This window comes from Cryptomeria japonica, chromosome 5 (genome assembly GCF_030272615.1).
Source record: "Cryptomeria japonica chromosome 5, Sugi_1.0, whole genome shotgun sequence".
NCBI lineage: Eukaryota > Viridiplantae > Streptophyta > Pinopsida > Cupressales > Cupressaceae > Cryptomeria > Cryptomeria japonica.
Genome location: NC_081409.1, coordinates 705,200,113 through 705,344,291, shown reverse-complemented (window position 1 = coordinate 705,344,291; position 144,179 = coordinate 705,200,113). Strand labels below are relative to the sequence as shown.

The window sequence follows — 144,179 nt, the reverse complement described above, 5'->3', positions numbered from 1 at the left end:
GAAGAACTAGTCAAGAAGTTCCTGGCACATTACTCACACAACATTCAACGTGATATCACCATGGCTGATCTATGTAACACTAAGAAAAAGCCAAAAGAGCTATTTTCAGTCTTTCTACAACGATGGTGTCAAATGTCTAGTAGACGTTCCCTTTAATTACCCAAACAAGAATTAGTGGAAATATTTATTTCCAACTTAAACGGTGAAATGGAATTTCACCTAGACGTAAAAGACACAGACTCCTTCAATGACATGATCACCAAAGGTTTAAAATGTGAGTGGGCTCTCATAAAAAAAGGGCTTATCAAGATATACAATGAGCCAAAGGATGGCCCTAGCCCGTGCTTCAATAGTGACAAGCCTAACTTCTGGAACAAAAACAAAAACATCATCAATGACGGGGTTGTGGATGCAAGAACTATCAAAAGTGCACAATCTATGGTCCGATTTGCGGGACAAAACCCCCCACCCAAGAATAACACAGTTGCTCCTCCAAATCAAGGACGCAATGTACCTCAAGAGGAACCCAAAAAATGCTAGCAAAATTTTAAACCAAAATGAACATACACTCCCTTAGGGGAACCCATTGAAACAATTTTACGTCAGTTAGTTTCTCAAAATATGGTGACCTTACCCAAAACATCAAATTACGAACCTCAGGTCAAACCTTCATGGTGGATGGATATTGAACATTACGATTTCCATCAAGGGAAAGGGCATAAGACAAGCAATTGTCATAGATTGAAAGATCTTATTCAGGATCTTATTGATCGAGGCGAGATTGAAATAGAAGGACACAACCCAAAGACAACAAACAATGATCGTCTCATGTTTAAAAATCCACTTCCATCACAAGATCAAAGGGGTCCTTCCACTTCAGGGTGAAACACAGATACCACTGATTATACACACGCCACCTATAATTACACTGTGAATCACCTATATGATGCCAGTGAACAAATTCCAACTATTACCATCGAAAATCCCAGCTCCACCTGCAATGTTGTTACACATTATGGCAAGATCACCATAAAAGCAGCTCCACAAGGCACCCCATCTATCCCAAAGCAGTATAACCTTGTGGAACAGTTAGACAAAACACCCACACTGATATCTATCTTAGAGCTATTGCGCCTATCCCCATCTCATAAAATAATATTGGGTCAAGCTCTCCAAGAGGCGTCAGTCCCTGTAAATCTGAATACAGATCAATTCCAAGCTATCGTTGGCAGTCTAAGATCATCACCTTGTCTCACTTTTTTTGAAAGTGACAATACATCCTTCCAACAACCTCATAACACTTCACTCCACATTGAAGGGTTTATCAACCAACATAGGTTCAAGTGAGTCTTGATTGACAATGGAGCAGGCATGAATATCTGTACACTACAATTGGTCACAACATTGGGATATACAATTGAATTAGTGGATCCCCATAAAAAGATAACAATCAAAGCTTATGATGATGCAGAGCATTCATCCAAAGGAGCAGTTGTGCTACCGATCTGAGTGGGCCCAGTGGTGAAGCACATCATATGTCAAGTTCTGGACCTTCCTCTACCATATAATTTATTGTTAGGAAGACCTTGGATACATGCCATGCAAGTCATTCCATCCACCTACCATCAGTGTATCAAGTTTCCTCATAACGGTGTAGAAATTATAATCCAGGGTGATACAAATTCCTTTGCATATTGTCACAATATAAATCATCAACCAGAGATTACCATTCCTAACAATAGAGAAGTCATCTCATCCACATCATATGTAAGTCCAACCTCTCTTTCTAGTTCAAGCACCACTATACCTAAGCAAGAGAAGCTCAAGATGAAAATAGTAGAGGAAGGTCCTGGAGAGTACAATCTCAGCCAACTTTTTTGTGTTGGACAAATGCCTACTTCTCCTAGAACTCACGGTAAACCTCAACAGTTACTTCAAGCACCACTAGTCAAGCCAACATGTACTTTGACACCTTTCATCCTTGGAAAGAGTCAAGAAGAAGAGACCAAAGATGAGGACTTAGTAGAATGGATCTATAAAGATCCTATCACCATGAACATCCCACAAGTTAAGCTTCCCACAGATCAATATGGAAAGGGCCTTCTCATTATGCAAAGAATGGGTTATGATGGTCAAAGTGCTTTGGGACCTTGCAAGCAAGGACGAGATGATCCGCTATAGCCAGAATTAAAGCCCAAAGATAACATAGGACTAGGATTTAAAAAGGAGATCTTGCCTAAGCTTAGATTCAAAGGGAAACCCAACAAACCTCTATATCAGCCTACTACAAACATAAAGAGGTCACCTTTTATTATATCAGCAACACCGCACACCATCATAACTACCCACTGAGGCTAAAAATCCTAGAAAGATCATCCACAAAACCAATCATCCCACCAATCAAACCAACAACCCCATCAATAGTAGCAATAACATCAATAGCACCATTAGCAACAACAACTATATCAGAATTCCCAGCAGTGTCAATAACACCGGCAATTCCAAGAGAAGCAGCAAAGTTAACAATGTCGATACTCCCTGTATCAAATTCACTAATCCCCATAATCCTTCCTACAACATTGATCATTTCATCTACAATCGTATATTAGCTGATCAAACCTGCAATGTTTAACTCAAAGGATATCCCAATATGGTATAGCTATTGAATACTGTAAAGTGACTTAGAGACTGACTCACATGAGTGGGAATTTGATTCAGTACATCTAAATACTTCAGATGAGGAAGATGCACCACCCCCTCCACCTCACAAAGAAATCCTTGTTTACGGAGAAGTGCCGATTAAAACCTCTTAGGTTTCTAAACTGGAAACATCTTCCATAGACCCTACGTCACATCCTATGCCTAATTCTGACAGGGAGAGTACCATCAATGAATTTCACCACAACGTCTTGACCCTCACTGACACATCTAACGAACTTAACCTAATTGATGAGGTAGTTCCCATTATCCATCCTGAACTCATCGAATGGAACCAATCTAATCCCCCATGTCTTGACCATTTCCAAAATGATGAGGTGATAATTGACTTTTTGGAACTACAGGATAACATACCAAGTGAGGATCATAAAGCTAGATTTTCCATAGAACTTAATAGCGCAACATACTTTGGGGTAGATGTCAAACCTTTCAGCTGCAAAAACATAACAATAAAACATGGATATTCTAGTTGAAACCACACTGTGGCACTATTTTATCCCACAAAAGTAAAAAGAAAGAGCGTATCCAATGGTGAAAACCTCTCTAAGGCGCTTGAGGATGACAGGTTTGAAATTCTCCCCTTTAGTACACAACAGGAACGATCAATGATTCTAATCGAGGAAACCAAGGAATACAACGTGGGGACTCTTGAAACTCCTTACCACATACATCTAGCATCTCTTTTGACTTCAGAGGAACAACCCAAGTTTGTCAAATTCTTAAAAAAATGCCAGATCAACTTCGCATGGTCATATGCAGACATGCCTGGTCTTGATCCTGATTTAGTCATGCATCACCTCACAGTAGTAGAAGGAGCTAAACCTGTCAAACAGAAGCTTTGCAAGATGCATCCCCAGATTGCAGTACTAGTCAAAGAAAAACTTAAGAAACTCCTGGATGTTGGTTTCATTAGACCAATTGATTATGCCGATTGGATCTCCAACATTGTACCTGTCGGCAAACCAAATGGGAGCATTCATATCTATATTGACTCCAGAGATTTGAACAAGGCATGTCCTAAAGATGCCTTCCCCCTACCAAACATTGACATAATAGTGGACCTAATAGCAGGACATGCCATGCTTTCTCTCATGGGTGGCTTTTCAGGGTACAACTAGATAAATATCGCACTAGAAGATCAACATAAGATAACCTTCACATGTCCATGGGGAACATACTACTGGAATGTAATGCCTTTTGGTCTAAAGAATGCAGGAGCGACCTATCAATGAGCAATGACCACTATCTTCCATGATATGATGCATACCATAATGGAAGATTATGTTGATGATTTATTGGCAAAATCACTAACAAGAGAAGGTCATCTAGAAATATTAGAGAAAATATTTGATAGACTAGAACAATATCATGTTCGACTCAACCCAAAGAAATGTGTCTTTGGAGTGACCTCAAGGAAGCTTCTAGGATACATTGTCTCAAGTAAAGGCATTGAGGTCAATCCAGCAAAGGTCAAGGCAATCATGGACATGCCACCTCCAAAGAACATTAGCTAGCTAAGGACATTACAAGGGCGGCTACAATCCATCCAAAGATTCATTGCACAACTGGCAGATAAGTGTCACCCCTTTACACACCTGCTACACAAGAACATCCGCTTTCAATGGGATGTCAGATGCCAGCACGCATTTTAGATGCTTAAAGATTATCTCATGAATACACCATTGCTGATCTCACCAGATCTAAGTAAACCTCTATTACTCTATATTGCAACTACTATAGCATTGGGAGTGCTATTGGCTCAACATAATGTAGAAGGGAAAGAGTGTGTTGTTTACTACATCTCTCGCACACTAGTTGGCTATGAACTCAATTACACACCTATTGAGCGAGCTTGCCTAGCGGTAATCTTGGCAACCACTAAACTGAGGCACTACCTATTAACACATAAAGTACAACTCATTGCCAAGATTGATACACTAAAGTACTTACTTAACAAATCAACATTGACTGGTCGCTTAGCTAAATGGGTGATGATTCTGAGTGAATTTGACATCAAGTATGTGGACCGTAAGGCTATCAAGGGCCAAGTTATTGCAGATTAGTTGGCTGATGCACCCCTTATAGGCGATCATCCTCTCATTTCCAATTTTCTAGGCAAAGAGATATTCATGATCACAGAAGCACAACCATGGAAACTGTACTTTGATGGTTCATACACTAGGCATGGCTTAGGGGCACGCATTCTGTTTATCACACCTCAAGGTGACAACATCCTGAAGTCTTACAGGCTAACTTTTCCATGTATAAACAACATAGAGAATATGAGGCCCTGATCATGGGACTCAGATTAGCCATACAATGGAAATTAAAAGAGTTACAGATATATGGCGACTCTCAACTGGTCATATGACAAGTCACAGATGAATATCAAACCAAGGATGACAAACTCATGCCATACAAGCAAATGGTTGACAATTTAAAGGCATCATTTACTACTATCACCTTTGAGTAGATACCTAGAGATCAAAGTCATGCTGCTAACGTTATGGCTACTATAGCATCTCTCCTAGATCTACCATAGAATTCAACACGCTACGAGTTCTTGGTCGAACAACTTTGGATTCCTACTTATGATATCCCCGAATCTGAGATGATATGTCACCTTGTTGGTTCTAAATCCCCATGGTATGATGGATTCTCCACCTACTTACGTGATCACACACTTCCTCCTAGCCAATCAAATAACCAACGTAAAACCTTCATTCGCCAAACTGCTCGATATACCATTATTGCTGAAACCCTATATAGACGCAGTCTTGATGGTACTCTCCTTCAATGTTTGGAACAAGATGAGATAACAAAGGCCTTGGAAGAGGTACATGAAGGAATTTGTGGAACTCATGCTAGTGGTCCTTCACTAGCCAAGAAACTCATGTGCACTTGATACTATTGGCCATCCATGGAAAAAGACTCCTACTATTTTGTCAAAAAATGCAAGAAATGACAAGTTCATGGAGATCTGATACATGCACCAGCATAAGAATTGCAACCAATCACAACACCATGGCCTTTTTGTCAATGGGGACTTGACCTTGTGGGTAAAATCCATCCATCTTCATCAAACGACCACAAATTCATTATTATCGCCATCGAATACTTCATAAAGTGGATCGAAGCTGTTCCATTTACCCAAGTCACCAACAAGTAGATCGCCTCATTCATCCTTAATTACATCATTTGCTGGTATGGTGTACCCATGTCTATCATCACAGATAACGGCCTTCCTTTCAAGAATCAAGATGTTCATGAGCTTTGTGAGAAATTTCACATCCAACACCACTTTTCCACTCCCTATTACGCACAAGGCAATGGTCAGGCCAAAGCATCAAACAAGAACATATTGAGAATTCTCAAGAAGACAGTCAATGATGCTGGCTGTGATTGGCATGTTCAATTAAATCCAACACTATGGGTGTATCGAACTAGCATTCGAACCCCTACAGGCGCAACTCCCTACTCACTGTTCTATGGAGCAGAAGCCATCCTACCTATTGAAGTTGAGATACCATCTTTACGGGTTTCCTTACATAATCTCATAGATGATGAAGCATACAGAGTATCACGTCTCCAAGATTTAGAGCTCCTTGATGAGAAATGACAAGCTACATACAATCACCTCAAATCCTATTAGCAGCACATGAGTAGAAGCTATAATCATCGAGTTATACCTCGTACATTTGAGGTAAGTGATCTTGTTCTTTGAGAGAATCCTCGTAACTAACCCAACTGAGAACATTAGGGAAAGTTTGAATCAAACTGACTGGGTCCATATGTTATCACTGTTGTATTTGGGTCTGGGGCATATCAGTTGGCTACTTCAGAAGGAGAACCACTAGCAGATTCGATCAACAACATGCACCTCAAATGGTTTTATACCTAAAAGCTATACAGAGCATCAAGCTCCCATACATACTAGAAAAACACCAAAAACATTCAGATATATGTCCTGAAGAAAATACAAAAACATCAAAATAGTAAAGAAAAATCATGCATCCAAACGGTGAACAACCACTCCAGTGGCACCTTGGGTAAGTGCGATGGTGAAAACCTAGAAAACAGGTGCCACTCATAAAGGCTATGGCTCCATTGTCTTTCAAACTTGTTGCGATCACATTGATTACACACACATCCATTAGTCCAAAACCACGACTTCTTATTGATCTACAATCAAAGATAGTACTTCATGCGTCTTGCATCCCACTTTTTCATAGTCATGTCTAAACTGGGGGCAATGCCCTTAACCTATTGATGGAAGTGGATTTTGCATTACTTGTGATTCATTGAGTTCTTCATTCAAAACTCTCACAAAATCCAAAAACATTCAAAACAATCATCAAAATACCAAAAACATTGGAAAACTATCTCACAAAATCCAAAAAAATCAGAAAATATAAAAAATCAATCAAAAACATGGCCACACCTTGTACATACTCATCCGAGTAGATACCAAACAAACATTGTAAAATACTCAAACAATGATCACTTATCGCATTAACCAAAAACATCAATACTCAAACTGTCTTCAACAAGGATGCATCCTTCCTTACCAAAACAAAGACAAGATGACATTTTCTTTGACAAGAAAATTCAGTTTAAGCTATCAAATACTTGGTTGATTTGTAGGTTATTCATTCATTTATATATATCAGGTTCCTACGATACTCTAGGATATCCACAAGTGATTAGAGTGGCCGAGATGGTTCCTAAGCATTGTTTGTATGTCTTCTACGAATTATTCCGATGAAGTTCTAGGGCATGTACTAATGGTGTCTATGTGGGAAGTTCACTAAGTTACGTGATCATATGCAAAATACAGTCATAGATCACTATGGCTTTCTGACTACAGCGTATACTTTGACCATATGAGCATGAACCATTATCGAGGGTCCGTATTCTTTATTCTTTATTTATGTTGTTTGCTTGCAGGTACAATGCTCCATCCTTGGTTCCTACTACATCATCCAAGCTCGATATTATCATGCTCAATTATGAAAATAAAGCACTATGGATCATCATCCCATCTCATCTGTTTATATTGCATTCCATTGCATGTCACCCATCCATTTAATCATTCATTATTCATATGCATGGTTTTGTATGCAAGTGTGAACAAGATTAATATGCAAATTGAGTTGGTCTTGGATACAATCACGATAGAGTCCTCTGATACATCATCAGTGCATCATGCAAAAGTTTAAAACAAACTTGCACTCCTTATCATAATCACATCATCATTTCATTACATTTAGTTGCATTTGCATAAGCCTAATTCATTATCATTTACTTGCATATAGGTTTATTAAAATCTTAAATCTTCATTAGAGTGCATTTAATATCATTTAGTTGCATTTAAATACATATAGTTCATTATCATTTACTTGCATTAATATCATTATATCATTTCATCATTACACAATCATGACATTTAGATTCATTTCTATGATAAATTTGTCATCATTACATTTACTACCATTATTAGCCATTACTATGCCTTCATTTAGTGTCATTTATCCTCCTCATTTACCATCATTTAAAGCTTGTTTACCATGCATTTTTTAGATTCCCGTAGTTGCATACATCTATGTATCTATCCATTAGTTAAGTGCATTCATTTATCCATCTAGTATAAGAATATAATCATTCATTTCATCTTACAAATGATTTCATTTAGGATTAATTATCCTTTTAATTGCAGTAAGGTGCAGTGATTCATTGCACATGAATTGCATTATCATTACATTATCATTTCACTTCGTCATATTTTTCACCATTTAGATCATAACACAAAAACCATTTGTATTAACATTGGTTTATACATTATACATATGCATTCATTTAGAAATCTTCATATAAACATTTGTACTTTACATTTGTTTATCCATATAAGCATTCATTTTTAACCATCTAGATGCATTTACATAAATCATTCATTCATTACATTTTAAATATAATCAAACATCATTGCATATCATTATCTCATCATCGATTCACCATAAAGTACAAGATATTGTCTATATCATCATAAGCATCATGTTCATTATGAATACATCATCATCATCATGGCATTACATCAAAAAATCATACACATCAACTTGCATCCATATGTTAGCATCACATCATTAAACATGCATATAGACATCATGTAGGAATAAATCATCATAAAACATGCATATAGGAATAATCTCATCAACACATACACATAGCAAGTGCAACTCTCCATCTAAGCATAAATCATAAGATCACCATCTTGCATAAAATCCATACATATCATCAAACATGCATATCATCACAAAATATGGGATCTCCTCATATATCATATCATATCACCAAAAAACATACATGTATCAGAGTACAATGAAGTCCAAAATATCGGCTACCAAGAGCCATCCAAGAAACAGTCTAATATGACAATGTAAAAGCATACAAAATGCTCTCTCAGATGCCACTCTGACCAGATGTTGCACCACCATCACCACCTGCTCCCCCACTACCCCTTGCACCATCTGCACTATCTCTCCGTGGAGGACCCATCACACCACCACTTCTTTGCATCCTCTGAGACCGCTCTAATCTCGGTCGATGCATCTGAGAATAGCTAAGTGATAGCTGACTAGCTGGCACAACCTGCTCATATAACCCCCACCAATAATCTATCTTCGCCTATGCTCGTCGCATCTCCCTCATCACCTCCCTCGTAGGACCCTGTGCTCCTACTCCAACCTAGACTCTCTCCTACAGCTCTGCTAATCTCTCACTGGCCTGATCTCTCTCCCACAGCACTACAATTAGCTCTGACTCTCGTGCAAACAACTGCACATCTCTAGTAGCCACCTCTACCTCCATATCCTCTAGTCGAGTCTGCAAAACTAGTATCATATGATCTCATAGATCTTCACCACTTGTCAGTCCCTCCCCCATATCCATAGGTGCCTCTCCAGTGGCTCCCTCCCTTGTCTCCATAGGTACTTGTCCCTCACCTACATCCCTGCCACCTAATCTCATGCCTCCCTGCATCAAAGGTCCCTGAGAAAGCCGCAATGGCTGCCCACCTCTCCCTCTCCACTGTAATCATCCACCACCCCCTCCAAATCCCCCACCCCCTCTTCCTCCTCCATCACCACCTCCTCCATCCCCACCACCATCACCTCTCCCTCATCCACCTACTACTCCGTGACCTCCTCTCCTCCTCCGTCTTTGTCACCCCTCCTCCTCAAAGGATGGCATAGGATCTACTGGATCAAATATCTGAGGAATCAGATGTGTGGTGATATACTATGTATACTCCTCTATCACCCCTGCATCTACCACCCCCGACCTCATCTGCCATGGTCTCACCTGTAACATGTGGAACTCTGCCAAAGCCTGATCATATGGTAACACTGGTCCCCATAAGAACCTCTCTCAGACCACCCTAGCATACTCTCCTGATCCACTAGGAAATCCCTACCTCTGCCCAAATTGTCTCAATACTCTACTAGGCAACTGTCTCTCCACATTGTAGGTTGTCTTACCAATGAGGTATCGTGTAATGAACACATACGACGAGGCCTCCGCATCATCCTCCCAAGGCTCGCACTCAATATACAACCTCCAGATCACTGTATCCAAATCATCCAGTGCCCGCTGCCACCACTCTAACTTCCCCAGGTGGGGCTGACTCATCATACCTCCATACATTTATACATATGGCTGGTCCACTACTCAGAATCTCAGACTAACTGGTTGGGTAACTGGTAAGTGCTCCCACGCCCAAATATGAAGCAAAGTGATCCCCACTCCCAATGAGCCCACCTCTCGGTATACTACCTCATGTAGCTCCCGATATAAGTGTGATAACACGCACGATCCCCATGCAAACTAGGTCCCCTCTGTCATCATCTACTCGATCACCTAACCCCAACCAATGGCAAGTCCATGCGATTGTCGATTTGGACATAGCAATCCTCCAACAATCCCTGATAGTACAAATGCTAATGGCTCATACAACACCGCTATATCCTCCCAAGCTACTGACCCATCATCAATGAAGACATCCTCATCAAGGAATCTCTGCACTGCTACTATCCCCCACGCTCTATCATACATCACCAGCTCTCCTCGAATGGGAATGTGCATGATGTGCCATACATCTTCCAGTGTAACTGTCATCTCCCCCTGCGCTAAGTGAAATGTGCATGTCTCACTATGCCATCGCTCTGCCAATGTTGTGATCAACCCGTGATTTGTCTGAATCACAGGCATATACATAACATCGTACAGGCCAGTCGCTACAATGCAATCCTCCTCGACCTTTGTCAAACGATCACGCAACACCTGTGTGGTGGGATGCCTTTCGCACATCTGTAAGACACGAAGATCCTCCTACACATGTGCATCAACCATCATCATCAGTTGTTTTGTTTCAAACTTTCTTAAGTTTAAACCTAGACTATCAACAGATACTTTGATCAAGTATCTTCGGGTCTCAATAGGTAAGCAATCATGGCACACCTAGACTACAAACATACATTTATCCTAATGACCTAAGTCTCATTGGGGCTGCTATGGTTCAAAACAACTCTTACCTCACATCTCCATCCATCCACCATTGGCATTAGGAGATTTTTGTTTAAAAATACTAGGGCATCTACATTCCTAACAAAAGCACTATTCTGCACACAATAGCGCTAATATGCTGACAACTGTGCTCAATCAACTACCCAATAGTGCTAAGCCAACAATAGCGCTACATCAACTATACAAAAGTGCAACATCACAACAATCGTGCTACAAGAGATGCACAACAATGCTAAACATACAAAAGTGCTAAATCAGCTATGCAATAGCACTAGACTTGACAAACGTGCTAAAACGACTATACAAAAGTGCTAATTTAGTTGACAATAGTGCCAAAACACAGTTTTAGCGCTATTGTGTTGACTCAACTTGGACCAAGCAAAAACCTATAAAAAATGCATAAAAATAAAAAATTTAAATTCACATACCGCTGGTCCGTAGTCGTTTGGCCCCTGGAATCGACAGACTCGCTCTAACCGATGATCTGCTATAGGCACCGACATCCTGATTGCTGCTTGCTCTTTCAAAAAGGCACTATTAGAGCTCAAAATTTACTATGGAGACTAATGCAAATGAGCTTGTTTTCACCCCTTCCTCCCCATATATACCCTTCGTCATAACCCTAATTTTCCCCCACTCACCGCCGTGGTCCCCGTGAACTTCCCGAGCCTCCCATTTCTTCATTTTATCTCCGATTTCTTCTATTTTTTCACCAGTATTACTAAAATCTTCTCTTCTATTACCCCGCCAATTTTCATTCTTTTTCAAGAGATCGCTCGATTTTTCAAAAAAATTCGGCTCCTCTCTCAAGGGGGCATACCACCCACTAAATTAACATTTTATGGGGCATATTTCTTCACACCCATTTTTCTTTCTTTGAAACGATGCGATAAACCGCACCGTCTCAAAGAGGGGCAAATGTAGTCACATAAATCTGTCCATTTTAATTAAATGAATATTTGTTATTTATTTGATTAAAAATCCACTAGCCATCAGTTAATTAAATTAAATTAATATTTAATTAACTCATCTTCAAAATATTCTTCTATTAATTAAATAAATTATTCAATTTATTTTAATTAATTCATTAAACCAAATTCACAATCAATTAAATGAATAAATCCTATTTATTCAATTTAATCCCCCTTTCTTCTTTTAAATAAATAAAATAAAATATTTATTTAAATCATTAAAATCCCCCCCACTTGCATTCTCCTAAAAATGCAACTTGCACCTATTTATTGAAATAAATGAATTTCATTTTAATAAAAATCCCATTTTCTCTCACCCACCAAACCCACTTGTAATCCTAACCCCCTTCTAGATTCTTCTAACCCCTTCCTAATTAGCCTAATCCATCCCCTAAATATTGTCACATTCCTAAGCAACTTGGAATCACTTCCCAAAGACTCCAAAGTCTTTGAAAATCATTAATTGCTTTGTGTGTTCAATAATTTAACCTCTAAAGTCTTCCAAACCACTAATGGCTCTTACATGACCATTTATGGTTAAATCCACTTGCACCCATGGTTAGGGACTTTGACCCCTAACTCAACCCTCATGTAACCTATGTGTCTCCTCAAGAATTTAGCATTCTTAACCACGATCTTGAAAACTTGTATGCATTTACATTATACTGAATTTTAGAGAAGAGCATTTAGCATAAATCACTAAATACATTGTCATTTTTGTCTAAAATTAATCATTCTCATTTCATAGCATCTAAATTAGTTTGATTACATTTGCATAGCATTTAGATTAATCATTTGTCAATCTTGAACCTCCATAAGGCATCCATAATGCAAAAAGCTGCCGAGAGCTACACTAATTTGGAACTTGGAGAGGAGAGGAACAAGGAAGGAGAAGCTACCAGCATGGTAGAGAGCATATCGAAATGTTTAGTTACTTTTTGTAGATTCCTTAAGCTTTCTATTTGTTTAGTAGTGCCTTTCTTGATATGCTTGCTTAGGATAGTATTCAATCTTTGATTTGCTAGCACTAATGACTAACTCTTGTCTCTTGTGTTTCCTTGTGTGTGTTTAGCTATCAAAATAGGTTTTTACTAATCCTTCCATTTTGCAGAGCATCACCTATTATCAAGAATGCTTTCCTTAAAGGATTGGAAGAGTATGTAGGGAAAGAAAAGAGTGATCATAGGGAGAAGGAACCCAAGGTCAAAGAAAAAGAAATTATGCCTGCTGATGAAGCACATGTGGCAATATATAAAGGCAAGTTAGAAGTTTTGCCATTCTTGTTAACCCTAAGGATATTTGGGAAGAACTTACATTATTGTTTAATTGACTCTGGGGTGTCCAAAAATGTCATGCCACTAGCTATTTGTCAAGATTTAGGTCTAACTCCAGCAAGGTCAAACCATAAAGTAACTCAACTGGATCAGACAGAAGTGAACATGACTGGAGAATCGACAAATATACACATGCAATTGGCATCAGACCCAAGGATACAAGGTTTCATGGATATTCAAGTAGTGGATATACCTGATCAGTATAGGATTCTACTAAGTAGTGATTGGCTAAGAATGCTAAATGGATATGTACATACAAATTTCTCTCATATGTGGTTACTATGGAAGGGAATTCCAATTTAGATTAAAATAGGGTCTGAAACTCGGGTGAAGGTAATGGTCACTGATTACAATCAGGAAAATGAGGTACTTCATCTTGAAGTAGAACCTGGAGTTTACGCTATAAAGCCACAAATGGATGAAATATGTGTCTTTGAAATATGAACCATTATAGAAGGTTTACCGCACACAAACATGTTGATTGAATCAGGTAGTGAATGTTTTGACGAAGAAAAGGATGTATTAGACATGTTCGAAGAGTTGGTTGCTCAAAAAGTTCATACCTGCATACAACACAAGGAACTGTTAGAATCCATACTGTTGACTGATTGGTGTAGGATCCATAATACTACCTATCCTGAAACTCAGTGCATACTATGTTTGACTATGCTAGATAATAAACAGATTACAAGTAAAGTGACACCAAAAGGAATGAGTCCGCTAAAGATTGATAAGTCTAAAATTAGCGGGGAAATTAAGAAATCAAAAGATAAGGAAACTTCTCTGAATTGTGGAGAATATCCCGAAGTGGGAAGATGTAAAGAAGATTGCAAAGTTGGAAAATCTCCCACATTGAGAGAAGACAAGGTCTGGTTATTATCAAAATCTAAGCAAGGCATAGGCATAGGAGTAGAATTGACTAACCCGAAAGGAAAATCATTCTTGGTCGCCTACAAACATCAGTTTCAATGTACTCACAACATTATAGAATATGAAGCATTGATACATGGTTTATTATTACCCATAAATAAAGGATTGTGGATACTAAAAGTAATGGGAGATTTATTGTTGGTGGTTAGACAGATAAGAAAATAGTATGTTTGTCGATACAAAAAGCTTGCTAACTATCGACATCGAGTATGGGATTTAATAGAAAGTTTCAATTTTTTTAACATTGAACATATCTTGAGAAAGTTTAACAAAAGAGCAAATGCTTTGGCAGTGGTGACAAGTTCACTGGAACCGTTAGAGTCTTCTAGATTGAAGAAATTTACACTAGAGTTGGTTCCAACTCCATCAATACCTGATAATATGTGAAACCTACAAGTTTTTGAAGATGATCACCACATCAGGGAATTCATTAAAAACTTTGGTATTTTTGAGGCACAAGTGATTGATGAAGTTGATCTACTGGGTGGTGAAGCGGAAGAATCACCTAAAATTTTGAAATGTAATAATATCCCTAAAGGCATAGTGGAGTTAGAAACGTTGTTTGATATAGATCAAGTTCTAAAACAAAAAAGATTGCCTAAAACAAAAGGAGACAAATGACAATGATATAATCTGGATACAGTAAAGGAACATAATATTTTAATAGGAAAGGTTTGTACTGAGAAAGAAAGGGATGACATAATACAAGCACTGAAATATTATATACATGTCATCACCTGGACATACAAAGATTTGGAGACATATGACACATCTATTATCACTCATTCGATTCCTTTGAAACCTGATGCAAAGTCGTTTCGACAGAAACAAGGACCAGTAAATTCCTTAATAGAGCCCCTGATTCAAAAGGAAGTACAAAAATTGTTGTCGACAAGAATCATATTTCCTGTTAGGCATTCAAATTGGGTTGTGAACCTGGTTCCAATTCGTAAGAAAAATGGAGATATAAGATTATGTGTAGATTTCAGAAACCTAAACCAAGCTTCAGAGAAAGACAATTATCCACTACCACCTTTGGACGAAGTGCTACAAATAGTTAATGGGTCCCAAATGATGTCTTTTCTAGATGGATTTTTGGGATATAACCAAGTTATGGTTGATAAAAAAGACAAGTTAAAGACTGCATTTACCACAAAGTGGGGAACCTTTGCCTACCGAAGGATGCCATTTGGGTTGATAAACATTGGTGCAACATTCCAAAGGGTGATGGATATGGATATTTCATTCATAGATTTGGTCGGCAAGTGCATAATAATTTACATGGATGATTTGACTATGTTTTCAAAGGATAGGTCCATGCATGTACAAGATCTACAAAAAGTGCTAAAGAAATATGAACAATACGGGATATCTTTAAATCTGAAGAAATGTATGTTTGGAGTGATGGAAGGAAAGTTGTTAGGACATATAATCTTTGAGGCTGGGATCTCGATAGATCCAAATAGAGTTAGTGCATCGATGAATTTGCAAACCCCAAATAATAAAAAAGGAGTTAAATGCATATTTCAAAAAAATTAATTTTGTCCACAAATTCATTATAGGTTTTGCGAAGATAGTACATCCATTGAATGCAATGTTTAAAAAGGAGGCTAAAATGGAATGGACAAAAGAGGTACATGATTCTTTTGAAAATGTAAAGAAAGCAAAAATAGATGCCCCAGTATTGTCTAACCATGATTATAACAAACCCCTCTATATCTACTCATTCACTTCTAAGCATACTTGCGTTGTAGTACTAACATAGAAAACTGAGATGAAAGAGGAAAAGCCTATATCATTTATGAGCTATCCGTTCAAAGATGCGGAGCTGAGATACATAAATATCAAAAAACATGCTTTTGTGTTAGTGAAAGCAATCCAAAAATTTAGGCATTACATTCTAAGGAGCAAAGTTATCGCAATTGTGCCTGACGCATTAGTGAAAACCCTTATAATGCAAAATGAGATAGGAGAGAGACAAGCTAAATGGATTACTTTCATACAAGAGTTTGATATAGACATTGTCCCAATGAAGTTGCTAAGGGGACAAGCTTTAGTTCAAGTAATTGCGGAAACAAACCCGCAACTGATAAGCCAACAATATGTTCTTAATGACAAAAACCGAGATGACTGGTATGAATATTTGATGCATCTTCTCATCACAGGTCGTTGCCCAGACCATTTAAACAAATCACAATGCAGAGCGTTGAAAGTCAAAACATAGAATGGCAATTTATTCTACAGAGATCATGTAGGGGTTTACTTGAGATGTGTAAGTAAAGAAGAACCAGAGAATATCCTTCATGAATTTCATGATAAATTCAATACAGGACACAAACAACATCTAGCTACAATCCACACGGTATTAACGGTAGGGTATTACTTGCCTACTATCTTCAAGGAAGTTTACCAACACATACAACATTGTCATGTTTGTCAAATCCATGTGGATAAAGGAAAATATTTAGCACAACCATTGCATCTATATCAGAAGCATGACCATTCGCACAATGGGTTCATTAGAATGATAAACCCCCCATCATCGACATGACATAGGTATATCTTAACGTTAACAGATTATTGTACCAGGTGGTCTGAAGCGATAGCATTAAGGAATTGCACTACGAACGTTGTTATTCAATTTCTAGAGCACAATATCATCACACATTTTGGAGTCCCAAATTTCCTCGTATGTGACAATGGCCCTACTTTCACATCTTTAAAATTCATTGATTGGGCATTTGAACTAGGCACTATTTTAATGTTTTCTTCGGATTATTATCCTCAAGGTAATGGTCTAGCAAAATCCACTAATAAAATTTTGATAGATGTCATTAAAAAACTATTAAGCGAGAACCCAAGAGGGTGGCATGCTATTTTGAGATATGCATTATGGGCCGATAGGACCAGAATTAAAAATAACCTAGGAAATTCCTCATACCATCTTGTCTATGACTTAGATCTAGTAGTACACACAAACCTAAAAATACCCACGTTAAAATTTATCCAAGAATACTTAGGGTTTGAAAACAAGGAAGAATAAAGACAAACTCAATTGTTAAACTTAGATGAAAAGAGGAATAAATCCACTGAATGTATGAACAAACATCAAGCAACTGTAAGAAGATGGTTTGACAAGCATGCAGAGGTAAAACATCTTATCTAGTGGACTTGGTGCTTTATCATGAAAAATCGCAAGACGAAAAAGGAGTGTTAAGAAAATTATCACCTATATGGCTAGGCTCGTACCAAATATAAAAAATTATAGGGGATAACATGTTTAGGTTATCAACTTTGCAAGGAGAACCCCTCACATTGCCTATTAAGGGGCAATTCTTAAAGCATTAATTTTAAGTGCAGAGTCAGAATATTAGCGGTGTGTATAGTGTAAATAGAATAGTTTAGTTTAAGTTTGAGTGTAGTCGTGTTAATAAGTTGCAAAGTGAGCGAAATAATTTGGTAAGTAGGTGTAAATTCAATTTAAGATAGAGTTAGTGTTAGATTAGTCAAAGTGAAGCTGTTAGCGGATTGAGCAACCAAGCATATTTAACAATGGAAGCAATCATTTAAATTCAAAGCCAAAATATATAGATTTCATTTATCATTATGGAAATATGTACATGTATCAAAATTATCACCCAAAATATACAGAGTTAACAGTTGCAGGGCAAAAAGTGAAAATAGACTTTCAGTGGTCAAGAATCATCAGCCACATCAAAAAGTCAAATTTCTTGACGCGTCTGGGATCAGCCCGAAGTATAGCTTTAAGTATTGGTAGGGACATCAAGATCTTTTCCTATGGTCTTCAATAGTACTGGTTTGAAAACTGCTCAGAAATTTGAAAACTGACACCGAAACTGGTGAAACCCAAAAATCCACAACATCCTAGGGCATAGGTATGCCATATCCAAAGAGGGATACTTCCAAAATCACATCTATCTCGCCAAGAAAGTTGGGATGTAACATACAGTCGCACAAGTCCGAAACTATATTATCATCTTCCCCCAAGTACAACAGAGAATCTATGAAGCAAGATGCAATGTCAAAATTCATGCCCTAAGATCCATTTCACTGCTCTTTCAACTAAATCAATATCTTGAATGTCATGAAGCATAAACATGTGATGCAGATGACAATTGGTAATGGACCCTAATAAAGCTAATTGACGAGCACTACTAGTTAAGCATATAACGCAGTCAACCAACATAGAAAGTTCATGAGCCATGGCTAAAGGAAAGCCTGCATAAGAAGCATAAACTGATTATGATAAAGTATGAAAAGAAGAGTTACAGGAACAAAATAAATAGAGGTTTAAAGTGAGATGATATAAATGCTTGTCTTTTCATACATGCTTGAAAGAGTGCCGAATTGGGAAAGTTTGAATTCTAAGAGTGCCATCATAGTGATGAGAAGTATGGAAGTAATATGACAGAGGCCAAAGCGCCAAGTGATTTAGAGATTTAGAAATAGTTGTAAGAAGTTGACCCAAGCTATAATTAATGATTTAAAAAGAGATTATACAAAAGAATGTTGCATCGGTTCACACGTATGACTTGTCTTCAAAATTAAAATTCCTTAATATGCAATAATCAAGGTCCGGTCACCAATAAAATATAATTAAATGAGGTAGCTTGCCCATTCCAAAAGTAGGCAAAGACTAATGATTTCTTCTTTAGGATGAAATCTCATCCAAGTGCTTGAGTGATCAAAATATAGTTGAGTTATAAACAACATGGCATCAAATGTTGGAGACTGAATGAAGTAAGTCAATAATCTCTACAAATAATTAACATTAAAGATACCTTTGAAACTTTCTCGATAAATCTAATGATTTGTGAAGTGAAAATCAAGAATCATCCTCAAGACTAAAGCCATCCAAGAATTTGAAAAGCAAAGATAAATTCAAAACAAAATTATTTAAAAATAAAAGCTATGCAATGCATGAGGCAAAAGCTCCTAAAATCTTGCTTCAAATGAGCTCAAAAGTTATATCAAAGTAGTTGAAGCAAGTGGAGAAAAATAAAATAAAAAATGGCAAAGACAACCTTACTAGGGCTATAGACGCTTGACTAGAAGTAAGGCAATATCAATTGAAAAAAAGCAAATTGAGGAATAATAAAATAATAGCTTGACAAAGTTATTACTTTACCGATAGAATTTCAGAGGAAGGAATGAATCATGAGCACAGACTTGACAAAGTTATTACTTTACCGATAGAATTTCAGAGGAAGGAATGAATCATGAGCACAGACTTGAGGAAATTGATAAAACTTCATGGCACGGAGAGAGTTTGATGTCAGCGGAGTGAAAAACAAAACTATTCCCAAGAAAACCTTAAAGCACATTGGATACAAATTCATTTTAAAGACTAAACCAAAGAGTTTTTGGTTAAGAGTGGAGGGTGGCAAGTTGTTGTGTGAAAATACAAAATGCCCCATTAAGGCTACGAAAATGGGGACCCACCAAGAATTTTTCTTAGTGGGCCTTATAATTCGAGAGATGAGGAATACAATTGTGCAGAAAAGGTGATTGCGGGAATAACGTACACTTTGGAAACAAGCTAAATGAAGAGAAAGCTCAAATTTCCTGACAAGCACTTTCCATCGCAAATGAGTAATCACAGAGAAAATTTGATTTTTCAAAAGCATTACAGGATGAAAAGATAAGAGTAAAAAAAGTTAAAATGTCCCCGCAACCCGATGTCCGCAACATTGAATTAGTTAATGAGAACAAGCGGAAGTGCATGTACTTTGTAAAGGTTAATCATGGAAAGTGTGAATTCGAAGTTTAAGCACTAAACAAACCCCAAAGGAGAAAAGGTAAAATCACCCCGTAAGAGTATAGTCAGACTAAAAGTAATAAAAGCGGGTAGAAAGCGTCATCAAAGATGAATGGTAAAAGGTCATTGGTAGTGTTAAGAAGTATTGCAGAAAGATTGCAGTGTTGGATTGTAGCATAATAAAGGGTTCACGTAAGCACTTTCGATGGCAAGAAATGTGTCAACATCCTCAGAAGGAGGTACTCTGACCCAAGAGTGTAGAAATGCCATAATAATCATTAGATATAGGTTTTGAATTTCCCTCCAAATAAGTTTTTTCATGTCATTAGCTCACCATGCGCCTAATTAAGCATAAGACGTGACTAATTCCTAAATAGGATGTGAGAGTAGTGGCATACATTATGCAATGATACAATTTGCAATGCTATAAGCTATAAGTAATACAATAGTGGATACTTGAGAAAGCATGGAGCATCCCAATGGGTAGTATACTCAGATTCTTCTAGTGATTCTATTAGCAAAATAGGTAAGTAACCTAACTTAGCTCAGTGAACTTTTATGAACGGATGTCAATTGAGTATAGAGTAAGACTAAAAGAAAATCAAGTTTGAATCATTTAATATTCAAAATATAAGATTCATAGAAATAACATAGGGAATGTAAGCAAGGAGAATGAAAACCGAGGTAATGGGTACCAGGAAAGCCGAGTTAAAGATGGAATTTGAATGGAAATTTCCACAAATAATACCCAATACCAGGTTTTATTTGGATACCCATATGGGAGATTACAACCTAACTGATATCATCGACAAGATGAGGGAACCAATTTCCACAGACAAAATGAGGAATATGAGGCAAAATGGTTTGATACAGGCTGGAGGGTTTCTAGTCACCGCAGACACAAATGATCTAGTCAACAAATGTATCCAACATTATGATGCGGGCAAAAGATAGGTCATTTATAATCACAAAGTATATGTAGACTTAACACCTGAAGGTTTAAAAGAACTTCTCAAGATTCCCACCCCTAGAGGATGGATAAAGAGAAGCAGAGCCTAGGCGAGAAAACTATACGTGAAGAGTGGTACATTAAGAAACAAGGAAAAATACTGGCAAAGTTTCCCACTCTGGTTTAAGAAGGAAATGCACCCAATTGTGTATATTGGGATTACCTATCTCAGCAGGATAGCTAGATTGGAGATCAACAATGTATTTCATGAGTGGATGTTCACTTACATCCAAAGTTTGAGACAAAAGAAGGGAACTTATGACTGGGCTCAATTCATTAGTGACTCCATATACCGTGCCATAGAGGACACCTTGGGAAAATTTTACATGTCCTCATACATGGTATATTCATGTGCAGTAAAAGAAAATATTCAAGGGTTGAACATTGTAGGTCTTCTAGGAACAGAGATATGCAAGAACCCAGTGCATGCATATTTCCCATAGTTGGAGAAGAAAGAATCAGTGTTGTATTATAAATAGGTTAATGACTACTTTATCATGAAGTTTGCCTAGGAATTAGAGGGAAGACTCGATGAAAGAGTGCTAGAGGAAGTAACGAAAGTGATCCACTGTTATGGAGGTTGGTATATACTATTCCCCACATCATCATACTTGCGAGCACATGGATTTTCAGGAAGGCCCTTCAAATTGCCAAGGTATCCTTCAGTTTGGGCATGGTTAACTGAATTTTGAAGATAAATGGTGGAATTTCATGACAATTACCTGAGTTCTCAATGTAAACTAGGGTTCAAATTCCTTGTAAAGATTGGAGAATTTGGATGTGAATCATTTCAAAATGCGAAGAAAGAAGAGGAAGACCTATTGGCCAAGCATCTGAAATACTTCTAGTACATAAGGAAGGACTACAACCCTTTGCACAGGATAGAAAGGTATATTGTTAGAAGAGTCAAACACATTCTAGATATAGAAGATTACTGGATGGATTGCAAGGATGAAATAGAAGTAAGAAAGAGAAAATATTACTAAAGGTTAACACTAGCACAAATAAGGTAGTTGGGGCTAGCCAAAATAGGGATTGAAGTACCCATAGAGATAACTGAAGATGACAAAGAAATATTGAGGCTGGATTACATGGCACATAATGTGGAGAAAAGACCAGTGGTAGAACCTGCACCAAATGAGCTAGAAATGGTCTCAATGGACCAAGTGAACCAACCTCTCTTGGAAGCAACTAAGAAATGGCTAGAGGCATTTAAAGTAGAGCTAGTGCAGAAAGGATTAAATCTCACCATAAGGAGGAAGAGGAAAAGAAAGGACATCAAGGAAAATGCAGATTTTCTAGTTCACAAAAGAAGTATATATATGGCTAAAATCAAAGAGCCAAGTACCATGGAAGTAGAGGAGCTAGAACAAGGAGGGGTTGAAGTAGTCACCACCGATGCAGACCTGAATATGTTGGCTAGAAGCAAACGAAAAGAGTTGCAAGATCAGGGTGGTAAAACAATGCAAACCCTCACGCAAGGAGAAAGTGCTGAGATGCAGGAAGAAACATATGAAGATCAGCCATTGTGGGCCATTCCCATAAATATGTCTCAATCTGCCATGCAACTATTTTCATTCCCTCCATCAATCAATAACACCTTGGGTGACATAGTTAGGCTAGTTGGGGTCAGACCCGAGGAAGATCCAAGATTGTATGATGACCTGAATTGGGTGCTGGAAAAGCACTGCAAGGGAAACTTAGAAGAATGTTGAAAGAAGATAGAACAACGAAAATCACCATAAAAGCCAGTCCATGGAGTGGAGACATCGATAAGAAAAAGTATGATGGACCAAGTGATAAACTTGGAAGGCGAAGAAGAATCCAAAGAAGGCACGACGAGGGAAAAGGATACACAACATGGAGTGGATGAGACTCTCACTACAGAGAAAATAAGGGTAGAAGAAAATCCAGCACTCTGCAAGAAAGATCAACCAAAGCCAGTGGAAGATAATACGAAGATGTAGATAGCTGAGGAAAAGGAAAAACAAGTAAGAGATGGTAATGAAGAAATGCAAGAAGTATCACACCTCGAAGCAATGACACCCTCACATCATGAAAAACTAAAGGATTTGGAAGTCCCGCTTCAAGAGTGTTGGTATAAATAATTATTCATCTTGGATATTATTACACCTTACTTAAGTTTACTTAGGAAATGCATTTCATAGTAGTTTGGGTATAAGACACTTGAGTGTTTGTGCCACATTGGGATAGTGTGTGTAGGAGAATTTCCACCTTTTGTGGACTTATCTTGTTGTTATACACGACATTTAGTGGGTGATCCACCTTATGTGGAATATTATATTGTTTCTCCTACCTACCCACACATATTTCCTACCTACCCTTGTTTCTTATTGAGCCACATGTCATGTTTGTGTGCTCACATATCCATATTGCCTTGCCTATATATAAGCAGGCTCATCTACATTGTAAAAGCAATAATTGAACAACAACGATTGATGATCCAGTTGATCAGTATTTGCATCTTGATAGAATACAATTTATTTCTATCATCTATTTTGTTCTCTCTTATTTGTGCTTTCCATTGCCTCTTGATCTTGTCAAAATCTCACAAAGAGGACCCGCCATCTCCATAGAAGGAAAAATCCACTAGGGAAGGCAAAAACGGAAGCCAAGGGTTAAATGAAACATTAAATATAACTGATAGTGGGGACACACAGAAAAAGGGAAAGGAACAAGATGAAGGAGAATCCCTGTGGGTGGAAATGGGGGATAACCGCAATAAAAGAGAAGGGAGAGATCAGGATTCAAAAGAGTCAAAATGAGTAAGAAAGCGGAAAAGGAGAGAACCATAACCAAAAGGGCCAACATAGTAAATTTAGAAGCCGGGAATATGCCCAAATGGTTAAAGCAACAAAAAGAGCATAGTGGGTAGATAAAGGTAATTCCACTGGATTTCAACAACTTACTATTAGGCGCATCCCACACAAAGAAGAGAAAAGTGGTTAAAGGCCGATACACTACCTAGTTGAATCCTGAAGGAGAATGGGAATTGCATATCGCAGAACCTGTAATCAAAGAGGTTGAGGAAGAACCAACTGATCAAGAATACTGAATAACTACAATTCAATTGGGAGAACCATCAAGAGTAGAAACAATGAGAGTTACCAAAGAGGGAGTCACCCTGATGGAAGAGAGAATGTGGATGGATGAAAGAAAGAAAAAAAAGAAAAAAATACAGATAGATCAATTGGTAAAGTTTATAAAAGGGATTACCAAAAGGGGAGAAACTCCATAGAAAATCATAGATCATCCGGTACTAGTGTCTCAAGAAGAAGCTAAAGCAGTAGATCTGCTAAGAAGAAAGACAGAACTAATGGATGACTAGATTAAGGAGGTACTAGAACATGCCAAATCTTCGTTGAAAGTAGCGATAGATAGATACACCACTTGGGGGAAATTGATCAAGAGGATTGGTAGGGTCCAAAAAGCACATGAAGAGCTATTGGGACATGTTAAAGTAGAAATGCCATATTTCCAGATGGTAGAGGAAATGACTACAAAAGAAATCATTGATCAGAAGATATTGACTATAAAGCAATTGACTTAAGTGAAGATTTGAACAACAGTCAATAATTGGTAAATAAATAGTTTGTGGAAAGGAATAGAAAAGTTGCAAGAAGAAAAAAGGGATGCGGTAGATGCCCAACACCAAAATGATAAACTCATTTAAATGCTAATGGGAGGATTAGTAGAAGAAGTAATCGAGACAGGTGAAGATGCGATATTGGAGGAGTTAGAAGATGGATGGAATAGGATAGCATCAAAGTTAGGCAGATATGCAAATTTGTGGGTCTTAGGAGACGTAGGACAAATCCAAAGCTTGGCAAGGCAATATGAAGAAAATGTTTCTAAGGTAGATCATAACACAGAGCTTGTGCGAGTAAAAGGCCAAGTGCAAAAATACAATTTTTCTACCGTAAATCAATCTAAAAGCAAAGAGATGCCTCAAATTTTGACAAGCCTTCAACAGTACTAAGGGTAACAACTGGAGACTTCTGAGTTGAAAGAAAAGTCAAACATTGACCAGGAGCAGGAATGATGTTGAGCTATCAATATTTTTGTTCTTTTGCTAGAAATCTACTATAAAAGCAGAATGATGTTAATTTTGAAAATAGTTTGAGATTTGTAGACTTATGAGAGCTTTGACAAGTTCGAGCCTCTTTTCTTGTTTCTCTTACCAAATAATTATTTTGATAGTGTCTGTTCTTTGCAAATAATAGTGATGATAAAGTCTAAAGGACTTATAGCTGATGATATGTGATTGTACTTCACTATTTTTGTATGAAGTAAAATATAACTCTTCACTGATTTTCACTGTGTTATATCCCTTGCTTTGTTTAATTCAGTGTTCCATTTGTGGATCGCAAAATTTAATAAATAATTAAGAGAGTATTTTTGGTTATTTGTAAGATTGTTCTTTATCATTACTGAATATTTCAGAAAGGCATTTTTTGAGATACTAGCTTAGGATATTAGAATTCGTTTCAGCATTTAAATTCATTTGTTTGTCTTTATTTCAAAACATTTAAAAAATTGTGAACTATAACAGAAATAATCCTCCAGAGAATGCAAAACTAGGTTAGCTTAAAGGAACTAATCAGAATCGCCTTGTATAAAAACAATTGATGTATGCTACTAAGAAAAACCGTAGGGTCTTATAAGACGTTGCTAGCCTTGAGGTCTAGGTCTTCTATACCTTTCAAGAACATAAACTCACGGTTGAGAGAAAGAGTTTATGAATGATGAGCGAACTAAAAACTATATATATATATATATATCTCTGTGTAGAGAGAGACAAAGAGAGAGAGAGAGAGAGAGAGAGAGAGAGAGAGAGAGAGAGAGAGAGAGAGAGAGAGAGAGAGAGAGAGAGAAACCAAGATATATAGGTATAGGGTGATATGGAGAGATAGGGAGGGATAGGGAAAGAGATAGAGGAATAGGGAGAGATAGATGAATATGAAGATATAGGTCAATATACAAAAAGGGAGAGGGAAGGTGAGATATAAAAATATAGGATGATATGGAGAGAAAGAGAGGGATAGGGAAAGAGATAGATTTATAAGGAGAGAGACATAGGAATATGAAGATAGTTGTAGAAGAATATACAGATAGAAAGAGATAGAGGAGTGAGAGGGAGATTGAAAGAGAAATAGAATCTTAGAGATAAAGAGTAGGAGTTTTGGAGGGAATGAGAGAGAGAGAGAGAGATGCAAAGATAGAAATATAAAGACATTGGAAGTGATAGATAGATGGATGCAAAGAGTGATATGTAGAGGGGGAAAGAGTGAGAGATAAAGGAAGTGATAGATATAAGCAACAAATTGAGATAGAGAGAAGGGGAGAGATAAAAAGATAGACAAAAATAGGAAGAGAGATATATAAATAGTTTGAGGTAAAAATAGGGAGAGAGGGGGAAATAAATAGAGAGGATAGAGACAAAGTAGAGAGATACAGAAAGAGGGATTGATAAGGAGAGTGGAAGATATAAGGATAGAAAGAGGGGGAGAGAGGGAGATGTATAGGGGAAAAAGTGGGATAAAGGAGGTGATAGATATATATAACATAGATAGATAGAGAGGAGGAGAGATAAAAATAGGGAGAGAGAGATATATATATAAATAGATAGAGGCAAAATTAAGGAGATAGAGGGAAGGAGTTAAATGGAGAGGATATATGCAAAGTAGAGAGATATAGAAAGAGGGATTGATAAGGAGAGAGGGATATATTAGGATAGAAAGAGGGGGAGAAAGAGGGAGATATAGTGGGAAAGATAGAGGGGGAGAGAGATATAAATTTAGTAGAATTAAAATATTAATAAAATATGCACCTAAAAAAATTAATTAATATATTATATAAACAATTTTAACATTAATTGAAAGATAAATGCAATACTAATAAATAAAAAGTTGTTATACAATTGACCATAATTATACTTAAATGCTTAAATAAATTAAATTTTTAAAATTAAGATCGTACTTCTCATAAAATATTAAAATGACAATAAACTATATTAAAATTGTTAAGGCTAGAATTTAACTTCTATATTAAAAGTTATAAGTAAATTCAAAGTTTAAAAGTTAAAAATAAAATGAAACATAGAAAAAAGATGAAAAGTAAATTCATATTTTCTATTTAACTCAAATGATATATGAACAAGTGCCACATAGTGGCAAGTAATTGCCTTTATAGTATTGTAATAAAAATATTAGTTTAATTCTTAATTATCATAACTTTGAAATATTGTTATTATAAAATTATATTATTTTAAATATATTTTTCATAATATTAACTATAAGTCTCACTTCAATAAATAATATTAATAATTATAATATAATATAAACATTGGCCTATTAATGGGTCTCTCGAGGTTGATTTGGATTTCAAGGGGAAGGAAGTTGTTGATTGGATGAAACTGGATCTAGGATGAATGAAAGTCAACTTTTACGAGGCATCAAGAGGGAATTCAGGCCCTTTAGGTGTAGGATTTGTGGCAAGAGATTGGAACATAAATATTTTGACAACTGGAACTAAAAGATTGAAGGAAGGTACAAATAATGAAGTCAAAATGCAAGCAACTTTATTAGCAGTCAAGATGGCCAAGAAATTATTAGTATCATAATTGCATTTGGAGTGATTCTGTAATTGTTATCAATCCCATTATCTAGGGTGAAATTCTAATGTGAAAATTAAATAAATATGTTAAAATTATAAAAGAACTTTTAATAACTTTTAAGGATTTAAGAATTACTCATGTGTTGAGAAATAGAAATATGGTGGCAGATAGGTTGTGGAAGTTGACATTGTCATTAATGGAGGAGCAAACAAAATTTTGTTGGGAGGATTTCTGAGAGATCCAACTTGATTAATAGTGATGGGTTGCATGTTGTCAACTGCAACAACCATAATGGAAAGGTGTGTAGTTAAAAATGTTATGGGACAAGCATGTTGTTTTAAAGGCATTTTGGCCATTTTTATCGCACAACTATTTGAAATTGGTGTAAGGTGGCACACAGAGGGTTGGTGGTGAAGAGTTGCAAGATTAAGGTGAATTTTGTCCTGGTTACTACTAAGCAACAATTGGTGTTTTTGGGTCAAATCTCAAAGAAGAGACTACAAATCATTTCCAAGCATGATGATCCCTTGTTTGTGTAGATTTTAGACATCCTGTTTGGGGAAAAATTTATGACAATAGAGCACAAATATCGAACTAATATCGATATCATTTTACTACTTGAGGCATGGGGTTTGGAGCAAGGAAGCAAAGAGGATGTCCAACGGATCCTAAAAAAATGTGTGTATGATGAGTGAACTTTTGGTTTGAGGTTGATTCTAGAGTGTGTGCGTCTTGGTGAAGGTCTCATGGCACCGAAGGGCGACTGGTTAAAAATTAGAGATCAAAATTCATCGCTTCAAAATTTATTTAGTGGAGTGAGTCATCTTATATGGATGAAAGGAAATTTGAAGCCCATATTGGTTGGGGCTTTGAAAGATTATCTCTGTGAATGGAAACTGGGATGAGATGGTGCTGGTGCAACAGAGAAGTGGAAAGGGAAAATTCATGTGAAGTTCAAAATTGAAGATTATTGGGTTAATGGACCCCTCAGGGTAGCCAAAAAATAGTTTGTAAGGGAAATGGAAATTTTTTTGTGGATATCCTGTAGTTTTTTTATAGTTCGTATATACATGTCACCAATTTTGTTGTGTATAAGTGACCAACTATTGCAATGACCTTGAGGTATATTTCCTGTATTTATGAATAGGGAAGCTAATTGATATGGAGAATGTTGCAATGTGTTAGATACTGATGTGGTTGTTTAGTGTATGGAGGGGTATTTAGTCCTTTGAAGTTTATAGTTACAGACTTATGAATACTTTATAAAATCTAAAATTTAAATATTAATAAAAATACTGTATTACCCATCAAAAAAAAATATATAATATAAACATTAGTGAAAATATACTTTTTTCTTAAGAATATAATCCTAATTTAATTATAAAATCTATATAATTATAATTATAATAGTAAAAATAATCTTAAACTTAATTATTAATTTTTAGTACAATTATATAATAAAAATAATAAAGAGAAAATGCGTATTTTTTAATGACTAAATGAAAAATATTTAAATTTAAGATTAAATGTTATAAACTTATATTGTATATATTAAAATGATTAAAAAAAATTATGATTTTCAAAAATTATTAATAAAAAGTAGAATGATATCCAAAAAAATTATACAAAAATTATAATTATAAAAGATACATGGGTTTATTTTTTTTAAAAGAAATATTTGTTGTGTAATGCTTCTAATGAAATAGTTTAAGTATTTATTTAAATTTTTATTTTATCTAAATTAAATGGTGTGAATCAAATTCCTATACAATAGTTCATTTATTTGACTAGTTATATTTTAAAAGTAACAATTTTTTTATTAAAAATAATATATTTATAGAGAAAATTCACTTTATTTACAAGATTATCAATAAATAAATAAAAAAAAAAAAAGTTAAAATAGAAAGTTATTTTTTAAATATATAGAAATCTAAAAAAGCCTATTAAATCTATCATTCCTATAAATTTTCTAAAAAATAACTTTCTATTTTAACTTTTATATTTAACAGGAAGTGTCACTTTTATATTTGCAAAAAAATCGACAATTCCTTGCACAGACAACTCACGGAACAAGCCTATCTATTATATCCCAGCTGAGGTCAAACTGGAACATAACCAGTTAGCTTTTTAGTTTTTTTACTTTAAAATTCCTCCTTGTTAATAAGTATGATATCAAAATAGAAGACTTGATAACTATAGATAAATCTGAGGGTTTCAAACTCTTTTAGAGAATACTAATGGTAATTCAGTGCTACTATTGTTAGAGCCCTACTTAGCATAAATTTTACTATGGGGGCATGGCCTTTGCACTTACTCTTGATTGGTGGAAGATTAAACATATATGCTTTTTGATTTTTTCCAAATATGATATGGCCATTCATAAATTAAACATACATTGAAAGGTTGCAAGTTTTTTTAATAAAAAAATAACTAAAATGTGTTTGGGCCCTAGCTGTCTCTGACATATTGTAACAACCACCACAATTTTCAATTAACACAATTCACAAATTACACATCAACAATCATACATTAATGCCACATGTACAAATATATACAAGATAGAGACATAAAATTATATTTTGACATAAAGATACAATACATGAGCCAAATACAAGATAAACATAAGGAAACATATACCTTTATTATCGACCACAAGATCAATTATAAGAATACATAGGAAAAAATCATGAAGACCACCAAGATAGGAACTCTGACATCTATCTCCCACAATCACATCAGGGGCGAGAACATTTCCAGAGTGCGTATCCACCCTACCACGAAGTAGTTACACTTCCCCGAAATCTTTCATGATACGAAAGATACCCGACCAAGCATGAGGTAGGCTAACAATGTAAATTTGACAAGAGTAATGGAATCGTGCAATAAAGTATACTAGTGTCATGATAGCATAGACACACAAATTGCATATAACCACATTAGAAGACAAAAGCAACTATTTTACTTATCCCTCTAAAATCATTTTGAGATTCAATTCCATCTTGACCACATTTATCTCAATAGCTAAACATAACATGAATTATCTCAACATGGAGAAAACACATGGTGCATCCATGCATCTATTCTTGAAGCCGAACTTTATTCTATAGATAAGAGTTATATACATGACATTAATAAAGAGAGCACATCATATCTATTAATTCCAAAAAGACTTCTTCAACATAGAATCTCTTTAAATTACACCTATGCATATGACAACTTCATCCTTGATACAACCTAAAATAAAGTATGGAAAAACATATAAGTGCATACAAATGCATCAATCCATGCTTATTCACAAGTCTAGTTATAAAACTTTGATTACACCTTTCAAGAAATTCATTCCAATAAGATATGTGAATTAATTGAACTCAAGGAACAATAATACTTAACATGCATTGATAATGAGTGGTCAACATCCTACCAAGACCTATGAAAGCTCAAGCTTTGATAATCATTGATGCACTGCAAAAGGATGTGAGAAACACAAGATTCAAACATTAGTGTTGTTAGTATCAATCAGAAACGAAAAAAGAATGAAACTACAATCCCAAGCATGCATATCAGGAGAGATATTAAATAGATTATAGAAAGCACACAAAAATGGAGGAAAGACACTAAACCCTCTCAAATACTCTCCAACATGCTCATAGTTGCTCCTCCCTTGTTCCTCTCCTCTCCAAGTTCCACATGAGTGTAGCCCTTAGCTTTTTGCACTATTATGGATTTCTTATGGAGATTCAAGATTATGAAAATGACTTAATTATGCAAATGCAACAAGCTAAATATGAGAAAGCCTAATTAATCTATGTTAATTTTATCCAAAATAACAAAGAAAGTGCTCCTAGATGCTCTCTCAAATTTGGTATAAGTTTGATGCATACAAGATTTCTAGATCTAGATTAAGAAGGAATGGGCTCTATTTAATAGGAAAAACAGGGCAATGGATGGTTGAGATTGAGTAATCTCAACAAGGGCTAGGATTGATGGGTTTATGATCCATGTGAGGGCTTTCAACTCAATCTTAGGATGACAAATATCAACATGAGATGGCTTGAGATGAGAGGGAAGAAGCATTAAATGCTTGAGATGACATGAAGGTTACCTTGGGAGGTAAGGTTAGGCTTGAGTTGAATGAATAAAGCCTTTATCCAATGAATAATTCCTTTATCCAATGGATAAACTCTTGTGCAAGAGTTAGTGAGGATAACCATGGTCAAAGCAATAAATGCTTGAAGAGACCCATGAGTTAAATGAGGGTTGAGTTAGAGGTAAAGTCTCTAACCATGTGGGTGAGTTGAGTTTAACCATTAATGGTTATGTAAGAGCCATAAATGGTTATGTAAGAGCCATAAATGGCTATGTAATAGCCATTAATGGTTTGGAAGACTTTAGGGATTAACTTGTTGAAGACATAAAGCTTTTAATGCTTTTCAAAGACTTTGAGGCTTTGAGAAGTGACTCCAAGTTGTTTAGGAATGTGACAATAATTAGGGAGGGTGATTAGGCTAATTTAGAATGGATTAGAAGAGTCTAGAATGGGTTAGAAGAGTCTAGAATGGGTTAGAAGAGCAAGTGGGTGAGAGAAAATAAGATTTTAATTAAAATAAAATTCATTATTTCAACTAAATAGGTGCAACTTGCATTTGTAGGAGAATGCAAGTGGGGGGCGGGGGGGGGGAGGGGGATAGTTTAGGAATTTAAATAAATATTTATTTATTTATTTAAATGAGGAAAGGGGTTAAATTAAACAAATATGCTTTATTCATTTAATTGAGAGTATGGTTTAATGAATTAATTTAAATAAATTGAGTAATTTATTTAGTTAATAGAAGAAGAGGTTGAGGATGAATTAATAAAATATCAATTTAATTAACTGCTGACTGATGTTTAAATAATCAAATAAATACTAAATATTCATTTAATTAAGTGGACATATTTATGTGACTACAATCATATTCATGTTGCATGTTACTAATCTTGCAATAACCAAAAAAGCAATAAATAGCTATAATTTGCCAACATTTTTTATTAATATGTTATATATTGAATTTTTTGTTAAAAGTACCTTTGAACATTATATGAGAAACTTAACCAACTAATTACTTATTATTTAATCGAGTTTAACATAAAATTATAGTTCATATCCCTAGATATTTAATAGATCTAAGGAATCTAACTATTAAGAAGAATCTTTTCTTAATTTGACCCTAAGCATACCATTGTATTGATAATCATAATAAGATAATACATTGTTCATAATACCAGCAAACAACAAAACCATATACATCACAAATCCCACCAAGTCCACCGATTATTACTACAAAAATTAGGACACATAAAATAATAGTCCATTGGGTAGCCTTTAACCAACGCATCTAAAAAACAAAAAATCTATCACCAGACAACTCCTTACCTCAAATAGCATAACAAAAATTTTCACTAAAAACTATCGGTCGGGTTCTCCTCATTGAACCTGTCAAGTATTCACTGCGCTTCCTCTATATGGGCCCATAGTCGCAGCTCCGATCCCAACTCCACCCTCGCTAGCTCGTGCACCGCTTGGAGAGCTTCCTCAACCCACATCAACCCAACAAATTTCTTGAATGCTTCCCATCCTCGCCAAGTTGCTGCTCTGCAGCTCTCCTTAACTTCATCTTCTGGCCAACACACAAAGGGAATGGGATTTACCTGCTCAGTTTCACCTTCAGAAACATCAATCCCAACACCCAAGATGACCCAATCAAGGATAGACTCCAAGCCATCCAAATATTCTTCTACAATGAGCTCTTTCAGAATATGCTAGACCTTTTCCACTGTGTCTTCAAATTCCAACCCCCACGCCAAAATCAACAAGTAGATATCTATATTGGTTTGATAATATGGCTAATGTGTACAATGTTCTCACTCAGCATTAACTTCACCACCTCCAACAAATGCTCATATTTGTAGAGAAAGAGCCCCTATAAACATTAGTTGGATACCTTTCCCACAAAAGGCACAAGCTTCTTCTACATTTTGAAAGTAAAATTTGCCTCCATAATCTCAAAGCTATAGTGCCGCCACCCCCGCTGCTTAGAAAACAACTCTTTTGCAACTAATAGCTATTATGCCACTAAAGTAAAATAAAATCTCACCCACTTATTTATTAACTCAAATTAATTATCATTCATTCCTTCCTATGCAAGCCAACCTTCATTGCCGCCGAAATCCCATTTCATCACTACAATTTGTAAATGCATTGTCAGAGTATATTATATCAACCTTCCACATGAACTGAAAGTAACTACATTTCATAGTCATATTAATTAGTAAGTCCTACATCTAACACTCTGATCCCCTAAATTTTTTGGGGTTGCCAACAACTACCATGTCATCAATGAAAAGATTTCGAATATCTCCAACTGGAAATCATGTTCATCCTTAAATTTGCTAGCCCATTTAGAGAGTATGTTTGGTTCTTTATTTTCTTATCTTTGCACATGTGATATCTTGAAGTCTGTAAAATATTTCATGTCATGAATTATTTTTCGAACAAACTTGTTAAGCTTCCAAGCCTACATTTCCTCTTTAATGATTGCATTGATAATAATCAATGAATCGCCTTCCAGGTGTAGTTTTTGGAAACCGAGTTTCAAACCCCACTCAATTGCTAAAGATGTTGCTTGCACCTCAGCTACATTATTTGTGCCCTCTTCCAGTTGTTCAGCACTTCATGCAATGATGTTGCTCTTCCAGTCCTTAAACACCACCCCTACACTAGACTCACCCGAATTACCTTTAGATGCAACATCAAATTTTTCCATGATTCACCCTTCCTCCAGTGGGATCCATTCTTCTCTTAACTTCTCCCGAGAGTTGCATTTAAATATTATCTATTAATATATATAAATAATTTATCTTTTATCCAAGTAGAGATAGACTTTATACTATGCATAATTATTCATGCTAAGGTGAAAGTTTTAGTTCATTTAACTCTATCTCTACATAAATATTTGGTTCTAGTGAAAATAAATAAATTATTTGTAATACCTAGATTTTGTCATAGTTTGTCTATGGAATGGAGTAAAAAAGAAGATATTTGCTTATGCTCTTGCAGAACACTATTATTATATTCTTTGTATCTTTGTATTCACATTTGTAGAGAAGCTTGACTTAAAAAACATACTTGAATGAACCATGAATACATGATTTGGAAAAGACAACTCGATGATTCAAGCAACACAACATAGATAAGATCAACTGCCAATTAATTTACATACCTCACTTTCATATAGGAAATAATCTGTGTTGTTCTTAAAAGACAAAACTATTATTTTCTCTTTTCCAAAACAAATTACTGATGTTCAATATCTTTTTCAAAATATAATTATTGTTGTACAAAAGAATAAACGACAACCCCCAAATGAAAACCAATTCCTTGCTTATATAGACAAATTGGGTGAAGATTAGTTTTTGTTGTTTAATTGCTTTATTGCATCTCCTCTTAACTTATAGGAGACGACATCTTTTATCTTCCAAGAAAAAACATGTTTCCTTATCTAAACTTATCCTTCCAATCAGGCCTGAAATTTGACGGTCACCCCTACCTGTCATATGAATTTTTTATACATGGTTTAGTCATTTCAATGCCTTTCATTTGACATTTTAAGAAAAATATTAACTGTCAAAAAATATAAATGTAGAAGATTGAAACCACACCAAAATGCAATGCACATCTTTCTTGGGAAGAAATGAACAATATATGCAAAAATCTTAAATTTACTAAATAAGTTTCTAAATTAATACACTAATATATATTATATATTAACATTAAATGATAACCAATTAATAATTACTAATTTAGTAATAATAAATATTAAAATATTAAAATGATATATATTATGACAAGTTTCTATAACAATCTTATTAAATATATTTAAAAAATTAAATTGACTAAGTTTCTAAATTCATATTTAAAAAAAATAGAATATATTATAAAAATTCATATAAAAATATTTTATCAATTATATTCTATCATTTCAATTATGACAAGTTTCTAAATTCATATGAAAAAATAGAACTATTCTAAAAAATCATATTAAAATATTATAAAATTAGAAACAACTATATCCTTCCATTTCAAAATATTCTAAATAAATTATATTTTTATAATAAACATTCTAAATTAATATATATCAATATTATAAATTATAATATTCTATGATATATATTACCTACTATATTTTTTTACTGTTTATTTATAATTTGAAATGTCATCTATACGGTTTTAGAAAAAAATAGCATGTCAATGCATACATTCAACTCAATTTTTAAGTTGTCAAATACGGTTCAAAAGTGAAAAAATGACCATTTAACCTGTCAAATTCCAGGACCGCTTCCAATAATAATTATCTTAATATCTTAAAACATAATAGAAACTAAAGAAATACAAATTCCATAATAACTATTTGTTTTGTTTTATCTTACCTTTTCTTATCCTTTTATGTAGGAAACTCATATTTATTTTATAATTTTAATTTAAAATCTTTTTCCTTAGAAATGATTTCATTTTGTATGAGAAATGAATCACTTTTCTATTACTTTTTATATGATCATTTCTCTCTCAAAATCTTCCATTCATGAAAAGCAAAGTTTCCTATTTTAATTTGCTCCATCCTTAATGTGAAAATGGAGGAGTTTTAGTTTTTTAGAAACTTCTAAAATTCAGACAAGTAAAACTTTCTCATATTAAAGTTCTTACTTTTCTTTGTAATGGTTACCTTTCCACATAAAAGCAATTACAATATGCATTTTATATTTAAGTTTCTAAAAGAATTTTAAAAGAAACTTCTTTTTTCTTTTCATTTTTTGTAAAATTTACTTTTCCTTATTAAAAATAAATGGATAGTTTTAGGAATTAGAAATAGTTTCATATGAAATAGAACTTATATAGTATACAATATAATTCTTTTTAATAAACATTTTTATTTAAGTTTTAAAAAGAATATATATACTTATTATTTGATTTTTTAGACATATTAGTAAAAGTATTTATGATATTAAAAATAATAACAATAATAATATATTTAATTATTAATATAAATTCTATTTTATTATACTTAGAAGAATTTAAAACAAAATCATTAAATAAATAAGTAATTAATTATTTTATAAAAATATTTATGAAATAAGGTGGTCATATACTTCCCCCCTAAAAAAATGCATTGCCTCGATGCATCAATCAAAAGCTTATCATTACATCCAAAACAAGTCAACTAAATTCATATTAGACATGGTTAGTATTTATATCCACTAAATGTAATTGATCTTTCATTTTTGTAAACACTCAAGGTAATTCAAACACACATATCTATCAAGTTAATCACCATTTGCAAACATTGTAGATAAGACAATCATGCATATTCATCAAACAATCATTTCAAAGACAAGTCCTAAGTGAGGTGTGTGGATTCCATTACTACCTTCAATTTTGTAAGGTTAGACTACCTCTCTCCAACAATGTTCTCTTTTTTTTTCACATTGGTGGTAACCTGTCAGTAGCACTCATACAAACAAAACTAAAATATCAATCCATGTTAGTGCCCTAAATTAAAATCAAAATCAAAGATTCTTAGAAACATTATACTTGTCTAAATAAGATTCACTTATCTCAATGCTTTAGAAAGCATGAAATTTTTTTTAATATTTTCTATAACCTCAAAATTGCATAAATGCACATTCATACTTGTGCTTACCATACGCTTGCAATTTGATATTTATTGTCAACATTCTTGACCTAGCCTTATATACACTTGCACAATTTTTTTTAGCTCATTCATAAATCAATACCATATAGAGAGATCATCTCACATTTAACAACGATCATTTCTTATTAATCATCTTTAAGCAAAAAATCTTCAAATTGTTTAGCAATGAATCACTTTAAAGCTAAATCACATCTTGGTCATATATAAAGATTAATAAATAAATCATTCATATGTACCTTTTCACATGGTACTTAGGTATGTTGATGAATTATCCATGCATATTTGTGCATCACTTGAAAAGTTAGTCGACCCACCTTTCTTTTGATGTGACATAGGCCCTCATGCCCACTTCATCACAATAATACAAATACAATGCAATCACTTGTAGGGTTAATATACCCATCTTGCTAATTTATGTGACCTGGGCATAATGCCTCACTCGTCACATCATGCTTATAGTACAAAATCCTCGATATTGATATCATACTCATGAAGAAATTCAAATGTGACTCAACATTAATATACTAAGTTCAAGACATGAACATACTTCATTCAATGCCAACCTCATAAGATATCTATATCAACTCATGATCATGCACACCATCAAGGGTTTCACTTTTTTCCCTAATTATTTCCATAATAAATTTTACACAATTGACAAAATGAAATGATATCTATCTACATATAAATTATAAAACTACATTTCTCATGTAATTTGTGCTAGATCCAGGTACAAGCACATACATATAAAAATAATGATTTATCTTGGCTCTCATGCCATGTATTCTCATCCAAATAATTATGAAATAAAAGTTCATAAAAAAATTCATCAATGGTACAAAGACAAGAACATGGTTGAGGTTCTTTTCCACCCAACCATGAATCCTTACGCTTCCTCGAGATTCTTCCTACTCGAAGAATACCCGACCCTACAATGCCTAGCAACTTGGAAGTAAAAAGTAGGAGGGTATCTCAGCGCAAGCCTAATTTACTCGCATGCAATTCTTACCATGGATATACAATGTCTGATAATTAGGATATGGTAGAGAATTATTATCAATAATTTTTTCTAGGCTATGTTCATCTTTTTCAATGAACTCTCAGCTTTGGTCAAAGAACTTTAAAATATAACCGTGATCCCGAAAAGATGATCACATTCTTTGTTATCCATATTCGGCACCCTTCCCGAAAGGTAAGCTTTACCAACACACATGCAGAAAAAGGAAAAACACACTAACACATGCATGTCACATGTCACGCAATTCTAGTTTCCTTTCCATGCAATAATGCATTCTTTTCCTTCTCTAATTTTCATGCAATGCCTCATGCATATTAGCTCATTCATTGATAATATCATAATTCTTTAATGCATAATTTTCTATATATGCCTTGTTCTTTCCTTTCAATAATGAGATCTATGCAATTGCTTTCATAATATAATATCCATCATGTTTTGTGTGATAACCCACCAAAATTGATTCAACAAAAATTGAGTATTATTTTTTTTTCATTATGTTTTATTCAATTGCATACTCTGGGCATCCATCCAATTAGGATTAGGCATTCATCCATTCGGGATGAGCTTCTAACCATATGGGTTAGGCAATTGTCCATACGGGACGTAAAATTCCATCTATCCAATACGGGATAGGCATCTACCCATACGGGGTAGGCATCCATCCAAACGGGATAGGAGATGCTCTGGCCAGAGACTTAGACTCATCGGGACCATTCGGGTCCTGAGTCACTCACTAAGTACTACACTCTTCTAACAAGAATGCACCGAGGTCGCCGTCCTTAGGAGTAATTAAAAATAATACAAGCTTGAATTCTGCCTCGGAATTTGGCTTAAAGCCTCGGGAAGTCAAGCGAATCCATACGAGATTCCTTCCGAGTATGCATTGAATTAAGTTTGATTATCTTATCTTTCAATTAGGATTCTTACTCAACCAAGCCTAGACCCCACCCATGAACGCCTGAGTACGAGGGACAACTCCGTCCCAAGACTGCCTACATACCCACTTCGGCACGGGATCAAGGCGTAAAGTATGTAGTTCTATTTTCTAATCTATGGTTTGATGTAAACTGATTTGTGGGTACGCAACCCTTTCTAGGGTCAGTGTCCCAGACAGTTTCTCTGCGGTTGCTACCCACGATGGTAGCACTTAAGCGAAGGCTCGAGATGGCCTATTACTTGTGGCCTGAAAAAAAGAAAATAACTAGATCCTAATACTTATCATGAGCGTCACCCAATTGCAAATCACCAATAACCCTTCGAGATGAATTAAATAAATAAAGAAAGTAAATTTCATGAGGGTATTTAACTTGACCATCCTTAAAAAGGGGTTTACTATGGTGTATCTCAACGGATGTGAAAATCATTTAAAAGTTATCTTATTAAATTATCGATCCAAGAGGGATTACCCGCCCCTTGGATTTTAACTTCCAAATGTCCCTTATTACTCCCCGACGATTTATAGGGATGATGCCACAGACGTCGTTAATGCAACTTTATTAGGCGTTAAGTGCAGTAGTTCAACACGACGGCATTACCCGTAAGCGTGACCCAGAGGCACCGTATATACCGAACACCGCTAGTTTTGGTTTTCCAGCTTCCTTTGTTTAGTTTTCTAACTACGAATAACAAAAATGAAAGCGTAATTAATTGAAGTAACTACTTGAAGTGTAATTTGCATAATAATGACCATCACGAAACTTGCATAATAGTAATTGCATGAAAGATATAATTATTCCATAAATAATTCGCATGCTATGATCCATTAATAAAAGCAATTAATCTATGAAAAATTTGCATGACGTAAGAAGATTTAACGAGTCCAAAATAACGATTAAATCTAAGCATTTGTATTAATGTAAGTTACTCTCTATAGACCAATCAAGTGTCCCAATGATTCTTAATGGGTTGAGTAACTTAATTTTAGAAGAATATAGTCTACAATTTTAAGTTTATTAAGGGTAGTTTAATTACGAACTTGCTACACATTAATCCCATTTTTTGTCGAAATTCAATATCTTTAAATTTACACTAAGGAAAAAAAAAATCATTATTTCATAAATGTCATTATTATCAAACTTAAAAATCTAACTAAATAGTAATTAACTTAGATTTTTTTTTTTTTAAAAACCCAAATTAAAAACTTCAAATTTCGAAATGGTAAAAAAAAACTAATTATAAACTAAATGGCAAAAAGGGCTTTGTTTTTTTTTAAGATAGTAAATAGGGTTGCGGGGTGGGGACCACGGGTCCCATCACCCCTGCGGCCCTGCATGCGCAGGTCCGCAGGGATGAGGGGATGCCGCGGGCCCCCCGTACCCCTGCGACGGTTTTAATGAAACCGTCCATGCAAGCTGCCGTCATTGTACGTTGAACGCCGTGCGTTACTGAGGCTTAAGAGGATTTTTCTTAAAGTTTGAACGTTTTCCATTTTTTTGTTATTTATATATATATATATATATATATATATGTATGTATATAAATATATATGTTTTTATATACAATATTATTATTATTATTATTTTTATACAGGAGTATTGCATTATTGAATATCACTCAGAGCAGGGTAGATAACAGGTAAATAACAATGTGGCAGATTAATTTCCAGGGATAAAATACAATGAAGCAGTAACCAGAGAGGTTCTTCTTCTCTTTTTTTTCATTTCTTTTGTTTTCTACACAGGGAGATCTATTCACAGAGAAAAGGAGAAAATTTGTTTGTACACACAGGGAGATCTATTCACAGAGAATGAGATAATTTATTTCTTATTCTTTCATTTCTTTTGTTTTTTCACACAAGGAGATTCATTCACAGAGAAAGAGATAGTTTATTTCTTTTTCTTTCATTTCTTTTGTTTTTTTTCACACAGGGAGATTCATTCCCAGAGAAAGAGATGGTTTATTTATATACACAGGGAAAATCTTTCAAAAAAAAGAAATGTTAAACGTATTTTTACAGAGGATTTAGAAAACCAGAAGATGAGAAATCTTAGAAAGATTGATTACAGCAAGATCCTTTCGAATACACAGTTCAGACTTTAAATCAATAACCAGAGAAATAAAACATTTCAGACTTTAAATCAATAAACTAGAAAAAAGAATATATTTCAGACTTAAATCAATAATCTAATCTCTTAAACCATTTAATCTACTTCTTATACACTTCAGACTTAAATCAATAAACTAGAGAAAAGAATATATTTCAGACTTAAATCAATAATCTAATCTCTTAAACCATTTAATCTACTTCTTATACAATTCAGACTTAAATCAATAAACTAGAGAAAAGAATATATTTCAGACTTAAATCAATAATCTAATCTCTTAAACCATTTAATCTACTTCTTATCAAGACTGAAACTAATTTCTTATCAAAAACAAATGAATTTCATTATCATAAAATAATTTAATCAAATCTAATCTACAACAAGAATAAGATGCATGAAACTAAGTTTGAAAGAACTTGGGTGCTTGAAAATGGTGTAGAGTCTTCCTTGATCCTCCAAATTGAAGAGAAGTCCTCCCAACAAAATCTTAGCTGAAAATGAAAATTGACTACAAAGGAGAATTTAACTTGCAGAATTTCTTATGGAATAGCCAACCCCTCCTTTTGAAACTTGTACCTCTTTTATAAAAGAATTTTCAAATTCCCACTACCTAATTATTAATTGAAAAAAAAGAGATTCTCTCCCAATTTGGCCTCCATGCAAATTGATTAGGCTTAGTGGGAGGAGTTACATGCAAGGGTGGTGGAGAAGCCTCTAGAAGCTTCTTATTCCTCCTACAACATGTGCCTTAATTTGGGCGAGGGAAATTAAATAACCAATTAAAAATATATATATATTTTCCATGTGTGTGTGTGTTTTATTATTTTTATTCCCTTACAATATTCATTCAATATAATAGAGTTTTGTATTTAAATAAAAAGGTGATAAAGGAGGGTCGTGACATCCTCCCCCCCTTAATCTGTGCATCGTCCCGATGCACTTATTAAATGCATTTCAAAAGAGTTTATAGTTCATGTTCAAAACAAAAAAGGAAACAACTGCTGCATCTCCTTAGTATCCTCCCACGTGGCATTCTTCTCGTCGTACTGGTCCCATTGCACTTTGCACTGATCAACCTCTCTGTTGCACAACTGGCACTAGCGCCTCTCCAAGATTCTGAATGGCTCTATCATTATTCCCCCCATTTCTTGGACCTGTAAAGCATCCCAATTCAAAATGTGTTTCTCATCAGGTACATACTTTTTAAGAAGAGATACATGGAAGACATCATGGATTCGGCTCAATTGGGGAGGTAAGGCCAACCGATAAGCAACTGGATTAATTCTTCCCAATATTTCAAAGGGTCCGACATAACGAGGTGCAAGCTTAGTCTTTTTCCCAAATCTTATGGAACTCTTGTGTGGCCTAACCCTTAGGAAGACTTTCTCTCCTACTTCAAACTCCCTTGGTGTTCTGTTTTTGTCTGCATAACTTTTCTGCCTATCCGAGGCTTCCTTCAATCTTTGCCTAATTTCCTTAGTTTTCCTTTCCATTTCTTTCAACATATCTGGTCCAATAATCACTCTATCTTCAAGACTATCCCAACTCAAAGGTGTTCGACATGGTCTACCATACAAAGCTTCAAAAGGTGCCATTCCCAAAGATGTTTGATACGTATTATTGTAGGCAAACTCTACCAAAGGTAGGTACTCTTCCCATTTCCTCTGTTGGTCCATGCAGTACATGCGAAGCAAGTCTTCCATAATCTGATTTGTCCTTTCTGTCTGACCGTCGGTTTCCGGATGGTATGCAGTGCTAAAATTTAGTTGAGTTCCTAGAGCTGATTGAAGAGTGGTCCAAAACCTGGAAGTGAATCTTGCATCTTTGTCTGATATGATTTTCTTTGGTATTCCATGCAACCTTACTATCTCCTTAACGAAGCGTCTAGCCAAGGTGGGTGCATCATCCGTTAGATTTCCTGGTATAAAGTGTGCCACCTTAGTGAGTTTGTCAATTACCACCATTATTGCATCATGCCTAGAAGGTGACATGGGTAACCCTTGTACGAAATCCATGCTAATAACTTGCCACTTATGTTGAGGTACATCGTGCAATTGTAACAATCCAGCTGGGTGTCTATGTTCTGCCTTTACTCTTTGACACTCCAAACATTTAGCTACATACTTGACAATATCGCTCTTCAACCCTTGCCAAAAGTATAATTTCTTTAGATCTGCATAAAGTTTGTTAACTCCTGGGTGGCCTGAATAAGGGGCATTGTGAGCCTCCGATAAGACTACTTCCCTTAAATTCCCTAAATTAGGAATATAGATTCTATTATTGTATCTGAGCAACCCATCTTCATCTAATGTATACCCTTCAACCTTAGGATCGGTCAGGTTGTGTCTTATAGTTAATTTGACTTGCTCATACCATGGGTCATGTCCTTGTTCATCCATTACTTGCCTTTTGAAAGAGGTTTTTGAAGGTTGCTATAGTCATCAAGTGTCTCCTCCTACTTAGGGCATCTGCCACCCTATTTTCTTTTCCCTTAATATATTCAATTTCAAAATCATATTCACTTAGAAACTCTAACCACCTTCTTTGTCTGGCATTTAAGTGAGGTTGGGTAAAGATGTATTTTAGTCCTTGGTTATCTGATTTTAGCTCAAAGGGCTTCCCTAGCAAGAAGTGTCTCCATTTTTGCAGGGCATGCACAATTGCTGCCAACTCTAAGTCGTGGGGTGCATAATTGACTTCATGAGTCTTTAGCTTCCTAGATTCGTAAGCCACTACCCCTTCATCTTGGACAAGTACTCCTCCTAACCCTTCAATAGAAGCATCTGTTATGACTGTGAAGTGTCCATTGGGATCTGGTACCTTTAGAATGGGTGTTGAAGTTAGCTTCCCCTTCAAGATTTGAAATGCCTTATCACTTTGCTCGGTCCATATAAACCTTTTGCCCTTCCTTTGCAATGAGGTGATGGGGTTTGCTATCTTAGAGAATCCTTCCACAAACCTCCTATAGTAACCTGCTAGCCCCATAAAGCTTCTTACTTCTGAAACATTCTTAGGGATTGGCCATTCTACTATCACCTTTATTTTATCTGGGTCGACTGCTATTCCTTCTTTTGATATTATATGCCCAAGATAGTGAATCTTTTCCTCAAAGAAGGCACATTTGGACAATTTTCCATATAACTTATGTTCTCTCAATCTTTGCAAAACAATTTGTAGATGCACTAAATGTTCCTCTTCATTTCTAGAGTAAATTAATATGTCATCCAAAAATACCAAAACAAATTTATCCAAGTAGTCATGGAATACACTATTCATTAGGTTCATGAATGCCGCCGGGGCATTAGTTACACCAAAAGGAACTACTGTGAATTCGTAATGTCCATACCTCATCCTGAAAGCTGTCTTTGGAATGTCTTCTTCCTTAATTCTGAGTTGATGATACCCTGACCGGAGATCTATCTTTGAGAAAACTGCCGCTCCTTTCATTTGGTCAAAAAGGTCCTCTATGCGAGGTAAGGGATACCTATTCTTTATGGTGACTTTGTTCAACATCCTATAGTCGATGCATAGCGTTAAGGTTCCATCCTTCTTCTTAACAAATAAAACTGGCGCTCCCCATGGTGATACACTTGGCCTTATTAATCCCTTAGCTACGAGTTCCTCTAATTGCATTTTGAGTTCCTGTAATTCGGTTGTGTTCATCCGGTAAGGTGCCTTTGATACTGGTTCAGCTCCTGGGAGTACTTCGATAGAAAAGTCAAACTTTCTCTTAGGGGGTAAACCGGGTAGTTCTTCTGGAAAAACATCCTTAAACTCCTTTAAGAAAGGGGTATTTTCAAATGTTGGTGTATTTTCCTCCTTTCCTTCATCAATTTCAACCATAAAGATTTGTCCCCCTCTTCTCCTTTCCTTCTTTAATTGCATTGCTGAGATAGTTTCTATATTAATGGGTTTAAACTTTCCTTGGATTTTGACCCTTTTCCCCCCATCATCCAAACATTCAACAACTTTGCTATAACAATCTACATTAGCTTGATGGTCTGCTAACCAACTCATTCCCATAATTACATCATATAATCCTAAGGGTGCCACATAGAGATCTACCCTTGTTTCGAACTCAGGGAATTGTACCCTTGCCCTCGGTAAACACTTAGTTACTTCTCTAGTTGCCTTATCCCCATATTGAACCGTCCATGATGACTCCATTTGATTAACTTTTAATGCATATTTGTTTACTAATTCAGGTGAGATGAAACATTCAGATGATCCAGTGTCAATTAGAATTGATATTGGTTGTTCAAATAGTGTACCTGTAGTTTCCATGGGAACATTCTGGTATCTTCTTCTTTGGTTCCTAACCGCTGCATGAATCCTCTGTTGGGGCCCTTCTTGGGGTTGATTGGCCCTAATTTGTCCTTGCATCCTGGGGCACTCTCTAGCAAAATGGTTTTCCCCACACATAAAGCATCCACCTGGAGGACCTCTCCTACCTTGATTTCTAGGGGGATCATTCCTTGTTTCATTTCCCCTGGGTGGATAAGTTATCCTGTTCTGCTGGTCATTCCTGTTATAGTTGCCCCTGTTATCATTGCCCCTGTTATTATTGCCCCTGTTATTATTGCCCCTGTTATTATCATTTCCATTCCTCTGATATTGGTTAGGCGGTGGTCTCCTTTCGGAAGAGTTATTCCTTTGACCCTTGTTGAAATTAGTGTTTCCATTGAATTCTTGCTTCCTTTTAAATGAGTGGTTCCCATTATAGTTCCGTCCTGCTAGTGTTTGAATCTTCCTCTCTTGCCTTAGGGACTTTTCAAGTACTTCATTCATATTTCTGGGTCCATGCATATCAACCTCTGCCCCTATGTTGGTATTCAGCCCCAAAATGAATTTCCTTGCTTGGTCTTCTTCATCCTTTTGGTACATAGGCACATATTTAAGCAACTTGGCGAACTTATCCCAATATTGTTGAACGGATAGGGACCCTTGACATAGATTATGGAATCCTGTCACTTTCTCATCAAAGAACAATTGAGGGAGCCACCTATCTCGAAAATGGTGAACAAATTGATCCCATGTGATCGTATCCCTGTTATACCCATTTTGTTCCTTGGTGTTGGTCCACCAGCTAGCCGCCTCCCCTGTGAGTTGATAGGAGCCCCATAAAGCCTTGGTTGTTTCGCTAAAATCTCTTAGCTCAAAATATTTTTCCATTTCATTTAGCCAATTCTCAGCCCCTTCACCAATCTGCCTCCCATCGAACTTAGGAGGGGTGATTTTCTTTAAATCCTTGGAGAGTTCCAATATGTTATTTTCCTTCCCATTACCCATCGCATTTCCTTGATTGCTACCAGGGTTTTCATTCTCGGTACCACTTCTGTTCTCATAGTCATTCTGCCTTTCCCTAAGGTCCTGCAGTGATTGTTCCAAGAAGTTGATTTTATCTCTTTGTTCGGTTAGAAGGTCGATTATAGCTTGGACCCCATCTCCGTTGTTCCCTGGGTTGTGTCAAACCCCTTCATGATCTTCCTCATGGTTTCCTTCATGGTTTTCTTCACGGTTTTCCTCATGGTTTACCTCCCTTTGACTCCTAGTACGTCTTCCATTACCCCTTCCTCTTCCTCTTCCTCTTCCTCTTCCTCTTCCTCTTGCCATTCTAGGTTTTACCTGAAAGTTAAATTATGTAGTTAGTTTTTTTTGTTTTTTTTTGTAAAAAAAAATTTAATTTCTATTATTGTAAAACATTCCCTTAGTTGAATAAATTGAAGTGAGCACAAGGCCTAGATTTGAACCTTTTCTCTAATACCACATGTGATAACCCACCAAAATTGATTCAACAAAAATTGAGTATTATTTTTTTTTCATTATGTTTTATTCAATTGTATACTCTGGGCATCCATCCAATTAGGATTAGGCATTCATCCATTCGGGATGAGCTTCTAACCATACGGGTTAGGCAATTGTCCATACGGGACGTAAAATTCCATCTATCCAATACGGGATAGGCATCTACCCATACGGGGTAGGCATCCATCCAAACGGGATAGGAGATGCTCTGGCTAGAGACTTAGACTCATCGGGACCATTCGGGTCCTGAGTCACTCACAAAGTACTACACTTTTCTAACAAGAATGCACCGAGGTCGCCGTCCTTAGGAGTAATTAAAAATAATACAAGCTTGAATTCCGCCTCGGAATTTGGCTTAAAGCCTCGGGAAGTCAAGCGAATCCATACGGGATTCCTTCCGAGTATGCATTGAATTAAGTTTGATTATCTTATCTTTCAATTAGGATTCTTACTCAACCAAGCCTAGACCCCACCCACGAACGCCTGAGTACGAGGGACAACTCTGTCCCAAGACTGCCTACATACCCGCTTCGGCACGGTATCAAGGCATAAAGTATGTAGTTCTATTTTCTAATCTATGGTTTGATGTAAACTGATTTGTGGGTACGCAACCCTTTCTAGGGTCAGTGTCCCAGACAGTTTCTCTGCGGTTGCTACCCACGATGGTAGCACTTAAGCGAAGGCTCGAGATGGCCTATTGCTTGTGGCCTAAAAAAAAGAAAATAACTAGATCCTAATACTTATCATGAGCGTCACCCAATTGCAAATCACCAATAACCCTTCGAGATGAATTAAATAAATAAAGAAAGTAAATTTCATGAGGGTATTTAACTTGACCATCCTTAAAAGGGGGTTTACTATGGTGTATCTCAACGGATGTGAAAATCATTTAAAAGTTATCTTATTAAATTATCGATCCAAGAGGGATTACCCGCCCCTTGGATTTTAACTTCCAAATGTCCCTTATTACTCCCCGACGATTTATAGGGACAATGCCACAGACGTTGTTAATGCAGCTTTATTAGGCATTAAGTGCAGTAGTTCAACATGACGGCATTACCCGTAAGTGTGACCCAGAGGCACCGTATATACCGAACGCTGCTAGTTTTGGTTTTCCAACTTCCTTTGTTTAGTTTTCTAACTACGAATAACAAAAATGAAAGCGTAATTAATTGAAGTGTAATTTGCATAATAATGACCATCACGAAACTTGCATAATAGTAATTGCATGAAAGATATAATTATTCCATAAATAATTCGCATGCTATGATCCATTAATAAAAGCAATTAATCTATGAAAAATTTGCATGACGTAAGAAGTGTAATGCCCCGCCAGGAAACCCCGAAGGGATTAAGCCAAAACACAAGAATAGAGTGCAATAATTTTTATTTTTATTTTTTAAAAGTTACAACACATAAGATGCAACAAGATATCGGAGATTCAGATTACATAGCGGAAGACATCAACTAGCACCTAAAGAGTTTCCCAACGAGATTACTTAAATTTCACAATTCATTTTACTCACACAATTAATCCAATAAGCTAATTATCTTAACAACGAGATAGTTCATAATCAGGATAATTTTATTTCAAGAGATGGAAATATAAATCACAAGCAAGGATTCATCCATTAAGATCCATTCATAATTTTTCATTCAAGCTTTTCATTTAAAATTACAAACCATACATCTAACATTCTAATACACTAGGATTTCATCATAACATAAGAGATCTTTCCAAGCATATTTAAATTCCTTAACAACCACTGGGTATAAATCATTACTCTAAGTTACATTCTTTCATACTCCAATTTATTGCATTTAAAAGATGATTGCATAAAAGCATCTACGATGATTCTCATCTAAACCACTTACGCATTCGATCAACAAGGCATACAAGAAAGAACTGCAAATAAGAATTTAAATTTAATTCCAATTATCCACTTAACCATTCTAACATAAGTTAATCATACATGATAAAGCTGAATAAAGGAAACATAAGAGAATATCATCACATGACACCATAATGATCTCGGAGTTCACCCCTAAAGGGCTACATCTCTGGGTCTGCGCAACTGTAAGACCCCTCTGATAAATAATAAAGGTTAAGAATACAAGAGGTTACACCATTTCAATCCAGCCATCAAGGCGATACATAAACAATATACAAGCGACCGCATCGGTCAATAAATACATAAACGATCCCTGAAAAGAACATGATCCAGCTGAACATAATCAAGCTAATACAAGAGTCCAGGAGAGCATCCATAAAACTGAGCCATCACCACCCAAGGTCTAACATGAAACCGACACTCACAAGGGCAGAGACAAAGGACGACTCACAAAGGTACTCCTAACAGGACAAAATGACAACACACTAGCGAACGTAGGGACAAGCGTCATCACACAACCTGGTATGGTTACCATGGCAAGTCTTCATAGGTCCCGGCCCCATACACTGGGTTACCCTGGCAACCTAATCCGAGCTTCTGGCCCATCCAAGCCTCATGTGGACCCACACATCCTCTCGTGAAGACAAGGATGGTGGTTTGCCATTTCAGGCCTTCTCACAGCATGTCGAATCTATGATAGCACTCGTCTCATGTGTGAGGCACATTATCTTATTTAGAGATTACATTCTAATCTACTTAGATTATCACTTATTAAACTCACTTTCGACGGGTTTCCCAGCAGCCACTTTGGGCCCGACCCCCAATCGAAAGCCACTTTCTCATACGACACTAGACTAACTCAGACGAACTCAAAACCAGGGAATACACATGGTCAGACGAACGGAGTTCAAGAAGAGAGAAACAATCATCTGGTCAAACACGACTCAAGGGTAATCACTTACTGACGGTACTCTAACTAGAGACCTGACAAACTAAGGTCAACCATGAATCATCATTCGACTCACACAAAGAGGATATGACCAACTATGGCAACATCACAATACAAAAGTCAACTCAGAATCGAGGACTGAAACAGGTACACCAAATCATTCCAAACGACAGGGTCCTACTAAACAAAGCAAAACATGCCATTTCATAATTAAAGGCGAATACAAAAATTAAACTCGCAAAGCAAAAATCAGAAAAGACAATATTTCCTCAAATTGATTTAATCATTAAAATCGATCAAGTTCTCTACAAGATCTAAATCCGATTACAATTATCTACCTCATCAAGGGGTAAGTTGTTCTTGGTTTTCTAACTCTTAAGGTTCAAGCATCGAACAGATATATAAAGTCATAACGAGTTTTAAACCAATTCATATTAATAAAATTCAGACAACCATTAATCGACTAAAATAAGATATTTAATCTCCAATCCAAAACGTCATTAACATACTGGTCTAAATTCAATCTCTACAGATTCATAATTTCAATTCCAGTTACATAATACGGATTACGGAAATAAAAATGTAGAAAGAGAATCTAAACGGAGATAGTCATTCCCAATGCATATCATTAAATTTCTAATGCCCAACGATAAATATTTCACTACTTTACAATTACTCAAATGATATGTTCTACGATAAAATTTAACAACATCAATCAGTAATTACATCGTATTTCAACGATTAAGATCTAGATTCATTAATCCAAGATCGATCAGAATATAATCAATGATATTTAGTTGCGAAGTTAATAGTTGTAGGACTTAATTAAGAAGAGGGCATACGTCACGAAATGACGTTGAATAACAGTTAGCCTATAACTCCATTATAAAGTTAATCAATATCAACTAACATTGGCCACTATTATGCCTCCTTAATCAAAATTAAGAACTAATTAACTTAATCATAAAATAATATTCATTGACATGATATTAAAATCAAATGCATTTTTTTTTTGAGTGATAAAAAAAAATACATTAAAAAAAACTATAAAAAAAAACTTGCTTAAAACAAAAACACATTTTAAAAGAAGGGGCGAGGGCGGTCGTGCCCTAACCCCAGCCGCAGGGGAGGCTCGTGGGCGGCGCCACTGCGGTGCCCGCAGGCTCCGCGGGGCCCTGCGGCCACCGCAGTGCCACGGCCACAAGCGCTGCGAGCGTAAAGGAAAGGAACGCGGGTGGAGAAGGGGGGGGGCGAGCGGGAAAAGGTGAGGAGGAGCGGGTGGAGCTCCGCTCCCCGCCCTCCAAACCCCAACCTCGGTTCAAATGCACAGTTCCGGTTTCATTAAAATCTTGCCCAGCCCGATAACAAAGCAAACGCCCATGCCGAGCTAAAAACGAACGCCCAGCTCGAAATAAAGTATATATTTTTTTTCAAAAAAAAAACAACGCACAGTTCGGAAATAAACACAAAACGCCCAGTGCGATAACAAAGCATTTTAAATTTTCTTCGAACACACAGTTCGGTGCAAACAAACAAGAACGCCCATGACAAATTTCATCATGAATTTAAATTTTGATTTACTATGAGCTCGGTTAAACAATCTGGGTTTGATGTCAAATTTCTTGGTGGTTTTCTCATCCTGAACAAACACTCCAGGGTTTCAAACGCCCAAAGGAAAAGAGAAATTAACAACACCCCAAACACTTCCAGTCAAGCTGGTTAATTTACCAAAACAAATCATAAGCATGGCATTCGAAGGAGAATTCTAAAACCAAGATAAAACCCCCATTTCCATTATAAACAAAAACTAAAATTGGGAGTTGGATCCTACCTTAACACGCAATCCTGGAGAAGCTGAAGGAGAGCCCAATCCTGCCAGGTCCAGAATCATTCCTTCCCAAAACCCCCAATTTCATTCCAAAATCTTTTCCACCAAAAATTTTCTCCAAAATGTCCATCCTTTCAAAATTTCCCCAAATTTGGGTTATATGGAAGAGTTGACCCAGAATTTCTATTTTTGGAATTAAAAATTTTTATTTCAAAATAACTCTCAAAAATTAATTCTTTTCTATTTATAACAACAAAATAACTTGCTTTTCAATCCAATAATCGATTTTCTCATTTAAACAAATTTAACCTTTCGAAATTTAATAATCCAACAGAATGCAATAGAATCTATTGAATTTTAAATACAAAACTTCTTTTCATCAGCATATATAAAATGCACTTAATATTCCAAATCGGTCTTTAAATCGAATTTACTCCCAATTCAAAACAAGCAATTCATTAACAACGAAAATCGCATAACGAAAACCCGATTACTTTAATCCATTAGTCCTCAATGCACAAACGCATATATAATCAAAATAATTACTAAGGACTAATTAATCAATTAACCAAACACACCAGGCACGCAAACCGAGAAGGTCAACCAAACAGATGACTCGCAAACCCAAACAAAAAAGGGATTACCGACGACGACTGACGATGCTCACTGGAGCACGACTAAGGTCAACTAGGGTCTTACGACCACCTAATCCAACTCTAAGGATTAAAAAGATACACTCAAACCTGCACATCCAGGTGAAGATGAACTTCGCACTCATGCGGCGTGGTACCTGAAATTTCCTGCAACCAAAGATCATACATGCATACATATATAATAACTTAATGAAAGCGTTAGCTCAATGTTGATACCACGAACTAGGTACACTAACCGACTAGCATATACTAGAGTGAAAACCACATCCATAGCTATGCGTTAAATCAAACATCTGACAATAATCATTATATTAAGATAACTAATCAAGATTAAACCAAGGTTAGAGATCGATTACGGTAGGGGTACTACAAGAAGATTTAACGAGTCCAAAATAACGATTAAATCTAAGCATTTGTATTAATGTAAGTTAATCTCTATAGACCAATCAAGTGTCCCAATGATTCTTAATGGGTTGAGTAACTTAATTTTAGAAGAATATAGTCTACAATTTTAAGTTTATTAAGGGTAGTTTAATTACGAACTTGCTACACATTAATCCCAATTTTTGTCGAAATTCAATATCTTTAAATTTACACTAAGGAAAAAAAAAATCATTATTTCCTAAATGTCATTATTATCAAACTTAAAAATTTAACTAAATAGTAATTAACTTAGATTATATTTTTTTTTAAAAACCCAAATTAAAAACTTCAAATTTCGAAATGGTAAAAAAAAAACTATTTATAAACTAAATGGCAAAAAGGGCTTTGTTTTTTTTTAAGATAGTAAATAGGGTTGCAGGGTGGGGACCACGGGTCCCATCACCCCTGCGGCCCTGCATGCGCAGGTCCGCAGGGATGAGGGGATACCGCGGGCCCCCCGTACCCCTGCGACGGTTTTAATGAAACCGTCCATGCAAGCTGCTGTCATTGTATGTTGAACGTCGTGCGTTACGGAGGCTTAAGAGGATTTTTCTTAAAGTTTGAACGTTTTCCATTTTTTTGTTATATATATATATATATATATATGTATATAAATATATATGTTTTTATATACAATCTTATTATTATTATTATTTTTATACAGGAGTATTGCATTATTGAATATCACTCAGAGCAGGGTAGATAACAGGTAAATAACAATGTGGCAGATTAATTTCCAGGGATAAAATACAATGAAGCAGTAACCAGAGAGGTTCTTCTTCTCTTTTTTTTCATTTCTTTTGTTTTCTACACAGGGAGATCTATTCACAGAGAAAAGGAGAAAATTTGTTTGTACACACAGGGAGATCTATTCACAGAGAATGAGATAATTTATTTCTTTTTCTTTCATTTCTTTTGTTTTTTCACACAGGGAGATTCATTCACAGAGAAAGAGATAGTTTATTTCTTTTTCTTTCATTTCTTTTGTTTTTTTTCACACAGGGAGATTCATTCCTAGAGAAAGAGATGGTTTATTTATATACACAGGGAAAATCTTTCAAAAAAAAGAAATGTTAAACATATTTTTACAGAGGATTTAGAAAACCAGAAGATGAGAAATCTTAGAAAGATTGATTATAGCAAGATCCTTTCGAATACACAGTTCAAACTTTAAATCAATAACCAGAGAAATAAAACATTTCAGACTTTAAATCAATAAACTAGAAAAAAGAATATATTTCAGACTTAAATCAATAATCTAATCTCTTAAACCATTTAATCTACTTCTTATACACTTCAGACTTAAATCAATAAACTAGAGAAAAGAATATATTTCAAACTTAAATCAATAATCTAATCTCTTAAACCATTTAATCTACTTCTTATACAATTCAGACTTAAATCAATAAACTAGAGAAAAGAATATATTTCAGACTTAAATCAATAATCTAATCTCTTAAACCATTTAATCTACTTCTTATCAAGACTGAAACTAATTTCTTATCAAAAACAAATGAATTTCATTCTCATAAAATAATTTAATCAAATCTAATCTACAACAAGAATAAGATGCATGAAACTAAGTTTGAAAGAACTTGGGTGCTTGAAAATGGTGTAGAGTCTTCCTTGATCCTCCAAATTGAAGAGAAGTCCTCCCAACAAAATCTTAGCTGAAAATGAAAATTGACTACAAAGGAGAATTTAACTTGCAGAATTTCTTATGGAATAGCCAACCCCTCCTTTTGAAACTTGTACCTCTTTTATAAAAGAATTTTCAAATTCCCACTACCTAATTATTAATTGAAAAAAAAGAGATTCTCTCCCAATTTGGCCTCCATGCAAATTGATTAGGCTTAGTGGGAGGAGTTACATGCAAGGGTGGTGGAGAAGCCTCTAGAAGCTTCTTATTCCTCCTACAACATGTGCCTTAATTTGGGTGAGGGAAATTAAATAACCAATTAAAAATATATATATATTTTCCATGTGTGTGTGTGTTTTATTATTTTTATTCCCTTACAATATTCGTTCAATATAATAGAGTTTTGTATTTAAATAAAAAGGTGATAAAGGAGGGTCATGACATTTTGTAATGTTAATCATACTAGTTTTTAAGCAACAAGTATATCAAGTATTTGAATCAAGGAAATCACAAGTATGTTCTTTTTAGTCTACTCCATTGTACTTTCTATCAATATTCATCCCCAACATGATAGAGGACAACACTTAACATAAGACCAATAATATCAAACAGTTGGAATAGCCACCATGAAATTTAAAATAAAAATCCCAGAGGGAGGATTATCAATCACTAAATCATAAAAAAAAAAATGCAATTTCAACATGAACTCAAGTGTGACAAGGGTCACAAAGAAAGATAGATGGAAGAGTTTGGTGACTTTACTGGTCATAATAAAATTCAAATTTCAATTATATTCCTTACAACATGAGGAATATTTCATTAATAATCAAAATAAATCATCAAACTAATACACTTCCACATCACTAAATGAATAACTCTTAATCATATCGAGGGAGTAAAAAGATGCATGACACTTGAGAATACAACCTCCTGAATAGAGATCAGTCCCTAATCCACCCTATAGATGAGTCATCTATCACTTACATAAAACACAATAGTTCAAACACTGTTACATGCAACTATATACTCACTCAACTTGCAAACATTTTTAATATCTATGCAATATAGTTAGTTATTATGCAAAAAGAAAACTCTTTCATACACACATGACATACGTTTAATGCAAGGGTCAAACTCACTTAGAGTGTTACAATAACTAGGATGTTATGAATACAAGGTCACTTCATACATTTTTTTATTCAAGAAATAGATACATTCAACTATGTGTAGAGACTATCCACTCAAAGATCATGCATTTGTCTACAACATGATTCAATATCACAACCTATAAACAATAATATCTACTTACTAAACAAAAATAACACAACAAACACACTAAGTCATCTTGATCATGATACCATCATCATACAAGATTATATCATGAACTCAGTTACACCTATTATGTAAGGTAGGGTCAACTCCAAACCATGAACAACAACTACAATATACATATGATACAAAATTTTCATTAACACTCCAATTACACATTAGATAAAATAAGGTCAACGCAAAACTATAGTCATAGATGCTATACATATCAAATACAATTTAACCACATAAATTATCTTGGAAAACTACAAGGCAGTAACCACACAAGTTATCACATATATACAATGAACAATGCAATATGAGGACGATAGTCATTTCCCAATTATCAATTTTGACAATTCACATGTCATTCTCTTTTGAGCACGTTCAGACACACAAGCAATATAGCAATACAATTCTCACCTAGGTGATTCAATAATCACTTAAGTCAAATCAAGTCAAACACATGTAGGATGCTCTCTCCCTCACTACTCAAGTTGATTTGCACTATTCAACTTTTGGTTCAATACATATATAAGTTCTTATGCACAAATACACTAAGTATAAATCAGCTAGAGGATTCAACGATAAAATGTCGCAAATAAGCATAGCAAACTCAAGGCCCTAGTGCTAAACCTAGAGCTCTGATACCAAATGTAACTACCACCATAATTTCCAATTAACATAATTCACAAATTATACATCACCAAGCACACATTAATGCCACATGTACAAATATATACAAGATAAAGACATAAAATTATATTTTGACATAAAGATACAATACATGAGTCAAATACAAGGCAAATATAAGGAAACATATACCTTTATTATAGACCACAAGATCAATTATAATAATACATAGGAACAAATCATGAAGACCACCAAGATAGGAACTCTAACATCTATCTCCCACAATCACATCAGAGGCCAGAACATTGCCAGAGTGCTTATTCGCCCTACCACAAAGTGGTTACTATTAGGCCCAATATGGAAAGCTAATGTACTGAGAGGGGAGGGGTGAATCAGTACTTCAAAACATTTCTTCAATAATAACTTAACTGTTATGCATAAACCGAATAGTGCAGTAACATAACATAAAGCTAAAACAAATAGATAACAATCATACATGATTTACTCCATAACACATATATTTTGGTTACGCAGAAACTCTTGGTTAGAGAGAAAAACTATGGTGGGGATGGCACCCACAACTTCACTATTGCAATAATAAAGATGCTCGGTTAGAGCTACATGTTTAACTATTTCTGATAGCTTACTTTGTTAGGAGTATCAAGATCTATTAGATCTACCTTGTTAAAGGATTTCACAACACTTAATCTAAATGCTGCACCTGGTTAGAGGCTTTACAATTTATAGACTTGATTAGTCTTTTACCCTGTTAAAGGTTTCTCTTGCAACTTCAAAATATTACAATAAAATCATTACAAATATCTGCAACTTTACATCTGAAATGTTATAGCAGATTCTATGTGCTCAGAATAAGTTACCTTGCTTATAGCATATCTTGGTAACCCATATAGTAACTTGGTAAACCCTTCTGTTTACTTTTTTCTTTAACTGTTCTCTGAAAACCTTCTCGGGGACCTTTGAGTCTCTATAATAGTCTTCTTACATTCATGCACACACCCATACATACACTTGACTTGTGTTGTATAAATAGATCTCTTACGACGGCGATCCAATTCCTTGCTTCAATCTTACAAACATGATTTATTGAATGAATAATCATGCAAATAATTTCATTCTTTAGATGACCTCAAATTCATACATAATCTTCTAGTGCAATTTCCAATGTGATAACGGTTAGATGTGCCTCGATCTTGTAACACATTTTCCTATGCATGTCCAGGTTCAATGAATCTGGTAACATGTTTCACTCGGTGTATATCAACTCAGTGTGTCATCTTTGCTGCTCGGCAAACATGAAATGATGCTTGGTAGACAACTTAGTGTATACTGGGTTCTATGACTGCTTTCTTCTGTAACCGACTAGACTGTGCATACCGACTAAATATTTCAGTAATATTAACCGACTAGAGTATATAGTATAACTTTGACATAAAACTAATGGCAATCTGATAAGTAGTAACAATCTCCCCTTTTGACATTAGTTGAGATGTTTGACAAAAACTACTTTCAAAGTTATAACTCAAAAATCTATATACTTTACAAAATTTGACCAAACATACAGCATATTCATTAGTCAATGAAATAGTATATTAAATATATACTCCCCTTATTATTATACTGTACAAAACTCTGATTAAGTATGCTCGGTGCTTAATATTCTATAATCACTATTCTTTGCTCTGTTCACTGTCTTGGATACTCTGTTCATTCTGCTCATTCTGTTCATTGCATGGTACACTCCCCCTATGTACTTACACTCTTGTTGGTTGATACTTTGAATACTATACACTCCCCCTTTTTGACAAACATCAAAATTTAGTTACCATTTGGAGGTGGCAACTAATCAAAAATGGATTTATACTTTGTCTTGGCTTCAGTAAGAGCGACAGAGAGTGCATCCTTTACACTATCCATTAAAGAATTGTGTGCATTAATATCAGCCAATAATGAAATTAAGCCATCTAAAGTGCTTCCCTCTTGTGTGGTGGAGAGGTATGTGGTTCTGTTGATCTGTTCTTGAATAGATGAAAAATGAGGAAGGAATAATGTCTGAAATGTCATTATGTCCATCCTGATCTTGTGTTTTTCATTCCTCAGTTCTAATTGTTGAGCCATGAGCTGTTGTAACCTTGTATAAAAATTTTGAATTGAATTTGGCTTTGTGGTCAACTTGCTTGAGAGATTGGTGATCTCTTTCTCAATTGTCTCTATTTTATTCTTAATGTCTTTAATGAATAAAGAAAATGTACAGAGTTTTTGAAATAATGAAAGAATGTGCTTGAGTTGAGGGGCCAACTCAGCAATAAATTGGACAAGTTTTACCTTGCCAACAACAATGGATTTTTGTACTTCTTCTATCATTTTAGTAGTGAGCTCTTTGTCTTTCAACTTGCTCAAATACTCAGATGCATCAACTTCAGATATTTCTATTTGATTACGGAGTTCATCCAATTGAATATGGATGGCTACATCGGTTGACACGGTAGTGGTAGGTAGCATATTTGATAGCAGTGTCTTCACCTTCTGAAGTACTTTATTCTTCTTTTGTATGGCCATCTATTTTTCTTGTTCGGCCTTAGCTTTGCATAGTTCATTGAAATCAATGAGTGCTTTTCCCTTTAATTTTGATATATCCACATTGGGCAACACTATTGGTTTAGACAAATCAACTTTGAAACTATGCTTTTTCACTTTCTTTTCTTTACCTTTGGCTGGGTGAACTACTACAATAGCTTGAGAGGCTTGCTAACCCTTGGTAGGTTGCTCAGTAGAGGCAACACTTTGGTCAGTTCCTTTAGCCTCGGTAGAGTCCTTCGGTGTCTCGGTACTGGGTGTCTCAGCTGCAACATTTTCCATGCTAGAAGGTGCTTGAGAGGTCTGTTCTTGAGTAGTACCTTCTCCTGTTGTAGCCTTGTGATTTTCGGTGCCTTGTGCTATATCCTGAGGAGTGTCGGTAGAGACAGGTTGATTAACCAGTGGATAAGGCTAAACTTGTTCTAAAACGGATTCACTAGATACAAGTTTTGCATATGTAGTGCCTTCTATCATTTCCTACTCCGGTGCTTCTATATCCATGACATCTTCATCTATTTGAATAGTGTCAGTAGGGTCTTGTTCGGTAGCATCAGGGCCTTGCTTGGTGACATCAGGATCGTGCTTGGTGACATCAATAATTTCAATTTTTGCTTGTTCACCGACATCCTTGATTTTGAAGATTTCCTACCACTTTGCTTTTGTCTCATTTTCTGCGTCAATGTATAGCCCATTCATCAGTTTTAAGGCTCTTTGTTTGACAAGAAACTTTGAATTGTAGGTTGTCAGATGTTCCTTTATTTCAGCTATTGACATATCAGGAAAGAGATGGACTAGACTTCTTTCTCTGATTTGTTTCTCTGAGTCCATTGCATACTTCCACCTATTATCAATATGCAAGTAAAGTTCATTTGGAAGTGACTTTGCTAGTTCCAATGGATCTAAACGGAACTTTAGAAGTGTGCAGATGACAGCTTCTTCAATTTGTCTCTTCCCATCATTGTTCCTAGTTTCATACTTAACAAATCTAAATGAACTAAATCGTCCATATTCTTTCAGATTAGCACAAAACTTTTCAACACTATGAATATTTACCTTCTGGCTCTTGACAATCTGGAATTTGTTTGCATCCTTATATTTTGTATCACTAGACTCTTTTGCCAGAATGAGTCTCCGAGTAGATTTCTTGTATGTCTTTGTTACCTTGGGAGCAGTAACACTCTTTTGTTTCTTACTCAGTGATGCTACAGATGCTCTTGTGTTAGGTCTCTTTGTTGGAGGAGTCGGTAGGGCCTTTGACGTGTCCTGTTTCTTTCTCTTCAATACTTTACCCTTAGGCAATTCCGTGCTTAGAGTTATTGCTTCCTCTTGAGCTTCTGATTCTTCTTCGGTGATGGCAAGAGTGCCTTTGACAAGTGTAGAGGAGGAGTCTTCTCTGAATTTCTCAGACAATGCCTTTATCATTTTTGTTGCCTTTCTTGTAGCTTTGGGTACTACAATGCTCATTTTCACCTTTTCCTTCACTTCCTCATAAGTTCCATACCTCAGCTCAGTAGCATGCCTTGGTAATGTCAAAAATGCATCGATTTGCTATTGAGTGATATCAAAGTCAATCTTGTAACCCATAGGAGGCAAAGATTGAGTCCTCGGTTCCACAACATTCACATAACAGTAATCGGTGTCAACTTCAAAACATATTTCATCTTTGTATTTCTCTACTAGCTAGGGTGGGATCCGATATTTGTTATGGATTTTCTCTTGAAACTTGCTGAAGTAATAATCCATTATATCATTAAAGTTATCACCTAGCTTCTTGATGAAGTCATTAATGTGATGGGTGATTGGTCAGTGTAGCTCCCAAACTACTTTACCGACTATTGGAAATAATTTTTCAAAGTAGAAAAACATGCATACTAGTAACGATCCAAACTTTAGAGTATTTGTCGAGTTGTTCTTCTTTGGCTTCCTGATTGTGTTCAAATTTTCAAACATGTTCTTCAACAATACCTCACATAAGTCAATTTTCATTCCCTTTTTCACAATTTTATAAGCTAAGTCAACTACTGCATAGGGTACACTATTTTCCCTTACCGATTGGAAGAAACAGTAACCAATTACTCTAATGGAAAACTTAAGTTCTGCATCAGTGACATTGTTCAGTTTCAATCCTTTGCAATCTGATTCCACTTCGGTTAAACTGATCAATTCTTTCTGTGATATTATCTTTTGGGCTCGAGCATGATCATAGATAGGGTAACCGGTAATCAGATGAATGTTTTCCTTAGTGATTTTAAATGGTTGCTCTTGTAGCCACATGAAGTCATCATGCACTTTGCTCAGTACAAACTTGACCCACTAGGGTTTGAACACACGGGGATAGGTTAGGGATTCAGTTAATCCCTTGATCTTGATGTGCTCATGCTTGCTATCCATTTTACCATCCGTGTACAATTTATCATATGCATCTTTGATTTCAACATGGCCGAGTTCTTCCACACGATATTTGGTGAAGAATCTCACATCCTCGACTAACAAAACTCTATCCGGGATGAGTGCAAAAGCAGTTTTATCATCCAGTTCAGAAGCAACTTTGGGAGACAAAGAGTATTTTAGTGAGGGCTTTTCAATATTCTTGACAACAATGGGGTCTTGGATCTTGGGTGCCATTCTTGAATTCAGATAAAAACTAGTAAAGAGCCCTTAGGGTTTCAGGATTTCAAACGACAGACGCTTTAAACTTAGTAGATAATGGCAACTAGACAAGATCGGTAAACCAGCTAACAATGTGTTGAGATTTGTTGAAAATACCTTGAATTTGCTCTGAAGGAGGTTTGATCGCCTTGGAATTGCTCTGCTATGCTCTTCTTGAAAACTTGCTAAGTGTAAATGACCATGAAAATTCTTTTAAGTACACAAAATACCTTACCGGGCTCCGTGCGGGTTAGGTCAAAAACATTAAATGCACTCAATTCCTCTTTAACCAATTTACTCTCCTTTTTGCTTTAACCGAATAACCAAGCTTCCTTCATTTACCGACTTGACAGGCTTCCTGTATTCACCGACTTGACAAGTTTCCTATAAAGTGCTTCAAAAGACTTTGATAGAATTTCAAACTTACTAATACATCTTAACTATGCAGATTTTGAATTTAGTACATAATAGAATAGGAACTGTTAAGATTTACCATTGAGAGAATGCAATCCCTTCATACCTTTACCGATTAAATTGGAATAGGTGCACCTAACTCGGTAGGTAAGGTGCTTTCTTCATTTGACACAACTTCCTTCCTTATCTAAATCATCTTTAATTTTTCTTTTATTTCTTCAGTGTCTTTTCTAGGTTGATCTCTGCAATCTCCAGCTAAGTGTCCAGCCTTGTGACAATGAAAACATGCCATACCAGGATTTCTCCATGATCTTTGGTTGTACATCCCAAACCTTATAAAATAGTTGGCACTTATGTGTCCATATCTTCCACAATATTCACACCATATCCTTGTATTGTAATCCCATGGTACTGCAAAATACTGTCGGTAAGGATCTATGTGTGTTCAGTAACCTCTAGCGTTTTCTCGGTGTGCAAACCACATGTAGTTCTTTTTCTTAAACCAACACTTTTTGGTACTATGACCATATCTATTGTAGTTTTTACAAAACCCTTTGAATTTTGCCTTCTAATAATTGTTACCAGACTTTGTCCTACATTGATTAGATGTGTGACCATATTTATTGCAATTGTAACAGTAACCATTGGACTTAGTGACATTCAGTTGCTTACCTTTTCTGATTTGGCACATGTTGGCAGTATGACCTTGATTTCCATAGTAGTTGCAAATAGGCTTCTTTCCTTTGATGTTCTTCTTGATTCTAGCTTGCTTTGATGATTCTCCTCTCTCGGTAGTACATATCCCCTTCTTGGTAGAGTCTTTTCCTTTGTAACTGAGTCTTGCATCTTTGTAGGGTCATCTTGTATTCAGTTGCTCATCCAACATCTTTGATGCTTCATAACTCTTCTTTAGTGTTTCTTTAGATTTCCTTTCTATTTCAAGTTCATCAGTCAACCTTGATACTTCAAGTTTCAATGCTTGATTCTCATCATCTTTCAAATTTGCTTCATGATGTGCATAACCTAGTTGAACTGATAGGTTTTGTTGAATCCCAGTCAACCTTGTGATCTCATCATTCTTATCAGATACTAAAGCTTCAAGTTGTTGTTTCTCTCTTTCTAGATCTCCTACTTTATCCTTGGTTGTCCTTAATGCATCAAGATTTTCAGTCATCTGTGTGCTAAAATGTTCATGTTCTCTCTTCATTGCTTTCAATTGATCAGCCAGTGCTTTGTTCTTTTCTTTCAATATTCCAATCATTTCTTCAGTTTCTTCAGATATACTATTCTCAGATGATGTCTCAATTTGTTCCACTAACTCTTGAGAGTCCTGCAAATCATCAGATAATCTTCTTCTCACTTTCAGAGATTTTTGCATTTACCTTTGCATGTCTGCAATCAGTTGATTAGCATGATCTAGCTCTTCTTGCAAATACACAATCCTCTGAGATTGTTTATAGCCTTCCATTGGTAAGATCTTTCTCTTTAGGTAGTTAAACCCTTTTCCAAGATTCAAGCTCTGATACCAATTGTTAGGTCCAATATGGAAAGTTAATGTACTGAGAGGGGAGGGGTGAATTAGTACTTCAAAACATTTCTTCAATAATAACTTAACTGTTATGCATAAACCAAATAGTGCAGTAACATAACATAAAGCTAAAACAAATAGATAACAATCATACATGATTTACTCCATAACACATATATTTTGGTTATGCAAAAACTCTTGGTTAGAGAGAAAAACTGCGGTGAGGATGGCACCCACAACTTCACTACTACAAGAATAAGATGCTCAGTTAGAGCTACATGTTTAGCTATTTCTGATAGCTTACCCTATTAGGAGTATCAAGATCTATTAGATCTACCTTGTTAAAGGATTTCACAACACTTAATCTAAATGCTACACCTGGTTAGAGGCTTTACAATTTATAGACTTGATTAGAGTCTTTTACCTTGTTAAAGGTTTGTCTTGCAACTTCAAAATATTACAATAAAATCATTACAAATATCTGCAACTTTACATCTAAAATGTTATAGCAGATTCTATGTGCTCAGAATAAGTTACCTTGCTTATAGCATATCTCGGTAACCCATATAGTAACTCGATAAACCCTTCTATTTACTCTATTCTTTAACTATTCTCTGAAAACCTTCTCAGTGACCTCTGAGTCTCTGTAACAGTCTTCTTACATTCATGCACACACCCATACATACACTTAACATGTGCTGTATAAATAGATCTCTTATGACGGTGATCCAATTCCTTGCTTCGATCTTACAAACATGATTTATTGAATGAATAATCATGCAAATAAAATCATTGGTTAGATGACCTCAAAATCATACACAATCTTCTAGTGCAATTTCCAATGTGATAACGGCTAGATGTGCCTCAATCTTGTAACACATTTTCCTATGGATGTCCAGGTTCAATGAATCTGGTAACATGTTTCACTCAGTGTATATTGTCACAACCCTCCTTTATCACTTTTTTTTTTTTATTTAAATACAAAACTCTATTTATATTCTTTGGATGAATTATTGAATGAATATTGTAAGGGAATAAAAATAATAAACCACACACTCATGGAAAATGCATATATATTTTAAATTGTTATTTAATTTCCCTCACCCAAATTAAGGCACATGTTGTAGGAGGAATAAGAAGCTTCTAGAGGCTTCTCCACCTCCTTGCATGTAACTCCTCCCACTAAGCCTAATCAATTTGCATGGAGGCCAAATTGGGAGAGAATCTCTTTTTTTTCCAATTAATAATTAGGTAGTGGGAATTTGAAATTTCTTTTATAAAATAGGTACAAGTTTCAAAAATGAAAGTTAGCTATTCCATAAGAAATTTCTGCAAGTTGAATTCTCCTTTGTAGTCCACTTTCATTGGCAACTAAGATTTTTGTTGGGAGGATTTCTCTTCAATTTGGAGGATCAAGGAAGACTCTACACCATCTTCAAGCATCCAGGTTCCTTCAACTTAGTTTATGCATTTCATTTTTATTGTAGATTAAATTTGATTAGATTAATTATGAGTATGAAATTCATTTGTGTTTTGTTAAAGAATTAGTTTAGATTTTGTAGAAAATGAGAGTCATGGTTTAAATCAGATTCATTGTTAAAATTCTTGATATGAAATTAGTCTTAGATTTTGTAAAGAATGAAATTTATGGCTTAAATGAGATTCATTGTTTGAAATTTTGATAAGGAATTAGTTTTTAGATTTTGTAGAGAATGAGATTTATTGTTAAATAAGATTCATTGTTTAAATTTTTGATAAGAAATTAGTTTCAGATTTTGTAGAGAATGAAATTCATTGTTTAAATTTTTGATAAGAAATTAGTTTCAGATTTTTAGAGAATAAAATTCATTGTTTAAAATTTTGATAAGAAATTTGTTTCAGATTTTGTAGAATGAAATTCATTGTTTTAAATTCTTAGTTTCTGATTTTGTAGAAAATAAGATTCATTGTTTTAATTCTGATAAGAAATTAGTTTCAGAGTAAATGGAAATTAGATTCATTATCTTCAGTTTATTTTGATAAAAATTAGATCTCCCTGTGTGTACAAACCATTTCCTCTGTAGACAAATCTCCCTGTGTGTATAAATAAATCTCCTCTCTCTGTGAATGAATTTTCCCTGTGTAAAGAAATGAATACCTCTCTCTGTGAATGAACTTTTCCTGTGTAAAGAAATGAACTCCTTTCTCTGTGAATGAGTTTTCCCTGTGTAGGAAACAAAAGAAATGAAGAAAAGAAATAAACTCTCTTTATCTGTGAATGTATTTCCCTGTAGAAAACAAAGAAATCGAAAAATCCCTCTGGTTACTGCTTCATTTTGTCCCTGGGACAAACCTGCAACATTGTTAATTACCTATTATTACCCTGCTCTGAGTAATCTTCAAATATTTTTAAAAGTTATAATACTCCTGAATAAAAATGATAATAATAATACTATAACAAATATATATCTATACATATATATATATATATATATATATATATATACACATATATATATAAATATAAATAAGTAACCAAAAAAGCGAGAAAGCATTTCGAACTTCAAATCTTCCCCCGAGCCCGTAACGCATGGCGTTTTCGCTGATTGGACGTCGGCAACAGTGCATGGACGGTTACGTAGTAACCATCGCAGAGTACGGGGGCCGCGGGTTCCCTCACCTCTGCGGTCCTGCGCATGCAGGGCCGCAGGGGTGATGGGACCCGTGGTCCCCACCCCCGCAACCCTCTTTATTATCATAACGCAATACAATGCCTTTTGCCATTAAATTTAAAATTTGGTTTTTTTTTTTAGTATTTCGAAATTTGGAGTTTTAATTTGGTTTTTTTTATAAAAAAAAAAGAATAATCTAAGTTAATTTCTATTTAGTCATTTTTTTTTTTTCCTTTAGTTGATAATAATGACATTTAGGAAATGATGATTTTTTTTCCTTAGTGTAAATTTAAGGATATTGACTTTCAATTAAAAATGGGATTAATGTGTAGCAAGATTGTAATTAAACCATCCTTAATAAACTTTAAAATTGCAGACTATATTCTTAAAAAAAAATCATTGGGACACTTGATTGGTCCTTAGAGATTAACTTACCTTATTACAAGTACTTGGATTTAATTGTTATTTTGGATTCGTTAAGTCATCTTACATCATAGATTAATTGCTTTCGTTAATGGTTCATAGCATGCGAATTTTTTTTTATAGGATAATTATATCTTTCATGCAATTACTATTATGCAAGTTTCATTTGTTATGCAAATTACACTTCAAGTAGTTACTTCAATTAATTACGCCTTCATTTTCGTTATTCATAGTTAGATAACTAAATAGAGGAAGTTGGAAAACCAAAACTAGCAGCGTTCGGTATATATGGTGCCTCTGGGTCACGCTTACGGGTAATGCCGTCATGTTGAACTACTGCACTTAACGCCTAATAAAGCTGCATTAACGACGTCTGTGGCATCGTCCCTATAAATCTTCGGGGAGTAATAAGGGACATTTGGAAGTTAAAAATCCAAGGGGCGGGTAATCCCTCTTGGATCGATAATTTAATAAGATAACTTTTAAATGAATTTCGCATCCGTTGAGATAAACCATAGTAAACCCCTCTTAGGGATGGTCAGGTTAAAAGCTCTCTTATTTATTTATTTATTTATCTCGAAGGGATATTGGTGATTTGCAATTGGGTGACGCTCATGATAAGTATTAGGTTCTAGTTATTTTGTTTAGGCCACAAGCAATAGGCCATCTTGAGCCTTCGCTTAAGTGCTACCTTCGTGGGTAGCAACCGCAGAGAAACTGTCTGGGACACTGACCCTAGAAAGGGTTGCGTACCCACAAATCAGTTTACATCAAACCATAGATTAGAAAATAGAACTACATACTTTACGCCTTGATCCCGTGCCGAAGCGGGTATGTAGGCAGTCTTGGGACGGAGTTGTCCCTCGTACTCAGGCGTTCGTGGGTGGGGTCTAGGCTTGGTTGAGTAAGAATCCTAATTGAAAGATAAGATAATCAAAACTTAATTCAATGCATACTCGGAAGGAATCCCGTATGGATTCGCTTGACTTCCCGAGGCTTTAAGACAAATTTCGAGGCGGAATTCAAGCTTGTATTATTTTCTTATTACTCCTAAGGACGGCGACCTCAGTGCATTCTTGTTAGAAGAATGTAGTACTTAGTGAGTGGCTCAGGACCCGAATGGTCCCGATGAGTCTAAGTCTCTGGCCAGAGCATCTCCTATCCCGTTTGGATGGATGCCTACCCCGTATGGGTAGATGCCTATCCCGTATTGGATAGATGGAATTTACGTCCCGTATGGACAATTGCCTAACCTGTATGGTTAGAAGCTCATCCCGAATGGATGAATGCCCAATCCTATTTGGATGGATGCCCAGAGTATGCAATTGAATAAAACATAATAAAGGAAAAAAATAAATAAATATACTCAATTTTTGTTGGATGAATTATGGTGGGTTATTACATGGGTGGGTTATTACATATATCAACTCAGTGTGTCATATTTGCTACTTGGTAAACATGAAATGATGCTCGGTAGATAGCTCGGTGTATACTGTGTTCTGTGACTGCTTTCTTCTGTAACCGACTAGACTGTGCATACCGACTGAATATTTCGGTAATATTAACCGACTAGAGTATATAGTATAACTTTGACATAAAACTAATGGCAATCTGATAAGTAGCAACAATTACACTTTCCTAGAATCTTTCATGATACGAAAGACACCCGACCCAACACAAGGTAGACTAACAATGCAAATCTGGCAAGAGTAATGGATTCGTGCAATAAAGTATACTAGTGTCATGATAGCATATACACACAAATTGCATATAACCACATGAGTGAATACAAAAGCAACTATTTTACTTATCCCTCTAAAATTATTTTGAGATTCAAATTCCATCTCAATCACATTTATCTCAATAGATAAACATAACATGAAATATCTTAACATGGATAAAACACATGATGCATCCATGCATCTATTCTTGAACCCAAAATTTATGAACTATAGATAAAAATTATATACATGACATTCATAAAGAGAGTACAACATATCTATTAATTCCAAAAAGGCTTCTTCAACATAGAATCTCACTAAACTACACCTATGCATATGACACCTTCATCCTTGATACAACCTAAAATAAAGTAAGCAAAGCACATAAGTGCATACAAATGCATCAATCCATGCTTATTCACAAGTCTAGTTATAAAACTTTGATTACACCTTTCAAGAATTTCATTCCAATAAGATATGTGAATTAATTGAACTCGAGGAAAAATAATACTTAACATGCATTGATAATGAGCGGTCAATATCCTACCAAGGCCTATGACATCTCAAGCTTTGATAATCATATTCATGTTGCATGTTACTAATCTTGAAATAACCAAAAAATCATTAAATAGCTATAATTTTCCAACATTTGTTATTAATATGCTATATGAATTATTGGTTAAAAGTACCTTTGAACATTATATGAGAAATTGGACCAATTAATTAGTTATTATTTAATTGATTTTAATATAAAAATTATAGTTCATATCCCTAGATATTTAATATCTAAGGAATCTAACTATTAACAAGAATCTTTTCTTAATTTGACCCTAAGTATGCCATTTCATATTTGATTCAAGCCATGGGACTTATGGTCTTTATTGACACAAGGATTTAACTACTCTCAATTACAAAGAAATACAAGTTTTTGAATATAATAATTTCTTATTGATTCAAGCTACTTAACCCTTAGTTGTAAATTCAATATCACATACTATGATGCCAACCTACTAACAAAAAGGAAAAATGATAAAAAATTATTTAATCTGAAAGCATATAAAAGATTATCTCTTAACCCCTATTTATGATAATTTTCATTATTAGAGGTAACCTTATATCCTCTCACATAATTCATTAAGTTAATATAATTATTTAAATATTATCTGTAAATGTATATAGCAATTTATCTTTCAGCCAAGTAGGGATAGACTTTATACTATGCATAATTATTCATGCTAAAGTGAAAGTTTTAGTTCATTTAACTCTATCTCTACATAAATAAAATATTTGGTTCTAGTAAAAATAAATAAATTATTTGTAATACCTAGATTTTGCCATAGTTTGTCTGTGGAATGGAGTAAAAAAGAAGATATTTGTTTATGTTCTTGCATAACACTATTATTATATTCTTTGCATCTCTGCATTCACATTTGCACAGAAGCTCTCATAAACATACTTGAATGAACTATGAATACATGAATTGGAAAAGACAACTTGAGGATTAAAGCAACACAACATAGATAAGATCAACTGATAATTAATTTACATACCTCACTTTCATATAGGCAATAATCTGTGTTTTTCTTAAATGACAAAACTATTATTTTCTCTTTTCCAAAACAAATTACTAATGTTCAAAATGTTTTTCAAAATATAATTATTATTGTACAAAAGAATAAATGACAACCCCCAAATGAAAACCAATTCCCTGCTTATATAGACAAATTGGGTGAGGATTAAGTTTTTTATTTTAAATTGCATTATTACATCTCCTCTTAACTTATATAGGAGAAGACATATTTTATCCTCGAGAGAAAAACATGTTTCTTTATCTAAACTTATCCTTCCAATAATAATTATCTTAATATCTTAAAACATAATAGAAACTAAAGAAATATAAATTTCATAATAATTATTTGTTTTATTTTATCTTACCTTTTCTTATCCTTGTATGTAGGAAACTCATATTTATTTCCTAAATTTTAATTTAAAAATCTTTTTCCTTAAAACTAATTTCATTTTGCATGAGAAATGAATCATTGGTCATTCTATTACTTCTTATATTATCATTTCTCTCCCAAAATCTTCCATGCATGAAAAGCTAAGTTTTCTATTTTAATTTTCTCTCCTTAACGTGAAAATGGAGGTGTTTTAGTTTTTTAGAAACTTCTAAAATTTAGATAAGTAAAACTTTCTCATATTAAAGTTCTTACTTTTCTTTATAATGGTTACATTTCCACATAAAATGTTCAATTATAATTTATGAATTTAATATTTTAAATTTCTAAGAGAATTTTAAAAGAAATTTCTTTTCTCTCTGTTTTAAATTTTTTTTTTTACTTTTCCTTCTTAAAAATAAATAGATAGTTTTAAGAATTAGATATAATTTCATACAAAATAGAATTTATATAGTATACAATATAATTCTTTTTAATAAACATTTCTATTTAAATTTTAAAAGGAATATATATACTTACTATTTGATTTTCTAGACATATTAGTAAAAGTATTTATAATAATAATATATTTAATTATTAATATAAATTCTATTTTATTACATTTAGAAGAAGTTAAAATAAAATAATTAAATAAATAAGTAATTAATTATTTTATAAAAATATTTATGAAATAAGGTCGTGACACATACGTAGGTGTCCTAAAAAAATTTGTGTGTATTCGGGATATTCCTAAGTTTTTGCAAATAGGGAATGAGTCTGGGATGTTTCCTACCTGTCTCCATGTCCCTCAAACATTCCCCATGGAGGAACATGGTCATATTTGGTAAGGGATGCGTCCCTAGGAAGATAAATGCTTTAACAAACTAAAGAAGCCAAGCATTTTAATTGAGCATAGGTAATCTAGAGTGTGATGATTGGCATATTGGATGCAATGATTGGAAATTACCTCTATATTTTCCCAATTTGATATTATAGATTGCTTTTGAGGTTGACATTATGATTTCTTTAGCTTTAGTCCCCTGGTAGTTAGTTGAGAGAAAATGGTACTTAAGGAAATAATATGCATCTTTGGTTCTCAGTTGTATTAATTTATTCTCCAATTTTTTCATCTCATAATATTTTTCTATTTGAATTATAGATACTACATATAGAGAAAACTATATGAAGTGATATACTTAGTTTTTACTGTGATGTCTACTGAAATGGATAGATCTAGCCCCACTAACTGGACTACAACAAAGCAAAGTTGATGGGTAGAGTGACCTATCCTCACACACGATTACTATATGAAAGGGAAAAGAGAAAATAGAAATTGTGAAAAATGGGAGAAGCCTTCTTAGCAATTAAATTTAGCATACCCAAAACTTGGACTAAATTAATACCCTAGCTATAGCATCTAATGCCAAAAGAATATCCTGCAAAAGATTGCAAGCAAAATTTTAAAACCCTACAATCATATTCAGATTCCCATGACACATTTTAATTAAACTTGTACCAAATTAACTTAAAAAATACAAATTTTAAGTAGTAAATAGCTTGTTCCTATATAAGGTAAAGGGAATATTTTGAGGTCACCTTCAAACAAGATGTCAATTTGATGTATGAGAGCACTTTGTGGACAATTATTATTCTAAAATAAAATCTCACAATTGTAAATAACTTCTTCTTATTTCATTAAAAAAGTTTCTACAAGTAGAATTGAAGAGTCAAAACTGGAAAACTCTACATAATCGTATTCAACCTCATATATTATGTTAAATGGTGAATCTAAAAATATTTAATTATTTTTTATTTACAATTTATTCTCCAATTTTTTCATCATATAGCATTTTTCTATTTGAATAATAGATATTGCATATAGAGAAAACTATCCGAAGTGATATAATCAGTTTTTTTTATGATTTCTACTGCAATGGACATATCTAGCTAGACTAATTGGACTCTAATAGAGCAAAGTTGATGGGTAGAGTGATCCGTCCTCACACATGATTACTACATGAAAGGGAAAAGATAAGATTGAAATTGTGAAAAATGGGAGAAGCCTTCATAGCAATTAAATTTAGCATACTCAAAACATGGACTAAATTAATACCCCAGTTGTAGCATCTAATGCCAAAAGAATACCTTGCAAAGGACTGCAAGCAAAATTTTAAAACCTTGCAATCATATTCAGATTCCCATGACACATTTTAATTAAATTTACCAAATTAACTTAAAATAATTGTAGGGTTTGGAAACAAACATATTCAGGTCTACTATTGATCATAGTTATCCACTACTAAAATAATTGTAGGGTTTCAAAACAAATAAAAATGGCAGAAGCAAAGTGAGATGCCATAACAAAAGTCATAAAATTTCAAACCCTAAAAAAATGCATTGTGGGTGATGTGACCAATTTCATTGTATTTTCTTTCTTTCAAAATCGAACTCCTGCAAGTGGGGCTTCAAATTGATTGCATAACAAACATATGACGGTGGTAAATAATTGGCCATTGCTTGTAAGTTAAGGAAACTTTATTGCCAGCTGGCCATCCCTTGAAAAACAAAAACTTGTGGGAAACGCACCTTGTTGGAACGTTGACACTTTGGTGGGCAAAAGCTCGCACAGAGAGCCTATTGGCTAATTATATTATTATTTAAAAAATAATTATATTTATTATTACTAAAAGTGAAATAATAATATTATTAAATTTTTCATTATATATATATATGTGTTAAAATTAATTGTTTATATATTATAAATATTATAATATAATAATTATTAAAAAAAATTAAAAAATGATATTTAATTAAAATTTATTGTTATTTACCTATATATTTAAAAGTTAAATAATAATAATATTAAACTTTTCATATAATACATATTAAAATGAATTTTTATATATTAGATATATTATAATATGATAATTATTAAAATTAATAAAAATAGAAAAAATTTCAAAGTTTTAAACATAAAATTTATTATATATACTATATTTACTATTTTGAAACTAAATTAAATTTATATATTATAATATAATAATTATTAAATATTAGAAACTGAGATACTATTTAATTAAAACTACATTATTGTTTATCTATATAAAATTTAAAATTTAAAAGTTTTAAACTATATATATATTTTTGGTTTGTTTTAAACTATATTTTATTATTTATATATTATATTTATTACTCTAAAACTAGATTAAATTTATATATTACAAATATGTTAATTATTAATATCTTAAAAATTTAAATAATATTTTAATTAAAAATTTATTATTATTTTCTCCCTTCTTTCTATATTTGCTAAATAAAAATATTATTGAAATTTTCTTATTATATATGAAAATTAATTATTGGTATATATATAATAATGATATAATAATTATTAAAATAAAAAATAAAAAATAAAAAAATTTAAAACATTTAATTTATTATTTATACATTATATTTATTATTTTAAAATTAAATTAAATTTATATATTGAAATATAGTAATTATTAAAACTTAAAAATAAAAATAGCATTTATTTAAAAATATATATAATCTAAGTAAATTTTATTGTATTTCATATGTAATGCCTGCTAAAATACCCTAGAGAAATAATCCATAATCTACTAACAAATGGCGATAATTTTTTTTTAAAAAAACATCCATTACTTCTATGTTATCACTAACATACATTAATGCAACATCAACTATTTACAAGATCACATAAATTAACATGAACATAACCATAGTATCATATAACACAAGTGAATTAAATCACTTACTCAGTTACATATCACTAAATAAACTCATACAATATATCCATTCCCTAGGGTATCTCAACGTCACTACTTGACATAATTCTAACACATCACATATCCATCTAGAACACCATATACTACCATTCAACTAATCATTTACTTCTCACACAATTATGATAAATCATTAACACATATGCATAACTCTATCACCTTCCATACTCTTTAGGTTCATTTTAAAATACCTACCAAATGTTCCTAATACCCATCTTTATTCCTTGACCACTTAACACCATGAATTTAAATGCATTTATCCTTCTCTTACACATGGAACTAGATTATTCCCTTAAGCAAATCAAGAATACTATCCATATTCATATGCAAGATTATAACAACAAGAACTTATCTACTTCCAAATAGGATTCCATGCTACTAAACAAATTCAAGAGTCATATGATACTACAAGAATTAACATAATCTAATATTTCAATCCCCTAATTCGACATATGATCTCATTCCCAACATGATGAACATTTCTACAACATGGGCCATATAGTAATACATCATCCAATTACAAGAGGATAGTTCTACATCATCAAGTCCAAACACATAAGAGCTCATGGAGCAAGCACATAGTCTCTTTTGCTACATCACATCCTAATGCTTAATAATACAAGTTACGTAAGTACATATTTTTATTCTACATTTACAAGTCATCATGACACAACTTTATCTCTAATACATAAAAATAAGCTCCATAGGACAACCATATATTCAAGAGTTATAGAATCCATACAAACTCATAGCTACCCATTTATTTCCATATCCCAAGATAACCAACATTGAAGATTAACATCTTTCAAATCAAGGCATACATGATCGTTAACATATTCACTACCATCCACAAGATATACACAAGGCATTGCATTCATATCTCTCAATATTTTAATTCCTTTCTAATCAAGAATGACATATACAATTGAATATCCATTTACAACAATCTCATTCAATATATCTCATCCTCAAATTAACCTACTACAAGCCTATTATACATGTTCTCAAAATACTGATTACATTGTCTTCTTTATCCTTCTTGAGTTACATACTGCATGATATCAATTCTAATTACATAGATTATGCTCCAAGATCCATTCACATGAGGAGATAATATAAAACCATGTCCAAGCACATAAGCATCCAATGAAGAACATCCCAATGGAAGAAGGCATCAAACTACCCGACCATGTGGAACCAAATAGGAACCACCCCTTGCGCTAGGAGATGACATAAGGTTCCAACTCATACTCGAGACCTAGGCTAACACCTAACAACCAAAGGATACAACATGACATCACTAGGCTCCAATATATATAGAACATCCAATCACATCACAAGGCTAAATCAAAGTAACCAAACCTCTAGATGCATAATCAACAAATCAAGGCATATGGATTATGGACACGTGTAGGGAAGAGTGTCATCACATGCTACCCTCACAATAGAAGGGGAAAAGACTCACTTTGATAAACATGTGGAACCTTCTCCACCTTGGAGCCATTCAAGGGAGATAGGTTTACCTCTCCAACGATCTTCCCAAGCTCATCTTGAGCAACACTCTAGGGCTATGAGGTGGGACACAATAACCAATTATTATCTTGTTTAGTGATTTCCTAGATACCCAAACCCATTAATTAATTATTAGGATCATCACTTGCAATTACAAGAAAAATCTTCATGTCATTCCAACATGTCTAGACCCCCTCCAAGAGGCCTAATACTCAAGACCCTGGTCCACACATGCAAAAGTCCACTCTCCCAACCATGGACCATAACCTGTTAGGATAATCGATGAAAAAATGAGAGGGGGGGTGAATCAGTTATTAACAAATTATAACATTTAATCCACTTAATAACCTTTAAACAGATCAAGTATCGGTAAAGCAGAAACATATGTCGGTGGGAACATATACTGGTAAACAATGCAACTTAACAATTAAATAGATAATCAATGCAAAGCAACCATACCATATAACACCATGATTTGTACATGGAAAACTTGGAAAGGGAAAAACCATGGTGGGAAGACTACCCATAATTAGATGATACTTATGCAGAAAGTATGTGTTACAATGAGGGGCCCGCACATGCAGGAAAGCACATTTCCTAGAGCGTAATGATCATTATAAAAGAGTCTCACTGACTACAGAGATTAAAACCACCTAAAGAAAAATGGACAACAATCAAGAATAATGAACTACTAGAGATAGCATCTACCATGCCTGATTACAATCCTGGTTAAGCTCAATACTAGAGGCCTTTGACCTCTTCCTTAATCCCAATTCGATCCTCAATGATCGACCTAATCCTTTGCCTGAATGATATTAAAATATTGGCACATTACATTCCACTCCCATGATCTGCAATGAGATCTTACATCATTTTATACAAACCCTAAGGCCTAAAACAATTAGGTCAACCACCTAAAAGATATTACAATAAGATCATTACATAAATCCATATTACAATGATATGCCATGTCGGCTTAAGACCAAAACAACAATAACCAATCCATAAAACATCCTGAGATATCTCGATAACGTGTAGAGTACACGTTAACATGATACCAATCCATAACCTAGATAGGCACTAGACCTATTCTGGGTCCACCACATCAAAGCAATGTCTTCAAGTAGTTGAAGCACGATCAAAGAACATCTTCAACATCTTGAAGTCCATGTAGAAGCTGCACCAACACCAATTATTCATCCTGTCAAGATTCCTTAGTGAGACCTCTGTCGATAAGGGTTTACCAGAGCATCTGATTACCAAGTCAATACCAACTGACCAAGACATGCTCCAAAAGCATGTAACACATAAAGCCAAACATACTCCATTGATCCAAACATGCCAAAAGTGTCCAACAGATAGTCTCTTCTGTCGGTAACCAAAACCTATCTTTCGGTAACCAAAACCTAACTACTGGTAACCAAAACATGTGTTAGGGGTCCCATGGATACTGAGAGGGGGGGGTGAGTCAGTATCTGACCAGTGATTAGAATTTCTTAACTTAAAACATGCAAGACATAATATAACAGTGTACCGGTATGCAAGAAATAATGCAATAAATAGAATCAAGTATATCCACATGAAAAGTACACCATAACACAAGATGTTGATGAGGAAACCCGGTGTGGGAAAAACCTAGGTGGGATTTGTGACCCACAATATTCACTCACTAGCCAATAAGAGAATATTACTTACAATAGGGGCCTGCACATGCAGGAAGGCCAACTGCCTAGAGCTCACTGCTCAATGGGAAGTCTCACTGACTTACAATAAGGATTATACAAATCCAATATCTTGTACTACTTTACAATAGCATCTTCAATGCTTGATTTAGTACCGGTTCCTTCTCTATTCTTTACATATACCCTTTGACCTATATTTCGCACATTAGGTCTACCTAATATTTTCCTTAATGCTTCTACTTCCCCTTCTTCTCTCTACAAAATGTCTACAATGATCTCTTTTATATATAAGAGTCATTTTACAATTTGCCAAGTCGTCTTACAATAATAAACAAAATATTATATAACAAAAATCCTGTCGGCCTCTGTGCCGGTATACTTCCTTTCTTCCGTGCCGGTGCTGGTGTCCTGAGTGCCGGTGTAGAGTGTGATCTGCTGATGCTGGTATAATGTCTTTGTCGGTGCCATAGGATTGCAAGGTTGCCATCAATGACAAAACATTCAATCACATACAATGTCTCATTGGAGTGTGCATATGCCAACAATCTCCCCCTTTGGCATTGATGGCAACACTCATGAGAAATTTCAAAAAGTATCCAAAAATGTGTAGCCCAAAAATGTTACCAAAAGTGTGTGTGCTCCCCCTGAGCATATGATTCCTGTGATTTGAATTTTCTCATCCCACTACTCCCCCTTTGGCATCAATGACAAAGGTTGTCAAGATGTCAGTAGAGTTTGTGGTTTCAACCTTGTAACTGGGTAGTTACAATTTGAAAAAGATCTGCCAAAATCAAGTTTATACTATCCATAAACTTCTTGCTATCTTTTATTGTTGTCTCTGTTCTCTTTACTGTACCAGTGAGATGCTGCAAATGCTCTGCCGGTGTTTTGCTTCCCTGTATTAATGCCTCAGAAATTTCCTTCCGTAGAGATGCTAGATAGTCCAATCTTGGACTTAGTTTAGATCTCAAATGTTTTGCCTTATTTATTATTCTTTCTTTCTCTCTTTCCAATTTGAGTAGTTCTTCCTCAAAATTTGTTATCTTCTCCTCAAAAATTGATAGTGTATCAGGTGAGTTGACAAAGCTGTCTGCAAGTTTATTTATCTCATCTTGTACCTTGCTCATTTTCTTGTCAATATCTACAGTCAAAAAGTTTGTTTTACAAGTATCTTTATACAGATTTTTTTATTCTTTCAACAAATTACATAGTTTTGGTAGAAAAATCTTTATTACACTTCTTTATTTGCTCATCAAAGAATTTCTGTTTTTCAATTTCTACCTTGTCCTTTACTGAATCTTCCTTTATTTTCTCAATGTTTTATGAGATATATTTACACAATGTATCCAATTGTCCTAAGGAATCTTTGTTATCTATATTACAGTTGGGAGCAATTACCTTCAAAATTGGTATGGAATCATCAATTGCTTTGTAAGCTTGTGAGCTGCAGTCGGTTATTTTCTTGATAGAATCTAATAACACCTCAGTCACATTTGTTGATTTATATCCTGATGATGATATAACAATCTGAGTACTGGTGGAAGTAACCAAGCTTGTATTGACCTCTGGTAGGTCTGTTTGTGTCTGCATTTCTTTAAGCACTAGTTTTCCTACTTCACTAGTTGCCGATGGCACTGTTTCCTTATGTACCTATTCTAGTTATTGTTGTTCTGGAGCCTTTAGCTCTGTTTGTTTCTCTGGATGTTTCATTGACTCAGTCTGTGTCTCAATCTCTACCTTTTTCTCTTTATCTTCTGCCAGTTTATCTGTTTCCTCTGTTACCGGAGGCTCACTAGCCATATCTGATTTAACAGTTGTATCTTTGTCTACTACTATGTTGATCTTCTGAGTATCAACATTCACAGTATATAGGACTTCAGGATTAGGATTATTATCCTCTATATCCATATTCTCAGCTGCCGGTTGATCTTCAGTAGTTGTTGATTTTACCGGTGGAGTATTTAAAGAAGGTGGGGGTAAGTTGTCTCTAACCTTGATACTTGGTGGTCCACCAACTTTACCTTTCCCCTTGTCTCTATCTTTCTGATATACCTTTATAGGTTTGGGGTTCCTGTACTCTTCTTATTTTTCTTTCTCAACTAGAAATATATCCCATCCATCTTCTATTTCCTCTGTCACTTCATTAACTCTTCCAGCCATTAGTGAAATATGCTGGTGTGCAGTAGAGAATACTGACCGGTTGGCCTTTGCAATCAGATCATCAATTTCTTGTGGAGAGTTTACTGGATATACAACAAGTAACTTCTCAATTTTTATTTTCTTATCCAATTCTATCACTACCTGTCTTCTTACCTCTAGTCTTTTGAATAATTCATCAGGAATTTCATTGACTACTTCCATAAAAAATTTCTTGTACATATCCATGTGCAATATAACACTGTTTTCAACTTGTTCTTTTTCATCAGCTATTAGAGTGTCATATATTTTCTCTATATTTTTCAGTTTACCTTCCTCTGTGGTTTCATTCAGTAGTATATCAAGAGAAGCCAAGTCTTTGTTTGCCCTTTTCTTCTTCTTGGGTGTCAGTTTCTTCTTTGGTGTGGTCTTTCTAACTGGAGATCTCACTGCTTGTTGCTTTTGCTTTGTCCTCCTAGGTGAAGATGTGGTTGCCAGTGAGGGATCTCTTTTCCTCACAACTCTTTTAAAATTTGCAGGCATGTCACTTCCTGAAGATAGGTGAGTTTCAGGCTGTGGAGCGGCTAACTCATCCTCTGTTATGCTGGTTTTCTTCAATACATCTTCCTTGATGGATTTTGCTTGTCTGGACCCTTTCCTTACAACTGCCTCAACCTTTTTCACCCTTTTCTTTGATTGAATTTGGCTTTCTATGGTTTCAGCACTACCAAATACTTCTTCTTTTGGTTCTCTGGGGGCTTCCAGAAGTGCTTTGGCATATGTTTCAACTATATGATCATCTGTTTCATAGCCCATCTTGGTTACCCAAACTATCCTTGGGGTGATCTCTTCCATCCAAATTTCATCTTTCTTGATGACAAAGCATATATCATCTTTCTATTTGTCTACAATCTTCTATGATAACCTTACTCTTTTCTTCATTTTAGCTTTTAATGCTTGAAAGAAGTCATTAATATTGTTTTCCTTGTTCTCACCCATGTTATTGAATAGTTCAGTCAATTGTTTGCCTACCGGTATGTCATATCCAAGTTCTTTGTAACCTATACTGAGAACTTGTTTGGTTATGTGTAGCATTAGGCATACCAACAAATTTCCAAATCTGAAAGTTCCTTTCTTGTCCTTCTTGATCTTTCCAAGATTGTCAATTAATTCATCCTTTAACCATCACATATGTCAATTTTTGCATTATCTGTTACCATATCATAAGCACTCTTAATGCATAAACTTGAAACTGAATTTAGTCTATTAGCATGAGTTGCTTTATACCCTAATATCATACTGATGAATCTCACATTGATATCTTTTACATCATTAACCCTTAGAGACCTCTTGTCAAATGTTGCACTAGTTAGGTCTATAACTAGGTCATTGGAAACCTTCTTGGTTTTATTTGGTCTTTTACCAGTGGTCGGTAACCCTATGACAACTTTCACAACTTCCTTGGTGATCTTATGGATTGCATCTAACCAAAAAAATTCTCCATGTACCCTACTTAAAACTATCCTAATCACATCCTTTGGAAATTCAGGAATGCTAAGGATCTCTATAAATCCTAGGGTCTCAATGATTTTGTGTTCATCTTTAACATTGCTGATATTATCACATATCACAGTTTTATACATGGTTTTAATTTCCTCATTTCCTAACTCTTCAATGTTGCAATGGATGTACATTCTGGGGTCTTCAGCATATACAACTCCCTTAGGAATTTGAGAAAAAGCACCTAAGGTATCATCCTTCTTTTCTATCTCAAGAACTAACTAAAATACGGGCCTAGGTCTTTTTATTACTTCAACAACAGTAGGGTTTGCTATGTATTCAATTGCAGAGGTGGATGCCATGATTAAATACCTTTTACTGCCTTGGATGGATGATTGCTTGGAGTGTGCTTGCTTCTTGCTCGAAATGCCTTAGCTCAGAGTCTTCACGCTCTTCAAAAATTTGAAATCACGGTGAAATGAAATGGAGCCAAAACCTTAATTTTATAATGTCTTTTCGTCATCTACCACATTAATTGCATGCGAGTTAAGTATTTACTTAACATTGTTTGTCGGTAATAGGTAATTTTCAACTTCTTATCTTAAACGAGGGAATAATAGCACATGTCATTAGATTGCCAAACCCTCAAAGAAATTTTCTTCAATTAGATGAAGAAATTCCTGTTGGTGGAGCACTGCTCTATCCTTTCGGTGAAGCATCACTCTATCCTGCCGGTGAAGCATTGATTGGTTCTATCAGTGGAGGAGTATTCCCAATATTTAGATCAACTTTCCTAATCCATTGTTTTGAGAATTCTTTCTTAACCTCTTCAACTTTTTCTTTATCTTTCAAGCTAGAACTTTTGTTGTCTACCAGTGTTCCTTTACTTCTGCAAAATTTAGCAATATGCCCAATCTTGTTACATGCATAACAAGTTACATTATTTTTCTGAATAGCTTTCCCATAACCTATGCTGGTTTGTATTCTGCATTGAGTAGATAAATGTCCAAATCTTCCACAAACATAACATCTCACATTCATTCTGTAGTTTTCAGAGTTGTGACCTACTTTGTTGCATTTAGAACATTGATCGGTGGGTGTGTTGATATTCTGATAATTTCTAGATCTACATTCATCTGCTCTATGACCATACTTATTATAGCTAAAGCATTTTCCATTGAATTTATAAGCATTAGGTTGTCTTACCGGTTTGCTGTGATCCTGAGTATTTGCAGTACTGGAGCTTTCACCAACTTCAAAGCCAATTCTAGAAGTGTCACCTTTAGGTTTTTGATTCTTCAGCAAGGTGCCAAGTTCCTCTGAGCTTTTCTTGAATTTTTCTTTGTGTTGATTTGCAGTTTCCAGTTCTCTTTCCAAGATTTCTTTTTGTCTCATCAGTTCATTTGAGTCATTCTGAGTATACATCAAATCTATCTTCAACATGTCATTTTCATAGGTAAGTCTTTTATTCTCATTTGCTGCATCACTTAGTCTTTTGGTCAATTCTTCTTCATTCTTCTTCCTATCCTCAATCTCTTTGCAAAATCTCATAGTCATATCCTGCATTTCATTTTGTGTTGTCATGATCTCTTGTTTCAACTTGCTTATCATATCATTAAGTGATTCCTTTTCATCATTCTCATTTTGTAATTTTTCACAAAGTTCTCTTCTCTTATTTCTTGCAACAGTAAAATTTTCTTGAAGTGCCTGAATGATATCCTGAGCTGCCCTTAAATCATCTTCTACTTTGATATTTTTCAATTTCTCTGCATTATAGTCTGTAAGAGCTCCTTCAAGTTGCTTCATCAGATTTTCCATCTTTACCGGTGTCAAGATCTTCCTCAAGCTGTCAGGCTTCTGAAAATAGAGGACCATTCTCTGATACCAATTGTTAGGGGTCCCATAGATACTGAGAGGGGGGGGGTGAATCAGTATCTGACCGGTGATTAGAATTTCTTAACTTAAAACATGCAGAACATAATGTAACAGTGTACCGGTATGCAAGAAATAATGCAATAAACAGGATCAAGTATATCCACATGAAAAGTACACCATAACACAAGATGTTAACGAGGAAACCCGGTGTGGTAAAAACCTCGGTGGGATTTGTGACCCACAATATTCACTCACTGGCCAATAAGAGAATATTACTTACAATAGGGGCCTACACATGCAAGAAGGCCAACTGCCTAGAGCTCACTGCTCAATGGGAAGTCTCACTAACTTACAATAAGGATTATACAAATCCAATATATTGTACTGCTTTACAATAGCATCTTCAATGCCTGATTTAGTACCGGTTCTTGCTCTGTTCTTTACATATACCCTTTGACCTATATTTCGCACATTAGGTCTACCTAATATTTTCCTTAATGCTTCTACTTCCCCTTCTTCTCTCTACAAAATGTCTACAATGATCTCTTTTATATATAAGAGTCATTTTACAATTTGCCAAGTCAGCTTACAATAATAAACAAAATATTATATAACAAAAATCCTGTCGGCCTCTGTGTCGGTATACTTCCTTTCTTCTATGTCGGTGTCGGTGTCTTGAGTGTCAGTGTAGAGTGTGATCTACTGATGCCGGTATAATGTCTTTGCCGGTGCCATATGATTGCAAGGTTGCCATGAATGACAAAACCTTCAATCACATACAATGTCTCATTGGAGTGTGCATATGCCAACAACCTGTCTATCAGTAACCAAAACCTGTCTGTCGGTAACCAACCATAACAGCTAGTGTTGACATCAATGACAAAACATCAATGCAACACATAATCAATTCATCCATAATTCAAACATAACCATAGGTTAAAACATCCATTCAAGGAAGCATAATAAAACATCATGAAGGCTCACAAATGATATAAAAATAGTCAAAAGAAACTAAGAGAAAAAGATCATAACGGTGTACATATAACCATACACATGGTATGAGCCTTCATCGAAACAATGCAAAATAAGAGCCAAGCATAAATATAATACAAGGATGAAACCAAATCCATGCCAAATTCTCTACAGTGAGGCAAACAACATCCCACTAGAGCCATATAATCAATCCTCAACAATGAGGAATTTTCCCTCTCACTAGAGCAATACAATGCATATGAAACACCTGAATGGTAAGGCATAAACCCTCTTACCGGAGCAAAAAAGACATCATGAAAGATCAAAATACATCAAGGATAAATTAGAGAATGTCAACAGAACCCACGCATGTAGATCAGTGCCCCTAGAATGTAGAGTGGCATTTTTGGTATGTGCATTAGCATTTTTGTTCTAAGGAATGGTGTTTTTGGTTCATAAGATAGCATTTTGGGTAGTTTCAGTAGTGTTTTTGGTGAAATGGCCAAAAATCAAGCAAAAAGAACACCTGAGGTTAGGACACTTTCCCAGATCTACTTAGGGGTCAAAGACATCACACAAACTCAACCCAGAAGGTCTAGAAGATCCAAAAATCAGAGAGGAAATTTAAAAATACAAAGTTACAAAATCACAGACATAAAACTATATAGAAAACTCTCTCCTACAGTGCTCATAATGACACCTAGAAAGCATAACATCAAAAGGAGATATAATAACTCTACAAAATCCTCAAAGAGACATCACAAAAGCTTCAAAAATATTAAATACAATCTCAAAATCTCCTAAAAGGGTATGTATCCCAAAAAGTGCAATCATAGAGAAATAAAGAGTCTCCCGACAAGCTACAGGGAGCCCAAAAACTCAAAATCTTAACTCTGTAGCAAGGGAATACAACAAACACAATACAAGGTGATGTATAATCCTAGAACAATATCAATACTCCTTCAAAACATATGGAAGATTAATCATAAGTATTCATAGAGAAAAATAGAGAATGACACTATCGGCAAGAGATTTCCAGAAGCTTTAAAAAACAACGAACTACATTTCCCTTATTCCAATTTTTTTTCCAATTCAAATTAATTCTTTAATTTCAAATCCACTCTTCCCAAAACAAATCAAACAACATCCAACAAGAAATCTTTGTACAGTCACAGAGAAGACATTGCATTTCTGGAAATCAAATTTTGAAGGAGAAGAAGAACCAACCTGCAAACGCAAATTCAATAATAGTTGAAATCAAAGAAGAGAAAAAGCCACAAGCAATCCAAAACTTCAACAATCTTCAATCCAAGTTTGAAATCCAACTTCAGAAATTTTTTGAAGAATCCAACCTCATGAATGCACACGAAATCTAAAATATACAAAAGAATAAACTCAAAACTATATTAAAAGCCGACCAATCAAAATAATCCCAAAAATCATATATTATACCTACCCACACATAGTTCGAGGGAAATAATAAGAATATATATTATTTACCTACCTCCCACCATTCGACCAATTAAATAAGAGGGTAGGTAGTTTTTATTAAAATCAAATTAACCAAGGAGGGGTAAAAAGACAATTAATAAAATAATAGCTTGCACCCCCAAGATATCATATATTTATAAATAATATTATTATTATTTATTCATCCAATAAATTAATAAACTTTAACAACAACATAAATTAAGTAACAATAAATAAATAAATAATAATAATAGGGAATCAAAAAAGACATCATTAAAATAATTTAAATATAAAATCCAATAATTAAGCTCTTGCTAAATAATAAATCAAATATTAAATAAATTAAATCAATTAAACAATACGAAATAATCAAATAATTAATAAACAATAAATCAAATAAAAAAATAAATAAATGAAAGATCAAACTATGATAATACTTTACAAACCAATATCACTAAATAATACCATATATACTTACATCACCAAGCAACCCATCAAAAGGGGTCAAATAACGATACAAGACCCTGACCACCAACTTGCATCATGACGAAACTGACAAGGTATACATCCTACACCTAGAGTGTGTGAGGAAAACTATGTCATCTCCAACAACTTGCCATTTGGATAGGACATGCTCAAACCTATGAGACTAGGTGGAGTCGATGTCTGGTACTTACAATCCTATCACCATACAATATAATATATATACAACATATATATACATCATGATAAAAATGCAAATGAAAAGAGAATCATAACACCATATCATGCTCGCAACAAGTGATAAGGCATCGTCCCTTTCATGAATACAATCACACAATATAACATCAAAGCATCGCATAAACCTTGATGATGAAATAGGGTTAGTACCATCGTAACATCATATGCCATATATTCCACATATGAATAACGAACACATATGAATCCAAAAATCATATAAATCCATCCATCATTGTGATCCTACGTGCCAACATCCATAGGATTCATCAAATGCCACATGTCATATAATATGTCTAGCATCATCAATCATATAAATCACCAAACATCATGAGTCATATTGATGTCGATTGATTATCAAGTGAATCTGTTCTGAAAGTTGCAAAATTTGAGACAAAAGGAATCTAGTGTGAAGGAGTACACCGAAGCATTTTATTAGTTGAATATCATATTCAGACACGTTGATGATGAAGTTGAACAAGTTGCAAGATATTTGAATGGATTGCAGGTGTCTATACAAGATGAAATCAGTTTGATTAAATTATAGTGTTGAAGAGGCTTACTAGTATGCCCTAAAGGTGGAAGAGAAACTAAACAAAAGACATGAGCAGAGGTAGAGAGGCAGAGGTGGAATGTTTTTCATAGGAAGATTTCAAGGAGGAAGAGGATATACCAGAGGTAGAGGAACCTGTACAAATCAAAACAAGGATAAGGAAGTGAACAAAGAAGGTAATTCATAACTAGAAAGATGATAGAAATTTCTACCAGAAGAGAGAACTGGATGGCTACCAGAATGATAATTTTGGAAGACAAGACATGAGAGTGTTTAGAGGAACTTGATTTAAGTGTGGCGGAGAAGGACATCGTGCTTTTGAGTGTAAGAAGACAGAGAATATCAGAAGAGAAGCAGTGGTGGAAGAAAACCTCATCAGATCAAACAATAAACTAGGATATGGAGAACTGTTGATGATGAGGAGAGCTTTGTGTCGTACAGGGAGAGATAAAGAGCCCTTGCAAAGGAAGAATTTATCAAGACCAGATGTAAGGTATTTGGTAAGTGTTGTAAAGTTGTTATTGATAGTGGTAGTTCATATAATCTTGTTTCAGAAGAGATGGTGAATAAGTTGAATTTGGAAAGATTGAAATAGCCTAAACCTTAATAGATAGCATGAATTTGGCATGAACATAAGTTGTTAGTAAGTGAGCAATGTTTGGTGAAATTGAAAATCAGGAATTATCATGATGAAGTTTTGTGTGATATTATGCCCATGAATATTCGTCATCTTTTGTTGGGTAGACCTTGGCAGTTTGATAGAGAGGCAATACATGATGGGAGGAAGAATACATACATAATTGTGGCCAATGGGATGAAGCAAACCTTGTTGCCCTTGGAGAAACCTTTGAAGAGTGAAGTCTGTATGAATGCTAGAATCTGTTTGGTAGATGGAAGCAAATTCTTGGATGGATTGAGACATGAGAATGTGTGTTTTGCCTTAATTCCTAGGAAGATTGAGAATCCAGAGCATGAAGAGGAACATCCAAAAGAGATAAAATATTTGCTGACATAATATGAAGATATCATTTCAGATAATGTGCCTGATGGATTGCCACCTATGAGAAGTATCAGTCATTGCATGGACCTGGTTCCCAGACTTAGTTTGGCTAACAAAGCTACACACCGGATGACATCGACAAAGAATGAAGAACTGAATAGACAAGTGAAGGAGTTGTTGAAGAAAGGTTTGATCAGAGAAAGTATGAGCCTTTGTGCAGTACCAACAATATTAGCACCTAAGAAGGATGGAGAGTGGACAAATTCCAGAGCAATAAACAAAATCACAGTGAAATACCGATTTTCTTTGCCTAGGATGCATGACATAATGGACTGTTTGAGCGGAGCCAAATACCTTTAAAAGATAGATTTAAAGAGTGGATATCATCAAATCATGATCAGAGAAGGAGATGAGTAGAAGACAACATTCAAGCCAAATGAAGAACTATATTAATGGTTGGTGATAACTAATGCACCGAGTACTTTCATGAGGTTGATGAATGAGGTATTGAAGAAATTATTGGGTAAGTTTGTTATTGTATATTTGGATGACATTTTGATTTTTAGTAATACAAAAGAGGAGCATTTGTTGCATTTGAGACAAGTCTTGTAGAGGTTGAGAGAAGAAAAGTTGTTGATAAATATTAAGAAGTGTACCTTCATGAAAGATGAGTTAGTCTACTTGGGATTTGTGATATCTAAGGATGGTTTGAAGATGGACCCTGAGAAAGTAAAATCAATTGTTTGGCCTACACAAGAAAGCATTAGAGAGGTAAGATCATTTCATGGATTGGCTAGTTTCTACTGGAAGTTCATAAAAAAATTTAGTTCAGTTTGTAACCCTATGACTGAGACCATGAGGGGAGATCAGGAGGAGTTAAAGTGGACCAACAAAGCAAACAAAAGCTTTGAGCTATTGAAGAAGAAAGTGACTGAGTAGCTTGTGTTAGCTTTACTAGATTTCAACAAAGCATTTCAAGTGGATTGTGATGCAAGTGGAAAAACAATAGGAGCAATTTTGAGTCAGGAAGGGAGAGCAGTAGCTTATTTCAGTGAGAAATCAAATGATGTCTGAAGGAGATATTCAATGTATGATCAGGAGTTTTATGCCATAGTTCAAGCCTCAAAGAAGTGGAGACAATACCTATTGCTTAAGGAGTTTGTATTGTATACAGATCATCAAGCCTTGTAGTATTTGAACAGTCAGAGTAAGTTGAATCAAAGATGGGTAGAATTTTTGCAGAGTTACACCTTTGTGTTGAAGCATAGAAGTGGGAAATCTAAAAAAGTTACTGATGCATTGAACAAGAGAAGGAATTTTCTGACAGAGAAAGGTTTGAGGAGTTGAAGACCTTGTATGATGATGACCCAGATTTTGCAAAACCTTGGAGAGCATGTAGAGAACCAGTTATGGTAGATAGAAGCAACTGGTTGGATTACTTTATTCAGGATGGTATGTTATTCAGAGGAGTTCAGTTGTGCATACCTAAGAGTTCTATGAGGGAGAATCTGATAAAGGAGAAACACAGTGGAAGATTAGCAAGACATTTTGGTATTGACAAAATAGTAGTATTGGTGAGTGAGCATTAATTTTCACCCTAGATTCATAAGGATGTTAGGAAATATGTACAAAGTTGTAGAGTTTTTCAAGTTGCAAAGGGTAGTAGTCAAAATGTGGGATTGTATAAACCTTTGACAATACCAGTAAGACCTTGGGAGGATATAAGCATGGATTTCATACTTGGATTTCCTAAAGCATTGAGAGGGAATGATTCTATATTTGTGGTAGTGGATAGACTCTTGAAGATCGCTCATTTAATACCTTGTAAGAAGACATCAGATGCATTACATGTAGCAGACCTATTTTTCAAGGAAGTAGTGAGATTGCATGGGTTTCCTAAGAGCATAGTTTCAGATAGAGACACTAAGTTTGCTGGCTATTTTTGGAGAACACTTTGGAAGAAGATGAAGACAAATTTGAAGTTTAGTTCTACTTTTCATCCACAGACTGATGGATAGACATAAGTAGATAATTAGAGCTTGAGAAATTTGTTGAGATGTTTAGTTGGAGATAAAACCGAAAGTTGGGATTTGATTCTTGCACAAGCAAAGTTTGCCTATAATAATTCAGGAAACAAGAGTACCGGAAGAACACCTTTTGAGATTGTTACCAGAGTGCATCCTAGAGGTATATTAGAATTAAGAGATATTAGCAGTGAAGATCAAAGAAGTTCAACAGCAGAAGAATTTGCAGATCACATGAAGGACTTACATATTCAAGTTAAGCAACATTTGGAAGACATGAAGAACAAGTATAAGGAAAAGGAAAATGAGAAGATGAGACATAAGGAATTCAAAGTTGGTGATGAAGTGATGATATATCTGAGAAAAGAAAGATTCCTAGTTGGAACTTATAACAAATTGCAGATGAAAAAGTTTGGACCTTGCAGGATTTTGAGAAAGTTCACTTCTGGGAATGCATATGAAGTGAAGTTACCGAATAGTCTGAGTATTTCACCATGTTTAACATTGTAGATCTTCATGAGTATCATGAACCAAAATTGAGTGAGGATAGTATTGCAAACTTGGAGAAACAGTTAACCTAGAAGGAACCAGATCAAATTGAAGACATTTTGGATAGTAGGATTGGGCGTAGTACTTGGAGCAGTCAGTATAAGAGGTATCTTGTGAAATGGAAGGACAAACCAGTTGAAGATTCATCTTGGATTTCTTAGGAAAAGGTAGATCACCTTGGTTTTCCTCTAGCCTCAATAAAGTGAGAGACTCACTTTTTCAACAACCCTGGATGCTGATGCAAGAGCATCCCCGGTTCATAGAAATCTTGCATCAACCAGAAATATTTCCATTCTATTTTGCTTTTAGTTTCAACATTTCTTTATGTGTGTCCCAGATTTGTCTCACCAGATCTTGTGGAGTTGGATTTTGGCTTGAAGACTTGATCATCTTCCTTATTCCCAAACTGTGGAGCATTTGGATCATTTTCCGACAAGTTATCGCTATCGATTTCTGAGACAATTTCCTTTTACTGATTGGTAGTTTCCTGTTACCTGTTGCCTAGACCTATTTGCATTTGTGATATACCAGATCCATTCCATAGCTTGTCAATCCCTGAGCATTGATTCCGATGTTCCTTGGTGTATGGCCGAACTTTTTCCATGATCTACTCTTCATCCTTTGGATTTTCTGGAGGAATTTCTTTGGCAGATGCTGACCTTGTTGATTTTGCACATTAGGTCTTATTCTTTGGGTTTTGATCCCTTTTTTGGCTGACCGAATCCTCTTGGATTGTATAAATCATTGTAATAGAGCATTAGAATGTAATAAAGAAGTTATACTAAGCATAGAAGATAGATCTTAAGATTTGAGGTTTCGGTTGTGACCTGTTCTATATTTTGAGGATGTTTGGCAAGCATGTGAGTTGGTTTCTATGACTCGGTTGTTACTGATTGGTTGTAATCAATTTTAATATTATAATTCAATCTATTTGCATTGCCTCCATCATGTCTTTGTGTTTGCATTATGTTTATTCTTTCTAATCAGTCTAGGCTGATCTCTTTGAGGTCTCTCCTAATTAGTGACTGCATCGCATATCAAATAACATAAATCCACATAAAGTAACTAGCATCAACAATGGGTACATGTTGGTGTATCAAAGATGGGAACCAAGTCAGATTTTGGGAAGATAGATGGATTATGAAGGGTCCCTTAAAGTCTTATAAGAGCTTCTCTACGTGGAGTGATACTCGCAAAAATTTATTTGGAAGTCAGGTCAAGGATTATTGGAGGAATGGACAATGGGTAGATCTCTGCTAGGTCAGCCCAGATCTAGCTACTATTCAAAATACTTTGTTAGTAGTTAAAATTGGGATGAGTCAGCAAGGTGATTATCTTATCTAGAGGCCTAACTGCTCAGGCTGATTTTCGGTCTTGTCGGCTGTCTCTATGCTATCCCTTTCTTCTGCCCCTCCCCCTATTTGGGCCAAAGCTTGGTTTAAACACCTAACTCCTAAGATACATATCTTCTTTTGGATTTTGCTTCAGAATAAGGTGCTCACAGTGGACAATCTTTATAAACGTGGCTTTGAAATTCCTAACAGATGTTACTTCTGCAAGGAGGTAGCAAAAATGACCAATCACCTTTTTATCCATTGTCTATTTGTGGATGCAATTTGGGGAAGATTCTTCTCTCGGGAATTTTTCTTGGGTTCTCCCTGGTTCATTAGAGGAACTATTTGCTCAATGGAATGTGCCCTCTCTTAACCCTACAATTCACATATTGTGCTCTCTTTCTCTCCCTCATATTGTATGGGGAGTGTGAAAAGAATGAAATAACAGAGTATTCAAGAACAAGGAGGATCTGGAGAATGTGATGTTTAAAAGAATTTTCAGATTAATTATGAAGAATATGAACAACATACCTGATAATGAGAGCAAAACAAAGATAGTTGTTTGTTCCTGGTATGATTTTAAGATGGTGAGAGATTGAAATATCAAAGGGGATATTACAAAGGAAGCTAGACAAGGGAAAATGGATCATGAAGTTGTTACTTGGGCCCATCCCCCCAAGGGATGGATAAAAGCTAATTTTGATGGGGTGGCCAAGGGTAACCTGGGGCTAGCTGGGAGTGGGGGAGTGTTAAGAGATCACTATGGCAACTTTGTTTCAGTGGTGGCATACCCCTTGGGCTCTCAGTCCAATCACTTATCTAAAGCCATAGGAGCATTCCAGGTCATTGACCTTGCTAGTAAATTGAATTTTAAAAATATATGGATTGAGAGGGATTCAAAAAATATTATTTAATGCCTTCCAGGTAAGTCCTCCCCCTCATGGACCATCAAAAATTGGATCGACGAAGCTAAATCTCTCATTAGAAACTTTGAGAATGTAAGAATCTCACACGTGTTTAGGGAAGAAAACGTGGTCGTTGACTATTTTTCCAACGAAGGAGCGAAGCTCTTTGGACGATGGGTGTGGAATGATGAATCGATGATGAACAGTTAGTACCAAACCGGTACTGAGACGGGGGGGTGAATCAGTACTGACAAAAACACTTTTCCTTGAACTATTTTGACTAAGAACACTGCACTTAACTGGCAAGCAATAACACCGGTCTAAACCAGATTACTATCGGTTAAACATAGTAAGAATGTGAAAGACATAAATCGGTAACTCTTAGCTTTCCACACAATCTAGCATCTTATTTCCACTTTACCCATATGCATACACTAGTAATACATCAACATAAATGTATTGACTTACTGGTTCAACATGCTTTACCGCTTGATAGAGAATAACAAATCATCAAATGAAAAGCATCACACATAACACACATATTTTTCACGTGGAAACCCAACTGGGAAAAACCACGGTGGGAATGAATACCCACAAGCTGTTCTTTGAATCCTTTTGAAGTTTGCTCTGTTAGGAGCCTAGTCCGATTAAAGACTTTACAATAGGTTCTGTTAGGAACCGATCCTGCTAGGGATCATCCGGTTAAGGGTTAAACCCTGTTAAAGGTTACCTTGTTAGAGGATGTTAAGAACTCAATGATTTTGAGTCACCCTGTTAAAGGATTTACAGCAAGCCGGTTAAAGCTACCCTGTTAAGGGATTTTCCAACTATTGAAGTGGTTAGAGGTCAACAGGTATTATAATGATCTGGTAAAAACACTTCAATGCCAATGTAGATCCACTTTCATTCCTTCTGCTATCACACTCTGCAGGTATCTATTCTCTTATTTGGTTTGGCAAGAATCATGTATCGCTGCACTAGGATACACACACAACATTTGCCAACAACCTCAACATGAAAAACAACATCGACCTTATAGGAAACAGATAGGTCGGTAGCATAAACCCTAGACCCTAAACTTTTTAGGTTAAGCAATTCAGTCGGTTCAATCCTAACCATTGAACATATTGCATTGATTACAATAGTCTTGAACAGATCTCAAGATGTTCTCCAACATTTGTTCTTCATCACTTCTTGGAGGCTGATAACCCATCACGCATTCTCCACCATTTATAGACTTCACACATTCCTGAGGTAGATAGGATCAATCTCCTTCATACAAGATCCTTCACGCGCACAAGGTTGACATGGCAACACAATCTGTTCTTCATTACAATGCTAACTCATTACACGATGTCATCAATTGAATCACATAGGCTTGGAATACTTCAACTGGAAACCCTAAAGCTAAGACTACCAACCGGTAGTCATACATTCCATATATCGGTTCACATTCCAACATACTAGTTCACTTGGATAGACATACCACTTCACTTTTTCACATATACCAGTTCACAACATCATACTAGTTCTCTTGCAAATTGCTTACTTCAATATACCGGTTCACTCTTCAGCATATTGGCATCAATGATAACATACAATATCATCATGTCATCATACTCTACAGATATGCCAACAATCTCCCCCTTTGGCATTGATGGCAATATACAAAGATATCTCTCCGCTTCACATCTTCTCCCCCAACACTACATATATCTTCTCCACTTCACATCTTCTCCCCCTTTGACAACAATGCCAAAGTGGAGGCATATACATCTATGTTCTACTATGCTGCTCGCCCTAAGGAGTAGTATCCTTCAACACACCAATCCTGGAAAAGATATATCAATATAAGTCCTAACTGATGTGGAGCACACACCTTTAGTTCACCTCTTGAAGGGGAAGCACCCCTAATTCACTTTTCATATAGGTAAAGGTAGCCTTCGGTAGAGGCTTGGTGAATATGTCTGTTAACCGCTCCTTATTGGAAACATGTTCCAGTAGAACTTCTTTGTTCTGAACCTTCTCCCTCAAGAAATGATACTTGAGCTCGAATTGCTTGGTTCTAGCATGTAAAACTGGATTCTTGGAGATGTTAATCGCACTTGTGTTGTCACAAAATATACTTACCAGTTCTGATACAGGAACTTTGAAGCCATTTAATACATGCTTCATCCAAATTGTCTGGGTGTAGTTCATAAATGCTGCAACATACTCCGCTTCTACTGTAGATTGAGAGATACAACTCTACTTCTTACTCATCCATGAGACTAGTCTACCACCAAGAAAGAATGCACCCCCAGTTGTGCTCTTTTAGTCGTCCACATTACCAGCCCAGTCAGCATCTGTAAACACTTTCAAGTTGAAATCATTATTGTATGGGTACCATAATCCATAGTCAATAGTTCCCTTTAGATATTTCAGAATCCGCTTGACTGCTACCAAGTGGGATTCTCTTGAGCTTTTTTAGATCCGTGCAGTAATGCCCACTGCATGTGCAATGTTTGGTCTGCTATGTACTACATAGTGCAATTTACCAATCATTGATCAGTATTCCTTCTCATTTACTAACCTTGAGTCATCCTCTTTTGATAATTTACAGCCGGTCACCATCGGTGTACCAACTAGTCTGCTGTCTTCCATGCCAAAGGTCTTCAAAACCTCTTTGACATATTTGGACTAAGTGATAAAGATTCCATCTTTCATTTGTTGAATTTGTAGTCCAATGAAGAACTTAATCTCCCCTATAAGTGACATCTCAAATTCCTTTTTCATCTCATCTGCAAAATCATGACTCATCTTGTCATCTCCTCCAAAAATTATGTCATCAACAAATACCTCACAGATTAGAATCTGATCTCCTTCTGACTTCAGGTAGATATTACTATCCTCACTTATTCTCTCAAATCCAATCTTCACAAGATGGGAGTGCAAGCGTTCATACCATGCTCTAGGTGCCTGCTTTAGTCCATACAAGGCTTTATGTAGCCTACACACCATGTCACTGTCTTCTGATAGGGAAAACCCATATGGTTGCTCTATATACACCTCCTCTTCTAGTATTCCATTCAAGAATGTAGATTTTACATCCATTTGATATACTTTGAATCCCTTGAATGCTACATATGCAAGAAGCATATGAACTCCTTCCAACTTGGCTACTAGAGCAAAGGTTTCTCCATAGTCTTCTCCTTCTTCTTGAGCATATCCTTTGCACACCAGTCTGGCTTTGTTTCTTACCACTGTGCCATCTTCATTCAACTTATTTTTGAAAACCCATTTGGTGCCTATGACATTTTTATGCTCAGGTCTAGGTACTAGAGACCATGTACCATTCTTTTCTATCTAGTCAAGTTCCTCTTCCATTGCCTTGATCCAGTCTTCATCTTTATGTGCCTCTCTGAATGTTTTAGGCTCAAATTCAAAGATCATGCAAGAAGTTTCTTTGACCTTTCTTCTTGTCAGAATTCCTACATCCTTGTCTCCTATGATCTGCTTTGGATCATGATTTATCTTTACATACCTAGGAATGATCTTAGTTGTTTCCTCTTTCTTTTCTTCTTCATCCTCATCTTCATCAGCATCAACATCTAACGGTGTAGGAACACTGTTACTGGTGCTAGGTTGTTTTGCAACTGGTTCTCAAAAGGTTACTACCGGTTCATCTCCTACTTGCTCACTGTCAGTTTCCTTAGATTTGTCAGAAGTTTCATCAACTCTAACATTGATGCTTTCAACAATTCTCCGAGTCCTATTGTTGAAACATTTGAGAGCTTTGCTCTTTGTGGAATACCCTAGGAATATTCCCTCATCACATTTAGCATCAAACTTTCTCTGATGTTCACTCCTCTTGATATAACATTTGCTACCAAACACTCTAAAGTAGCTTACCACTGGTGTCTTACCTGTCCAAAACTCATAAGGTGTTTTATCCTTACCCTTTTTTATGAGTACCCGGTTCATTGTGTAGACTGCAGTGCTCACCACTTCTCTCCAAAAAGTGTGAGCAACTTTTCCTTGGATCAACATTGTTCTAGCTACTTCAACTATAGTCCGATTGTTTCTCTCTGCTAGGCCATTCTGCTATGGAGTCTGGGGGGCAGACAGTTTCCTCTTGATGTCGTTCTCTTCAGAGTACTTATTGAATTCATCGGAAGTGAATTCTCCTCCTTGATCAGTTCTCAGGCACTTAATCATCTTACTGCTTTCTCTTTCTACCAATGCTCTGAAGGCTTTGAAATTTCCAAAGGCTTCAGACTTGTCCTTCAAGAATGTGACCCACATCATTCTTGAGAAATCATTAGTAAGAATCATAAAATACCTATCTCCCTGCACACTCCTAGTTTTTATAGGACCACACAAATCAATATGCACAAGATCAAGTAAATTGTCTGCAGTGAAAGGTTTACCTTTGAATGTTGAGGAAGACATTTTCCCTAGTTGACACTCTCTACACAAAGGATTCTCCAGTTTTCTCAGCATAGGCAATCCTCTAACTGCCTTGATCTTACTGGCCTTCACAATATTATCAAAGTTTACATGGCAGAGTCTCCTATGCCATATCAAGCTATCCTCAAACTTAACCATTAGACATGTACTAACATCAGCATTCAGCTGAAATAGGTTACCTTTGGTCTGCATACTGGTAGCCATTAGTTCACCATTCTTTCCTTTGATTTTGTGCACTCTATTTTTGAATTCCAGAGTGAGTCCATTATCATTTAGTTGAGCAACACTCAAAAGGTTGTGTCTAAGACCTTCTACCCAATACACATTGTCAGTACTACTTCTTCCATTCAGAGAGATGGACCCTCTGCCATTTACCATACATGGTGCATCATTACCGAAATGAACCACACCACCATCATACTCTTCCAGAGATAGAAACTTACTCTGGTCACCAGTCATATGGTGAGAACAACCACTATCAATAATCCACTCATTGGAACTATCAAAGCGGGAGACAAGAGCCTTCTTGTCTAACACATCTTCCTTGACTACTACAAACACACTATCTTCACTTTCTTCATCTTCTGATTCCTCATCAGTGACACCTTCATCAACTACTACAAAACAATTTCTCCAGTTTCCTTCTTTGAACTTCTTGAACCTCTCTGGTTTGTCCTTGTTATCACCATTAGAGTAGTTTACAACAATGTGTCATATCCGGTTACAAGAAAAACATTTCAAAGGAAGATTACCTCTGTATTTACTGGTTCGCTTGGGAAGTCTCTTGGCAAGAAGAGATTCAAATTCCATCAGGATCTCCTCATCATCCATTTCTCTACTTTGTCTTGGTTCACCACTGGTACTAGCTTCTTTGCCTTTTCTAGATGGTGCAGCAGATGCTCTGAAGGCTTATTCAATCTTCTGAATACTGCCATCATAATTATTTAGCTCATTAGCTGTTAACTTTGCAATGATGGAGTCCAGGGATACCTTTGTCTTGTCTACAGACTTGAACTTCTGAATAGTAGCAACCCTTATTGCATAGACCGGTAATAAGGATCTCAAAACTTTGCTAACAATAGTGGAATCTTCCATTTTACCACCTGCACTCTTGATATCTCCAACAACAATTTTGATTCTTATTCCATATTATTGAATGGTCTCTCCTTCAACCATTTGCATGTCTTCAAACTTTCCCCTAAGGCTTTCTTCCTTAGCTTGGTTAGATATTCTCAAGGGCATCCCATACTTCTTTGGGATTCTCTTTATCCTGAACATCAATAAACTCAATGTCAGATAAACTGCTGATTAGGGCTTCCATGACTTGCCCATTCTCCTAAATCTCTCTTTTTTTATCATTGGTGAGAGTACCGGTAGGGATAACATAAGCATTCTCAACATAGCTCCAGTGTTGAGCACCCATGCTTCTGATGTATATCTTCATTCTGTCCTTCCATATTTTAAAGTTGTCTCTGTTGAACTTTGGACCTTGCCTCTTCATCGTTAGAGTAGGATCTTTACCTCAAGCGGTTAAGCTTACAACATAGAGGACCTGGAAGATGCTCTAATACCAATTGATGAATCAATGATGAATAGTTAGTACCAAACCGGTACTAAGAGGAGGGGGGTGAATCAGTACTGAAAAAAACACTTTTCCTCGAACTGGTTTGATTGAGAACATTGCACTTAACTGGCAAGCAATAACACCGGTCTAAACCAGATTACTACCAGTTAAACACAGTAAGAATGTGAAAGACATAAACCGGTAACTCTTAGCTTTCCACACAATCTAGCATCTTATTTCCACTTTACCCATATGCATACACTAGTAATACATAAACAAAAATGTAAAGAATTACTGGTTCAACATGCTTTACTGCTTGACAGAGAATAACAAATCATCACATGAAAAGCATCACACATAACACACATATTTTTCATGTGGAAACCCAACTGGGAAAAACCACGGTGGGAATGAATACCCACACGCTGTTCTTTGAACCCTTTTGAAGTTCACTCGATTAGGAGCCTAGTCCGGTTAAAGACTTTACAATAGGTTCTATAAGGAACCGATCCTGCTAAGGATCACCTGGTTAAGGGATGGCTAAAAGACCCAGTTAAGGGTTAAACTCTGTTAAAGGTTACCTTGTTAGAGGATTTTAAGAACTCAATGATTTTGAGTCACCCTGTTAAAGGATTTACAGCAAGCCGGTTAAAAGCTACCCTGTTAAGGGATTTTCCAATTGTTGAAGTGGTTAGATGTCAACAATTATTACAATGATCTGGTAACAACACTTCAATGCCAATGCAGATCTGCTTTAGTTCCTTCCCTCCGCAATCACACTCTGTAGGTATCTATTCTCTTATCTGGTCTGGCAAGAATCATGTATCACTGCACTAGGATACACACACAACATTTACCAATAACCTCAACATGAAAAACAACATTGACCTTATAGGAAATAGATAGGTCGGTAGCATAAACCCTAAACCCTAAACTTTTTAGGTTAAGAAATTTAGTCGATTCAATCCTAACCATTGAACGTATTGCATTGATTACAATAGTCTTGAACAGATCTCAAGATGTTCTCCAACATTTGTTCTTCACCGCTTCTTGGAGGTTGATAACCCATCACGCATTCTCCACCACTTACAGAGACTTCACACATTCCCGAGGTAGATAGGATCAATCTCCTTCATGCAAGATCCTTCACGCACACAAGGCTGACATGGCAACACAATCCGTTCTTCATTACAATGCTAACTCATTACACGATGTCATCGGTTGAATCACATAGGCTTGGAATACTTCAACCAGAAACCCTGAAGCTAAGACTACCAACCGGTAGTCATACATTCCATATACCAGTTCACATTCCAACATACCAGTTCACCTGGACAGACATACCGCTTCACTTTTTCACATATACCAGTTCACAACGTCATACCAGTTCTCTTGAAAGTTGCTTACTTCAATATATCAGTTCACTCTTCAACATATTGGCATCAATGACAACATACAATATCATCATGTCATCATACTCTGCACATATGCCAACATGGAAATGCTACAAGGATCTAGAAGTGGGGGTGAAATCCTTAATAAGATATGATGTTATTCATGGAAAATTTTCCATTTCAAAAAATTATTAAGAGGATTAGTGAAAGGTACTGTTTCATTCATTACATTGTCGATGCCATTATTACCCCTTCTATCCACGTGAAATGGCACGTTTTGTGGGTGCCAAGGATTTGTTGTAAATGAGTTGCCAAGATAATATACTCTACAAGTGAGAAGAAAGAAACCTCCGAAAAAATGGGGGGGGGGGAATAGGAAAAGGGTGGAGCCGAAAAGTTGTGAAAAGCACCAGAAAAACCAAAAGGTTTGGAATCGGATTGTCAAAGGGGGGCTTAAACCTTTCCTGGAAAAGCTTCATGGCACTAACCCTGACATTGTGAGGTATTTCATCAAAAAATGGAAGGAGGAAGGCATCATTCAGTTTGGAAGAAAAGTGATTATCAATGAGGGTCTCATTAGAGAAGTTATGTGCCACTCTACTGAAGGTAAAAAATTATTCCATGATAGGAAGAGATCTGACGAAGCGGTTATGAAATTCCCTAAATCAAAGGAGGAGAGGGAAGCATTGGTAAAGGTTTTGAACAACTACTTTGAGGCCAACACCATAAAAATTCTCTGGAGGGAGGTTCTTAGAGTGGTGATGGAATACATAACCGTGGATGAGAGATTCACAAGGGTGTATGGCTACCACTTCATCCTTCTCAACCACTTTAGGTACAAGGTCAGGGTTTTTTTTCCCCATTATATGTTGTTTTCTCTTAAATACTATATTATGGAACAACATAAGAGTCCTAGGAGTGCCCCTATGTTGCATGTTGGTCTTATCTAGCTCATTCATGAGTACTTTGCTAGTCTTCTTGCACCGTCTAATCCCATTATGCCCCCAGACTTAGATAGGCATGACACTAAAATAAGTATGTTTGAGGGAAATTCTGATGGGGATTTGGACTGGGAAGAGGAAATTTCTCCTCCCCTTAAAAAGATGCCTAAAAAATCCCCTTTAGGCAGGCCTTCGTGTAAACCAGAAACCTCTGCAAAAAACCTTCTCCATAGCTAAAAAGAAAATGAAAGCTTCCTCAAAGAAAAATTTGGCGTCTTACTCTAAGGATTCTTTGGGCAACCCTTTTGATACTTCTTATTCCCTTGAAGATTCACTTTCTTCCCACCCTGCCATTGATAGAGAGAACAAGCCAAGATTTCTAAAAGACCTCAAAGTGGATGAACATTACTTTAAATTCGACAAGGAATATCCCGATGATGTGTTGATTGTTGCAAGGAATAGTGCAGTGGACCTTTTTAGGGTTTTTAAATGGGCCTTTCATGAAATCAAATACCGTGGCCTAAAGAACAAGGCAACTACTAGTAAATTGGAGGAGTTGGTTGATAAAGTGCAGCCCCAAAAAACTGAAGGGACAATCTGGACTATGGAGGAAAAGCTATCCATGGCAGAGTATCTACAAAGAACAGTGGAGCTTATTGATAAAATGAACAATGAAAATGAGAAGAAAACCTTGCAGCTTGAGGGGGAAGTTAGCAAAATCAAGGAAACCTTGAATGCAATAATGAAACAAAGTCATGAGATCATCAAAAATTTTGTGGCCATGATGAACATGATGGTGGACAAACTGGAAAAATCCCAGTAAGGCACCCTGATTGTGGACCTTGATGCTGACAGAGAAAATGGCTAGAAAGAGGAGTCTTACCTGTCCAAGAGAACCAGAGCCAATCTGAAGAGAAAGGTAGAGTCCTCTAATCAAAAGCTTCAGAAACTAAAAAAATTGGCCCAAGAGATGAATACTCTGGAGAATGAGATAGCTAAGACTATTAAGTGTTTAGATTAATGCTTTTTTGGTTTTAGTTCTTGTTGTCTTTTTGTCTAGTCTGTTGTCTTTTTATCAGTTTGACAACTTTTTTGCGTTGGTGAACTTAGGTAGTTTATTTTAATTTTTGTCTGTATCTTGGTGGTTTTGGGTCCCTATAAAACCTGCTTTTTCCCTAATAAAAAACTATCATCAACAATACCATCTAAGATGGAAATATAGTCATAAGTAACCATTTAAGCATCAACCATATGTCTTCTGAATTTGGTGGGAAGGGTATCATGTTTATCCTTCTATCAAAAGGATAAGGACAAATGTCCTCCAAAGAATACTTCATTGTAGACCCTTGTTGCATATCCTGCATTTATCATTGGAGTGCTTGGAGTTGTTGGGTGATTTGGGCCAAGGGAGCATTTTCTTCATTGGACCTTCAATGATAGGCATCCCCTTGTTCACTAACATTGTCATAATTACTTGTATTATCTTGGTTGCGGGTGTTGATTTGATCATGTGTGTCCTCTCCTCTCAAATGCTCTTGATTCTGAGTATTATATATGTAGGTCCCGGTCCTTGTCCTTGGGAACCTTTCATTGGTATTCCTCAAACATTCCATATCATAGTCCTCAAGAATCCTGACTCCTTTACTATTTAGCATGAGGAGGTATTTTTGTTTATGTTCTTCTATAAGCCTTTCCATGAGCTTTTGGAAGGTGATGCTTTGTTGGCATTGTTGGACGAGTTCCTCGGTGATCTCCTCTTCCTCCATATTTGTGTATCAATCAAAAGGGTTGGACTCCCTACGAATCATGCTTGATTTTGGTTGTGGATCCAATTCCTTGCCTTTTCAAGATCAAGTGCCAATAGACATCAATATATTTCTACAGTAATGAATCCCTCCTCTTGTATTGGGGTTCTTGGTGGACTTGGTGGTTTGGGTCATAGTAGATGCAAATTTTTGGAAAGAAGGCAGGATTAATTTTCCCCCCTTTGTTAAGATGTTGGTTAAATGATTCCTTTTGAGTATAGGCCCTACTTCTCAAAGGCTCTTCATCAAATTCGTTAGATTTTCCCTGAAGGTATAATTGTATATGACACAAGAAGATATAGTGTGACACAAAGAGTTGACGATTGATGTAGAGAAAATTTCTTCTCTTGATAAGCTCCTTAGGACTATGTTGTCTCTTCTTCAACTTAGTCTTTTGATGAAGACTTCTTCTCAAAATATGTGGAGTGGTCATAAAAATGATCAAAAAGTTAATATGGTTGGTTGATGTGGATACTTCATTTTGATACTCAAGCTTACTAAGTCAAAGAGAGGGTTTGTTCGATCGGCCCCTATGACAAAGCACATCAAATGATATGGATAAAGTCTCCTGATATGGAAACTTGATTTGATTAACTTGAATACCTAGCTAAGTATTATTGTTGAGATAGTTGGATGATAACTCTTGATCATTTGGTTTGATACTTCCATAATTCTGTTGGATGAAAGTCTTGCCTAAGATAGTTGAAAAGTTGGTAGCCACCTCCAAGGTGCGTTGTTGGATTTGAAAATCTCTTCCACTTATGATCTCTCTTTGTTTTGAACTGATTTTTGGGTTTGATTGTTGGATATTTTTGCAATATATTTTAGCATTTATGATAAGAATACATAGCACACATGAAGACAATGGTCATTCTAATGCTAAACATTGAGTGTATGTTCTTTTGAGGATGTGTTCAAATCCTCGATGTTTTCACATGTTTGGATACAAATAAGACACACCAAGTAGACTCTTTATTCAAGGGTCATTAACAATATCATAGCCCACACTCGATACTCCTTCATCTCAAATAGCCTTGTCACCCCCTAGAGGGTGCCCATTTTTTTGTCTTTGTCTAGAAATTAACCCAAAGATAATTGCTCCTCAATTGAGTAGTTATCTTGGGAGATGTATGGTGAGTAATCTTGGGGGCAGATTCTTCCCCACCCTTGCACTATGATATTGCCAATGTATGGCAACTGAAGACCATCTTAAAGTTTCTGCTTCTATGGTTCGTAGTAAGGATTCCATTTAGCACAAAAAATGATAAACTCAATTAAGAGGTTTCCCAACCTTTAGAATAAAGGCTTTTCACATCACAAGGATACTAGGGGAAGGCTATCAAATACACACTTCCATTGGAGAGGATTTTCATCAACCTCCACATTTGATTGTAGTGGGTTGGTAAACTTGGCAATAAAGTTGTTGCCCACTTGGGTTGTACCCTTCTCACTAGCCCCCTAAAGGCTTTGAGAAGGCAGGCCTTCTAAAGGTTCTAAATGCTTGAAAGTAAATAGAGCATGAAAAGAATGGGTTTGGCTTTTTGGTCAACCAATTAAGGGGAGAGCATATACCTACCACTCAAGATAAAGCATACAATGTTCTTTTTAGCCTTCAAAGCAATGATTTTCTAAGTCCTAATTGGAGATGTTGCTCCAATCAAATATGGTGTTTATTTTAGTCCCACATAGCAATGGTTTTCTAAACTAGGAATTGGAAATCCTGATCAACAAAATGAAAATCGTTGCAATAAAGTAAATTGCTTTGCAAAAAGGACAATTTGATTGTTCTTTTTAACTTGCAAATAAAGATGTTGATTGTGAATTTTACCTTTGCAAGAAATAAAAGATTTCTTTTTAAGCCCAAATGAAAGATTGTGTTTTTAAGCCCAAAAATTGAAGTGTGATTTATTTTAAGAACACCAAATGAAGTGTGTGTTGGCATGATGATGATTGTAATATGTTGTCATTGATGAAACACTCACACACACATATGATTACATTGTCTACTGGTGTAACTTCAACTGTTTACACTGTCAACCGGTATTCTTAGTGGTTATCTCTAACCGGTACTTTGTGTCAACCGGTATGTGCATGAGAAACAACCTGTGGTTATGATAAGTCAGCATCAAGATGAAAATCAAGATGAAGATCAAGATGGAGATCAAGTGGAGATCACGAGAGAAGATTCAAGGATAATGGTTTAATATTTAACTCAAACTGGTATTGATTGTTCCAACCAGTATTTGGTGATTTTGTGATGAGTTACCATAGATCGTGATGAGTTATTCCATTGCCAAATTTTGGTGGTAATTTTTGTGATTAGTTACAATCACTTGACTAGATACACTGCACCTTGGAAATTGTGCTATGATTTCCTTAGGCCGACATGAAATTTGAATGTCTATATAATGACATCTTAGTAAATCATTTGAGAATGGAATATAATTTTGGTATGCATGTAGAGCGAAATATTTTCATGTTGAAGAGAAATAAGTGTTAAGATGAAGAGTGTGTTGTATAGCAATGTTGAGATTGTTTAGAACAATCTAATCAAGCAAGTATTGTGCTACTCAGAATAGATCAAACCAATCCTGTTGTTTTCTAACAATTACAGCAGAATCAAATCCCCTAACTGAGTAAGCTCTAACAAGCTTCAATATATAAATCCTCTAACAGGGTGATCCATTAACTTGGGTTCTTAAATCCTCTAGCGAGGTTACTCCTAATAGGGTACTACTTTTAACAGGGTATGAGCTTCTAATCAAGCTTTGAGATCTTTAACTAGATTTGCTCTTAGCAGAGCACTTTGTAGACCTTAATCAGCCAGTTATCTATTACTGCAGATAGTTAACTTGTGAGTTCCATCTCACTGTGGTTTTTACCTATTTGGGTTTTCCACGTATAAACATTTATGTTATATGGTGGATGTGTTACTTATTGTGAATGCTATTATATCATTGTGGATTATATGCATTTTAGTTCAAAGCTTTGTTAAGTTCATCTACCGGTTACTAGCTGAAGTAGTTTCATTTTTGGTGTCATTGATTCCCCCCCCTCCCCCCCCTCTCAGTGCTTTTCAAGTCCATCAATGTGAAGTTCTTTTTACCAAAATGGAAATGTTAGTTCTTTTTATCCAACTTTGGAAAAAATATGGAAAGAAAACAAAATCCTATTTTAAACTCCTCTAACTTGCAAGAATTTGTTAGAAACTTGCAAAAAGAGAGTGAAAATCTTAATCACTAGGTGGGCTAGACAAGCGTAATTTTCAACGCGGATTACAATTTTATGCCTCTTTTACAAATGTGCTAAAATAGAAGACTAATGCACTAAGTTGTACTACATATGCGCTAGAAGAATAGACAAACACACTAAGAGGCTGTGTAAATGTGCTACATTGTCAAAGACCAAAAAAAACACAGATAGACAAATGCGCTAAAACATGCACTATATGCACTACTTTGTACTACAAATGCACTAGAAGAATGGATAGATGAGCTAAAACAGTCGATAAATGCACTAGAACAGAGAACAAACACGCTAAAGTGTACAACATATGTGCTAAAAGAGTTCAAACTTTTGGGTCAGACTTGCGCAAAAATGCTAAAATTTTAATAAAATTGGGGGTCTAGCTCCACGGTGGGTGCCAAAAATGTATGCTCAGATATTTGCACTTGCACAAGAGACACAAACAAGACAATCATACCAATGGGAAATTGCATTAGAGATCAAAATCGACAAACCATGTTAGTCAACCTAAACCTCTCAAAATCATCTCATTGTCCTCTATCTCAAAGGATCTTCAAGATTCAAGGTGGCCCTCACTTGGAAGAGCACTTGATTTTTAAGATGACAACCTAAAGAATGAGATTTGAAGGATGAATTGGAATCTAAATGGATGCAAATAAGATCCTAATTGATTAGATGATCAAAACTATTGATATGAAGATGATATGCAAAATGGAGGTGTGTTTCTAAATTGAAAGATTAAGTGATCTAATTAAGCTATGATGAAGATGAAAATGCTGTAAAAATGATATGAAACTTAGCTAATGAGTAATCTAGCACATGATATCATCTAAACATGATGCAATTAGGATGGCCTAAATGCTTGGGAGAGGCACAATGAGAGCTCCTTGATAACCCACAAAAATAACTATAATAAGGATGCATAAAGTGGATTGGATGGATCCTAAGATTGAAGAAATGGTCTCTATTTATAGATAAAAGAGAGAAATGGATGGTTGAGATTGAGAAATATCAACAAGGGCTAGGATTGAAAGTTATCAATTCATGGGAGGAATTCAATCCAATCCCAAGTTGACAAATGTCATCTTGAGATGGCTTGAGAGGATGCTAAGTAAGCATTAGGGATACCATCAAGGGCTGACATCATTAGATAATTCCATTATCCAAGGGAGCATGCTATTGTTCAAGAGGTAAACTCTTGTGCAAAGTTGAGGGATGTCCAAAGGGACAACCATCATGGGCTAGGATGATGTCTTGTAAGAGGCATGGAATGCTCTTTGAAAACTTTGGAGGTTAACTTGTTGAAAGTTATATAACCTTACAAGTTTGGAAGACTCAACAAGTTAACTTATTGGAGAAGGTAAAGTCTTCAACACATTTAGAAGACTTTCTTTCAAATTTGGAGAAGTGAACCCCCCAAATTTAGGGATGTGGCATGATTAGAAGAATTAGGCTAATTAATGAGGGGTTAGGGAGGTACTAGAATAATGTTAGCATGCTAACAAAAAATGTAGGAGAATGCAAGTGGAGGAAAATAGGCATTTTAGATAAAATAAAAAGATTTTTTTTAACCAAAAGGGATGCAACTTGCATTCGTAGGATTTTGCAAGTGGGGAGGACTATTCACAAATAAATAATAATTTATTTAAATGCAAAGGGATTTTTAATCAAATGTAAATTCAATTAAAAGGGGAAAGGGGTTTTAATTAAATAAATAAGATTTATTCAATTAAATGGCTAAAGGGGATTTAATAAAACCTTAGTTTAATTAGTGCAAGTTTTAGGTGTCTACAATTTTTACAAGGGTTGATGTACTAACCTATGTTGCAGCTGTCAAAGTTGGAGGGTAAGTAGATGTTGTGGCCTTTCGTGACACACTTCTTAGGATGGTTATATTATTTTCTTGTTAATTTTATATTATTGATTTTTTGTGGTGATGTTAGGTTTATGCTAGCTATTCATTAATTAGATGATTATGGTTCATGTTTACTAACTATGATGTTTATCATGAGCTAGCCCTAGTATGATGAGCATATTTTATACTGATGTGTGAGTAGACTAGTTAACCGATGCGTATTTGATTGTTGATTAGGGTGAAGGGAACAATATCATATTTCTCACTTGTGAGAGCCATATGATGTTGCGATTTCCTTTCATGACATCTGAGTGTTATGTATATATGCATATAGACTGTTGGTTTCATGTAGGATGCAGGTACTAGACATCGACTCCACATGGCTATATAGGTGTAAGTGTTTCTTTACTCCCAATGGTAGTTGTTCGGAGGTGGCATCAAGGCCCTTATCACATCCAAAACCTATCCTATAGCCTAATTCAGTTTGTGTGGTTTAGGTCTTGAGTTGTCCTTAGGCCTTGTGTGATCTTGTGTTGAATATTATTTTGGTTAAGTTATGTTATTCATTGTTTTATATGTGGCATTTAATGTTTGGTTTATGTTGATCATAAGGCAATTAATTTATGTGTGTACATCTATACAAATATCCTACATGTATAGGCAATATGAATATGCATATAATTGAATATGTAAACTAGAAGTTTAGGAGATTTAATTATTTCACATTTCTTTATTATGGATTGTGTTTGACAATTATTTATTATTCCTAACCTAAGGAATTGTATGATTTGTTATTATATATATATATCATAGTTTGTCGGATAAAATCATTTATATATGATTGTTATATTAGTTATATTATTAAAATATTATTGTTAATGTTGACATTAGTATTACATGATTATACCATTATGATATTATGTCTTTGTATTATAGTATGGTTATTAATATTATTAATATTATTAATTATATAAAAATATTATATGATTATTATTATTATTATATTTATAAATTAATTGTGTGAGAGAGATATTGATTATATATATATATATATATATATATATATTCAATTTTGGAAATGAATTTAGTGTTGGAGTTCCGTGCGATGAAAAATGTGTGTGCTAAACTAAGGGCTAAAAAGAAAGCCAATTAATCAAACAAACATAAGAGATCATACACCTCAAGATTATAATGATAAAATGAAAACATAATTCAAATGAAATAGCAAATGCAAACCAAAATCTAGCTTAGATTTGATAGTTCCTTGATTTTTATGTATGCTCGATGGCATCTTCGAGTGTTTGATATTGATGCAATGATAAATGGATTGATGGATGAAAAATGATAATGGATAGGTTGAGTGATAATTCTAGCAGAGTAATAGTATGATGTATGAAAAGTGGATTAGAGAGTGTTTGGTCTAAAAATGGAGGTATTAAATAGGCAAGATGAGGAAGGGAAGGGGAGGTGAAGAGGAGACACTTGTCCTTCAAAAAAGGACAAGTGGCTCAACTAGATGGAAAAGGAATGACATTTGTCCATGAGTCCACATGTCTATTTTGGTAAAATTACCCCAAAAATAGGAAGTGTGACATGTGTCCCTAAGGGCACATGTCCATTTTGGGAAAATCCACCAAAAATAGGATAGAGTGACATGTGTCCCTAATGAGGCATGTCTATTTTGGGAAAGGCCACCCAAAATAGGATATTTTCCCCAAAATAAGGAATTGGTTACGATATGCACACATGTATGGGAGGTTAGAAGGGATAGGATAAGGTTCGTTAGGATAGGATAGGGTTGGAAGGATAGGGTTGGTTAGGATAGGATTGGAAAGAGGTTAGGGAGAAAAGTGGTTAAAATGTAGGAGCCATGTGCTCAAATAAGATTTGAGTCTAATTAATTAATTTAATTAATTAATTCATGGGGGTTTTGAGAAAAGGGACATTTAATTAATTAAAGGTAATTAGTCAAATGAGATGGCAAAAAGGGGATTAATTAACTAGGTTAATTAATTAGGAGGAAACGGGTTGGGGAATTAATTAATTAGACAAAACAGGTTGTGGAATTAATTAATTAGGAAATAATTAATTAGAAGAAAAGGATTTAAATTTGATTAAATTAATTAACCAAATTTTGGTGTCTACAAGTTCAAATGCTAATTTATATTTTCTTTTCGAGTGGAGTGGGGTTTCTTATTGTAGGATGCCTTTCTCATTCATGAATGTGGGAGGAAATAGTTTTGAGAGTGTTTAGTTGTTTTAGGATTTTTTGGGGGGGGGAGGGGATTTTGGGGAGGAAGTTTTGTGGGTGGTTTAAAAAAAAAAAATTAGAGAGTGGTATTCAAGGTTGGAGAGTGGGTTTGATAATTGAAAGGTGGTTTTGATAATTTGAGAGTGGTATTTGAATATTTGTGAGAGGTTTTAAATTATTTGTGAGTGGTTTTGTGTGGGCTTTGTTGGTTTGGATCTTGTTCTCAAATTTGTAGATTTTGGACTTATTTTGAGCGATTGTTGGTGATTCCCTAGCATGCAAAGTCTTGGCATCTTGTTGGAGATTCTTTCTTCACAGGTTTTGCATCGAAGTGGTTTTGTTTCAACTCTTGTTTTCATACTTCATTAACTAGGTTGGATTCTTAAAACCTTTGTTTTCAATTGAAAATATGAATTTTTTTATTGAAAAGAGTGTATTGTTGTGTGAATCTCTAGTTATTATTATTTTGTGATAAATCTGGAAGTGTATGCTATAATTGTTGCATTTGTTGTTTTGAAAAAACAAATGGATTTTGAAATTTGTCTTGATTTTCTACGAAATTGAGTGCATAAACTTAATTGGTGGTTTCTTTTGATTTTTGGAGTGTATTTATGTGTTTTTTGAATGTATTTTTCCTTAAGTTCATGAGTTTTTTTATTGTGTCAATATCTAGTTTCATTCTTCAAAATTGGAGTTTTAGGTTGCACATATGAGGGGTTTTTTTCTAGGGCAGATTTATATTTTTGTTTCATGTAACTTTATGGAAATACTTGGGTATGATCTAGTTTCTTTTTTGGAGTGTCTATCCTCAAATCTCAAATGGGTCTTTGTGTATTTTTGGTTTCGAGTCTCAGATTTTGTGAATTTGGCCTTTCTGGGAGCCTCTAATAGACTTGCGCTGAAAAAGAATCCAACCTTATAGCTGCCAATTAATATCATTACTTTGAGTATTATACTCAATTTCACTTTGTATTTTATCTTTTCTTATGTTGATGTAAAACTATAAGGATTACCAATACCACCTACAATACTTGCTTTATAGGTAATTATTAAACCAAATTAAATAACATATTCTACAATACAGTAATCACGTCCTCCTAGAAAGTAAATGATTAAATCTTACCAAATTAATAAAATTTCTAAAAAGTAAGAAGGAAACTTATTAATATTTAGAAAGCCACGTAAGTTCTAGTTTATTAAAGTCTTTAAAAAGAATGAGCCTATTTATAAAAAAATAGTAAAAAAAGGGTTATTATCTTTACCTTTTTTATTGATATATATTTATATGCTAAGAGAAGTATAATTATATATATATACAACCATTGGTATGAAAATATGCTTTAAAAAAATAATAATAACAATTTAAAATTTAACCTATTGTGAGGTTTAGGTGGGAACCATCCAGAACTTCAATAAGAAAGGATTCTCATTTATTTAAATTTAGTTTCTTAATTTTAAGTTAAAAGTCAGGTAAGGTAAAATATTTGAAATAAACAAATTAAATAAGAATTAAGTTTAAATACTTAATAGTAAAAATTTAGTATATGTAATAAATTATAGTTGTTTTTCAAATTATAAAGAGGTTTTATGTGGAATTAATTTCAATTTTAGTTTTTAATTGTGTCATGTAACCTTTGATATCATATGAGTTATATGTCATGTTTTATGTCTTTAGTGTTTTTGAGGGTCTAATCCTTATGTTGTGCAGAAGCCTCTAATCAGTCATGTCTTTGGGTTAAGCCAATGAAACATGATGTTTCAGGTTTGTGTATGTTTATTCCCGTATGTTCTTATGAGTCACACTAGATGTTGATTGTCAACCTAGGTCTAGTGGTGTGTGTGGGGCCTTATGTCATCTCCTAGCATGAGGGGTGGGCATTTTGGTTCCACATGGTCAAGTGGTTGATACCTTCTTCCATTGGGATATCTCGGAGTCCTATTCATGAGCGTAGTGGATGTTTCCAATTCTCTTCAGATTCAGAGGTTGGAATTCATGATGCTTATGTAAACTCTCATTAAGTCAAGATCATCTATGTATATGTAATTTGTATTATGGCATTCTCAATGAAGGGACTGATGTAGTAATGATGTAATATATGGTATCAAGATGATGTAATAATGTTATGTATACTATTCATGTTGTAAAGATGCAATGATAGGATTTAATCATATTTTTACTTATGAGGTGTTGGTATTGGCTATTAAATAGGAGTGGATTTATCTCCCATTGTCGTCATGACTTAATATCATAGGAACATTTGGTTTTCGGTTTGAAATGAACATAGTACTTAGGAGTGTTAATGTATCATACTTCATGGTCATTTTCCATGGTTTAAATATGAAATCTCTTATGCTATGTTCAATGTAAGTCAGTAGACTAGTAAAGATTAATTCTCGTTAACTTATGTGTAAATTGATATGTACCATGTACAATTGTGACAATGGTTGTACTGTCATTAGGTTACCCTAGAGATTATAAATCAAGATGATATGAATTATTTCTGCTTGTGCTTAAATTTATCTCTAAATGGTTTAGTTAGTTTGTTAGAAGTATAATTCTCTAGGGTTTCTTGGCGGGCATTACAGTGCATCCATTATTTGAGTGTAATATGCCTTTGATGTAAATTACGTCGAAGGCATATCTTATTTTTTTAAAAAAGGCACTTAACTACATCGATCAATGGTTGACAACATACAAGAGGCGTGCAAGACAATCAGAAGCTTGGTAGCCATTGGTTTTTTTATTGCCACTATTTTTTTTTTCCTTCAACTTCTTACTACTATTTACGTGAAAAGGTTTTCTTCAATTTTTTGTTGACCACTTTTTAACATTCATTTACTTCCATAAAAAGACTAGCCATTAATATTGTGTCAGAATCCAACTCTCTCATTTGCGTGCTTTATGGATTACTTCAACAGTCACATTCCATTTTCCTTTACTTTGTCGTCGCTATTTGATTAAGAGTGGCATGTTATCAATAAAAAATTGAAGAGACTAAAGTTTCCTGTAAATGCTCTTTGAGCTTTATGACTTGAATCTACAACTTACATAAATGAATAATTTAAAAATTATGTAATTTTTCCTTTCATCATTAATTGTTAAATATTTTTTAATGGCTATTTTAAATTTACTATCATTTTGTCAGATTTTCCTATCTTAATATGATGTAATTCCTCTCTTAGACTTGCATTTTGATTTACGCATTGATATGATAAATACAATGGTAAGAGTGATCCCTGTGATCACATTAGGTAATTCTGCACTATGAGCTTGGAATTTTCCCATAACAATACATACATGATGAGACTTTTCCCAGTAAGTTTAGGAGGACAAACAATGGAGTGGTTGTCAAAACTCACACCTCTTATTAGATCATTTGATGAGTTGGTGAATAAATTCATTACACAATACTCCTATAATATCCAACATGAGGTCACCATGCTTGACATATGCAATATAAAGGAAAAGAACAATGAAACATTCATGGTGTTCTTACAGCGATGGAGGCACATGGTTTCAAGGTACCCACGCGATGTACCTGAAAAGGAAAAATTTCCATAGACAATATAAATAATGAAATGAGTTATCAACTCAAACTACAATGTCTACCTACTTTCCAAAAATTAATCGAGAATGGCATCCAAGTAGAGGAAGCCTCAATCAAGAAAGGGACCTTGAAGTTCTCCAAGGAAGGTGTTAGTTCATCAAGCAAAAACACCTATAGCAATCAATATAACAACAACAACTCAGACAAGTCCAAGTTTTGGACTAGAAACAAAAATGTTGTTAATGATGGTGTAGTCGATGCCAACAATGTAAAGTAAAAGCAACCAGTGCTGACTTTATCAGGTAATACACCATCCAACAATAACCAAAGAAGTGTTAATAAAAGCACTAACAATTATCAATGTACTACCAACCAAGGGAATAACAACAACAATCAAGGGAGAAACAATCAAGGGAGTAGCACCAACAATCCACCTCCCCAATATCGAAGAACCTATACACCATTGGGACAAAACCTGGAATCTGCATTTTGAGAACTACTGGAAAACAAATTCATCACATTGCCAATCATAAGTAATTTTGAACCCCAAGTCAAACCACCATGGTGGAATGACTCGCAATATTGTGATTATCATCGAAAAAGGGGCATATAAAAAATGATTGCATGAGGTTGAAAACCCTAGTTCAAGATATGATAGACAAGGGAGACATAACGATCATGGCCATAAAACCAATAGTGATCACAAGGCATTCAAAAATACTCTTCCTAATTATGGCTAGAGAGGAGCATCAACATCGACTAACAACAAAGGAGCCCACATCATCCACATATATGATAACATCATCAATCACATATCGACATATGACAATCAAGTGAATGTCATAAAAATCAAGGACAAACAAGAACATGCGCTGGTGAATGTGACAACAAGGACCCAAAAATATGTCTTGAAGGGGAGCACATAAAAAGAAACAACTATCCCCAAAACTCAATTTAGCTTGGTAGATCAACTTCAAAGGAAACTTCCCCAAATATCGATTTTAGATTTTCTCAAACTCTCACCAAAAAATAAGGATATCTTGGAGAATGCTCTTATAGAAACTACAGTTCCAAATGACCTGGATGTCGACCGATTCTAAGCCATGGTGGCACATATGACTGTGCCACATAACTTATCATTTTCAGAGCACGATGATGTCTCTTTGAGTCATCCACACAACACCCCACTCCATATTGAAGTCCTAGTTTACAAACATCGAGTGAAAAGAGTGCTAATAGATGGACAAGCTGGTCTAAATATATGTACCTTAAAGCTTATCCCTACTACTTTTAATGTATGATGGGCCCAAACAATAGATTGAATAAGTTCTTGCCAATATCCATTACCACTAAATAGGAACATTAAACTAAAGGCCCAAATGAAATGAGCACCTAAGAATAAAAGGCCATAGGCAGATAATGAAGAACTGTAAGATTGGATTACTTGCGAAGCTTGTGCCCATAAAAATTCATGAAGCCACCCATTAATTGTAATGGAACTCTATGCAAAGTTTCCTCCTATAATATGAGTTACCACTCCCTGATCAGTTATACTACCCCAAACATTAGACTGCATTTTGCAACTAAAATAAAATATTGCTACCAAAATTGCATTGTACATCTAGAATAGTCCTAGGAAGACATGTTCCTCCTCTACCAGGCTCATTGCAAAGAAAATGAAAACCAAGATTTGCTTTATCGGGTATTAAATGAGAACTGTGAGCAAATAAAACACATTTCAATAATATTAATACAATCACATGGATAGTAAATGCATGAATATGGTCTACTAAAAAATTTGTAGTTCCTAAAGGAATAGGTAACAAAGCCACTTTGGCACCTAATGCTATCAAATCATTGCCTCCCCAGGTTAAGCTGGTGCTTGCTGTTGCATCATGAGTTGTCAAAGTGGGTGCTAAAGCATGAGTGCTTTGTATCCATTGAGCAAAGACATGTTGTAATTGTATAGCAGTATTTGAAAACATATCTTTACGATGTCCTAAAGCACTCATAGTATCATTATGAATATATAGACCAAAACTATGGAAACCTAAGAAAATACATGCCTAGTTGAGGTGTGATATGATTGCATCATGATGTCTTAGAACACGGTCTAAAAGGTTGTTGTATTGAGTAGTCAGATCATAGTCTCTTACCTTAAAAATAGTTGCATGTGCAGTAATGCCAACTATGAGAAATCCACCAATCCACATATGGTGCGTGAACAAAGATAGTTGGGTACCATAGTCAGTAGCTAGATATGGATAGGGAGGTGTAGAATACATATGGTGAGCTATGAAAATAGTTAAAGACCCTAACATAGATAGGTTAAGAGCTAATTGAGCATGCCATGAAGTAGTTAAGATCTCGTAAAGACCTTTATGTCCTTCCCCTGTAAATGGACATTGGGCTTCTCTGAATAAGCTATTGATCCCCAAAAGAAGATCAGTATAAAAGCCTATGATGATGAAGAAAGGTCATCCAAAGGAACAGTGGTGCTACCCATTTAGGTAGGACCTGTGCAAAAAGACAAAATGTGCTAAGTCTTGGACATAGAATTGACATATAACATACTCTTGGGTCATCCTTGGATCCATGACATGCAAGCGATACCTTCCATGTATCATCAATTTTTCAAGTTCCCTTACAACAAACAAGAGATTTCAATATCAATAGACACCAACCCCTTTCAGTATTGCAACACTATGGGGGAAACTCAAAATGTTCTGGTACCGCACAATAGGGAAGCCCACGCTTCCTCATCATGAAATCAAGAAAATCTAAAATCTTTCTTCATAGAATTTGAGAAGAAGATGAATATAAAGGACCAAGGAATGGGGGGTATTATTTTAAACCCCCATGTCTATCAAAGCTTCCTGTATCACCAAGATCCCACAGACAACCTTCAACATCAATTCACCAAGCAACACAACCCATCAAAAAGTTTAATGGAAAATTTATCCAAATCAATACACTTGTGGAAGAATCAGAAGAAAAAGATATCCTCAACTGGCTATACAAGGATGAGGAAGAAATAAGAGCTACTTCTCTAGGAGTTTCCATCCCCACAAAACAATATGGTAATGGATTCAGAATCATGCAACATATGGGGTACAAAGGAAAAGGACTTGTTGGCAAGCATCAATAGGGCATCACAAAACTGAGCCATCCTCATTCACAACTTGCAAAAGATAAATTGGGACTAGGGTATGGCCAACGTATCCAACCGGCACAAAAAAAAGATCACCTAAATTCCCGAAGGAAAAGAAATGGAACATATAACGAGGAATCATGGCAAGAGGTGATACACCAAGCTGCTAAGAAGACAAACAAAGAATAAGAGGATGAAGAATATGAGAAACAACAAGAGGATCTTTCTATTCAAAGAGAGGAGGCCTCCTATAAATAGATACATCATGTAATAGGACTTGATCAAACAAAATATAAGCCACAACATGAAGAGGAACCTACCATTCAAAGGGAGGAGACTGTTTATGAACAAATTGAAAGAGTACAAGACAATACAAAACCTGAATCAATATAAGCCACCAAACTTGTATTGATCATCAGTGGCTCATCTCGCTATACAATATTCTTGTTAGATTCATTAGGGTAACCTTAGACAGTGATTCTAAAATAGATGCCAATGAGTAGGAATGAGACACTTGTTCTGATATCACTGAGGACATTGAAGTGGATGCAATCCATACATATACACCCATACCTTTTGAAGGACAAGGTTCAAGTCCTAGATTATTTGAACTTGGACCACTACATATCTATGAGGCTAGTGAGAATGAGCAACATCAATATGAAGAGGAAATATCGAAGAAAGCACCATTAAAAACTTTGATACCATCATAGACTTTGTTACATCCAATGACAACTATGGCAATGTCTCCATCATGACTCTTGCAGTGGTAGACCTTGAACCACCAAACAATTCCCTACCACTTATATATCCTAAACTTATAGACTGGGAACCACTTGAGCACATTGAGATACCAACCTTTCAAAATGATGATGCCATTATCCAATATGTTGGCTCAGTCAACCCGAAAACATACTCTACTAGTGAATCCCATAATCATGTCTGCAATCAGGAGAGTACCATGTCTCTTAGTCACAAAATGAACAAAAAAAAAAATCAATCTAATGGTGAAAACCATTTAAAGGAAGTATTAGATCATTAAAAAGTAAAAAAGAAGGACGTATCCAATGGTGAAAACCTCTTTGAGGTGCCTGAGGATGAGAGACTTGACACTCTTCCTGAACATTATTAGGAAAGATCTCTAATTTTGATTGAGCCAGCTCGATCAATCAATATCAACACTGAAACAACAACAAGAACCATACATTTGACATAATCATTAATGGAACAAGAAAGATCAGACTTTGTCAAATTCTTCAAGGAGAAGCAAATTAATTTTGCTTGGTCTTATGCAGATATGTCAGGTGTTGATCCAGATCTCATCATGTATCATTTATCTATAACTCCTGGAGCTAAACTTGTCAAACAAAAATTGAGAAAGATGAACCCACATGTCGCCATTTTGGTTAAAGCGGAGCTGAAGAAACTGCTAGACGCCAGTTTCATTCGACCTATACATTATGCCGAATGGATCTCTAACATTGTACCAGTATCTAAACCAGATAAAAGTATTAGGATTTGTATAGAATTCAGAGACCTCAACAAATCTTGTCTGAAAGATGATTTTCCTTTGCCAAGCATTGATACAATTGTGGATCTCACGATAGGGAACACGCTGTTATCAATCATGGACGGTTTTTTAGGATACAACCAAATCAAGATAGCTCTAGAAGATTAGGATAAAATGACATTCACATGTCAATGTGGTACATATCGTAGGAACATCATGCCTTTTGGTTTAAAAAATGCTGGTGTAACCTATCAAAGAGAAATGACAACTATCTTCCATGACATGATGCATACTTTTATGGAGGATTATGTAGATGAATTGCACCAAATCATTCACAAGAATAGGAAACTAGGACATTCTTGATAAAATATTTCAGAGACTAGAGAAATTCAATGTCAGATTATACCCTAAAAAGTGTGTTTTGGGGGTCACATCCAAAAAACTCTTGGGCTACATTGTATCAAAAAAAGGAATCAAGGTGGATCCCACAAAGGTTTAGGCTATCATGGAAATGCCACCTCCAAATAACATTAGTCAACTACGATCTCTTCAACGCAGGCTACAATCTATCAGAAGGTTCATTGTTCGATTGGTGGACAAATGTCTCCCATTCAACCATCTACTTCATAAAAAATGTTCCTTTCAGATTGGAGGACAAGTGTGCCTAATCATTCCATTAGTTGAAGCAATATCTCATGAATTTGCCTATTTTGGTGCCACAAAAATTGGGTAAACCACTCATTCTATACATATTAGCAACTGAAGTGTCATTGGGGGCATTACTAGCACATGAAGACTCAACAAGAAAGGAAAGAGCCATCTATTACATTAGCAGAATGTTGAATGGCTACAAACTCAATTACACCTTCAACAAAAAAACTTGTTTAGCTCTTGTGTTCACTTCCAAAAAGTTGTGATATTATATGTTAGCTCATACTATCAAGCTAGTGGCAAAGATCGACCTACTAAAATACTTACTTAGCAAAGATGCTCTTATAGGGAGGTTAGAAAAATGGATCATGATCCTAAGTGAGTTTGACATTCAGTACACAGAAAGGAGGGCTATCAAAGGACAAGCAATAGCAGATCAACTAACCGAAGCACCCTTGTCAGACAAACATCCACTATAGGTGGAATTTCTAGATAGAAATGTGCTCACTATTGCACCAAAGAAATGGACCCTATACTTTGATGGATCCTATACACAATGTGGATCAGGTGTTGGCACCTTGTTCGTTACTCCCGAAGAACACACAATTTTGAGATCCTACAAATTGATGTTCCCATGCACCAATAATATCACTAAGTATGAAACTCTAGTGATAGGTATCAAAGTAGTCATGGAGTGGAAAATCACATAATTGAAAGTCTATGGGGACTCTCAATTAGTTATCAATCAGATCAATGACGACTATCAGACAAAGGACAATAAGATGATGCCTTACAAATGCATTGTGGATGATTTTAAGAAATAATTTGTACACATCACATTTGAGTAGATTCCAAGGCTAGACAATAGAATGGTTGACGCAATGGCCAACATTGCATTGCTCCTACAAATTCCAAATAGATAGAATCATTATGAATTCATGTTAGAGCAATTTCTTTCCCCTACCTATGACAATATGGAATCCTAAGTCATCTGTGCCCTAAACAGTTTTGATTTACCCCTATACTAGAAAATCTATACCTACTTGAAAGACAATACCCTTCCACAAGACCTATCTCATAACAAAAAAATGAAGCTTTATACAACAAGCAACCTACTATACCTTAACCACTGATATGATTTATTGTCAAGGTTCAAATGGTACTTTCTTCGATGCCTCAATTATAACGAATCTGACTCCACCTTACATGAGCTTCATGAAGGTATTTGTGGCACACATTCAAGTGGTCCTATTCTTGCCAAGAAACTTCTGAGGATGGGATACTATTGGCCAACAATGGAAAAAGAGTCCTACTAGTTTTCTAGGAAATGTTCTAAGTGCTAGATTCATGACAATCTTATACATGCACCAGTAGAGGAACTACAACCATTCACTACATCATGACCTTTTTTCTAATGGGGACTTGACCTAGTGGGAAAGATTCATCCTTCCTCATCAAACACACACAAATTCATCATCACAGCCATTGAGTACTTCACCAAGTGGATTGATCCAGTTCCATTGACTACAGTGATCGACAAACAAATAGCTTCCTTCATTCTGAACTACCTCATCTGTCGGTACGACATCCCTAGTTCCATTGTCACAAATAATGGATGTCCTTTCAAAAATAAAGATGTACAAGAGCATTGCGAGTGATTCCATATCCAACATTGCTTTTCAACACCTTACTATCCATAATGGAATGGCCAAGTAGAGGCCTCAAACAAAAAAATCCTAAAAATCCTCAAGAGGATAGTGAATGACGTTGGTAAAGATTGGTATGTCCAGCTTAATCCTGCACTTTGGGCCTACAAAATGAGTATCCACATGCCTATAGGAGCTGTACCATACTCATTGGTGTATGGATCAGAAGCTATCCTACCTATTGAGGTAGAGATTCCATCACTCTGGGTGTCATTGAAAGGCCTCATTCCAGATGGGGAGTATCAAGTCAACCGACTGCAAGAGCTAGAGCTGCTAGATGAATGCTGACAATGTGCCTTTGATCATCTCAAGGTTTATCAACAACAAATGTGCCAAATCTACAATCATAGGGTCATCCCATGAGCATTCAAGGTTGGTGACCTAGTCCTAAAGGAAAATCCTCGGAATCAATAAGATCTAGTAAAGAAGGGGAAATTTGAACCCAACTAGTTGGGACCCTTTATCATCATATCGGTTTATGGATCAGGGGCATATCGGCTATCAACTTTAGAAGGGTATGTTCTCGACAAGCCAACAAACAACATCGATCTGAAGAAATTCTACACTTGAGTCGTCCAATGCACAGATCGAGCAAAAAAATAAAAAATAATCAAAAAAATCATTACTAGGGTGAAAACATGGTAAACAGGCACCTTGTGACACAAAAAAATAAAAAAATCAAGAAAAATACAAAAAAAAAAGAAAAACAAATAAAAAAGTGCAATACAAACAAGAGGTGAAAACCTGGCAACAATTGTTATTTGTGATAGAGCGGCTTCTCTATCTATTGGTACTCGCATCGGATCTTTGGCTACATTTGATCTAAGCCCATAGACATCGCATAACACTTATATACACAAAACATTATCCTGGACATACTTAGTGCAGTCACTGTCCTTGATTATTTGAGTCAGTTATATGAATTATATCCCACCATGGCTTGGTGATCAATGTACATATCCATATCAAAGTAGTATCGACAGCAAGGGGCAACATCCTAACCTCATTGGGGGGATTTCACCTTGAGGGTTTTAACAATAGACCAAATGCATAGTAAGACAACAAAGATCAAAACAACCAACAATGACCACAACAACGCAAGAAAGCTAGACAACAAGGACTTGAACTAATTTCAACTGAACAAAATATCTATTTGCAAGATGTTTTATTTGACAATAATATATTTTGGATAACATGTATGCTTACTTATGGTTGTTTATTTTTACTTATCATATCTCCTAATCAATTCAAGGATGTCTCCAAGACTAGAGAAGCAAGGAAGGAATGTGATGTTTTCTTTGTTTGTTGTTTGGGAGTGAGGCCTTCTACAATGCAAATTTGTTCTACGATGTGATCCGGTGGCATATCACTGAGGACATTTTGGATTTGTATAGGACTAAGGTTAACTCTTGTCTGTTTTACACAAGAAACACTCAAGTTGTTTTGGTTCAATTATACCTTGATGCTTGTGTTGTCTTGCAATATCAAAATCCATGTAAGTTATACTCAAGTCATTATGGTTCAATTATACCATGAGGCTTGTATCAAATTTCAACAATTCAAGGCTCGATGATGAAAAAAGAGGAAGCACTGGAAATTTGATCAAAATAGATGGAAACATTGAGAATGAGAATGCATATCAATTTCAAATGCATTTAGATGCATTATCATTATCATTTTCATATTATGTTAAGTTACATTTAGATGCATTATCATTTTCATTATCATTTTAATCTGCATTAGATTATGTTATTGTTTTCATTATCATTTTAATTTGCATTTAGATGCATTATCTGATGAATAATGATGAACAACAAATACCCTAATTGGTACTGAGAGGGGGGGGGTGAATTAGTACATACAAAAACTTCTCAACAACTTATCAAGTTAAAACAATGCTAACCGGTTGTCTTAATCACTGAACTTAACCATGGCAATACCGGTTAAACACAGTAAGACTTCAGGCATCTAAACCAGTAAAACTGAATACTTCAAATAAAAATTAACACTTGATAACAACTTCACCAATATACTCATGCATGTGTTGTATCAATAATACCATAACCATTAACTTTGCATGCATATTCACCTAAACAAAGACTACAAAATGATCACATGAAAAATGCACAACTCATGACACACAGATTTTTCATGTCGAAACCCAAATGGGAAAATTCACGATGGGGATGAATACCCACAAGCTTGTTTTTGAACTCTTTTGAAGCTCGCTTTGTTAGGAGCCTAGTTCGGTTAAAGACTTTACAATAAGGGTAGGTTAGGAACATCTTGTTAAAGATCACCCAGTTAAGGGATGGCTATATACCCTGTTAAAGGTTACCTTGCTAGAGGATTTGAAGAACTCAATGATCTTGAGTCACTTGGTTAGAATATTTACAATAAGCATGTTAAAGCTACCCAGTAAAGGGATTTTCCAACAGTTGAAATGGCTAGAAGACAATAGGTAAAGCTTTGATCTGATAACAACACTACATGCTAAGGTAGATCCTTTTTAGTTCATCTACTTTGCAATCACACTCTGCAGTTTTCCACTCACTGGTTTGGAAAGTATCTCATCACTCAGATACAAACACAACATTTTCCAACACAAATAATAACAAACATCATCAACCTTATAGACAACAATTAGGTCGGTAGCATAAACCCTAAACCCTAAACATTTTAGGTTTACAATTATAGGCGGTCCAATCATGACCGTTCAAAACACTTTGCATAGAATGAAACAATGTCAAATAGATCACAAGTCATTCTGCATCATCCATTCTCCACCGCATATGGAAATCAGTAACCCATCATGCTCTCTTCACATACTGCTAAGAAGAATGTTCATTCCTGAGGTAGATATTTAATACAATCGATCTTCACATGCAAGATCCTCAAGGAAATCCTTCACGTGCACAAAAATGATGTGGCATCTCGATCTCATCCTTATCTCTTAGCTAACTTATCACAGAATGTCACCGGTTGCATCACACAAGCTAGATTGTCAAATTGGAAACCCTAGAGGTGAGACTACCAACCGGTAGTCATACTTAGTGAAACCCTGACACCGGTCCACTACATCTCTTCATACTGGTTCTCCAACTTTAACATCAATAAAAACTTCTTCCAATCTTCATATCGGTTCACCTGCACTTATTGACATCAATGCCAACATACATTATCATCATATGCCAACAATCACCCCCTTTGGCATTGATGACAATACTCAATGTAGCATCCTTCAACACATCAATCCTAAAAGATTTGACACTGTAGTATCTGACTGATGTGGAGCACAAAGCTTTAATTTACTTCATGAAGGGGCAGAACCCCTAATTGACCTCTCAAATAGGTAACTGTAGACTTTGATAAGGGCTTAGTGAATATGTCTGCTAGCTGCTCCTTACTAGAAACATGTTCTAATACAACCTCTTTGATTTGAACCCTCTCTCTGAAGAAATGATACTTGAGCTCAATGTGCTTAGTTCTAGCATGCAATACCAGATTCTTGGAAATATTTATTGCAATTGTGTTGTCACAAAATATACTCATTGGTTCAGATATAGGTACTTTGAAACCATCCAATACATGCTTCATCCAAATTGCTTGAGTGCAGTTCATAAATGCTGCCACATACTCTGCTTCAGCTATAGACTCGAAAGTATAGCTTTGCATCTTACTCGTCCATGAGACTAGTCTTCCACCAAGAAAGAATGCTCCACCGGTTGTGCTCTTTTGGTCATCCACATTACTTGCCCAATCTGCATCAACAAATACTTTGAGATTAAAATAACCATTGTATGGATACCACAATCCATAATCAACTATCCCTTTCAGGTATCTACGAATCCTCTTGACTACTACCAAGTGGGATTTTCTCGGACTTTTCTAAAAATGGGCCACAATGCCCACTGCATGAGCAATATCCGGTTTGTTGTGTACCACATAGTGCAGCTTACCGATCATTGACCGGTATTCCTTCTCATTTACCAATGTTGAATCATCTTCCTTAGTTAATTTGTAGTCAATCACCATTGATGTACCAACCAGTTTGTTCTCCTCCATGCCAAAGGTCTTCAATACCTCTTTGACATACTTGGACTAGGTAATAAAGATACCCTCTTTCATCTGCTGAATTTGTAGACCAATGAAGAAATTTATCTCTCCAATTAGAGACATCTCAAACTCTTTCTTCATTTCATCTGCAAATGCATGGCTCATTGCATCATCTCCTCCAAAGATTGTGTCATCTACATTTACACTTCACATATCAAAATCTGATCACCTTCAGGTTTCAGGTAGACGTTGTTATCCTCACTTGTTCTTTGAAATCCTATCTTCACAAGATGAGAGTGTAACCCTTCATACCATGCCCTTGGTGCTTGTTTCAATCCATACAGGGCCTTGTGTAATCTATACACCATGTCACTATCTTTTGATAAGCAAACCCATCTGGTTGCTCAATATACATGTCCTCTTCTAGGATTCCATTCAAGAATGCAAAATTCACATCCATCTGGTATACCTTGAATCCTTTAAATGCTACAAATGCAAGTAGCATTCGAACACCTTCTAGTCTAGCCATTGGGGCAAAGGTTTCTCCATAGTCTTCTCCCTCTTCCTGAGCATGTCCCTTGCATACAAGTCTTTCCTTGTTCCTTACAACTATGCCTTCTTCATTTAGCTTCTTCCTAAAGACCCATTGGGTACCTATGACATTCTTGTGTTCTGATCTAGGTACCAAAGACCATGTTGAATTCTTTTTTATTTGGTCTAGCTCCTCTTCCATTGCCTTAATTCATTCTTCATTTGTAAGTGCCTCTCTAGTAGTCTTAGGCTCAAATTCAAAAATCATGCAAGAGATTTCTTTCACCTTTCTTGTTGTGAGTATCCTTGCATATTTATCACCTATGATCTACTTAGGATCATGATTTAGTTTCACATATCTAGGAATGACTCTAGCTGGTTCTGCTTTCTTTTCCTCTTCTTCTTCTTCTCCATCTTCTTCTTCACCTACTGTAGCTTCTACCAGTACAGGAACACTGAGATATTTTCTTATTTCTTTCTTAACTGGTTCCCAAAAGGCTACACCCAGTTCATCTTCCACTTTCTTGTTGTTGGTTTCCTCAGGTTTCTCAGGGGATTCATCAACCCTAATGTTGATGCTCTCAAAAATTCTCTGATTTCTATTGTTGTAGCATTTGAGAGCTTTTCTCTTAGTGGAATGTCCCAAAAATATTCCTTCATCACATTTAGCATCAAAATTGCTCAAATGCTCACCTCTCTTGATGTAACACTCACTGCCAAAGAATTTAAAATAACTCACAGTGGGAGTCTTCCCGGTCTAGTACTCATAAGAGGTTTTATCTTTACCTTTCTTGATGAGTACCCAGTTCATAGTATAGACTGTAGTGCTCACTGCTTCTCTCCAAAAAGTGTGAGCAACCTTTCTTTGGATTAACATTGTTCTGGTCATTTCAACTACAGTTTTGTTATTCCTTTATGCTATACCATTTTGTTGCGGTGTCCTAGGGGCAGACAATTGCCTCTTGATATCATTCTCTTCATAGTACTTGTTGAATTAATCAGAAGTGAATTCACCTCCTTGATCAGTTCTCAAGAATTTTATCCTTTGACCACTTTCCTTTTCTACCAATGCTCTAAAGACTTTGAACTTTCCAAATGCCTCAGACTTGTCTTTCAAGAATGTGACCCAAATCATTCTTGAGTTTTCATTAGTAAGAATCATGAAATACCTATCTCCCTGAATACTTCTAGTTTTCATTGGACCACATAGATCAGTGTGCACAAGATCAAGTAAGTTCTCTACTGAAAAAGACTTACCTTTGAAAGTTGAGGAAGACATCCTCCCAAGTTGGCATTCTCTGCACAAAGAATTCTCTGGTTTGTTCAGTAAAGGCAATCCTCTTACTACCTTGATCTTACTCACCTTTACAATATTAACAAAATTCATATGACAAAGTCTCCTATGCTATTAGACAATGACTAATCTTGGCATTCAACTGAAACAAGTAACCTGTGGTCTGCTTACCGGTGGTAATAAGTTCACCACTCTTTCCAATTATACTGCAGACTCCACTTTTGAACTCTAGAATGAGTTCTTTGTCATTTAGCTTTGCAACACTCAAAAGGTTATTCTTAAGACCTTCTACCCAATAAACATCATCCACACTACTCTTTCCATTCAGTGACATGGATTCTTTACCTTTCACCAAACATGGTGCATCGTTGCCAAATCGGACAACACCTCCATCATATTCTTCTAGAGATAGAAATTTTCTCTGGTCACCAGTCATGTGGTGAAAACACCCACTATCAATAATCCACTCATTTGAGTTGTCAATGTGAGAGACAAGGTATTTCTTGTCAGACACTTCTTCCTTTATAGCTACAAACACTATATCCTCATTCTCTTCATCCTCAGATTCTTTATCAGTAACACCTTCATCCATTGCAACAAGACAATTTCTCCTACCTCCTCCTTTATACTTTGTAAACCTCTCTGGTTTATCCTTATTGTCATTGTTAGGATAGTTAATAGCTATATGTCCTATCTTATTGTAGGAAAAACATTTTAAAGGAAGCATACGCTTGTATTTTCTGGTGCCTTTTGGAAGTCTCTTGGCAAGAAGAGCTTCAAACTCCATCAGAATCTCTTCATCATCCATATCTCTGCATTTCCTAGATTCATAACTGGTACTTACTTCTTTGCCTTTTCTAGTTGGTGCAACAGATGCTCTAAAGGTTGACTTAGTCTTCTGAACACTAGCATCATAGCTATTCAACTCATATGCAGTCAACTTTGCAATGATAGAGTCTAAGGATACCTTGGTTTTGTCGATAGACCTTAGCTCCTGAATAGCAACAACTCTGATTGCATAGACCAGTAACAATGATCTCAAAACTTTACTAATAATGGTGGCATCATCAATTGTTCCACCAGTGCTCTTGATATCTCCAACCACAGTCTTGATCCTTATGCCATACTGTTGAATGGTCTCTCCTTCAACCATCCTCATATCTTCAAATTTTCCTCTAAGGTTCTCTTCCTTAGCTTGCTTGACATGCTCATCACCACCATAAATGGTTTCTAGAGTGTCCCATACATGCTTAGGATTGTCCTTATCTTGTACATCAATGAACTCAATATTGGACAGGTTGCTAATAAGGGCTTCCATGACTTGTCCATTTTCTTGAATTTCTCTTTTCTGATCATCGGTTAGAGTGCCAGTGGGGATAACATAGACATTCTCAACATAGCTCCAATGTTGAGCACCCAAACTCTTAATATAAATCTTCATTATGTCCTTCCATATTTTGAAGTTATCTCTATTGAACTTAGGACCTTCCCTCTTCATCATTAAAGCGGGATCTTTTACCTCAAGCAGTTAAGATTATATCACTGAGGACTTGGAGTTCTCTGATACCAATTGATGAATAATGATCAACAACAAATACCCTAATCGGTACTAAGAGGTGGGGGGGTGAATCAGTACATACAAAAACTTCTCAACAACTTATCAAGTTAAAACAATGCTAATCGGTTGTCTTCATCACTGAACTTAACCATGGCAATACCAGTGAAATACAGTAAGACTTCAGACAGCTAAACCAGTAAAACTAAATACTTCAAATAACAATTAACATTTGATAACAACTTCACCAATATACTCATGCATGTGTTGTATCAGTAATACCATAACCATTAACTTTGCATGCATATTCACCTAAACAAAGACTACAAAATGATCACATAAAAAATGCACAACCTGTGACACATAGATTTTCACATGGAAACCCAAATGGGAAAAACCACGATGGGGATAAATACCCACAAGCTTGTTTTTGAACTCTTTTGAAGCTCGCTTTGTTAGGAGCCTAGTTCGGTTAAAGACTTTACAATAAGGTTCTATTAGGAACTGATCTTGTTAAAGATAACCTGGTTAAGGGATGGCTATATACCCTTTTAAAGGTTGAAACCCTGTTAAAGGTTACCTTGCTAGAGGATTTGAAGAACTCAATGATCTTGAGTCATCCAATTGTTGAAATGGTTAGAAGACAACAGGTAAAGCTCTGATCTAATAACAACACTACATGCTAAGGTAGATCCTTTTTAGTTCCTCTACTCTGCAATCACACTCTGCAATTTTCCATTCACTGGTCTGGCAAGTATCTCATCACTCGGATGTAAACACAACATTTGCCAACACAAACAATAACAAGCATCATTGACCTTATAGACAACAATTAGGTTAGTAGCATAAACCCTAAACCCTACACATTTTAGGTTTACAATTACAGGCGGTCTAATCCTGACCGTTCAAAACACTTTGCATAGAATGAAACAATCTCAAACAAATCACAAGTCATTCTACATCGTCCATTCTCCATCGCATATGGAAATTAGTAACCCATCACGCTCTCTTCACATACTACTAAGAAGAATGTTCATTGTCGAGGTAGACATTTAATGCAATCGATCTTCACATCTAAGATCCTCAAGGAAATCCTTCACATGCACAAAAGTGATGTGGCATCTTGGTCTCATCCTTATCTCTTAGCTAACTCATCACAGAATCTCACTGGTTGCATCGCACAAGCTAGATTGCCAAACCAAAAACCTTAGAGCTGAGAATACCAACCGGTAGTCACACTTAGTGAAACCCTGACACCGGTCCACTACATCTCTTCATACCGGTTCTCCAACTTGAACATCAATAACAACTTCTTCCAATATTCATACCGGTTCACCTACACTTATTGACATCAATGACAACATACATTATCATCATACCAGTTAATCATATGCCAACATTATCATTATCATTTCCATATCATGTTAAGTTACATTAGATTGCATTATCATTTTCATTATCATTTTAATCTGCATTTAGATGCATTATCATTATCATTACACATATCATTTTTAAGATACATCTCATATCATTATCATTATCAATCACACATCTCATTTTCAAGATACATCTCATATCATTATCATTATCATTACACATCTCATTTTCAAGATACATCTCATATTGTTATTATTTTCAATCGCACATCTCATTTTCAAGATACATCTCATATCATATCGTAATCAAATTGCATTCAAAATACGTCATCATTACATCTCATATCAAAGTACATTCAAATACATGAGCATTCCATACCATATCAAAAGAACGCTTTGCATGATAAATGAGATCATCAAAAACATACAAAAAGTCCAAAAACATGTTAAACTCATTTACATCCGTGTACATACATGCATTTCATTTAGTAGTAAAATGAAAGAAATGCATTCATTGCATATCACCTGCAAAAACATATAGTTAGGCATGATCATCAAAACATCTTGAGCTTATCACCTTCAAAACATATAGATCATGGTGTCACATCATCACACATACCACATAGACAATCATCTGCATCATCAAAGCAAAATTCATATAGATCATGCATATCAAAAGCATCCATAACATATAGAAGCATATCTAGTATCATATCATCATGCACATATGTGACCCATGCTAATCTAAAGGAAAATCAAAGATATAAGCCAAAACAAATCATCAATGAAGCAATAAATTTTCAAAGTCCCTGGATATCACATCAATAACAAAGTCTATGAATCAAGAAACATAAACATCTATCAATAGATCAATGTGTATCATATCAAAGAGATCAATAAAAATACAACAATATCCATCTTGAGAGAATCATCAAAGATACAATGCTCTATTTATAATCAACAAAATGGTACATTATCATCATGCAAAAGGATAGGAGTGGCTACCTCCTAACTCTAAATGCTTGGCCCCAGAGCCACCTGCACCTGCACCTCCAGTAGGAGGATCTCTCCTAGGAACCATCATGTCCTCACTACCTCCACGTCTTTGAGAGCCCCTACATTGAGAACTCATGACATAACTAGGGGCACGACAATCTGGTGGCACAACCTAAAGATACAAATTTTGGTAATACTCAACTCACACCATCTGATCTATGAGACCTTTGATAGTCTCCCCAGTAACACCCCATGTGGTGGCTTGTTGTAAAGATCGCACTGTCTCCTCTGCACGACCTCACTGCTCTATCTCCATGTCTCTCTCAACAGTCACCTATGCTACTTGTGCCTATAGTTGAGCAATCTATCCTTGTGCCTATGCTAGCTATGCATGTAGTCTCTATACAAGGGACTGTAATCCCGCTATCTGTGCTTGCTGATGTGATGACATTGTGATCCAAACTGAAGAAGGTCATAGTGCCTCTAGAACCTATACTGCTAGCACCTATGGTGTGCGTACCTATCCTGTGGCTGGTGGGGGCATATCCAACCTCCTCCGATGTACCAAGGGATGCACATCCTCCTCATCAAAGCACATGCCACCCAATCCTAACCTCCCACCACCCAACTTCTTCGACTCTATCACCTTATCAGATCTATCATCATAACTCTTCCCCTCATCTCCGCTTCCCACCATTTCTATATCCTCTACTTGTACATAGCCTCCACGACCTAGCATCTATATCCATCCACCACCTCTACCCCTTAGCCTGCTAGATCTTGCTCCACCTCTCCTATCTCTACCCCCATTCCCACCACCATCCCTACCCCAACCCACCCATCCTCAACCCCGACCCATGCCTTGATCTCCTCCTTGACCTCTCATCACCCTCTCCATACCTCGGCCCCGTCGGCCCCCTCATCGTCCCCAATCGTCATCATCATTATCATCATCAAACACCTCTAGTAGTGGTATCGACTCTCTTGGCCCTATCAATCGAGGAAAAGGATGGTTCATGAAATAAAGGGCATAATCATGGTGCATGCCCGCATCTATCACTGTAGGCCTCATATCCCACACAACAATAGGAAGAGAGTGGAACTCTACATAAGTATCATAATCTAAAGGTGGTCCCCACTCTTCTCTCTCCTTGTACACTCTCACATACAAGGTTGTCCCCTATGGCATCGACTGTCACCGACCAAACTATTGGTATACCCGTGACAAAAGGAACCTCTCCACAACATATGGCATCCACCCAATCAAGTATCGACTCTGTAGTAAAACTGGTACCTCTGTCTCATCCTTGGGCCAAGGCTCACAATCTGAATATGGGCAACAAACCACTGCATCAATGTCATCTTATGTGCACCTCCAATACTCTAGCTTTCCTATCATAGGCTGGGAAGCTGTAGGTCTATACATATACAGATAAGGATATCTAGCAGGTCATGATCTCTATACAATAGGGTACCTAATGGCTACATGCTCCCAAACCCAAATCTGAAGCAACGTACATCTTGCTGCCAAACTAGACCCCTAATCTCTTCCATACACTATTTGATGAAGCTCATGATAAAGGTGGGCCAAAAAACATATACCCCATGCATAGAAGGTCCTTTGTTGAACCATCCATCATAGCACATGGCCCCATCCAATTGATAACCCATGTGATCTCCTGTCAGGAAGGAGGAAACCAACAACTAATACTGCTAACACTGATGGAAGTGGGGAGTATCTATCTACCATCTCCTTCCAACCCACTGAGTACCTATCAATATGAGGATCACTAAAAGTGTCTCGAAGTGCATCTTTCTCCCCAACCTCCTCCACATCGTAGACAACTAGCTCACCTGTGATCAAAATCCGCATTATTTGATAGACATCCTCAAGAGTAACCATGATCTCTCCTTTCAGCAAGTGAAAGGTGTTGTGGTCATTGTGCTACTACTCCGCTAAAGCTATCATAAGTGCTTTGTTCTTCTAATAGGAAGGCATGCACAATAGGTGAATCAAACCACAAGCCTTGAGCACCACTAGATCATTGTCTACCAATCAACTGTATAAGGAAAGCATCTTCGGGTATCTCTCTCGAAGGTGTATGACACCTAATTCCACCTATATCATTACACAAGTACCATATCAGTTTCACCTATTCTAAGAAATCAAGCATCAAATCTCAATAAAAAAGGGGCACCTATCAAAGTGACAACAGTCATGCTACCACACAAAGAGTTCCAAATCAGACACCCTTGACAATCAAGAGGTTTCAACTTGACCTATCTATCTATCAATTAGTCCCATATTGCAATCCAAGTCTCATATCAAAATCAGGATTCATATCAAAATCAAGAATCATATCTCAATCAACGTCTCATATCAAAATCATGAATCATATCAAAATCAGGAATCATATCGCAATCAAAGTCTCATATCGAAATCAGGAATCATATCAAAATCAAGCATCATATTGAAATCCAGTATCATATCACCATCACTCAATCAAGGATGCATATCAAATATCCTGTCGATGATAATTTGACCCTTATCATCAATCAAACCATATCGACCTATTGACTCATATCAACAATCAAGACCCATGTCGACAATCGACCCATATCAAATCAAGACCCATATCGACAACTGACTCATATGGACAATCGACCTATATCGACTAGTGACCCATATCAACAATCAAGACTCGTACCAAGTGACCCATATCCAAATTTGATCCATATAGACTTGACTCATATCAAACGACAACTCATATCAACTCTAGACAAACTTTTTGACATCACGCATCTCAACAAATGCAATGGACACCTACCAACACATCAAAAAGGTGCCAAACATCATAACGATCCCAAAAAATCAAATTTGCACATGTGATAGTTTTCAAAAATTTCAAGACAGTTGACAAATGCCCTAAAAATTTAATTAGAACTCCTTTCCCCTTTTAATTGAATTTACATTTGATTAAAAATCCCCTTGCATTTAAATAAATCATTATTTATTTTGTGAATAGTCCTCCCCACTTGGAAAATCCTACAAATACAAGTTGCATCCCTTTTGGCTAAATTTTTTTATTTTATTTTATCTAAAATGCCTATTTTCCTCCACTTGCATTCTCCTACATTTTTCATTAGCATGCTAACATTCTTCTAGAACCTCCCTAACCCCTCATTAATTAGCCTAATTCTTCTAATCACGTCACATCCCTAAATTTTGGAGAGTCACTTCTCCAAATTTGGAAGAAAGTCTTCTAAATGTGTTGAAGACTTTACCTTGTCCAACAAGTTAACTTGTTGAGTCTTCCAAACTTTTAAGGTTATATAACTTTCAACAAGTTAACCTCCAAATTCTTCAAAGAGCATTTCATGCCTCTTACAAGACATCATCCTAGCCCATGATGGTTGCCCCTTTGGCCATCCCTCAACTTTGCACAAGAGTTTACCTCTTGTAAAATAGCATGCTCCCTTGGATAATGGCATTATCCAATGATGTAATCCCTTGATGGTATCCCTAATGCTTACTTATCATCTAATTCTTACTTAGCACCCTCTCAAGCCATTTCAAGATGACATTTGTCAACTTGGGATTGGGCTGAATTCCTCCCATGGATTGATAACTTTCAATCCTAACCCTTATTGACATTGCTCAATCTCAACCATCCATTTCTCTATTTTATCTCTATATAGAGTCTATTTATTCAATCTTAGGATCCATCTAATCCACTTTATGCATCCTTATTATAGTTGTTTTTGCAGGTTATCAAGGAGCTCTCATTGTACCTCTCTCAAGCATTTAGACCATCCTAATTGCATCATGTTTAGATGATATCATGTGCTAGATTAATCATTTAGCTTAATTGCATATCATTTCCAGAGCATTTTCATCTTCATCATAGCTTAATTACATCACTTAATCTTTCAATTTGGAAACACATCTCCATTTTCCATATCATCTTCATATCAATAGTTTTGATCATCTAATCAACTAAGATCTTAGTTGTATCGATTTAGATTCTAGTTCATCCTTCAAATCTCATTCTTTAGGTTGTCACTTAAAGATCAAGTGCTTTTCCAAGTGAGGGCCACCTTGAATCTTAAATATCCTTGGAGATAGAGGACAATGAGATGATTTTCAGAGGTTTAGATTGACTAACATGGTTTGTCGATTTTGATCTCTAATGCAATGTCCCATTGGTGTGCTTGTCTTGTTTGTGTCTCTTGTGCAGGTGCAAAGATCTGAGCATACAAAAATAATCATTCTTCATCCTATGAAAACATTACAAAATCATAATCATTATAAGCATCAAGTCCTAATCCAACAACACATTCTCAATCTTCCATATTCCTAACTATACTGATTATCATTTAATATCGAATATATCTATTGATAATATTTTTACAAAAGTATGATATCACAATACATCCTTATTTGTAGCCGACCTAGAGGGGTATTACATCCTCCCCCCTAGAAATCGACTTACTCTTGTAAGTTCCAAAAGTTAAATGATAACAAGCACACATTAGTCCTCAAACTTATTAAACAAATATCAAAATGTATATCTATATATATATATATATATATATATCTTTCTCAAATGAATGAAACATCATTGATAAATCTTTTATGAATGCAATTATCCATTAGTTAGAAACATCCAAGTCCATATTTTTCCTATCATTCTTGGACCTAACTATAATCAAGGTAGTGAAACAAGAATTTTGTTCCTTTAATCATACCAAATTTATGCATTAATTGAGGTAAGCAACAAATTATATCATTCATCTACTAATTCATACAAGAAAAACATGCCATCTTGTCAAATTTCATTTACTATTCTATCACCTTCCTAATATATTATTTCATAAAAATAACTTCAAATTTCAAATTGCATCTCTATGTTAGTATCCATGAAAAACACAACACAATAATTTTATACTTTTTAGGTATAGTAATTTTTTTTAATGTCCATTAATAATAATATAGTGACAAAACACACATTTTACTCAATAATTTACACATACATACTCATCCACATCACTGGGAAGTGCACATCACAAGGCTACATGAACATGTCCAATGCTCAGTCATATAATACTCTACCATATCTGCATCCATCCTCCATACTCCAACATCAAAATTCCTCACTTCACACATAGTGTCTTGATGGTGTTCGGACCATGCACTCATACTGTGAGATCCTCCATACAAGACCATTGTGCTCTATCTCTTATTTGTGTAAGGTGTTTAGCCTCCAAGAGATAGGAACCACCCATAGGAAGGTAGCAGATCCTAGCTACATTACAACTTCACATACCTCCATCTTGAATGGTTCCTTGCGTCTTCTTCCTTGTATACTCTCAACTAAGACCGGCTCATGTGACCTTGGAGAGGAATCACATTACAACACAAGACCAATGTTTGAAAACAATAAAGGTAAACTAGCTTAGCCATGAAAATATGAATTAATAAAGAAAAATTAAGCATCAATTTCAACAGTAAAACAAGAAAATTCCAAGAAATTCGTGACACTAAATCAAATGTGCCAAAAGATCTCATGATTGTGGCTAAACCTTCATAGTCAAAAATAAAATAAACTTCTGGTCCACACAAGTAAATAAATAAAAATATCATAAATTGCACATAACATCACTATGTGGCTAAAATCTACCCACCAAACAAGGAAGGATGGAACAATAATCCAACTATCGCAATAAATCATCATGTGGTGTGACATAGTCACACTACCCACAAGGCATGGTGATGTGCACCTTGACATCACCCTACATCGGGTCATCACATAACATGGCCCTACCCAAAGCAAAATTGGTAGGCCATATAACAATATCATCCACATCTCACATCCTGTCTCAACACATCATGGAAATACTCCAAGTAGAGAAGGCACGCAATGGATGTATCCCATGTGGCAGTTTACCTCACAGAGAAGGCACACATAGATCACACCCCACATAGCGACGTACCCTTTAGGATACTTGTTGTAAGCCAAAGGTATACATGGCTAAGGCCCACCCATATTCTTATCGATGAAATAATAATCGAGTAGCCATGGGTAGTCCTCTACAAGTGCAAGCATCTCCCTATCGCTCTACATCATGTAGGAATACATAACATACATATGCGCCTTCGTGTACCATGTATGTGGCATTGTGCTCTTGAGCTCAACTTGCCACCATTAGCAACACGACATCATCACCTCACTATGACAGAACATCAGTGGGGTATGGGATCATACCTATTGCATCATGTTGGAACATGTGCTAATACAAAATTTGTCTTAGCATGGGTAGTAAATCTCCCTCCACATGCTGGACCTCAAAATATGCATATACAATGAGCACATGGTCCCACTTGGGTTATCCTAGCAGTCCCTCTCACCCTATACATTGGCCCCCAAGTGGTGACAAATGTCATCACATAGTCCCAGTGGGTTATCCTGGTGGTCCCTCTCACCCTAGACCCCAGCCCCCAATTGGCAACTCATGTGGAAATAACATACCTTTCATGAATACAAGGTAAATGATCCTCCAAGAGATACCATCAATATGGTCAAGAATTTTGGGGATTAATCTGGCACATATGAACCATACAAGTTGGTCCATCATAAGGGGAAGCATTGAGTACACTTTTTATATTTTTTTTAATCTAATTAGAGAAGATAAGGTCTCTTTGTGCTTCCCTTATTCGTATGTTGATCCATACTATTCGAGGAACGTGTGACTGCTACTACCCCTTCACATATTGACTTATCAACAACTCATGGGTTGGCACTCAGTATGGTAACACACATGCAAACAACACATAGATAGTACGATATTCCCATACCCATAAGAAAACATATTCTCCATGGTTGATCACTTCACCATCCCATGGGCACACAAAGAAAGCACTGGTTTCTCACAACACACAACATAAACAATGGTACTAGTTTATTCACATTTACAAGGAGTAATTTTCAATAACACCATCGTCTACTCAAAGAAAGAACTTTATTTTTTTCCCACATGAATAAACTATATAAAAATTATTCCCAGATACAAGTATCCCAATTTCATTAAAATTCCTTTTAGAATACATAGCACTAACCAACCATCCTCATAAATTTTTTAGCAACATCCAAGGAATTTCCATTAAAAAAATAATGTTATTTATTCATTCATTGTACTAGATCTCTTAAACAAAAACATTCTTTCTCAATTCTATTCACAAGGAAATGGTAACACCATTGCCTTTCATATTTAATTGATCAACCACAACATTCATGTTCATCAAAAGCATATAGGTCATTTCAAGGTTTAAGCCAACCATTACCCAAGTCCATAAGAGCATGAAAAAAAAGATTCAAGTTTCACATACAAACATTTAAAATATCATCAAGAAAAAGACATTCCATCTGATAATTTATATTAAAAGGATCATGAATACAATACAAGAACTTGTTTTCCCAACACAAAATTTATTCTAATCAAACAATTATCATTACATATACTATTCTACTTATATTCCTAAGTAGCATATTCATTAATAAAACATCTTGATAGAGAGAAGACGAAAAGAGAGAGATATCATTCTAACAAATAATATGTACATACTAAATCAAGTAAGGCCATTCAAGGATAATTAAATTCTCTAAATACACAATCTTTATCAAACAATGCAACCACCGCCACATGTTATATAGTTAAATTTTGTTAGGATAACTGGTGGACAATTGAGAGGGGGGGGTGAATCAATTGTCAATAGATAATAAAAAAATAAGCTCACAAAACCTTTTATCGGAATGCATAAACCAAATATCAGAATAGAAGAAGTAACAATTAAGCATAAACATAAATCACATAACAATTAACCAACCATCCATAACACATAACACCAAGATTTGTATGTGGAAAACTCGGTAAAGGGAAAAACCATAGTGGGAAGCCTACCCACAGTCAGATAATACTTTTGCAACAAGTATGTGATTACAATAAGAGGGGACTACACATGCAGGAAGGCACACTTCCTAGAGAACATTGCTCATCACAAAAGGAGCCTCACTAACTACAAAGAAATCCAGACTAAAATCTAGAAAGATGAGTGAACTGCAAGAATAACATCTCCTATGCCTGAGTAAAGTTCTCGTTAAGCTCAATATCGGAGGTCTTAAACCTCTTTCATTAATTCAATCCAATCACCTATGATTGACCAAAACCTCTGCATATGATTACAACTTTATTCGCACACAGGTAATCCTATATCCCACATACCATGTTATGATCTATAAAGAGATCTTACATCATATTTATACCAACCCGAGATCTAAACAGTTAGGTCAGCTACCTAAAAGATAATACAATAGATCCATTACATAGTCCCACAAACCAATGATAAACCAAGTCGGCCTAAGATCGAAACAACATAAACTAAACCATAAATCCAACTAGTGATGCAACGGGAGCATCAACCAACATGTTACACAAACTGGTCCATAACCTAGCAGAATAAGCCCAGACCTATAATAGGTCACTATAAGCCAAATGAAAAACCACTGATCAACTGGAACATGAACATGATAACCATCAACATCCTGATAACCTTCTAGAAGCTGCACCAACACCACTTATCAAATTCATCAAAAATATCTTCATCAAAGCGCTACTGGTAAAAACCTTACCGGTGACCAAAAGGCTTACTAGAACAAATGATAGCATCTAGATCATCAAATCTTGAACCAACTGAATGTGATACACATCAGGAACACATGAATAACTAATCCAAGCCAATACCATGAGCCAGACCAAATCGAAGAATATGAAAGATGGTCTCCAGATCAATATCATAGTCCAACCACTCTACAGGAAGCTAGTAGACATCAAAACAACTAGTGTTGACATCAATGACAAAACTTGAATACAACACATAATCAATTCCTCCAAATTGTCAACAATCTCCCCCTTTGGCATTAATGGCAACACTAGATGTGAAAAATATCCAAGTGCCAAGAAAATGCCAAACAAGTCTCCACCAATGGAAGACATCCAACAAAATCTCCAATATAACATGACAATGAAGTTCTGAACCAAAAACCAAACTCCCCTAAGAATGATATCACTGTAAAGCTCTATTTTTCACATATATCTCTCCCCCTTTAACATCAATGCTAGAAATTTTACATAAACATCAAAGAAAAATCATAAAACCTCTGAACCACACAACTGACTACTCCCCCTAAGTAGTAGCATCAACACATCAATCCAAAATGAATGATAGCACTGATAAATGCATACTAGACTAATGCCAATCAACATCACTCAAGTCTCTACCAAAGGGGCAAAAACTCCCAATCTATCTCTGAAGTACTCAAATGATTCCTTAGGCAAAGGTTTAGTGAAGATATCTACAATCTGCTTTTTAGTGCTCACATAAATCAGTCTGAATTCATTTGCTTCCACCTTCTCCTTCAGAAAAATATACTTGATAGAAATATGCTTAGTCTTAGAATGAAATAACGGATTCTTTGATATATCAATAGAAACACATTTATCATACTGAATAACTACCAGTTCATTGCAATCAACCCTTATATCCTTTAACAGTTGCTTCATCCATAAAACTTGTTTATAGTTAGTAGCAACAACAACATACTCAGCTTCAGCAGTAGATAATGAAGTACATGACTTCTTCTTGTTGATCCATGAAACAAGTTTCTTTCCAAGAAAGAAAGCTCCACCATATGTGCTCTTCCGATCATCATCACCAACTAAGTCAGCATCTGTATATGTACATAGTGTAAAGTCATCATTTTTAGTATACGACAAACCATACTCAGTTGTTCCTTGCAAATACTTGAAAAATCATTTTCACTACACACTCATGATTCTCTCTAGGATCACTCTAATATCTTGATACAATACAAGCAGCATTCATTATATCTGGTCTAGTTTGAGTCAGATATAACAAACCTCCAATCATAGATTTATACCTTATAGGATTTACCAGAGTTGATACATCTTTCTTTGTCAATTTCTCACTTGTAACCATATGGGTACCAATTGGTTTAGAATTTTCCATACCAAATTTCTTAAGAAACTCTCTAGAATACTTAGTTTGACAGATGAAAATACCTTTATCATTCTGAGTTATCTGCAAACCTAAGAAAAATTTCATCTCCCCAATCATAGACATCTCAAATTCATTCTTCATATTTTTAGAGAATTCCATACATAACTTATCCTCAACTCCAAAAATGATATCATCAAAAAATACTTCAACAATCAATAAGTCACCATAAATGATCTTATAATATAAGTTACTATTAGCATTACCTTTAGTGAAACCAAGCTTCAAAAGATATTTGTCCAATCTAGCATACCAATCTCCAGGGGCTTGTTTCAAACCATATAATGCTTTCCTTAACCTGCAAACCAATTTTTTATCATCTTGAAGTGAAAAACCATCAGGTTGCTCAATATAAACTTCCTCTTCAAGATCTCCATTAAAAAATGCGCATTTAACATCCATATGATAAACCTTGTATTTCTCATGGGTAGCATAAGCAAGAAATAATCTCACAACTTCAATCCTAGCTACAGGAGCAAAAGTCTCATCATTATCAATTCCTTCCTTTTAAGAATATCCTTTACATACCAATCTAGCCTTATTCCTCACAACTTGTCTATCCTCATTCAATTTATTCCTAAAAACCCATTTAGTTCCAATAACATTCTTATTTTTAGGTCAAGGAACTAAAGTCCATGTGTTGTTCTTTTCAATTTGATCTAATTCCTCTTCCATAGCTTTCATCCAACATTCATCTTTACAAGCTTCAATAACTGATATCAGTTAAACTTGAGAAATTAAACATACCTCATCAATTACCAACCTTCTTCTTATCATCACACCTTTTTTCTTGTCTCCAATGATATGATCTTTTGAATGATTTAACCTTACATACTGAGGAGTGTTCTGACGTTCTATTTCCCTGCTCTGATCTTCAGTTATTGTTGAATTTTCTGATACTGCTAGAGTAACTAGTTCAACATTTTGTTCCAATAGAGGTGTTACCAGTTCAATTATGATCATCTCCACTTCCAGTTCTCTCTCATAAGTTCTGATTTGATCTTTGTATAGCTCATTCACCTTGACATTAGCACTTTCCACAATTCTTTGCAATCTTTTGTTATAACATCTATATGCTTTGCTTTCATTAGAATAACCAAGAAATATCCCTTCATCACATCTAGGATCAAACTTTCCAATGGAATCGTCTCTTTTGATATAGCATTTACTACCAAAGATTCTGAAATACTTAACTGAAGGTGTTTGACCAAACCATAACTCATAAGGTGTCTTACCGGTGTCTCCTTTGATATGAACTCTATTGAATGTGTATACCATCGTGCTCACAACTTCTCTCCAATAGATATGAGGTAGATTATCTTCCATCATCATAGTTCTAGCCACATCCAAGATAGTTTTGTTCTTTCTTTCCACAATACCATTCTGTTGAGGTGTCTGGGTGGCAAACAATTGTCTCCTTATCCCATGCTTCTCATAATAATTGTTAAATTCACTAGATGTGAATTCACCACCTTGATTTGACCTTAAGCATTTAATCTTGAACCTTGTCTATGTCTCAACTTTATCTTTAAAGATCTTAAACTTTTCAAAAGCTTCAAATTTCTCCCTTAGAAAAGTAACCCACATCATTCTAGAATAGTCATCAATGATTAGCATAAAATATCTATCACCCTGAAAACTCTTAATTCTAGTAGGACCACATAAAACAGTTTGAATACAATCAAGAAAATCATTAGATTTATCTTGTATACTCTTAAAAGAAGTTCTAACCTGCTTTCCCAATTCACATTCCTTACATATCGGATTACAGGGCTTCACAATCCTAGGTATATCTCTAACAACCTTAGTTGAGCTGATCTTTACAATGCAATCAAAATTCACATGACACAATCTCTTATACCATATCTAACTCATCAATTTGTGCAATCAAACATGTCTTCTCACTGAATTTCAAATGAAAGATGTTACCTTTAGTCTATGTACCTGTTGCAATCTCCAATCCAGATCTGGTAATGATTTCGTATTTTCCATCATTAAACTGTAATTGAAATCCCTTATCCACTAATTGACCTACACTCAAAATATTATGCCTTAAACCTTCAACATAATACACATTATCAGTATTATGCTTACCATCCAAAGATATAGTTCCTCTTCTTCTGATCATACATGCTTTGTCATCTCCAAATCTAACCAGTCCACCATCAAATTCTAGCAAAGATAAAAACTTCCTTTTATCTCCAGTCATATGATGTGAACAACCATTGTCTATCACCCATTCACCTGTGTCTTCAATTTTAGCAGTAAGGGCCTTTTCCTCATTCTAAATAACATGTACCAGAGCATCTTCCTTAATAGCCAAAAAAAAACCATTCCTTACCACTACCGGATCCACTAGCCGAATCTTGTGCTAGTTCATCATCAGAGTTAGTTACACTTTCCTCATCCACATAGTAACATGATTTGTCTTTGTTTCTCTTGTACTTATGCTTGTTCTGATAATCATGGTTAGGCCTAAAAGATCTTCTAGCTCTCTCTTCAAATCTTTAATTCCTCTCAGGACATCTAGATGCAAAATGATCTATCTTATTACATGCAAAACATTTAAAAGGTGATTTTCCTTCATACTTACTTATAGCAGGACCTTTAGATACTCTTCTAGCAAATAGGGCTTCAAGTTTCTCAAACTCATCATCTTCTTTCTTCATTTCATCTAGTTCCTTCGCATATAAAGCTTTCCAATCACTCTTGCCTGTTGATGATGTAGGTGCATGAAAAGAAAATTTAGTCATTGCAGCTCCTTGAGGACCAAATTATTCAAGCTCAAAAGAAGACAATTTTCCAGCCAAAGTATCTCAGTTAACAGAAGTGTTAGCCGTTGTTCTCAACTCATTAATTGCAATAGCCTTCATCTTGTAAGCCGTTAGCAAAGCTCTCAAAACTTTAGAAACAATCTCATCATCGCTCAAAGATCCACCATGACACTACATTCCCATAACAATTTTTTTAACGCTTTCCGTGAAAGCACTAATCCTTTCATCTTCTTCCATCTTCAGGTTCTCATACCTTACCTGGTAACCATCAAGTTTAGCAATTTTAATAGTAGGGTCACCTTCATTCAAAGCTTCCAACTTATCCCATATAGCCTTTGCATTAGATTGGTAAGTTAATCCCATAATCTGCTGATTAGATAATGCAATCAAGAGTGCTTCTCTATCTCTACAATCATTTTCAATATCCTTATCCAGGCTTGCCAGAGGAGGATTGCGAAATGTCAGATTATGAGGAGTAAAGCCTTTCTCCATGATCTCCCAAATTTATTTCCCAATACATCTCAAATGAGTCTCCATCTGAATCTTCCATC

The 144,179-nt window shown here is 35.4% G+C and overlaps 1 pseudogene; it reads right to left on the bottom strand.

Moving 5' to 3' along the window:
• Positions 1 to 33,439: 33,439 nt before the first annotated feature.
• On the bottom strand, positions 33,440 to 131,419 carry LOC131876098 (photosystem I P700 chlorophyll a apoprotein A1-like; annotated as a pseudogene).
• Positions 131,420 to 144,179: the final 12,760 nt, after the last annotated feature.